Genomic DNA, 138,787 nt, shown 5'->3' on the forward strand with positions numbered 1-138,787 from the left:
CTATTTTATTGCACCTTGGTAAAATTTGGCAGAGTTGATGTGTTACATTTGCCAGGATTGTTAATGTTTTGGATGACTTGCAGACTGTTGACAATGAAGAATGCTGTAGATAGAGTAAAATATCATGTACCCAGTAGATTCTGAAACTCAAATTAAGTCCATTGTCAAATGTCTGAAATTGTACAAGAGACATCAACTGCTCAAAGCTTGTATTTATTTATTCAAAGTTCTTCACAAACTCTGTCTGGAACTATATTATCCAGAGAACGAATAGTCATATGACACAATCCTTATAAAGGGGTGACAGTCTTAAGGAAATCCCTACGCGACTCCCTTGTCCATTCGTCCCCCCCATCCCTCCCCACTGATCTCCCTCCTGGCACTTATCCTTGTAAGCGGAACAAGTGCTACACATGCCCTTACACTTACTCCCTTACCACCATTCAGGGCCCCAGACAGTCCTTCAGGTGAGGTGACACTTCACCTGTGAGTCGGCTGGGGTGATATACTGCGTCCAGTGCTCCTGATGCGGCCTTCAAGATATTGGCGAGACTCGATGCGGACTGGGAGATCGTTTCACTGAACACCTACGCTCTGTCCGCCAGAGAAAGCAGGATCTCCCAGTGGCCACACATTTTAATTCCACATCCCATTCTCATTCTGATATGTCTATCCACGGCCTCCTCTACTGTAAAGATGAAGCCACACTCAGGTTGGAGGAACAACACTTTATATTCCGTCTGGGTAGCCTCCAACCTGATGGCATGAACATTGACTTCTCAAACTTCTGCTAATGCCCCACCTCCCCCTCGTACCCATATATTATTTATATACACATTCTTTTTCTCTCCCTCCTTTTTCTCCCTCTGTCCCTCTCACTATACTCCTTGCCCATCCTCTGGGCTCCCCCCCCCCTTTTCTTTCTCCCTAGGCCTCCTGTCCCATGATCCTCTCATATCCCTTTTGCCAATCACCTGTCCAGCTCTTGGCTCCATCCCTCCCCCTCCTGTCTTCTCCTATCATTTTGGATCTCCCCCTTCCCCTCCCACTTTCAAATGTCTTACTAGCTCTTCTTTCAGTTAATCCTGACGAAGGGTCTCGGCCCGAAACGTCGACTGTACCTCTTCCTATAGATGCTGCCTGGCCTGCTGCGTTCACCAGCAACTTTGATGTGTGTTGCTTGAAATTCCAGCATCTGCAGATTTCCTCGTGTTGATTATACCTCTAACAACAGGAATTCTGCAGATGCTGGAAATTCAAGCAACACACATCAAAGTTGCTGGTGAACACAGCAGGCCAGGCAGCATCTCTAGGAAGAGGTACAGTCGACGTTTCAGGCCGAGACCCTTCGTCAGGACTAACTGAAAGAAGAGTTAGTAAGAGATTTGAAAGTTGAACTTCAGATTGCGGCCTCTGCCACTGATCTCGCCGGCTCCAACACCTCAGGGCATATTCAAAACCCGGACTCCAGCAACGACCATGGACACCTTCACAGCGATTGCGCAACCACCAACTGCGACTCCAGCCTTGAACTCCAGGCCGGGTCTTTATGTGCTGCTGTTGTGACTCCCGTCTCCCCTTCCCCCACCACCACTCCGCAGCCCCGTCTTCCTCAGATCCCACCGTCAACTCCTGGGCCCTCAGAGGCTCCATCTTCCTCTCACCCCAACCCTCCCCTCTCCATTGACACCCCCAGCCTCCCCCCTCCCCCCTCTGATCCCAGCTCTCATCTGTGCCGGGTCTTTACCATCCCCTCCGACCTTCAACTGTCGGAGGCAGAACGCTCTGTCCTCAGTAAGGGCCTCACCTTTGTCCCCCTTCGCCCACACCTCAGCGAGTTTGGTGTTTGCCATGATGCGGAACTTTTCTTCCGCCAACTCCATCTCCGAGCCTACTTCTTCGGCAAGGACTCTTCCACCCCCACCGATGACCCCTTCTCCCGTCTTCAACCCTCCTCTTCTTCATGGACACCCCGCTCTGGTCTTCTGCCTGCTCTGGATCTCTTTATCGCTAACTGCCGACGGGACATCAACCGTCTCGACTTCACCGCACCTTGTTCCCATTCCAACCTCACTCCTTCTAAACGCTCTGCTCTCCACTCCCTCCGCACTAATCCTAACCTTATTATTAAACCCGCCGATAAGGGGGGTGCTGTTGTAGTCTGGCGTACTGACCTCTACCTTGCCGAGGCACAGCGACAACTCGCGGATACCTCCTCTTATTTACCCCTCGATCGTGACCCCACTAAGGAGCACCAGGCCATTGTCTCCCACACCATCACCGACTTTATCCGCTCAGGGGATCTCTCATCCACTGCTACTAACCTTATAGTTCCCACACCCCACACTTCCCGTTTCTACCTCCAACCCAAGATCCACAAACCTGCCTGTCCTGGCAGACCTATTGTCTCAGCTTGCTCCTGCCCCACCGAACTCGTTTCTGCATACCTCGGCACGGTTTTATCCCCCCTTGTTCAATCCCTTCCTACCTATGTTCGTGACACTTCTCACACTCTTAAACTTTTCAATGATTTTAAGTTCCCTGGCCCCCACCGCTTTTCTTTCACCATGGATGTCCAGTCCCTATATACTTCCATCCCCCATCAGGAAGGTCTCAAAGCTCTACGCTTCTTTTTGGATTCCAGACCTAATCAGTTCCCCTCTACCACCACTCTGCTCCATCTAGCGGAATTAGTCCTTACTCTTAATAATTTCTCCTTTGGCTCTTCCCACTTCCTCCAAACTAAAGGTGTAGCTATGGGCACTGGTATGGGTCCTAGCTATGCCTGCCTTTTTGTTGGCTTTGTGGAACAATCTATGTTCCGTGCCTATTCTGGTATCTGTCCCCCACTTTTCCTTCGCTACATCGACGACTGCATTGGCGCTGCTTCCTGCACGCAAGCAGAACTCGTTGACTTTATTAACTTTGCCTCCAACTTTCACCCTGCCCTCAAGTTTACCTGGTCCATTTCCGACACCTCCCTCCCCTTTCTAGATCTTTCTGTCTCTGTCTCTGGAGACAGCTTATCCACTGATGTCTACTATAAGCCTACTGACTCTCACAGCTATCTGGACTATTCCTCTTCTCACCCTGTCTCTTGCAAAAACGCCATCGCCTTCTCGCAATTCCTCCGTCTCCGCCGCATCTGCTCTCAGGATGAGGCTTTTCATTCTAGGATGAGGGAGATGTTTTCCTTTTTTAAAGAAAGGGGCTTCCCTTCCTCCACTATCAACTCTGCTCTTAAACGCATCTCCCCCATTTCACGTACATCTGCTCTCACTCCATCCTCCCGCCGCCCCACTAGGAATAGGGTTCCCCTGGTCCTCACCTACCACCCCACCAGCCTCCGGGTCCAACATATTATTCTCCGTAACTTCCGCCACCTCCAATGGGATCCCACCACTAAGCACATCTTTCCCTCCCCCCCTCTCTCTGCATTCCGCAGGGATCGCTCCCTACGCAACTCCCTTGTCCATTCGTCCCCCCCATCCCTCCCCACTGATCTCCCTCCTGGCACTTATCCGTGTAAGCGGAACAAGTGCTACACATGCCCTTACACTTCCTCCCTTACCACCATTCAGGGCCCCAAACAGTCCTTCCAGGTGAGGCAACACTTCACCTGTGAGTCGACTGGGGTGATATACTACGTCCGGTGCTCCCGATGTGGCCTTTTATATATTGGCGAGACCCAACGCAGACTGGGAGACCGCTTTGCTGAACACCTATGCTCTGTCCACCAGAGAAAGCAGGATCTCCCAGTGGCCACACATTTTAATTCCACATCCCATTCCCATTCTGACATGTCTATCCACGGCCTCCTCTACTGTAAAGATGAAGCCACACTCAGGTTGGAGGAGCAACACCTTATATTCCGTCTGGGTTGCCTCCAACCTGATGGCATGAACATCGACTTCTCTAACTTCCACTAAGGCCCCACCTCCCCCTCGTACCCCATCTGTTACTTATTTTTATGCACACATTCTTTCTCTCACTCTCCTTTTTCTCCCTCTGTCCCTCTGAATATACCTCTTGCCCATCCTCTGGGTCCCCCCCCCCCCACTCCTTGTCTTTCTTCCTGGACCTCCTGTCCCATGATCCTCTCGTATCCCCTTTTGCCTAGCACCTGTCCAGCTCTTGGCTCTATCCCTCCCCCTCCTGTCTTCTCCTATCATTTTGGATCTCCCCCTCCCCCTCCAACTTTCAAATCCCTTACTCACTCTTCCTTCAGTTAGTCCTGACGAAGGGTCTCGGCCTGAAACGTCGACTGCACCTCTTCCTACAGATGCTGCCTGGCCTGCTGCGTTCACCAGCAACTTTGATGTGTGTTGATTATACCTCTTCCCACTCTGCCTCCTGTAAAAATATTATTGCTTTTTCTCAGTTCCTTCATCTCCACTGCATCTACTCAGGATTAGGCTTTCTTTTCCAGAACATCAGAAATGACCTCCTCCTTCGAAGAATGGTGTTTCCCTTCCTCCACCATTGATGCTGTCCTCACCTGCATCTCCTCCGTTTCCCAAATATCTGCACAGTCCATTTTGCAGCAGCCTTAACAGGGAAAGAGTTCCTCTTGTCCTCTCCTACCGCCTCATGAACCTCTGCATCCAACACAACTTCCAGCATCTTCTACCACCAATACATCTTTACCTCCTCCCCATTTTCTGTAGGGATTGCTCCCTTCATGATTCCTTATCCACTGATCTCTCCCCTGCAAGCAACAGAAGTGCTACACCTGCCCATTCAGAGCCCCAAATAGTCCTTCCAGGTGAGGCAACACTTCACCTGCAAACCTGTTGGGGCCATCTACTGTATCCAGTGATCCTGACGCAGCCTCCTGTACACTGGTGAGACCCGACGTAGATTATCAAGCATCTTCGGTTCATCTGCAAAAATCAGGATTTCCCAGTGGTCAACCATTTTAATTCCTATCCCCATTCCCATTCAGACATGCCTGCCCATGGCCTTCTGTTCTGTCATGATGAGGCCACTCTCAGGTTGGGGGAACAACCCCTCATATTCTATCTGGGTAGCCTCCAGCCTGATTGCATGAACATTGATTTCTCCTTACTTCTGGTAATTTCTCCCCCTCCCTCTTCTTCCATCCCCCACCATGTCTCCCTTCTTTTCTTTTCCTCACCAGCCCATCACCTCCCCCAGTGCCCCTCCTCCTTCCCTTTGCTCTGTGGTCCATTCCCCTCTGCTGTCAGATTCCCTCCTTCTCTGGCCCTTTGCCTTTTCCATCTATCAAGTTCCAGCTTCTTACTTCACGCCCCTTCCCCACCCACTTGGCTTCATCAATTGCCGTTTAGCTTGTACTCATGTTTTTTGCTGTCCATGTTCTTCTACCTGGTAGATGTGGTGGGTTTGAACTGTGCTGTCTAAGGAGTCTTGTTGAATTGCTGCTGTGCATCCTGCAGATGGTACAACTGCTGCTATCGTGCCTCTTTTGGAGTATGAGTGGTTGTGGATGGCTGCCTTTTGAGTGGGCTGCTGTCTTTTTATATTGAACAAATGGAATAGGTTGGAGATCTTGGATATAATTTTCTGTCCTTCCCAATTAATGTCCTCAAACACATCAAAGGTAAAATAGTGTTAAGTGGAAATGCCACACCCAAGTTTAGCAAAGCCCATCCGGTTCCTTATACTGATCCATGATAAAGTAGCCAGTGAGCTAGACCGGCAAATCGAGCAGATTGCCATGCCATCCTGCCATCAGGAAGGAAGTACAGGAGCCTCAGGACTCACACTACTAGGTTCAGGTACAGCTATTACCCCTCAACCATCAGGCTCTTGAATTAAAGGGGATAACTTCACTTGCCCCATCTTTGATATATTCCCTGAACCAACAATATTTATTATTATTTATTTTTTGTATTTCACAGTGCTATCCTGCATTGTTCAGAATGCCAACATGTCCAGAAGGTGCCAAGAGCAGCGCCTCTCCTTTCTTGGGAATGGCCTGCATTACCCTGGCAGAGGATTCATGTGGATTTTGCCAGACCATTCATGGGCACAAGTTTCTTGGTAGTAGAGGATGCAGCTACAAAGTAGCCAGAAGTGTTCCCAATAGCCTCCACTACAGCCTCACATACCATTAATGTGTTAAGAAGGCTCTTCGCAAGGACTGGTGTTTCAGAACACTTAGCCAGTGAGAATGGACCACAGTCTGTCGCAGAAAAGATTCAGTCATTCCTGAAAATGTATAGAATAAGATCTGCACCAGTTACAGCTGCACCATACCACCCAGCTACAAATGGCTTGGTGGAAAGGTTTGTCCAGAGTCTAAAAAACACACTGCGAGCATTGTCAACAGAACACACTACACTGACATTGAACCAGAAGCTCACCAATTTCCTCCTTGTATACCACAAAGCAGCACACTCCACAAGCAAAAACTCACCAATTCACCAGCAATATAGAAAATAGAAAATAGGTGCAGGAGTAGGCCATTCGGCCCTTTGAGCCTGCACTGCCATTCAGTATGATCATGGCTGATCATCCAACTCAGAACCCTGCACCGACCTTCCCTCCATACCCCCTGATCCCTTTAGCCACAAGGGCCATATCTAACTCCCTCTTAAATATAGCCAATGAACTGGCCTCAACTGTTTCCTGTGGCAGAGAATTCCACAGATTCACCACTCTCTGTGTGAAGAAGTTTTTCCTAATCTCGGTCCTAAAAGACTTCCCCTTTATCCTCAAACTGTGACCCCTCGTTCTGGTGTTGTTTCTAGTGCTCACGCTTGGATCTCCTCAAACCCAAACTCAGAAGGAGTATGCAGGACAAACAGGTGAGGCAAATTGAAGGCTCCTCAAACAAGGAAGTTCAATGTTTCACTCCTGGACAAGTAGTCCTGGCAAGGGGCTACAGAGGTGATCAAAAATGGGAACCCAGAAAGATTAAGGACAGAACTGGACCTCTCTCCTACACAGCGGAGATTGCATCTGATAATCATCTGGAGGCAACTCATTGATCAGTTGAGGAGAGCAGAGTCAGTTGTTGGAGAAGAAAGGTGTCCAGAGCTGTCAGAACCACTTTATGGAGGAGGGCCCAGAACCTGAGATTATTTCACAGCCACAAGTCTCACCTGTCAAGCAGAGTGACCCCGCCCCCAGTCAGGAAAGATGTTATCGCACAAGAGTAAGAAATCCTCCACAAAGATTAAATCTTTAGGCCTGAATAGAACAATTCAAAATTTACTATCCTGTGGATGTCTATATAGTAGCTGTATTATGTAGTATATTGTGTGGGTGTATATGTATGTTAAGATGCCTTCTATTCTTCTATATTGAGCTGGAGTTTATAGCTAAACAGGGAGAAATGTTGTGTATATAATACTTCAGTAATACTTGATTAATTCCCGGTCCCTTGTCTTTCTTTTAATTAGTTTAATGTTTTGGAGTTACAAGGCATAACATACACCTTAAGGATTGCAGTGGTTCAAGAAGGCAGCTAACCACCACCTTCACAAGGACAACTAGAGATGGACAATTAAAGTTAGTTCTGACGAAGGGTGTCAGCCTGAAACGTCGACTGCACCTCTTCCTAGAGATGCTGCCTGGCCTGCTGCGTTCACCAGCAACTTTGATGTGTGTTGCTTGAATTTCCAGCATCTTGTGTTGGCATGGACAATTAAATGCTGGCTCAGCCCACAAAGCCGAACTCTTGAATGAGTAATTTAAACTACTGTCAACAATTTGCCTGATCTTTGTAACTATTAGTGATAAAATACCCAGAAGTAACTTTTTATCACCCTAATTATATCAAATCTATTCCTGGGCCTAATCAGAGGTGCTAACATTCAACTGGAAGTTATAGATTCTTATTTACACAGGACTTCATATCTCGGCTTGTATCAGGTCCGTAGCGTTTCTCTCAAATTCAAGGCCAAACTGGAGTAATACGGGGTTCGGGGTTGGGGGTTGGGGGTTGGGGGGGGGGGAGGCGGGGAGAGAGCAACAGCAGGCCAGGCAGCATCTCTAGGAAGAGGTACAGTCGACGTTTCAGGCTGACACCCTTCGTCAGAACTAACTGAAGGAAGAGATAGTAAGAGATTTGAAAGTGGGAACTATAGATGCTGCCTACCCTGCAGCGTTCCACCAGCATTTTGTGTGTGTTGCTTGAATTTCCAGAACCTGCAGATTTTCTCGCGTTTGAGAGTGTGCGCGCGCGCGCGCGCGTTGCCGTCTGCAGTCCTCCAGTATCCCGTGAGACCCCGCTCCGAGAGCCCCTCCTCCCTCCATTCACTCTCCGCTGTCTGCAGCCCCGCCAGGCTGACACGTACCTCTTTGTGCTCTCAATCCAACTTGATAGTAGAAGCGGGAAAGGCAGACTGACGATGGAATTGGCCAATCAGAGGGCGGAAGAGCAGGCACTCCGGATGTCGATTGGACGGGAGACGGACGCTTCCGGCATCGGGGTAGGTTGAGGTAGCGGTGCAGCTTCTGCGGGGGTTGCATGGAGTGAGCGCGGCGTCGGTCAGGTAAAGTGGGGGATCGGGGCTGTGGATGGGTGTGGGATTGACTCTGGGCGGGTGCAGGTTTACTATCGGGTCCCACTACTGTCGGCTGAGGGCCTAAGATAGACTCCGGCGTGAACCGATTTGTGCCGTAGTCTTTTGGTCGGCCTTTTCTATCCTGTTCATCCGCCGGACGTACCTTGAATCCACTACTCTCTCCTCACAACATTTATCCCGATCACAACATTCTCTAGTTGCCTTGTTCCCCAACCTTGAAAGCACTCGCCCCCTCCCCCCGCTCCTGATTCTGACCGTTGCTCATTTTGAACTTTCTGTTGGTTCCCTCTGAGTTTTACTTCGCAGACATTCCCCTTTCCGTTAAAGGAAAGATGACTCGCGCCACAATCATTCTGTCTTGTCTTTGTCGAAAGCTGTGGAACTCCTCTGTCGAAGTTTTTCCTTATTAACCATGTACTTGGTCGTCCTTACCAGTTCGGGTATCTGATTTTAGAAATGCTCCTATCAAAATTTGATTGTCCTCCAACAGGAATTCCTCAAAAGAAAAGTCAAATTCGGGCTAGAAATGCTTTCATACTTGATCATTTATATTTTTAAAATTTGTTTTCCCAATATTAACTTGAATATTTCACTTTCACATCGCTGCATCTGTGGATGTATGCTGCTTATAGCTTGTAAATGACCTCGCATTAGTAGCTAAGCCCTGACTGCCTTAGCTGTTGCCTTCAAATTAAGTGGTGCCCTGGCAGAGCGGTGTAAGGATTGAGTGGACAGTTTCTGTTCCTAAATTATAATGAAAGAATTGAATTTTACCACATTGTTGTCCATTATTTATTCCTCAACCAACATAACCCATTCAAAAAAAACACAAGTATTTGCTATTTAGCCTTGTTGAATACAAATTGGCTGTCCATTTTCTACATAATAATGAATAGCCAAGGTACTTCATTGGCTGTTAAACACTTTGGGATATGACATTGTGAAAAGTGTTGCCATATTTGAGTCTTCTAAACAATCTGACATTGCATTCTAAATGAATGTTGAGCTCGCCTACAGAAGGTGTAGAGGATTTGATGAAAGGATACTTGGTTTCTCAGTTTTTCAATCTTTTGTGTAGCCCTATCCAGTTTGCAAACACTGGAATTATTTGGGAATGAAGCCTTTATTTAATAAAGAGTGAAAGCAGAATTGAACTGTTGGACTTCAATGTTATTTCAGCTTTCAAAAGTGGTTCCATGGTTCCTTGTTTTGTGACTGGGGAAGACAAATTTCAGGGTTGTATACTGCATACATAATTTGATAATAAATGTACTTTGAACTTTAAAAGTGTATTACAAGATATTTAATTAAACAATATGACGCAAGTTGTAGGTGGTTAAATGCTTTTTGTAATGTGATATGTTTTAAACGGCCATATTTCTTGTATTTCTCTTTGTTCCTTTGTAATGTCTTGAAAGCTAATGATTAAAGATTAGATTAGTTTTATTTGCCACATGTACATCAAAAGGTACAGAGAAATGGATCAACGAAGTACAAAGGTATGCTGGGGCCAGCCCACAAGTATCATCAGGCTTCTGGGGCCAACATAGCATAACCACAATTTGCTAACTCTAACCCGTATATCTTTGGAATGTGGGCAGAAACCAGGGAGCCCAGAGGAAACCCACGTGGTTACCGGGAGAATGTCCTAACTCCTTATGGACAGCAGTGGGAATTGAACCCTGATCATACAGCAAGCATCATAAAGCATTCTGTTAACCGCTGCGTTACTATTAAGCTCAGTTATCTGCCAAAGCAAAAACGGTATATTTTTCAATATACCTGCCACCTATCAGACTATTTAAAAAGAAAACAAAAATGGGATGCTGGCTGCCAGCACTTTGGTTTATGTTTTTGTACAAACCCTTCATTCTGTTTTTAAGAGCTCCATTTTAAAAGTTTTCAGAAAAATAAGAAGATTTCATGCACCAAAATACTTCGGATGTATATTGTCTATTGTGAGGGGAATGTGGCAGCCAGTTTGCACGAATAACATGAAGCAAATCACTGCTTCTGAGTCTATTGATTTTTATTATTGTTGGGGGGGTGGGGTTCTAGTTACCATTCTCAAATAAAATGCCTGTCAACCATTTCTAATTGTCCTTGATAGAATGGTGGTTAGCTAAACCTTTTGAGCAGCAGGAGACTTCCACTGAGTCTGTTCCCATAATCCTCTCAATGAAGTGATTCCCGAATTTAAATCCAGTAATGATGGACTGAGATGTTCCCCACTTTGATTGATGTGTGACTTTAAGGAGTATGTGTGGTGGAGTTTGGGTGGCTGTAGCTCTTGTTCTTGGTAATTAACGTTGTACGTTTAGGAGGTGCTGTTGGAATCGTTGAGATCAGTACCTACATTTTATTTCATCAATGGTACATGCTTAACCACTGTGTGCCAGTGATGTAGGAAATGTTAGTAGGTGTGTTAATCTTGGGTCACATCAAGTAGCTTGTTCAAAGTAAATTTATTATCAAGGTACATATGTGTCAACATATACAACCTTGAGATTCATTTTCTTATGGGCATACTCAATAAATCCATAGAATAACAACCGTAACAGAATCAACCTGAGCATTCAACCAGTGTGCAAAAGACGAGAGAGAAACTGCAAGTACAAAAAAAAGGAATGGTGCGGGGGTGGGGGTGGGCAGTTACCAGAAGTTCGAGGAAATAGATGTTCATGCCATCAGGTTGGAGACTAACCAGACAGAATATAAGGTGTTATTCTTCCAACCTGAGTGTGGCCTCATTGCGGCAGTAGAGGAGGCCATGGACTGGCATGTGGGAAGTAGAATTGAAATGGGTGGCCACTAGGAGAACCCGCTTTGTGCAGGTGCTTGGCGAAGTGGTCTCTCAATCTACGTTGGGCCTCACCAATATACTGGAGGCCGCACCGGATACAGTAGATGACACCAACCAACTCGCAGGTGAAGTGTCGCCTCACTGGAAGGGCTATTTGGGGCCCTGGTCTCTCTCTACCATTCAGGGTCCCAAACAGCCCTATCGGGTGAGGTGACACTTCACCTGTGAGTCGGTTGGGGTCATCTACTGTATCCGGTGCTCCTGGTGTGTCCTCCTGTATATTGGTGAGACCCACTGTAGATTGGGAGACCACTTCGCCAAGCACCTATGCTCTGTCTGCCAGAAAAAGCGTGATCTTCCAGTGGCCAGCCATTTTAATTCCACTTCTCATTCCCATTCCCCTTCCCATTCCAACACGTCATTCTACAGCCTCCTCTACTGCCGTGTTGAGACCACACTCAGGTTAGAGGAGCAACAACTTGTATTCTGTTTGGGTAGCCTCCAACCTGATGGGATGAAATCAATTTCTTGAATTTCCAGTGATTGCCCCACCCCCATTCCCCATTCCTGATTCCCTCTCACCTTGTCACCTTAGCTGCCTATCATCTCCCTCTGGGTGCTTCTCCCTATTCTCTGGCCCAAAATGCCAACTGTTTACTCTTTTCTATAGATGCTGCCTGGCCTGCTCAGTCCCCCCACCATTTTGTGTGTGTTGCTTTGGATTTCCAGCATCTGCAGATTTTCTCGTGTTTGGGAACATTTTAATGATGGGGGCAAGTGAACTTGAGTGAAGTTGTCCCCTTTGGTTCAAGAACCTGATGGTTGAGGGATAACAACTTTTCCTGAACCTGGTGGTGGGATGGCAGCAGCGAGAAGAGAGCATATCCTAGGTGGTGGTGATCCCTGATGAATGCTGCTTTTCTGCAGTAGTGTTTTGTGTAGATGTGTTCAGTGGTGGGGAGAGCTTTATTTGCGATGTATGGGACCACTCCACTACTTTTTGTAGGAATTTTTCCGTTCAAGGGCATTGGTGTTTCCATACCCAGGTTGTGGTCCAGCCAGTCGGTATACTCTCCACTACACATCTAAAGAAGTTTGTCAAAGTTTTAGGTGTCATGTGAATTTTCACAAACGCCTGAGGAAGGAGAGATGCTGCCTTGATGTCTTCATAATTGCACTTAATGTGTTGTGCCCAGGACAGATCCTCCAAAATAATAACACTGAGGAATTTTAAGTTGCTGACCCTCTCCACCTTTGATTCCCAGATGAGAACTGGCTCACGGATCTCTGGTTTCCTCCTCCTGAGGTCAATAATTAGTATTTTGGTCTTGCTGACATTGAGTAAAAGGCTATTGTTATGGTGCCATTCACCCAAATTTTCTATCTTCCCTTCTATATGGTAGTTTGTCACCACCTTTGATCCATCTAATGACAGTGTGCTGTCAGCAAACTTGAATATGGCATTGGAGCTGTGGTTAGCCACCCAGTTATACAGTGGAATTCAAAAGTTTGGGCACCCCGGTCAAAATTTCTGTTACTGTGAATATTTAAGTGAGTAGAAGATGAACTGATCTCCAAAAGTAATAAAGTTAAAGATGAAACATTCTTTTCAACATTTTAAGCAAGATTAGTATATTATGTTTTGAACAATTTTAGAGCGAAAAGGAAAGGAGCACCATGCAAAAGTTTGGGCACCCCAAGAGATTTGAGCTCTCAGACAACTTTTACCAAGGTCTCAGACCTTAATTAGCTTGTTAGGGCTATGGCTTGTTCACAATCATTGTTGGGAAAGGCCAGTTTACGCAAATTTCAAAGCTTTATAAATACCCTCACTCCTCAAACCTTGTCCCAACGATCAGCAGCCATGGACTCCTCTAAGCAGCTGCCTAGCACTCTGAAAATTAAAATAAATGATTCCCACAAAGCAGGAGAAGGTTATAAGAAGTTAGTAAAGCGTTTTCAGGTAGCTGTTTCCTCAGTCTGTAATGTAATTAAGAGCTGTTTAGAATATACATTAATGATTTAGATGAAGAGATTAAAAGTAACATTAGCAAATTTGCAGATGACACAAAGCTGGGTGGCAGTGTGAAATGTGAGGAGGATGTTATGAGAATGCAGGGTGACTTGGACAGGCTGGGTGAGTGGGCGGATGCATGGCGGATGCAATTTAATGTGGATAAATGTGAGGTTATCCACTTTGATGGTAAGAACAGGAAGGCAGATTATTATCTAAATGGAGTCAAGTTAGGAAAAGGGGAAGTACAACGAGATCTAGGTGTCCTTGTACATCAGTCACTGAAAGCAAGCATGCAAGTACAGCAGGCAGTGAAGAAAGCTAATGGCATGCTGGCCTTCATAACAAGGGGAATTGAGTATAAGAGCAAAGAGGTCCTTCTGCAGTTGTACAAGGCCCTGGTGAGACCCCAGCTGGAGTATTGTGTGCAGTTTTGGTCTCCAAATTTGAGGAAGGACATTCTTGCTATTGAGGGAGTGCAGCGTAGGTTCACAAGGTTAATTCCCGGGATGGCGGGACTGTCATATGTCGAAAGATTGGAGCGACTGGGCTTGTATACACTGGAATTTAGAAGGATGAGAGGGGGTCTTATTGAAACATATAAGATTATTAAGGGATTGGACACGCTGGAGGCAGGAAGCATGTTCCCACTGATGGGTGAATCCAGAACCAGAGGCCACAGTTTAAGAATTAGGGGTAGGCCATTTAGAACGGAGTTGAGGAAACACTTTTTCACCCAGAAAGCGGTGGATATATGGAATGCTCTGCCCCAGAAGGCTGTGGAGGCCAAGTCTCTGGATGTTTTCAAGAAAGAGATGGATAGAGCTCTTAAAGATAGCGGAATCAAAAGTTATGGGGATAAGGTGGGAACTGGATACTGATTGTGGATGATCAGCCATGATCACAGTGAATGGCGGTGCTAGCTCAAAGGGCCAAATGGCCTACTCCTGCACCTATTGTCTATTGTCTATTGTATAAATGGCAGTTAACAGGAACGGTGGAGGTCAAGTTGAGGTCTGGAAGACCAAGAAAACTTTCCGAGAGAACTGCTCGTAGGATTGCTGAAAAGGCAAATCAAAACCCCTGTTCGACTGCAAAAGACCTTCAGGAAGATTTAGCAGACTCTGCACAAATATGACCTTCATAGAAGAGTCATCAGAAGAAAACCTTTCCTGCGTCCTCACCACAAAATTCAGCATCAGAAGTTTGCAAAGGAACATCTAAACAAGCCTGATGCATTTTGGAAGCAAGTCCTGTGGACTGATGAAGTTAAAATAGAACTTTTTGGCCGCAATGAGCAAAGGTATGTTTGGAGAAAAAAGGGTGCAGAGTTGCATGAAAAGAACACCTCTCCAACTGTTAAGCACGGGGGTGGATCAATCATGCTTTGGGCTTGTGTTGCAGCCAGTGGAACAGGGAACATTTCCCTGGCAGAGGGAAGAATGAATTCAATTAAATACTAGCAAATTCTGGAAGCAAACATCACACCGTCTGTAAAAAAAGCTGAAGATGAAAAGAGGATGGCTTCTACAACAGGATAATGATCCTAAACACACCTCAAAATCCACAATGGACTACCCCAAGAGGCGCAAGCTGAAGGTTTTGCCATGGCCCTCACAGTCCCCCGACCTAAACATCATCGAAAATCTGTGGATAGACCTCAAAAGAGCAGTGCGTGCAAGATGGCCCAAGAATCTCACAGAACTAGAAGCCTTTTGCAAGGAAGAATGGGTGAAAATCCCCCAAACAAGAATTGAAAGACTCTTAGCTGGCTACAGAAAGCATTTACAAGCTGTGATACTTGCCAAAAGGGATATTACTAAGTACTGACCATGCAGGGTGCCCAAACTTTTGCTTTGGGCCCTTTTCCTTTTTTGTTATTTTGAAACTGTAAAAGATGGAAATAAAAAAAGTAATCTTGCTTAAAATATTAAAAAAATGTGTCATCTTTAACTTTATGCCTTTTGGAACTCAGGTCATCTTTTACTCGCTTAACTATTCACTGTAACTGAAATTTTGACCAAGGGTGCCCAAACTTTTGCATGCCACTGTAAGTGTAAAGCAAGTAGAGTAGGGGGTTAAGGCTGCTCTACTCGTGTTGTTGGTGCTGCATTTTAGACAAGCAAAGAGCATTACAGTTTGAATCCCACTTATTCCAAAATGCTTGGAGCCATGAGTATTTTGGATTTTAGATTTTGGAATATATCAGATAGCTTGGGATCATGATCATTTCTGACTGAGTTTATGTGGAACTGGTAATCAGTCTTTGTCACACATGTTCATCATACATGTTATTGATGCAGCTGTTCAGTGTGTTAGATTTTCATCAGCAACGATCTTGGCAAAGTCATCAATAAATTTCTCTGCTGCTTCATGATCAACAGAACACACTATCACCATAAATCTTAAAATTTAATGCTGTAACTTTTTTTTGAATTTCTGCGATCAGCCTGCTGAATATTCACAATTACCTTCAATTTCTAGTTTGTTGTGATAGATCTTCTTTCATGACCAGCATACCGTTAAGCGCCGTATTTCCCTCCAACACTGACAAATCCACTCTATCAGTACATGATCTAGATTTTTTTTTGCTTTATACAGTGTTTTTTTGTTTTTCATTATATTCTGTTCATTACTTGTGTAAGGTCACTTCTCAGAACTGTCTGTCGTGCACAGGGACCTGCACATCACCTGGGAATCTTCCCAGCGCCTTCTCAAATTTTCCAGTTGTGACATCATGTCAGCACTTTTTTAAAAAACTTGGATTTCGGGGGTTATGGTTTGGTAAAGGGGTACTCGACCTCTAATATACGCTTGATTTGTCTCTTGTTAGTAGATGAGTCACTTGGTACAGATACTTCCTCTTGGTTACCCTGGTATTTATTTTACTCATCATCATCATAATGAGTTCGCAGAAGGACATGAAGATACAGAAGGTGCTGGCGTGGAGGGCTATGAACGACATGAAGGAAATCTGGAAGTCGAACCTGACCAGAGGGCTTAAAAAGAGGATCTTCATAGCAGGCATAGAGTCCATTCTCACGTACGGATGCGAGACGTGCGCACTCACCAAGACGATGCGAAAGTCTCTAGATGGTTGCTATACACGAATGCTCTTGATGTGAGTTGGCAACAGCACATGACGAACGTTGAGCTCTATAACAACCTACTGATGCTCACCACTAAAGTCGAGGCAAGAAGACTGCAACTAGCGGGGCACTGTCTACGCCACCCCGAGCTACCTGCCAGCCTAGTCATCATATGGGAACCCAAGCACGGGAGGATGAACCCTGGGCGCCCTCCCAAGACTATGGTCAACACGCTCCTAGAAGACAGCAGCACGGCTAATGTAGATGAACTGAACACACTGATGAAGGAGAAGTGGAGAGTCCGTCATCGTGCCCAACGCTGGCCCTCTAGGCCTGAGTCGACATAGGAGCAGTTATTTTACTGGTTCGCAAATATTGGTCTATGTTTCTGTTTAATATTGACCTCCAAGATATTGAACATGTCGAGTGAGTGATGGTAAAACCATTCTATGTCAAAGGTAAATGAAGATAATAAAATGCAGATACTGGAGATCTGAAATAATATAAACAGAAACACTCAGCAAGCCAGGCAGTCTTTGGGGAGAAGGAATGGGTCATTTCTCAGGCCCTAGACACAGTCTGAACTGGAAAATGGGCTGAAAGGTGGCAGATGGAATTTAATGCAGACAAGTGGGAAGTGTTGCACCTTGGGGGCTCAAATCAGGTTTGAGAGATCTGGGAATACAGATCCATAATTCCTTGAAAGTGGCATCACTGGTAGGTAGTCGTGAAGAGAGCTTTTGGCACATTGGCCTTCATAAATCAAGTTATTGAGTCCGGGAGTTGGGATCTTAAGTTGTATAAGATGCTGATTATGCACCATCTTAGTTTGGAGTATTGTGGGCAGTCTGCTTATCTACCTATAGGAAGGATATTAATAAGATTAAAAGAGTTCAAAGAAAATTTACAAGGATGTTGTCAGGACTTGAGTCATAGGGAAAGGTTGGATAGGTTAGGACTTTGTTCCCTGGAGCATAGGAAAGTAAGTGGAGATTTGATAGAGATATATACAATTATGAGGAGCATAGATAGGATCAATGCAGGCAGGTTTTTTTCCACTGAGGCTGGGTGTTTTAAGGGAAGCATGAGGTGGAGGTTATTGACTTAGAGGGTCATGAAAGTGAGGAACGAGCTGCCAGCAGAAGTAGAGGATGCATTTTTGATTTTGACATTTAAGAGAAATTTGAATAGGTGCATGGATGGGAGGAGAACGGAGGGCTATGGTCCAGGTGCAGGTTGATGGGACTAGGCAGAGTAATAGTTCAGCATGGGCTAGATGGGCTGAAAGGCCTGCTTTTCTGCTGTAGTGCTCTATGACTCTACCTGAGAAAGAAAGAAAACAATTAGTTTTCAGTAACAGAGGGTTCTTCCCATCCCTCCCCATTTCTCTGTAAATGAAAACTAACTGCTTCTAACGGAGACTCTTAACATCTGAAATATTGTTTGTTTCGCTTTTCCATAGGCTCTGCCTGATTTGCTGAATATTTCCATCATTTACTTTTTGGTTGTTAATGGCAGTTGGTTAGACCCTTGTTTGAGATGGTCATAAAAGGACACTTTTCTTGTATGTTACTCACTGCTTCTCACCTTCGGCGTCAATTTTGTCCAGGTCTTCTATTTATTTTATTTCGAGATACAACGCAGAAGAGGCCCTTCAAGCCCTTTGAGCTGCAACTCCCAATTTAATACTAGCCTAATCACGGGACAATTTACAAAGACCAGTAACCTACTAATTGGCAACTCTTTATACTGTGGGAGGAAACCAGAGGAACTGGAGACAAGCCATGCATTCCATGGGCAGGACATGCAGACTCCTTACACGTGACGTTGGAAGTGAACTCTGAGCTCTGATGCCCCGAGCTGTAATAGTGTCAAGCTAGCTGCAATTGTCTGCTTCATTTCCTGAGGAGTTGTGGATGGAATCAAACATTGTGCAATCATCAGAAGCTGTCCTTGAGCCTGATGGTACATGTTTTCAGGCTTTTGTATCTTCTGCCTGATGGGAGGGGGTGAAAAGAGACTATCTGGGGTGGGAGGAGACTGTGATTATGTTGGTTACTTTACTGAGGCAACAGAAAGTGTAGAGGGGATTCTGGTTTCTGTGATGTGCTGAACAGTGTCCATAACTCTGCAATTTCTTGTGGTTTTGGCCAGAGCAGTCGCCGTGGTGCATCTAGATACAATGTTTTGTGCAATGCTGAGTTAAAAATTATTGAGGGTCATGCTGAACGTCCTTGGCCTTCTGTGGAAGTAGAGGCACATTCTTAGCATTGACCCCTGCATGGTTGGATCAGGATAAGTTTTCAGTGATGTTTATACCTTGGAACTTGAAGCTCTCAACCATTGAAATGACTCCATTGATGTAAGTAGGGCCATATATGACATGATTTGACAGGCCTACAGTGTTGTGGTCTCATCCATTTATTTCTATTGCATGCTTGAAGTTCTGTGTCATGTCTTCAACGGCTTGACATGTCACTTTTGAGTATGCCTCATGCTGCTACTGGCATGCCCTTCTGCAGTGCTCTGAAGTGAGATTGAAATTCTTAAGTATATAAGGGGTAAAAGAGAGTCAAGGGCAGATATAGGACCAATACAGAATGATGCTGGAGATATTGTAATGAGAGATGCCGGGATGGCAGAGGAACTGAATGCGTATTTTGCATCAGTCTTCACGGTGGAAGACGTCTGCAGTATTCTGGCCATTCAAGAGTGTCAGGGAAGTGAAGTTTGTGCAGTGAAAATTACAACTGAGAAGGTGCTCAGGAAGCTTAATGGTCTGAGGGTGGATAAATCTCCTGGACCTGATGGACTGCACCCTCCGGTTCTGAAGGAAGTAGCTGACAAGATTGCAGAGGCATTAATGATCTTTCAAGAATTGATAGATTCTGGCATTGTACCAGATGACTAGAAATTTGCAAATGTTACTCCGCTATTTAAGGAGGGTGGGAGGCAGCAGAAAGGAAACTATAGACCTGTTAGCCTAACATCAGTGGTTGGGAAGTTGTTGGAATCGATTGTTAGGGATGAGATTACGGAGTACCTGGAGGCACATGACAAGATAGGCCAAAGCCAGCATGGTTTCCTCAAAGGAAAATCCTGCCTGACAAACCTACTGCAATTCTTTGAGGAAATGACAAGTAGGGATTCAGTAGATGTGGTGTACCTGGATTTTCAGAAGGCCTTTGACAAGGTGCCGCCCATGAGGCTGCTTAGCAAGATAAGAGCCCATGGAATTACAGGGAAGTTACTAGCATGGGTGGAGCATTGGCTGATTGGCAGAAAACAGAGAGTGGGAATAAAGGGATCCTATTCTGGCTGGCTGCCGGTTACCAGTGGAGTTCCACAGGGGTCGTGTTGAGACCGCTGCTTTTCACGATATACGTCGATGATTTGGACTGTGGTATTGATGGATTTGCGGCTGAATTTGCCGATGATACAAAGATGGGTGGAGGAGCGGCTAGTGTTGAGGAAACAGAGAGCCTGCAGAGAGACTTGGATAGTTTAGGTGAATGGGCAAAGAAGTGGCAAATGAAGTACAATGTTGGAAAGTGTATATTCATGCACTTTGGTGGAAGAAATAAACAGGCAGACTATTATTTAGATGGAGGGAGAATTCAAAATGCAGTGATGCAAAGGGACTTAAACAACTTGGGAGTTCTTTTGCAGAATACTCAACTGCAGGTTGAGTCAGTGGTGAAGAAGGCAAATGCAACGTTGGCATTCATTTCTAGAGGTATGGAATACAAGAGCAGGAACGCAATGTTGAGATTCTATGAGGCACTCTTGATCCCACACAGAGTATTGTGTGCAGTTTTGGGCTCCTTATTTTAGAAAGGATATACTGACATTGGAGAGGGTTCAGGGAAGATTCACGAGAATGATTCCAGGAATGAAAGGGTTACCGTATGAGGAACGCCTGGCAGCTCTGGGGTGTATTCCCTGGAGTTCAGGAGAATGAGGGGGGATCTCATAGAAACATTCTGAATGTTAAAAGGCCTGAACAGATTAGATATAGCAAAGTTATTTCCCATGGCAGGGGAGTCCAGGACAAGAGGGCACAGCTTTAGGATTGATGGATGTTCTTTTAGAACAGAGATGCAGAGAGATTACTTTAGTCAGAGGGTGGTAAATCTGTGGAATTTGTTGCCATGAGTGGCTATGGAGGCCAAGTCATTGGGTGTATTTAAGGCAGAGATAGATAGGTTCTTGATTAGCCAGGATATCAAAGGGTATGGGGTGAAAGCAGGGGAGTGAGGATGACTGGAAGAATTGGATTAGCCCATGACTGAATGGCGGAGCAGACTCGATGGACCGAATGGCCTACTTCTGTTCCTATATCTTATGTTCTAATAATACAGCCTAAAATTGGGTAAGGCAAAGCCTCCGTTCTGTTTTTTTTTGAAGGTGAGCTTTATTTATACGAGGTTTTTTATTCTTCCATATATAGGAAGAAAGAATGGAATCCAGAGAGTCAAAAAAAAGATTTAAGAGTAAGAACAGGCACAGCTTGAAAAAGGTATATTAATTTAGATAAGATACTCATTTTAATAGAATTAATGAGAAGTGACCAATTAGAAAGTTTTTTTAACATTAATTCATTAAACTTAAAACATTTCCCTTAAGTAAATCTTTACAATTCTTAGTAATCGTTACTCCTAAATATATAAATTGTTTTCTTAAAATTTTAAAAGGAAGGTTAATATCGGTTGGTATTAAATTGTTTAAAGGAAACAGTTCACTCTTATGTAAATTTAATTTATATTCTGAGAACTGTCTAAACTTAGTCAGTAAACGGAACACAAATGGTAAAGAGGTAACATTAGATATAAAAAGCAATAAGGCATCAGCATAGAGTGACACTTTATGAATAGTACCTCTCCTTGAAATACCAGTAATCTCTTTAGACTCTTGAAAAGCAATTGCTAAGGGTTCTAATAGCAAATCAAAAAGCAGAGGGCAACCTTGTCTAGTTCCACGTTGGAGATTAAAGGGTTTAGAATTCTAAAGATTAGTAAGAACCCGAGCGGAGGGAGATAAATAAAGTAATTTAATCCAATGAATAAAATTAGGTCCAAAATTAAATTTTTCTAAGGATGTAAATAGATAATTCCATTCAACTCTGTCAAAAGCCTTCTCCGCATCCAAAGATATCACACATTCCGATATTTCCTTAGATGGAGAGTGCACAACATTTAACAAATGCCATATATTGAAATGGAATATCAATCCTTAATAAATCCTGTCTGATCATCCGAAACTATAGAAGATATAATATTTTCAGGTCTGCGAGCCAACACGTTAGATAAAATTTTAGGATCAAAATTGAGTAAAGAGATAGGTCTGTACGAAGAACATTCAGTAGGATTCTTATTCTTTTTGAAGAAAAGTGAAATGGAAGCTTCGTGAAAAGACTGTGGTAATCTTCCTACCTTAAAGGAATCTGTAAGGGTAGAACATAAGTGTGGTATAAGTAAGGAGGAAAAGCCTTATAAAACTCTCCAGAGAATCCATCAGGTCCTGGGGATTTCCCAGAATGCATTCTCGAATAGCCTGAGCAATTTCCTCCTGGGAAATGGGTTGATCCAATTGCCTACGATCATCTATCGAAAGATTAGGAATATTTAATTGATCTAAAAATTATTCATTGCGATATTATCATTAACAGAGTCAGAACTATACAATTTAGAATAAAATTTTCTAAAAGTATCATTAATTTCAAAGTGGTCGGTTGTCATGTTCCCATTAATTTTACGTATTTCTTTAATTTGCCGCTTGGCTATAAATGGCTTCAATTGATTAGCCAGTAGCTTACCAGTTTTATCTCCATGAATATAAAATTGACTTCTATCTTTTAAAAATTGGCTTTCAATTGGATACGTTAAAAGAAGATCATATTTAGTTTTAGTTTCAATGCGTCTCTTATATGTTTCAGGATCGGGTACCGAGGCATACTTATGGTCCATTTGTTTTAACTGATTAGCTAGTTCGTTTCTCTCTTTGTTAATTTTTTTTTAATGATGTTTACAGTATAAGAAATAATTTGAACCTGGATGTATGCTTTAAAAGTATCCCATATAATAAGACTAGATGTCTCTTCCAACATATTTTCTTCAAAAAAGAGGGTAATTTATTCTCCATAAATTTTAAAAAGTCCTTATCGGATAACAGAGTTAAACTAAATCACCAAAATCTACTCATAGGGATAGGACCAGGAAGATTTAAAGATAGAAGTACAGGAGAGTGGTCAGAAATAGCAATCTCTTTATATTCGATTGATCGAACCAATGGAATCATTTGACTGTCAATTTAAAAAAAAAATCAATCCTGGTATAAGAATGATGAACATGAGAGAAAAAAGAATACTCCCTGTCCATCGGACGAAGAAAACGCCAAGCATCAACTATACCACATTTAGTTAGAAAGGATTGGATAAACAAAGCTGACTTATTAAGTCTGGCTGGTTTGACAGATGAGCGATCAAATACTAGATCTAACCAGCAGTTAAAATCTCCTCCCATCTCAAGAGAGTCAGTACACAAATCTGACAAAAATGAAAATAGATGTTCAAAAAAATCCTGGATGGTCTGCGTTGGGGGCATATACATTAGCAAAAACAATCAATTTACTGTCTAAACTCCCTGATACAGTAACAAATTGACCATTAGGGTCCGAAACAACTTTATGCTGAACAAAGGAAACGATTATCTACAAAAATCGAAACTCCACGTGATTTTGCATTAAACGAAGAATGGAATTGCATATCCTTCCACCGAGTAAAAAAACGTAAGCTATCACATCTGCGTATGTGCGTTTCTTGTAAGAAAATAATGGGTGCTTTTAAATTTTTAATATAAGCAAACACTTTGTTCCATTTAATGGGGTGATTCAGCTCTTTCACATTCAAACTGAATAAGTTAATATTTCGAACCATTTTAAATATCAGTTAACGTAATTAAATGATCTGGCCATAGGTTCTTAAAACTACAAAGCAAACCGTAAGGTAAGGTAGTCAAACAGGCAATCATATAATCAACCCAACAGAGCTCCCAGAGAGAAATAGGCCCTATCCCCTTCCCCACCCAAAGCCAGAAAGCTGACCATAGGCAGTCAGCGAGTTAAGAACTAAGTTCCCTCCCCAAAAAATCCTGTTGACAATAACTCTGGTCGTACAAGGTCAATTATGTCCCTACCAAGACACAACATTAAAAGAAAAATAACTCAGTATTCGAAAATATAAAAGAATCAGTTTAAACAAATTCAAAGAAAGCTATATTAAAATAAAGCCTCAAAAAGGGATATAATAAAAAAGTATCAAAAAAAACAGAAGACAATATATGAACAGCTAAAACGTAAGCTTATTGAAACCTTATTCCAAATTCATATTAACAGAAGAAAAAATTGGTCAAATAAGAAATATAACAGTTTCAGACTTCATCCTTTAGAAACTCTTTTGCGTCTTCAACCGACTTTATTCTTTTTAGCAATCCGTTCTTCAAAACAATACCCAGATGGGCGGGAAACCAAAGGGATGGTTTAAATCCTTTATTGTAAAATTCCGACATAACCTCTTTATATTTCATGCATTCAGCCATAACTTCAGGCAAATAGTCTTCCACAAATCTGACCTTGTAACTTCGGAAATCGATCATTCCTTGTTGATGGGTATGGCGAATTAAAAGGTCCTTAATGCGAAATTCATGAAAACTTAGAATGACCAACCTGGGTCTCGCTGCCGATGACAATGGCTTCGAAGTCGGCGAGTGATATGTTCAATCGAGCTTCGGCTCGGAAGTGAATATTGCAGGGGATAACTGTTTCAGAAAGTTTGTGAAGAACTTCGTAGGGTCAGCGCCTTCAATCGATTCTTCAGGACCCAGAATTCGCAAGTTATTTCTCTTGTTTCTATTTTCTGGACTGATAATCTTTTTCATCATTTTATCATTGGATAAAGATAACTCTTTGCAGAGTTTAATTGTATCGTCAGTGGCCTCTTCAAGTGTCACCAGCTTTGTAGTATTTTCCTGAATTCTGTTCTCATGCTCAGATAAAGTTTGTTGAATTGTATCCAATTTGCCATTAAGTCGTTGAAACTGCTCAGAAAATTCCGATTTTTGCCGTTTAAGGAAGTCATTGATTGAATCCAAAGTGACTGGGGATCCATCTTCTGTTTCTCTTTCTTTTGCAGACGCTTTGGTTCTTTTCCCAGCCATAGTAGAGCAGTATTAAAGTATTATAATAAGGTTTCAAAAAAAAGACTTGTGTTGGTTTTTGAAAGCTTCACAATCCTCTTCCTTTGCTATATGCCCTTTCTTTTGCTTTTATGCAGTCCTTGTCTTCCCTTGTCAGCCATGGTTGCCTTATGCTTCCTTGAAAATACTTCATTTTTGGGATGTATCTTTCCTGTGCCTTCCAAATTTCCCCAGAAACTCCAGCCACTGCTGTTCCTGTCATCCCTGCTAATGTCTCCTTTGAATTAACTCTCTCATGCCTCTGTACTTTCCGTTACTCCACTGTAATGCTGATACATCTGAATTTTAGCTTTTTTTGAAACTGTGGGATGAATTCTATCATATTATGATGACTGTCTCCTAAGAGTTCAGTTACCTTAAGCTCCCTAATCAAATCTGGTTCATAGCGTAACACCCAATCCAGAATTGCCTTTTCCCCTAGTGAGCTCAACCACAAGTTGTTCTAAAAAGCATCTAGTAGGCATTCTACAAAATCCATCTTTTGTGATCCAGCACCAACCTGATTTTCCCAATCTACTGTATCTGCATATTGTAATCCCCCATGATTTTCACAGTATTGCCAATTTTACATGCCTTTTTTTATTTCTCCTGTTGTAATTTGTACCCCAGCTCCTTGCTACTGTTTGGAGGCCTGTATATAAATCCTGTCAGGGTCTTTTTACCTGATTTCATTTTCACCAACAGAGCCACCCCACCCCCTCTGCCTACCTGCCTGTCCTTTCAGTACCATGTATATCCTTGGATGTTAAGCTCTCAACTATGATCTTCTTTCAGCCACAACTCAGTGTTGCCGACATCATACCTGCTAATCTAACTACACTGCAAGACCATCTACCTTATTCTGTAAACAACAGGAATTCTGCAGATGCTGGAAATTCAAGCAACACACATCAAAGTTGCTGGTGAACGCAGCAGGCCAGGCAGCATCTGTAGGAAGAGGTGCAGTCGACGTTTCAGGCCGAGACCCTTCGTCAGGACTAGCTTATTCTGTACACTGGGCACATTCAAATACAACACCTTCAGTCCTGTATTCATCACTGTTTTTGATTTTGGCCCCCTATTACATTACTTGGAGCCTCCACCTTTGCTTGCCCAAGCATGTTGAGCCATAGCCAGCCCACTCCAAACAATAGCAACTCCGCTTACACCTCCTCTCTTTTTATTGCCCCTGTGCTGATTGCAGCCCACCAAAAGAGCCACAAAGCACCCAAACTCTTCTTAAACCCTGAGACCTCATCCTTAATAATCGACTTTAACATCACTGAGATCAGACTAACTGGCCTGTAGTTTCCTTTCTTTTACCTCTCTTCCTTCTTGGAGTGGCATTTGCTCTTTTCCAGTCTTCTGGAACCATTCCAGAATCTAGTGATTATTGAAAGATCATTACTAATGCCTCAATGGTCTCTTCAGCCACCTCTTTCAGAACTCTGGGGTGTACACCATCTGGTCCAGGTGATTTTTTTGACATTCAGACCTTTCAGTTTCCTAAGAACCTTCTCTCAAGATATGGTAACAACACACTTGGTGCCCCCTGACACCTGGTACTTCCACAAATCTACTATTGTCTTCCACAGTGAAGACTGATGCAAAATACTTACTCAATTCGTCTGCCATTTCCTTGTCCCCCATTTCCACCTTCCATCTTTTTCCAGTGGTCCGATATCCACTCTCGCCTCTCTTTTACACTATGTATCTGAAGAAAATTTTGGTATCTTCTTTAATATTATCGGCTAGCTTACTTTTGTATTCCATCTTTACCTTAATGACTTTTTTAGTTGCCTTCTTTTGGTTTTTAAAAGCTTCCCAGTCCTCTAACTTCCAGAGATTTTTTTTCTCTCTCTATTTCTGCCCTCCCTTTGGCTTTTATGTTAGTTCTTGTTAGCCATGGTTATGTGATCTGTCCTTTAGAATACTACTTTCTCTTTTGGATGTACATATCCTTTGCCTTTTGAATTGCTTCCAGAAATTCCAGCCATTGGTGCTCTGCCGTCATCCCTGCCAGTGTTCCTTTCCAGTCGGTTCTGGCCAATTCCTCTCTCATGCTCTGTAATTCCCTTTACTTCACTGTAATACTGATACATCTGACTACAGCTTCTCCTTCTCAAATTTCAGGGCGAATTTGATCATATTGATCACTTGCCCTTAAGGGCTCTCTTACCTTAAGCTGTCTAATCAATTCTGGTTCATTACACAACACCCAATCCAGAATAGCTGATCCCCCAGTGGGCTCAACCATGAGCTGCTCTTAAAAGCCATCTCGTAGGCACTCTAGAAATTCCCCCTCCTGGAATCCAGCGCCAACCTGATTTTCCTAATCTACCTGCAGATTGAAATCTTCCACGATTCTGCCTTTTAACTTAGCACCTAATTCCCTGAGCTCCCTATGCAGAACTTCAGCGCTCATCCTATTCACGTCATTGGTACCTACATGGACCACAACTTCTAGCTGTTCACCCTCCCACTTAAGAATGCTGAGGACTCGATCTGAGATATCCCGGACCCTGGCACCCAGGAGGCAACATACCATCCGGGAATCTTGTTCTTGTCCACAGAGCCTCCTGCCCTAACTAATGGATCCCCTATCACCACAGCATGCCTCTTCTCTCCCCCCCCCCCCCCACCTCCACCTTCCAAGTCATGGAAGCAGACTCAGTGCCAAAGACCTGACCCCGTGACTTTCCTCTGTTAGGTCAACCCCCCACCTCCCATCGACAGTATCCAAAGTGATACACCTGTTGTTGGAGGGGGATGGCCACAGATGTACTCTGCACTGGCTCCCGAACTCCTTTCCCCTTCCTGACTGTTGCCCAGTTTCCCGTGGCCTGCTCCTTGGATGTACACTGGAGTGTCCCTGCCTTCCCACATCCCGCAAGAGGAGCATTTCAGTATCCTGCCTGTCATCTCTACTGTCCTAGTTGAGCTAAAGAAGAGAAGGAAAAAAAAACCCTGAGCTTTTCTTCCCTTTACTTTCTCTGACTGAAGCTCCTCTTGGCTGAAGCCTCGAAAGAGCTGAAGCCTCAAGATCAGCACTCTATGACTACATCCACTTAGGCATTGGCCACTGCTGTTGCCCTTGTCTTCCTTTACTTTGCTCTTACAAAATCCGATAGGTTGCTCGTCAAAGGTCTTTTTTGCTTCTGAGACCCGCTGCTGCCTTTTATTTTCGGGCTGTAGACCTGATTGAAGTCCCCTCTTCTCCAAACTTCTGATGTCCGGATTGGCTGCTGGTCAAAGCTCTGTTGGTAATGTCGTCAATGCTGGGGAGGCTGCTGTCCGTGGTGGAGCTGGCTGAGTTTACAATCCTCTGCAGCTTTTTCTGATCCCATGCGTTAGCCCCTCTGTACTGGCCAATGATGCAGCCAGTTCAAGTGCACATCTGTAGAAATTTGCAAATGCAAAAAGTAAATAAGCGAATGCAGCAGCATTCATTCCAGGCCCATTAAAGATACAGTGGTCGATGAATTCATATAGAGTTACGATAATTTTAAAAAATCAATAAAATAAAATGCTGTTCTTTATACCAACTATAAAAACTGTTTGAAATATTCTCGGCATACACAACCGGAAATTATTGGAGAAAATACAGCATAAAGTAACCAGAATGTTGTATTCATTCCAAGGGTTATATTAGGGTATTGCCAAAATCAGGTTTGTATTCCTTGTGGAATTTCGTTGTTGTCGTTAGGTCGCAACTGGAATTTCCAGTTGGCGGACGGTTTTCCTCCACGCTGCTCTGTCCCAACATTATTGAGACTGACATATTGGGAAATCATGTACTTGGCATGTTACAGCAGTGGTTTGCCTTTGCCTTCTGCCGGGTGAGATCACCACCTCTCTTCTTGGTAGATCCTCTGCTTGCAAAGCAACCATTGTCTTCCAAGGTCGTAGCTCTCCTGCCTTCCCCACCAGTCTCCTGCTGGGTCCGCCGGTGGCCATCGCTCGTAACCCCGAGCAAGCGACCCTTACTAGGTGCTTACCAGCTGGGTCAGCTGGACCTGGGGCGATTTGCCACGTCGTGCTCCGGGCTGGGTGTCCCGGCGGCTGCGGCGCGGACACCAGGGATGGAGCAGCAGGGCCTGGGCCTGGGCTCGGGCTCAAAGTGGCAGTGCCGGTGGCTGCTGAGCCTGGGATTTAGAATGTTAAAATAAGATATTGTTTTCAAGATATGAAGGAAAAACTGAATAGAAAAAAAAAAGAAACTATTTCTTTTGAGTCAGGATTTGGGTGTCTTAAAATGAAATGCCAACTATCAGCAGTGATTAGGGTGCATAAAGGGGAAGTAATTTGGGACCTACTTGTAAGTGGCAATTCAAACCCAGTCAGTTTTTAATTTTAGATTATTAAGAAAAGTTTTGTTGACTGAGAAATTGGGCAAGGGCAAGTGTATGGATTTGAGTTGCAAATAACCATGGTGTTAAATCGATATTCATCAGTCTAGCTGTAGATCACATTTTACTTTCATGAACTATAATAAAAATTGGTAAATGTCAAGGGCAAAAGAGTGTTTTAAGTACTCATCAACGTCAGAAGAGGAAAAAGCACTAGAATGGGAGAAAGCACCAATAGGTCTTTGGCCCTGATCAGCTGCATCATAGTCCCAAAGGTACTAGTTGCATTAGTTATGATTGCCAAAATAAATCCTATTTTCTGGAAATATTCCATTGAATTGAAAAGAAACAAACCTCAAGTTCTGAAAGGGTATGAACCTAAAACTAATTTTCTTTCTCTCACTGCAGTAATTAAAATAGAAAATGCTTAAAGCATTCAGCAGTGGGAAGAGCAGCAGAATTAATGTTTCAGTTCTCTTATCCCAACAACATCTAATGTTGGATGTTGTTGAAATCAATGTCTAAGTAAATGACAGCAGATTACTTGGAAAATCATGTCAAGACACAGCTTTATAAAAGGAGAATTGGGTTTGAGTTTACTGAACAAATATGATGGTGCACGGAACCTGGCAGTATAGTGATAAACTTCAGCAGGACTGAAGTGCAAGGCTCCCACAGCACTGCAAGGGACAGTGAACTGACGCAAAGATGGATAGATGAGTTGAGTTGGCAAGCATTTAATGAGTGGATGTCTTGGGGATACACCCGCATTCTCAGCAGTTAGAATTTATTATAATGGCTTGCTGAAGGGACTGAGCATAATGTTATATTTTATAATGCAATAACTTGTGTATTGCATCGTATATTGTGTAATATATCAGATTATACTAAAGTTGATGGGAAGATGACATGAGGGCATAACAGGTAAATATGTGGGTGAAAAGATAAATGTGGGGGAGAGTGAAATTATCCACTTTGTTCAAAGTTCAGGTCTATTTGTCATTCAATTGTACATGAATACTCATGAACACAGTGTTACTCCAGGTCCAAGGTGCAAAACACAGTACCAACAGTCATACACAGCCCAGACACATTTTTGCACGTATAACAGTAACATACAGTCACACAAAAAAGTAGCCCAAGCCCTGAGTCCATGATTGTTGCAGTAGTCTGCAGTCAACAAACACAATACAGCTTGTCTTCTGCCAAGTGAACACTGGCGGGGGCAGCACTGACTCCATTATGGACGCTGTGTGTCTGACATTCCAGTAGAAAGCCCGTTTCCGAAGCCTTCCCTGGGCAGCTGCAAACAGGTGACATACGGCTTGAAGTCTAGTCCTCGCTACAACGGAGGTCATGCAACTCCCCTGCCGTTCCTTCATGATGTTACTGGGCTTTTCCTGGCACCTTTCTGTATATATGACCTGGAAGGCAGGTAGGCTGGTGTCATTAATGCATTGGGCAGTTTTGACTACCGATGGTAGAGCTTTCCTGTTTATTGAGGTGTGGTTTCCGTACCATGCCCTGATACAATGTGTGGAAAGATGCTGAGTGATACCTAAATGGGGTATATGATCAATAGTTAATGTTCAGAGAGACCTGAGTGGACTTGTACAATAAACATTTTCATTCATACAAAGGAAGTGAAACTCGCACTTTCTGAAAAGAAGATCTTTGTGAACAATGCAGCTTTTGTTGTGGTCGCAGCTGAAATAATGTTAGTTTTGTGCTGAATTAAGCATTTAAATGAAGCAGGCCATATCATAAGTATTCTCCTTTCTCTCTGAACTAATCCACGCTCCTCATAAGATAAAACCAGTATAGTATCTAGCTTCCTTGATGAATTTCAAGCTTAGAGAGAAGTAAAGCAATTCCGTTGTTTAAAAAAAACCATGTTCTAAAATCCCATTGGGTTCTTGCAGAAACTCTTTCCATTAGGATTCATGTGAGTATTTTGCTCAGTTTGTAGGCTGTTTACTCATTTATATGCTGTACATTCAAAAGGTAAATTAACAACATAGAGTACTGGAGTAGTGGTTTAACTACCTTTCCAACTCTGGGAACTAAGATAATTCTAGGAACATGTAGGAGAGAGATTGAAAGTCTTTTTCTTTCTTTCTTAATCTTTTTATTGATTTGAAAGGAGCATAATTACAAACGAGAATTATCTCAAATATATATATCAATAACAATACAAACAGTGAAATAGATATTATCAAAATCATACATAGTGTTAAGCTAGTATGTAGTATATAATAAAAAAGAAGACAGCTAATTCTCCTCTTATCAATTCATGGAGAGGGAAAAAAAACTTTGAATTTTAAAAGAAAAAGAAAACAAAAAAAAAAACCCACGACACTACACACAAAAAAGGACTGGGCAGTCCATTCTGAGGATACAACCAAAAAAAATTGGAAGAGTAATAAATCAAATCAAATGAAAATATTGAATAAAAGGTTGCCAGATTTGCTCAAATTTAAAGGATGTATCAAATGTCTGACTTATTTTCTCTAAACTTAAACAGGACATAATGGAGGAAAGCCAATAAAAGACAGTAGGTGGATGAGAATCCTTCCACTTCAGTAAAATGGCTCTCCTAGACAATAAAGTTGAAAAGGCTATCATATGTTGAGCAGAAACAGGAATATTCTTCATTTGGTTAACAACTCATCTACTTGTGCCCGCCGTTCCTTGATACAGTTCAAGGTAGTGCATCGGGCCCATATGTCAAAGGATAAACTAACATGTATTTTTTTCCAACTTCAATCCTATTTGTGACAGATGTAATATTGAGGTGGCCACTTTAACTCATATGTTTCTCTTTCAGTATTTTTATTGATATTATATAAATTGCATGAATACAATTACAAAATTCATAATGATACAAATAAATAATACAATCAATAAATCACAGTAATATGATCACAGTATCCCACATTACAAATCAATCATGTAGAAAAAAGATTGAATTATGAAATAAAATAGAATAATTGTATTTTATTTTTTAAAAATCTACTGCCACTACCAAAATGAGCTGATTGGTTTAAAAAAAAGAGAAGAAAAAAGAAAAATACCTTACCATGTGATATAATAATAATGGCTCAGATCCATACTTTAATAACAGTTCAAAGATCATGAAAATAATTCAGAAAGGGTCCCCATAACATTAGAAAATCATGTTTTGAATCAGAAATCAAACAACGAATCTTGTCTAGATTAAGGCACAACATAACGTCAGCTAGCCATTGAACATGAGTGGGCGGGGCAGCCTCTTTCCACTTGAGCAAGATCGCCCTCCTGGCCATAAGAGACATAAAAGCCAATACCCGCAAATTAGATGGCTTCAGTTTTGTTGCATTGTCCTCAACAATACCAGACATGGCAGTCAAAGGATTGAGCTTAAAACTGACATTGAACGGTACAGAAAAAGTTTGAAATACATCTTCCCAAAATTTTTCAAGGCTCGGACATATCCAAAACACATGAATTAGTGTGGCCACTCCATTAGTACATCTATCAGAGTAAGGAGAAATATCTGCTTAGAAATGAGAGAGCTTGTCTTTAGACATATGAACTTTATGTACCACTTTGAATTGTAATAAAGAATAATGAGCACATAATGATGAAGAATTAATCAATTTTAAAATAATCTTCCAGCTCTCTTCAGATATGAAAATCTGTAAATCCTTTCCCCAGTCTCCTTTAATTTTATCTAAAGAGGCCTTTTTTAGTCCCAACAGTAGATCATAAATGTAAGATATTGAACTGTTATCAAAGGGTTTCAGATTAAAAATTGTATCTATTCTTATCTGGACGTAGGAAATGTATGTAATTGAGATCTTAAAAAATCTCTAATCTGTAAGTATTGAGAAAAGTGAGTATTGGAAAGGTTAAATTTCGTTGAAAGTTGCACAAAAGAAGAGAGATTCCCTCCATCAATCAAATCCTGTAATCGTTTAATACCCAATCTATCTCATTCTTTCAAAGATAAGTTAATTAAAGATGGTTTAAAAAAACAATTAGAAAAGATGGGACTTGAGAGGGAGAATCTCAATAAACCAAAATGTTTTCTAAACTGTAACCAAATCCTCAAAGTATATTTGACCACCACATTGTCAGTCAGTTTATTTAAAGATAAAGGAAGCGAGGATCCAAGTAAAGAATTAATGGAAAATTTCATAACAGAGTTGACTTCCAAACAAATCCATATAGGGCAATTCTCATGGTTAATGTAATATGTCCAGAACGTAATATTTTGTGTATTAACTGCTCTCCACTAAAGTCGAGGCAAGAAGACTGCAACTAGCGGGGCACTGTCTACGCCACCCCGAGCTACCTGCCAGCCTAGTCATCATATGGGAACCCAAGCACGGGAGGATGAACCCTGGGCACCCTCCCAAGACTATGGTCAACACGCTCCTAGAAGACAGCAGCACGGCTAATGTAGATGAACTGAACACACTGATGAAGGAGAAGTGGAGAGTCCGTCATCGTGCCCAACGCTGGCCCTCTAGGCCTGAGTCGACATAGGAGCAGTTATTTTACTGGTTCGCAAATATTGGTCTATGTTTCTGTTTAATATTGACCTCCAAGATATTGAACATGTCGAGTGAGTGATGGTAAAACCATTCTATGTCAAAGGTAAATGAAGATAATAAAATGCAGATACTGGAGATCTGAAATAATATAAACAGAAACACTCAGCAAGCCAGGCAGTCTTTGGGGAGAAGGAATGGGTCATTTCTCAGGCCCTAGACACAGTCTGAACTGGAAAATGGGCTGAAAGGTGGCAGATGGAATTTAATGCAGACAAGTGGGAAGTGTTGCACCTTGGGGGCTCAAATCAGGTTTGAGAGATCTGGGAATACAGATCCATAATTCCTTGAAAGTGGCATCACTGGTAGGTAGTCGTGAAGAGAGCTTTTGGCACATTGGCCTTCATAAATCAAGTTATTGAGTCCGGGAGTTGGGATCTTAAGTTGTATAAGATGCTGATTATGCACCATCTTAGTTTGGAGTATTGTGGGCAGTCTGCTTATCTACCTATAGGAAGGATATTAATAAGATTAAAAGAGTTCAAAGAAAATTTACAAGGATGTTGTCAGGACTTGAGTCATAGGGAAAGGTTGGATAGGTTAGGACTTTGTTCCCTGGAGCATAGGAAAGTAAGTGGAGATTTGATAGAGATATATACAATTATGAGGAGCATAGATAGGATCAATGCAGGCAGGTTTTTTTCCACTGAGGCTGGGTGTTTTAAGGGAAGCATGAGGTGGAGGTTATTGACTTAGAGGGTCATGAAAGTGAGGAACGAGCTGCCAGCAGAAGTAGAGGATGCATTTTTGATTTTGACATTTAAGAGAAATTTGAATAGGTGCATGGATGGGAGGAGAACGGAGGGCTATGGTCCAGGTGCAGGTTGATGGGACTAGGCAGAGTAATAGTTCAGCATGGGCTAGATGGGCTGAAAGGCCTGCTTTTCTGCTGTAGTGCTCTATGACTCTACCTGAGAAAGAAAGAAAACAATTAGTTTTCAGTAACAGAGGGTTCTTCCCATCCCTCCCCATTTCTCTGTAAATGAAAACTAACTGCTTCTAACGGAGACTCTTAACATCTGAAATATTGTTTGTTTCGCTTTTCCATAGGCTCTGCCTGATTTGCTGAATATTTCCATCATTTACTTTTTGGTTGTTAATGGCAGTTGGTTAGACCCTTGTTTGAGATGGTCATAAAAGGACACTTTTCTTGTATGTTACTCACTGCTTCTCACCTTCGGCGTCAATTTTGTCCAGGTCTTCTATTTATTTTATTTCGAGATACAACGCAGAAGAGGCCCTTCAAGCCCTTTGAGCTGCAACTCCCAATTTAATACTAGCCTAATCACGGGACAATTTACAAAGACCAGTAACCTACTAATTGGCAACTCTTTATACTGTGGGAGGAAACCAGAGGAACTGGAGACAAGCCATGCATTCCATGGGCAGGACATGCAGACTCCTTACACGTGACGTTGGAAGTGAACTCTGAGCTCTGATGCCCCGAGCTGTAATAGTGTCAAGCTAGCTGCAATTGTCTGCTTCATTTCCTGAGGAGTTGTGGATGGAATCAAACATTGTGCAATCATCAGAAGCTGTCCTTGAGCCTGATGGTACATGTTTTCAGGCTTTTGTATCTTCTGCCTGATGGGAGGGGGTGAAAAGAGACTATCTGGGGTGGGAGGAGACTGTGATTATGTTGGTTACTTTACTGAGGCAACAGAAAGTGTAGAGGGGATTCTGGTTTCTGTGATGTGCTGAACAGTGTCCATAACTCTGCAATTTCTTGTGGTTTTGGCCAGAGCAGTCGCCGTGGTGCATCTAGATACAATGTTTTGTGCAATGCTGAGTTAAAAATTATTGAGGGTCATGCTGAACGTCCTTGGCCTTCTGTGGAAGTAGAGGCACATTCTTAGCATTGACCCCTGCATGGTTGGATCAGGATAAGTTTTCAGTGATGTTTATACCTTGGAACTTGAAGCTCTCAACCATTGAAATGACTCCATTGATGTAAGTAGGGCCATATATGACATGATTTGACAGGCCTACAGTGTTGTGGTCTCATCCATTTATTTCTATTGCATGCTTGAAGTTCTGTGTCATGTCTTCAACGGCTTGACATGTCACTTTTGAGTATGCCTCATGCTGCTACTGGCATGCCCTTCTGCAGTGCTCTGAAGTGAGATTGAAATTCTTAAGTATATAAGGGGTAAAAGAGAGTCAAGGGCAGATATAGGACCAATACAGAATGATGCTGGAGATATTGTAATGAGAGATGCCGGGATGGCAGAGGAACTGAATGCGTATTTTGCATCAGTCTTCACGGTGGAAGACGTCTGCAGTATTCTGGCCATTCAAGAGTGTCAGGGAAGTGAAGTTTGTGCAGTGAAAATTACAACTGAGAAGGTGCTCAGGAAGCTTAATGGTCTGAGGGTGGATAAATCTCCTGGACCTGATGGACTGCACCCTCCGGTTCTGAAGGAAGTAGCTGACAAGATTGCAGAGGCATTAATGATCTTTCAAGAATTGATAGATTCTGGCATTGTACCAGATGACTAGAAATTTGCAAATGTTACTCCGCTATTTAAGGAGGGTGGGAGGCAGCAGAAAGGAAACTATAGACCTGTTAGCCTAACATCAGTGGTTGGGAAGTTGTTGGAATCGATTGTTAGGGATGAGATTACGGAGTACCTGGAGGCACATGACAAGATAGGCCAAAGCCAGCATGGTTTCCTCAAAGGAAAATCCTGCCTGACAAACCTACTGCAATTCTTTGAGGAAATGACAAGTAGGGATTCAGTAGATGTGGTGTACCTGGATTTTCAGAAGGCCTTTGACAAGGTGCCGCCCATGAGGCTGCTTAGCAAGATAAGAGCCCATGGAATTACAGGGAAGTTACTAGCATGGGTGGAGCATTGGCTGATTGGCAGAAAACAGAGAGTGGGAATAAAGGGATCCTATTCTGGCTGGCTGCCGGTTACCAGTGGAGTTCCACAGGGGTCGTGTTGAGACCGCTGCTTTTCACGATATACGTCGATGATTTGGACTGTGGTATTGATGGATTTGCGGCTGAATTTGCCGATGATACAAAGATGGGTGGAGGAGCGGCTAGTGTTGAGGAAACAGAGAGCCTGCAGAGAGACTTGGATAGTTTAGGTGAATGGGCAAAGAAGTGGCAAATGAAGTACAATGTTGGAAAGTGTATATTCATGCACTTTGGTGGAAGAAATAAACAGGCAGACTATTATTTAGATGGAGGGAGAATTCAAAATGCAGTGATGCAAAGGGACTTAAACAACTTGGGAGTTCTTTTGCAGAATACTCAACTGCAGGTTGAGTCAGTGGTGAAGAAGGCAAATGCAACGTTGGCATTCATTTCTAGAGGTATGGAATACAAGAGCAGGAACGCAATGTTGAGATTCTATGAGGCACTCTTGATCCCACACAGAGTATTGTGTGCAGTTTTGGGCTTCTTATTTTAGAAAGGATATACTGACATTGGAGAGGGTTCAGGGAAGATTCACGAGAATGATTCCAGGAATGAAAGGGTTACCGTATGAGGAACGCCTGGCAGCTCTGGGGTGTATTCCCTGGAGTTCAGGAGAATGAGGGGGGATCTCATAGAAACATTCTGAATGTTAAAAGGCCTGAACAGATTAGAAATAGCAAAGTTATTTCCCATGGCAAGGGAGTCCAGGACAAGAGGGCACAGCTTTAGGATTGATGGACGTGCTTTTAGAACAGAGATGCAGAGAGATTACTTTAGTCAGAGGGTGGTAAATCTGTGGAATTTGTTGCCATGAGTGGCTATGGAGGCCAAGTCATTGGGTGTATTTAAGGCAGAGATAGATAGGTTCTTGATTAGCCAGGGTATCAAAGGGTATGGGGTGAAAGCAGGGGAGTGGGGATGACTGGAAGAATTGGATCAGCCCCTGACTGAATGGCGGAGCAGACTCGATGGGCCGAATGGCCTACTTCTGTTCCTATATCTTATGTTCTAATAATACAGCCTAAAATTAGGTAAGGCAAAGCCTCCATTCTGTTTTTTTTTTGAAGGTGAGCTTTATTTATATGAGGTTTTTTATTCTTCCATATATAGGAAGAAAGAGTGGAATCCAGAGAGTCAAAAAAAAGATTTAAGAGTAAGAACAGGCACAGCTTGAAAAAGGTATATAAATTTAGATAAGATATTCAGTTTAATAGAATTAATAAAGAGAGAGGCGACCAATTAGAAAGTGTTTTTTAACATAATTCATTAAACTTAAAACATTTCCCTTAAATAAATCTTTACAATTCTTAGTAATCGTTACTCCTAAATATGTAAATTGTTCTCTTAAAATTTTAAAAGGAAGGTTAATATCGGTTGGTATTAAATTGTTTAAAGGAAACGGTTCACTCTTCTGTAAATTTAATTTATATCCTGAGAACTGACTAAAATTAGTCAGTAAACGGAACACAAATGGTAAAGAGGTTGTAACATTAGATATAAAAAGCATAGCATAGTCATCAGCATAGAGTGAAACTTTATGAATAGTACCTCTCCTTAAAGTACCAGTAATCTCTTTGGACTCTTGAAAAGCAATTGCTAAGGGTTCTAATACCAAATCAAAAAGCAGAGGGCTCAAAGGACAACCTTGTCTAGTTCTACGTTGGAGTTTAAAGGGTTTAGAATTCTAAAGATTAGTAAGAACCCGAGCGGAGGGAGATAAATATAAGTAATTTAATCCAATGAATAAAATTAGGTCCAAAATTAAATTTTTCTAAGGATGTAAATAGATAACTCCATTCAACTCTATAAAAAGCCTTCTCCGCATCCAAAGATATCACACATTCCGATATTTCCTTAGATGGAGAGTGCGTAACATTTAACAAATGCTGTATATTAAAATGGGAATATCGATTTTTAATAAATCCTGTCTGATCATCCGAAACTATAGAAGATATAATATTTACAAGTCTGTGAGCCAACACTTCAGGTAAAATTTTAGGATCAAAATTGAGTAAAGAGATAGGTCTATACGAAGGACATTCAGTAGGATTCTTATTCCGTTTTGAGAATAAGCGAAATGGAAGCTTCATAGAATGACTGCGGTAATCTTCCTACCTTAAAGGAATCTGTAAGGGTAGAACATAAGTGTGGTATAAGCAAGGAGGAAAAAGCCTTATAAAACTCTCCAGAGAATCCATTAGGTCCTGGGGATTTCCCAGAATGCAATTCTCGAATAGCCTGAGCAATTTCCTCCTGGGAAATGGTTTGATCCAATTGGCTACGATCATCTATCGAAACATTAGGAAAATTTAATTGATCTAAAAAATTATTCATTGCAATATTATCATTAACAGACTCAGAACTATACAATTTAGAATAAAACTTCCTAAAAGTGTCATTAATTTCAAAGTGGTCAGTTGTCATGTTCCCATTAATTTTACGTATTTCTTTAATTTGCCGCTTGACTATAAATGGCTTCAATTGATTAGCCAGTAGCTTACCAGTTTTATCTCCATGAATATAAAATTGACTTCTATCTTTTATAAATTGGCTTTCAATTGGATACGTTAAAAGAAGATCATATCTAGTCTTAGTTTCAATACGTCTCTTATATGTTTCAGGATCGGGTACCGAAGCATACTTATGGTCCATTTGTTTTAACTGATTAGCTAGTTCGTTTCTCTCTTTGTTAATTTTTTTTTAATGATGTTCACAGTATAAGAAATAATTTGACCCCGGATGTATGCTTTAAAAGTATCCCATATAATAAGACTAGATGCCTCTTCCAACGTATTTTCTTCAAAAAAGAGAGTAATTTATTCTCCATAAATTTTAAAAAGTCCTTATCGGATAACAGAGTTAAATTAGATCACCAAAATCTACTCATAGGGATAGGACTAGGAAGATTTAAAGATAGAAGTACAGGAGAGTGGTCAGAAATAGCAATCTCTTTATATTCCATTGATCGAACCAATGGAATCATTTGACTGTCAATAAAAAAATAATCAATCCTGGTATAAGAATGATGAACATGAGCGAAAAAGGAATACTCCCTGTCCGTCGGATGAAGAAAATGCCAAGCATCAACTATACCACATTTAGTTAGAAAGGATTGGATAAACAAAGCTGATTTATTAAGTGTGGCTGGTTTGACAGATGAGTGATCAAATACTAGATCTAACCAGCAGTTAAAATCTCCTCCCATCACAAGAGAGTAAGTACACAAATCTGGCAAAAATGAAAATAGATGTTCAAAAATATCCTGGATCGTCTGTGTTGGGGGCATATGCATTCGCAAAAACAATCAATTTACTGTCTAAACTCCCTATACAATAACAAATTGACCGTTAGGGTCCGAAACAACTTTATGCTGAACAAAGGAAACTATTATCTACAAAAATCGAAACTCCACGTGATTTTGCATTAAACGAAGAATGGAATTGCATATCCTTCCACTGAGTTAAAAAAACGTAAGCTATCACAGCTGCGTAAGTGCGTTTCTTGTAAGAAAATAATGGGTGCTTTTAATTTTTTAATATAAGCAAACACTTTGTTCCATTTAATGGGGTGATTCAGCCCTTTCACATTCAAACTAAAGTTAATATTTCGAACCATTTTAAATATCAATTAACATGTAATTAAAAGATCTGGCCATAAGTTCTTAAAACTACAAAGCAAACCGTAAGGTAAGGTAGTCAAACAGGCAATCATATAATCAACCCAACAGAGCTCCCAGAGAGAAATAGGCCCTATCCCCTTCCCCACCCAAAGCCAGAAAGCTGACCATGGGCAGTCAGCGAGTTAAGAACTAAGTTCCCTCCCCAAAAAATCCTGTTGACAATAACTCTGGTCATACAAGGTCAATTATGTCCCTACCAAGACACAACATTAAAAGAAAAATAACTCAGTATTCGAAAATATAAAAGAATCAGTTTAAACAAATTCAAAGAAAGCTATATTAAAATAAAGCCTCAAAAAGGGATATAATAAAAAAGTATCAAAAAAAACAGAAGACAATATATGAACAGCTAAAACGTAAGCTTATTGAAACCTATTCCAAATTCATATTAACAGAAGAAAAAATTGATCAAATAAGAAATATAACAGTTTTAGACTTCATCCTTCAGAAACTCTTCTGCGTCTTCTACCGACTTTATTCTTTTTAGCAATCCGTTCTTCAAAACAATACTCAGATGGGCGGGAAACCAAAGGGATGGTTTAAATCCTTTATTGTAAAATTCCGACATAACTTCAGGCGAATAGTCTTCCACAAATCTGACCTTGTAACTTCGGAAATCAATCATTCCTTGTTGACGGGTATGGCGAATTAAAAGGTCCTTAATGCAAAATTCATGAAAACTTAGAATGACCAACCTGGGTCTCGCTGCTGATGACAATGGCTTCGAAGTCAGTGAGTGTTATGTTCAATCGAGCTTCGGCTCGGAAGTGAATATTGCAGGGAATAACTGTTTCAGAAAGTTTGTGAAGAACTGCGTAGGGTCAGCGCCTTCAATCGATTCTTCAAGACCCAGAATTCGCAAGTTATTTCTCGTTTCTATTTTCTGGACTGATAATCCTTTTCATCATTTTATCATTGGATAAAGATAACTCTTTGCAGAATTTAATTGTATCGTCAGTGTCCTCTTCAAGTGTCACCAGCTTTGTAGTATTTTCCTGAATTCTGTTCTCATGCTCAGATAAATTTTGTTGAATTGTATCCAATTTGCCATTAAGTCGTTGAAACTCCTCAGAAAATTCTGATTTTTGCCGTTTAAGGAAGTCATTGATTGAATCCAAAGTGACTGGGGATCCATCTTCTGTTTCTCTTTCTTTTGCAGACGCTTTGGTTCTTTTCCCAGCCATAGTAGAGCAGTATTAAAGTATTATAATAAGGTTTCAAAAAAAAAGACTGGTAGGAGACAATAAGGTAAACAGGGTAGGAGCAATCTGAAATGATGTTACTCCATCAGCTGCCAACGGGGCTCTCCTAACTCATATGTTTTGGTCTTGTATAAAGCTAGATAAATTTTGGAGAGATGTTTTTAAAATGTTATCAAAAGTCTTGGATCTGGACCTACAACCTAATTTACTTACGGTAGTGGATAGAGCGCAGTCCATCACAGGAAAAGCCCTTTCCACCATTGAGCACATCTACAAGGAGTGCTGGCACAAGAAAGCAGCATCCATCATCAAGGAACCCCCACTGCCCAGGCCATGCTCTCTTCTCACTGCTGCCATTGGGCAGAAGGTACAGGAGCCTTGGGTCCCACTCCAGCAGGTTTAGGAACAGTTATTACCCTTCAGCCATTACGCTTCTGAACCAGCGTGGTTAACTTCACTGATGACTGAATACAACTTATGGGCCCGCTTTCAAGGACTGTACATCTCATGTGCTCAGAATTTATTTACTTATTATTGGTTTAATACACGTTACTTTCTTTTGCTCGTCGGTTGTCCGTCTGTGAGTAGCCTTTCATTGATTCTATTGTATTTCTTTGTATCCACTGTGAGTGCTAGCAAGATGATTAATTTTGGTAGTACATGGTGATTATATATGTACTTTGATTATAAATTTACATTAAACTTTGAAGGTTAGGTCTTGTTGACATGTTGAAATGGAAGTCTCCTCTCTGTAGTAGTCCCACATGAAATGTGTTTGACAAGTCGTAGATGTGACCTTGGAGTCCCAAATTCTGCACAATATCTTTTTCAGTCCAGAGGTCATCAGCTAGTCAGAATAATAATAATGCAACAATGGAGCAGGCTGCTCTTGAGTCTGAGGTGCAGAAAAGTTGTTCTGCAGGGAAATTTACTGAAGCTAGGTGCTTCTTGGAAGTCCTGAATATTACACAGTTGTCTAAAGTAGAAAAAATTTCCATATTCCAGTTTGAAATTAACTTTTGAAACTTTAAACAACCTTTCTAAGGAAAGTATTCATCTATTTTGAAGCTTGATGCTTTTTTGTTTTTATGGTTTCCTGATGGACGAGTTTGCATTACAGTTCTTGTGTTTCCTTTCCAGTTTCATGATTTGTCAGCTGCCTACACCAGACCAAAGATGACAAAGCTGGGATTCCTGCGATTGTCCTATGAGAAGCAGGATACTCTGCTGAAGCTGCTCATTCTGTCCATGGCAGCTGTGCTCTGTAAGTGGGACTGAAAAAAGAAGTTCTTGAGTGGGTACTGTTCTTAAAGTTCGGTATGCATTCTCAGCAGACCATCTCTTACTACAGAAACCTGAAACTCTCTTGCTCTCTTCTCTCTTAAAACTGAAGTTTGTTCCCACCTAACTGCTATTGGTAATTTTTCTTCTTCCTTTAATAACTGTGCTGGCTTTTCCAAGTGCTTGTGAATTTTCACTTTAGAATATCTTCTTGTTAAATTTAGTTTGTGTCCGACTTTACCTTGTATAACTAATCTGTAAGATTATTGGGCTGTAGTTATAAAATTAATCTAGCTTCTGTGTAAATTATAAGCTTTGCATTATCCAAATTTACTTCACCTGGATTTGGGTGATTAAGGCATTAACAAACTCTCAAATGGAAGTTAGTAAAATTTCCCCTCAGTGGACAATTGCTCTGATTCACTTTTGGGTCACTTTGAAATCTGACTCTAGATTTAGCTGCACGATCATCATAACTTCGCCATCAGCATGAGTTGCTGTGTTGGTGCACACTGAGTCATGTAAATGCAGTAGAAAAATGCAGCATCATTTTCCTTCCCCTCTCCTCCTGCCTCCTGAGGTTTTAAGAGTGTCTTTCAGCACTCCGGTGAGTAAAAGAGCTGAAGACAGAGTTGCAAGTACTGCCTGCCATCCAGCTGCAGTAAATAAGATCCAGCTGCTCAACAAATAAAAAAAATCTGAGCGCTTTGAGATGACCTTGCTGAAAGATGCCAGTACAAGCTGAATCATAGTGTTGAACTGGGGTAAAGTGATTGAGAATGAATAGTGAAATGTATAGGGAGCAAGTTAATGCCAAACAGACCTTATTTTTATTGAGCTATTTTGTATAACAAAAAGGAATTTTAAAATTTGTTGTTTTTTTTTAAAAGATATTTTCTATTAACTGTTAATTTTTAAAGTTTCATTTAATTTGGTAAGATGGAAAAATTTGTCTTCAAGACAAGTTATTCCTACATACTGAAAATAAACTTGTATAAAATCAATCCACAAGCATCAGCTAAGCATCTTGTGACCATTGCCACTGTGCAAAGATCTGAGATAGGCATCATTACAAAGTATATTTGTTGTATCCACTAACTTCTGACATAATTTCAGAAATGATCAGTGGAGAGAGTATGCAAATTCTCTCTCGAAACATTTATTAAATTTCAGTAAAGAGTCATTGTCTTTCAGTTGCATATCAAGTTCATTTAATTGTCATTCAGCCATACAAATGAATACAGCTAAATGAAACCGTGTTCCTCTGGGGCCAAAGTGCAAAGCACAGAACCAACAGTCACACACTGCACACTGTATATACAGCACATATTAAGATAGCAGAAAAACATAGTGACAAAAAAAATTAAAAGAAAATAATAATATAACCCAAGTCATGGCCTGTAGATTGATGGTGCATGGATATTATCCTGGAGCCACATTTCTGAACAGCTCATAGCAGTCCCTCGTAATGCAGTGCAGCAGCAGACGGAAGCAATCCAGCTTGTCTTTTACCAAGTGAACACTGGAGGGCAACACTGATGGGAGGGCCCTCAAACCAGCGCGGAATCCGGTGGCACACAGCCAGCTTCAGCGTCTCCTTTCTCATCACTATGTTTGTATCCAGTTGATGTACTTGACCTTATGTTGTTCATTCTTCAGACATCAGAGTCTTTGGCTTTCATTATAACCTCCTGACAGATAAGACATGAGAGATACCAGAGATCACCGGTAACCCCACTTTCCATATATGCACAGAATGTCACGTTTACTGAAACACCATGTTTAGAATAAGATGGCGTAAGTAGTGTCACAAATCAATACTATTTTAGTCTTTGGCTGAGGCTAAAGTAGTTTTATTTATTTTAGAGGTACAAAACCGTAACAGGCACATGCCACCCAATTACACTTGTGACAATTACCTACTAACCTGTACGTTTTTGGAATGTGGGAGGAAATCCACATGATCATGGGGAGGATGTACAAGGTCCTTACAGACAGTGGTGGAATTGGACCCCAGTTGCTGGCACTGTAATAGTGTTAAGCTAGCCTCTACGCTACCATTTCCTCAGCCTTGGTTAATTGAACCTTGAAAACCATTTTTGTAATTGTCAAGCTATGCAGCAAATATGGCAATTAAAGTTTAATTAAAGGGAGTTTAATGATTAGTGTCCTAGTTATTAATGATTTTATGTATTCATTAAACCAATAGGCATATTGGGTTGGCTATGGCCAAAGCTCCATTCCAAGTTTTCTTGTCTGACTGCTTCCCAACAACTTAAGATATTCAAAAGATCTTAAAAGAACTGGTGCAGAAGTTCACTGCAATCCTGACTCAAAAAAAATGTGTAGTTGACATATGAACATCAGAGGTTTTGTGGAAACTTAAACTGATTCTTTGAAACAAAGTGAAATTGGTTGACAATTTCAATCAGTGCTTCTTAGAGCTATACATATGTGTTGAGATTTGTAAGAGTATTGGAAAAAAAGAGTCAAGTGGTTTCAGTTATTAAATAATTTTGTACACTTTTTTCCAGCATTCTCCACCAGGTTATTTTCCGTACTGAGGTTTGAGAGTGTGATCCACGAATTTGATCCGTAAGTACAGCTGGCCCTTGTAGATTTTTAAACTTCAAATATCACCAGACTTAGGTTTTTCTTAGTAACTGTATCTTGAAACGCTTCACCTTTTTAAGCCAAACTTGTTAATGAGCAATAGTAGCTTTAGTACAGTAATCACCATTACCCCTCATATCAAGGATGGAAGAGGCAACTTCTCAGCCTTTGAGTAAGTCCCTTACTTCCTTGTTGGGAAGAATTTGGATTATTGAGCTGAGTAGGAGGAAATGTGGTTGGGAGGCAATCAAACTCATGTATTTCTGTTGCGTATTTATTATTGATAAAAATCATTTGAAATTGGGACTTCACCCTCAAGTATCACAGTACTTCATTTATTTATTCACTGTAACATGGGTGTTGCTGGTAAGACCATCATTTTTTGCCTGTCCCTATTGTTTCCATTAGATGATAGTAGTGAGCTGCTACCATGACTGCAGAGGGCTTCTGGTGAAGATATGCTTGCAGTAGTGTGGCATAGAAAGTTCCGGGATTATTTAATGAAGTGTTTCAGTTGGTAATATGACATGCCAATGAACTGTTTTTTAAAAAAAATTGCTTTAGAAATTTATTGGCTCCAGTTCATAAGACTTTGTACATCACCAAAAAAAAATGTTCTGCTGATTGGTTTGCACTATCCAACCTGTCCAAACAATCCTATTCACATATTTCCACAATGTCATTTGTATATTTTTCTCTTCAACTGTATGTCCGATTCCCTGTGGGATTTGTTACACCTCTTCAGCCAGTGCAATTCAAATTATAACAACTGTCTGGTCATTTTGCAAATTTTCCCAAGCCCGGATCATCTGGTGACGTATCAACTTGCTGGTGGAAACAGTGTCTGTCCACTTTAATCCATCAAAAACCTATAGCATATTGAATGCCATTGTTAAATCAACCCACGATCTTTCCTGAAAACAGTTCCAGTGTTTCTGTTCTCTCCAGATAAAGTGACCTTCACTTCTTTAGTTCTTTATTGATATAGTTATTTCTAAACTGCATCCAGCTTATGCAGGTGTAAAGCTATTGATGGACAGTAGTCTATCAAAATAATTTATCTTACTAATTGAGGATCAGGCAACTTACTGAAAACATTATAAATCTGCTCAAACTTCACTTAAAACCCCATCTTTTAGTTCTAAGTAAATTTATTATCAAAGTACATGTATGTCACCATATACAACCCTGAGATTCATTTTCTTGTGGACATTCACAGTAACTACAAGAAACACAATAGATTCAATTGAGGACATCACCCAATCAGACGGACAAACAATCAGTGTGCAAAAGACAGCAAGCTGCGCAAATAGCAATAAGAAACAATAATAATAAAAAAATAAGCAATAAATATCAAGAAAATGAGATGAAGAGTCTTTAAAAGTGAGTCCATGGGTTGTGGGAACAGTTCAGTGATTGGGCAAGTGAAGTTATCTCCTCTGACTCAGGAGCCTGATGGTTGAGGGGTAATAACTGTTGTTGTGCCTCCTTCCTGATGGCAGCAGTGAAAAGAGAGCATGGCCTGGTTAGTGGAGGTCCTTGATGGATGCTGCTTTCCTGTGACTGCAACCCCGTGTAGATATACTCAGTGGTGTCGAGTGCTTTACCTGTGATGGACTGCATTGCATCCACTACGTTTTGGAGGCTTTTCCATTCAAGGGTGTTGGTGTTTTCATAGCAGGCCTTGATGCAACCAGTCTCCACTGCACATCTATAGAAGTTCCTCAAAGTTTTAGATGACTGCCAAGTCTTTGCAAACTTCTAAGGAAGTAGAGGCGCTGCTATGGTTTCTTCCTAATGGCACTTCGTGCTGAACCCAGGACAGATCCTCTGAAATAATAACACCGAGGAATTTCAAGTTGCTGACTTTTTCCACCTCTGATCCCCCGATGAGGACTGGCTCATGGACCTCTGGTTTCCTCCTCCTGAAATCAATAATCAGCTCCTTGATCTTGCTGACATTGAGTGACAGGTGATTGTTGTGACACCATTCAGCCAGATTTTCAATCTCTCCCATACGCTGATGCACCACCACCTTTAATTTGGTCGTGAACATTGATGTAGTCGGTAAACTTAAATATGTCATTGGAGTTGTGCTTAGCTACACAGTCATAAGTGTAAAGTGATTTGAGCGGGGGGCCTAAGCATACAGTCTTGTGGTGCACCTGTGCTGATGGACATTGTGGAAGAAATCTTACCAATTTGAACTGACTGGGATCTGCAAGTGAGGAAATCGAAATCCAATTGCACAAGGAGGTATTGAGGCCAAGGTCTTGAAGCTTATTGATTAGTTTTGAGGGCATAATAAGTATTGAATGCCAAGCTGTAGTCAATGAAGAGCATCCTGATGTATGTATCTTCACTGTCTAGATATTTCAGGGTTGAGTGAAGAGCCAGTGAAATGGCACCTGCCATGGATCTGTTCCTCCGGTAGGCAAACTGGAGAGGATCCAAGTCGTTTCTCAGGCAGGAGCTGATGTGTTTCATCACCAGCCTCTCAAAACACTTCATCACTGTGGATGTAAGTGCTACTGGACGATGGTCATTGAGGCAGGCCACCACGTTCTTCATGGGCTGACAGCAATTTTTTTCAAAAGTGTTGCCCCAGAATTTATTTTGTGGTTATGATATGCTGCTTGAAGCTGAACACAAATATAATTATTGACTAGTTGTATCATGTAGAAATTTGGAGAAACAAGAAATTAACTTGTATTGAATGTAATGCATTTAATTGCATAATAGTGCTGACATTTTGCAGTAGCTCAACTAAGCTAAAAATGTTGTGTTGATGATTTTCATTTGAGTCCCAACATTAATCAGCCAGCATTGATAGATTCCAATTGCCCTGATACAGTTTTTCCATGACTGCCATGTCCTGGTGAAACCTTTCACCATGCTTGCTTGGTACTGACAGCTGCAATTTTTACAGGGAAGAAGTCCAAATGGGAATGCAGAAAATGAATCTTTTGTGATATGTTACACTTCATGGTTTTGTATGCTTGAAGCATGTCATCAACCCGTTGCACGTAGTTAGGTGCTCTGCCAAGAAAATTTTCAGCAACATCCTTGAATGCCATCCATCTGATTTTCTCCGGTCCCACTAAAAGTTGTTCAAATTGCCTGTCATTGATGATCTGTTTGATTCATGGACCAACAAAAATGCCTTCCTTCATCTTGGCATCAGTTATTCTGGGAAATGTCTGTCTCAAATGTCGCAATCCTTTGCGGAAATTTTTGTGCCTGGTGACAGCAGATTCCATCCTTGCAGTTTTGAACCCAGTAGTTCTGCTTTTGCCTTTGACAAACCCAAGTCTCTGACCAGGTCATTTAACTCAGATTGAGTTATCAGATGAGGCTCACTCAATATAAGGGGTTCAAAATCTGTATCAGTATCAGTGTCATTTTCCATTCGTGACTCGTGCATCATGGCATCTTCATCTGCCTCCTCTGGACTCCATGTCTCTGGTGGCTTCAGTACTGGAAGACTGTTGTTATGTGACACAGGTCTCATGGCTGAAGGGAGATTGGGGTATTCAATGGATTTCCTGTTTAGCAGAGAAACCAGACACACTGGTCAGACAGAAGTTGCAATCTGTCACATGATCCTTCTGCTCCCACCATATCATCGGGACAGTGAACAACATTGACTTTAGAGTACCTCTGAGCAAAGCGCTAAGATCGACTGCGCATGTTGTGCATCAGATGTGAGGAGCTCAGGCTTTTTCTTGGTTGCCAATTTCACACCCAAGTTAGGGCTCATTGGTTATCTTAATAAGAGGAGTTGTGTTCTGTTTTTTGAGATTTAAGCCACAAATATAACAGAAAGTATCACAGCTGTTGCAACATTAGTGAGACATTTTGCTATCGTAAGTTCTGAAAATACAATTACTTTATTATGATGAGTACGCACAATATGCTATGCGCGCAGAACAATCTCAACGTGATCGCAAACCGATGTACATGTAAACGCAATGCATAGAATGGTGTGTGCACCTGATGCTTTTATAGCCTGTCCTGCCATGCAGCATCCGCCCTGCCTAAACGAGCCCAGGCGTGCCTGGACAAGATAGGAAACTTTTCAGCTTACATTGTGGGCAACATTTTAATTGACTTGAATTATGAATTGAAATAGCATACATAGTCGATTTCATAAAAAAAGGTATGTGATAGGAAATTCCAGGGTGATTTTCATGACCAGCAGCCCAAAATCCACAAGATATACCCAACAGTATTCAGGAAGCAAAACCTTTGTTGTCCAGTGTAATTGAAGCCCACTTGATGCAGGTGGGTACCTCAGACTGCCGAACCGGGTGGTTAAAGATACCAGTGAATACTCCAATCAGTTGATTAGCACAGGTCTTCAGTTTTCGGCCAGGTAGCCCTTCTGGGCCGCATGCTTTCTGTGGGTTCGCCTTCCTGAAGGACGCTCTCACGTCAGTCTCCGAGACTGAAATCACTGTGTCACCAGGGGCTGTGGGAAGTCGTGAAGTTGCCACCATGTTTTGATGGTCAAAGTGTGCATAAAAGGCATCGAGCTTATCTGAGAGCAAAACCTTGTTGTCACCTATGTCATTTAGTTGCACTTTGTAGGAGGAGATAGCATTTAAACCCTGCCACAGCTGTCGAACATCCTTCTGTGATTTGTTTAGTCTGGAATTGCCACTTTGCACATGATATGGTTTTCTGGAGATTGTACCTGGACCTCTTGTGTTTGACTTGTTCATCAGACCTGGACATCATAAATCTGCCCACAGGAGATTGTGGATCTCGTGGTTCATTCAGGGCTTCTGTTTGGGGAAGACTCTGAATGATTTTGTGGGGAGACCCTCGTCTACGACTGTTTATAAAGACATTTGTGATTTGTTTGGGTCCTCTGAGTCCTTGAATACACTCATAATCCACTGACTCAAAGCAATACAATGGCCACTCCTCTGCTTCCTGTGACCACCTCTTCATTGTCAGTTCTTGCTCTTTAGCTTCTGCCTGTATGCAGGTAGGATGACAGTCAAATGATCAAATTTCCCAAAATGCAGTCTAGGGACCAAATTGTGAGCACTCCTTATGATAGTATAGCAGTGGTAGAGTGTATTGGAACCCCTAGTGCTGCAGGTGATATGTTGATGATAATTGGGCAGAGATTTCTTCAAACAAGTCTGATTGAAGTTCCTGACGGTGATTTGAAAGGCATCAGGATAGGCTGTTTCTTGTTTGTTGGTGGCAGCACTCAGTACCTCGAGTGCCTGCTTAACATCTGCCTTTGGAGGTATGTTAATGTTATAGGCCAAGCATTTGGTCAGCCTGCCTTGTACTTCATTGTTATGCTGTGTTTCTGTTTAGTTCATTATTTTTGACATGTGGTATCCCATGATAGTTATTGTTTGGCTTTGTTAGCTTTGAGAAGATTTTGGTGTGCTGCTGCCTTGAGTCACTGCAATCTTGGCTTGTTTCTCTGTTTTGTCAGATTGCTGTAATGATGATGTAAGACTCTGCAGTGGTTGTATGTATTGGGAAAGTTATTGTGTTCTTACCCCCTGCCACCCTTCCCTTAAATTTTGAAACATCCTTTAGGTACTTCAATTATCGCACCACTCGCTTCCTCACTGAAGAGGGTTTCTACAAGTTCCATAATTGGTTTGATGATCGAGCATGGTATCCACTGGGCAGGATTATCGGAGGAACAATATATCCAGGTCAGTATGATTCTGGTACTTCAAACAGCTGCTACTTTATCCCTGAATGTGTGTGTTATAGTGTTTTCATTATTATTTGTTTATTTAGCATCAAAGATGCTGTAGCTTAATTGCCCTGGAAGCATTGGAGCCTGACCCAATAGTGGATATTGAATTAGAATTAGAATTTACTTAAATCTTGCATCCATTCCACAACATGAGGGAGTAAAAATCTTTGCATTATGACTCAGTTTCAGACATGTGAATTTAAAAGTCTATTGACTTGTAGAAAGAAGCTATCCTGTAGCCTGTTGGTCCTGGCTTTAATGCTCCGGTAGTGTTTGCCAGACGGAAGCAATTGAAACAGTTTATGGTTGGGGTGACTGATGTCCCTGATGATCTTCCAGGCCTTCTTTCTGCTATAAATGTCCTCAGTGGAGGGAAGTTCACATCCACAGATATGCTGGGCTGTCCGTATCAGGTGGTGAGACGGCCAGTCAGTATGCTCTCAGTGGTGCCCCTGTAGAAGGACTTGAGGATTTGGGGGCCCATGCTGAACTTCTTTAGTCGCCTGAGGTGGAAGAGATGCTGTTCTGCTTTTTTTCTTGCCACAAATCCGGTGTGTACAGTACAGGTGAGATCATTGGTGATGTGTATACGGAGGAACTTGAAACTACTCCATTGATGTTGATCAGGCTGAGCCTGTCTCCGTTCTTCCTGTAATCCACAGTCAGCTCTTTTGTCTTTTGGACATTGAGAGGAGGTTGTTATCCTGGCACCACTGTGTCAGGGTGTCAACCTCTCATCAAGAGAGTACAGAGAAAGGAACTTCCATCAGTCTGTTTAACTAGGGAAAAAATGAACTAGGCAGGCTGATTGGGCTAAAATCCCCTGGTCTAATTCCTAGCTTCCAAATATCATAACAGAAGTGGTTGTACAGATATTGGTGACCTTTGATGCAACCTGCAAAAATTCTTGAAGTCTGTCAGCTACATTTACTTTGTGTGAGACTGACAGTGTTTATTTATTTCCAGGTCTTATGATCACATCTGCTGCTCTCTACCATGTGCTGCACTTCTTTCATATCACGGTTGACATCAGGAATGTCTGCGTTTTTCTGGCTCCTCTCTTCTCGTCCTTCACCACTATTGTCACTTACCATTTAACAAAGGAACTGAAGGTAGGAAATGAACTGGTAAATGTGCACTGCTGGAGACTAGAGGTCCACCAAAACTAGCTACGGGCTGTATTTAAAATTAGAATGCTAGCAATGGCAATGGTGCTATCAAGTAAATATTAATTCTATTAAAGGAGAGCTATTTGACTACAGGATCTCTATCTTTATTTCCTATTGACTTGTAAGCATTGTAGAATTCTTTTTTGGGTGGATATCACTGGACAGCAAATTTTTTCAAAAAGTGTTGCTTCAGAAATTTTTTTGTGGTTAAGATGACCGCTTGAAGCTGAACACAAATGTAATTTCAGACTATTTGTATCACACAAGAATTTGGAGAAACAAATTAACTTTTATTGAATATAATGCGTTTAATTGCATCACGGTGCTGACGTTTTGCAGTAGCTCAACTGAGCTATTTTGTTGATGACTTTCACTTGTACTTAGTGTCTGAGGCCTCTCGTTTAAGTGTTTAACAATAATCAGCCAGCATTGATGGATTTCAGTTGCCCTGATACCGTTTCTCCGTGACCGCAATGTGCAGGTGAAACCTTTCACCGTGCTTGTTACTGACAGCGCCAAGATTTGCAGGGAAGAAGTCGAAATGAGAATGCAGACAACGAACCTTTAGTGACATGTTGCATTTCATGGTTTTGTATGCTTAAAGCATGTTGTCAACCAGCTGCACGTAGCTTGGTGCTCTGTGGTTGCCAAGAAATTTTTCAACAACATCCTTGAATGCCTTCCATGCGATTTTTCTCCAGTCCCACTATAAGTTCTTAATAACCTGTTTGATTTGTGGACCAACAAAAATGCCTTGCTTAATCTTGGCATCAGTTATTCTGGGAAACATCTGTCTCCAATCTGAATTTTTTGTGCCTCATTACGGCGGTCTTGAACCCAGTAATTCTGCTTTGTGCCTCTGACCAAACCCAAGTCTCTGACCAGGTCAGTTAACTAAAGATTGAATTATCAGGTGAGGCTCACTTGGCATAAAGGGTTCAAAATCAGTATCGATGTCATTTTCCATTCCTGGCTCTTGGATCATGGCATCTTCATCTATCTCCTCTACACTCCACGTACTGGTGGCTTCGGTACTGGAAGACTGTCATACGGCGACACAGGTTTCAATGGATTTCTTGTTTTTAGCAGAGAAATCAGATACACTGATCAGACAGAAGTAGCAGTCTGTCTCATGATTCTTCTGCTCTCGTCATATGATCAGGGCAGCGAACAGCACTGACTTCCGAGTACCTCTGAGCCAAGCTCTAAGATCAGCAGTGCATGTTGCGCAACAAATGTGAGGAGCCCAGGCTTTGTCTTGGTCGCCCAAGGTAGAGCTCATAGGCTTTCTTAATAAGGGGAGCCATGTTCCGTCTTTGAGATTGAAGCATATGCTTGCCACAATCATAACAAAGTATTTGCAGCTGTTGCAACATTGGTGAGACACTTTGCTGTCACAAATACTTCTGAAAATACAATTACTTTATTATAATGAGTACGCTATGCACTTAAAGCATGCGCATCAACATGATCGCAAACTAATATACATGTAAATGCAATGCATAGAACAGTGTGTGTGTGATATTTTTTTTTATAGCCTTTCTAAAACCTGACCTGCCATGCAGCATCTGCCCTGCCTAAGCACGCCCAGGTATACCTGGGCAAGGTCGCAAACTTTTCAGCTTACGTTGTGGGCAATGTTTTAATTGACTTGAATTATGAACTGAAGTGGCGTGCAATAGGGAAATTTAATGGTGATTTTCATGAACAGCAGCCCAAAGTCCATAAGATACACCCAAAAGTATTCAGGAAGCAAAATCTTTGTTGTCCAGTGTAACTTGCATTCAATATTTGTGGTGGTATATTTGCAGAAGATTTAAAGACCATCCTAAAAGTGGCTCTTAACTGCTAATACTGGCACTACTTAGTTTACATGAGAGATATGCCTGAAATTTGATGGAGGTGCTTAAAATCAACAAGGTCACAATGTTAGCTAGTCCATCTATACGATGTGCTCTAGGACAGAACTCGTTACTTAGGGAGTTAGAACTTCAGATGTTTTAGCATTGTTTTCAAATGATTTCTTGTTCCTGGAGTTCCATGGTTTAAAAGTTACATCTAACCTGTGAGTAAGTTGAAAAGCCACACCAGCTATAAAGTGCGAGGTCTATAATACGCACACTTAACACTGCCACAGGGTGTGGGTTATGCTAGATACAGGTGTTTTAAATCCAAGGTTCTTTTAGAAGCAGAACGAGTCCTAAAACTTGTTGTTTCACCATCCTTTTTATTAAGAGTTGATAGAACAAAGACAGGAACAGAATAGTGACAGGGGTCACTGCTACTTGAAGAGAGAAACTAAAATATAACACCTAGCATAAAACAGCTACTTTTATACCCAAAAATGAGAAAATTTCCATTCAAATCTGTAGATAAGGATAAACCAATTAGAAATAACTTAGTCAATACTGCAGTAAAAATTAACCAATGAGAAAATACTCATTCACTTAATGAAAGAACAAAGAAGTTTTCAGAATTATGCTTTATATAGCCATGTGAGACATAATAAACTGTTCTGAATATAAAGGCAACTTAAAATACAAGCAGATAATCAATTTTTAAACTGCAAAGGAAATGACAGTTAAAATTAAACATTCAAATCCAACAATTGCTATGAGTAAAAAATATCAGAAGTGGATCAAGTAATATTCACAACTGTGATGAGTAACCTGTTTTAACAGCCAATATTAAGATGAGTACTTTGATGAGATTGAGTAAGTACTATATTAAGAGCAAATAACTATTTCTGTCTAAAGCAACTATTTGCAATTAAAACACTGCTTGAGACACAGGAAACATTACCATATGGACAGATTTGTGTATTAGGTGGAGATAAATCCTTGAAATTTGTCAACGAATCTCTCACCTAAAGTTTTAACATATTTTCTAATTTTGATTCAAGGTTAAAGTGTTTGACATAATTTTTTAAAGAAAAATAATCTGTGCTGCATTAATATGATTGTGTTTCAGGATGCTGGTGCTGGCTTGTTAGCTGCAGCTATGATTGCTGTAGTTCCTGGTTACATCTCTCGGTCAGTAGCTGGCTCCTATGATAATGAAGGTAAAGAGCAAATTCCAAGTGTTCATTGTGTTGGATAAATTGGTTTAATTAATCTTATATCTGCAGCAATTGCTACAGTGCAAAGAAGCAATCTAAACCTTAATGCTAATGAACTACAAATACTTCTAGTGTTAAAGCATACCTCCAAATTCACAAAACAAGTTGTTTCAATGGTGTATTATCCCTATTTCCACCCCACCCTGGTGTCTCTCTCTTTGCCCTTGTCTCTGCTCATCTGCTGCTGAAGCCCTCATTTATATCTGTGTTACTTTGTTTAGAGGAGCTTGGACAAATGAGATTAGGTCAGATGGGAATCTTGGTCGACAAGACTAAATGGGCTGATGGACCAGTTTCTGTACTATCTGGTTCCCCTCAAAATATAACTATTGTAAATATTCCCTCACCGGTTTCCCTTGATCTATTGCTTGCATTTTGTGTTATTCACCCATTATCACTAGGTTGCTTCAGTTTTAAAATTATTGTCCTCATTCTCAAATTTTAATTACCTTGATTGGAAGGACAGATGAACAGGTACTTGGATCAGCATCTTATCCAAAGGCCAACAGTTACCATCTATGCCAGATCAAGTAGAATTTTGCCCAGGTATAGAATATTTTAAGAGCAGCAAGTTTCAATGTTCCTATCCTGGTTATACCACGTCCATCTCACACCAGGAAGGCCTCAGAGCTCTCCGTTTCTCCCAGGACACTAGACCCAACCAGTTCCCCTCCACCTAGCGGAACGTCCTCACTTTTAATAATTTCTCCTTTGGCTCCTCCCGCTTCCTTCAAACCAAAGATGTAACCATGGGCATTCACATGGGTCCCAGCTATGCCTGCCTGTTTGTCGGCTACGTGGAACAGTCTGTTCCAAGCCTACACTGGTGTCACTCCCCCACTTCTCCTACGCTACATCGATGACTGTTGGTGCTGCTTCCTGTGTTGGAGCTTGTCGACTTTATCAACTTTGCCTCCAACTTCCACCCTGCCCTCAAATTTACCTAGTCCATTTCCGACACCTCCCTCCCCTTTTTCAATCTCTTCGTCTCTATTTCTGGAGACGGCTTATTTACTGATGTCTATTATAAACCCACGGACTCTCACATCTACCTGGACTATACCTCTTCCCACCATGTTACTTGTAAAAACGCTTCTCTCAATTCCTCCATCTCTGCCGCACCTGCTCTCAGATGAGGCTTTTCATTCCATAATGAAGGAGATGTTCTCTTTCAAAGAAAGGGGCTTCCCTTCTCCATCATCAACACTGCCCTGAACTACATCTCTTCCATTTGCTTTTATCCCATCTTCTCGCCACCCTACTGGGGATAAGTTCCCTCTTGTCCTCACCTACCACCCCACCAACCTCCATGTCCAGCATATGATTCTCCGGAACTTACGCCATCTCCAACTGGGTCCCACCACCAAGCACGTCTTTCCCTCCTGCTTTCTGCAGGAATTGTTCCCTATACGACTCTGTTGTCCATTCAGCCCTCCCCACTGATCTCCTTCCTGACACTTATCCTTGCAAGTGGAACAACTGCTACAGCTGTCCTTACACCACCTCCCTCACTACCATTTGGGGGCCCCAAATAGTCCAGGTGAGACGACACTTCACCTGTGTGTCTGTTGAGGTTATATACTCTGTCCAGTGCTCCTGGTGTGGCCTCGGGTGAGACCCGACATAGATTGGAAGACTGCTTTGTGGAGCAACTACCAGGTCTGCCAGAACAAGCGAGGTTTCCCAGTGGCCATCTGTTTTAATTCCATTTCCCATTCCCATTTTGACATGTCAATCCATGTCCTCCCCTACTGTTGCGATGGGGCCACACTTGGGTTGGAGGAACGACACCTTATATTCCTTCTGGGTAGCCTCCAACCTGATGGCATGAACATCGATTTCTCAAACTTCTGGTAATGCCCCTTCCCCCCCCCCCCCACCATTCCCCATTCCTTTTTCCCCCCCTCTCACCTATCTCCTTGCCAGCCCATTGCCTCTCTCTGGTGTTCCTCCCAGTTTTTCTTTCTGCTGTGGTTCTCTATCCTTTCCTATTAGATTCCCCCTTCTCCAGCCCTGTATCTCTTTCACCAGTCAACTTCCCAACTCTTTACTTCATCACCCCCCCCCCCCCAGTTTCACCTATCATCTTAGGTTTCTAGCTCTCTTCCCCCCCACCTTATAAATCTACTCCATTTTTTTTTTCTCCAGTCCTGCCGAAGGGTCTTGACCCAAAATGTCAACTGTTTACACTTTTTCAGAGATGCTGCCTTGCCTGCTGAGTTCCTCCAGCATTTTGTGTGTGTTGCTTTGGAATTCCAGCATCTGCAGATTTTCTCTTGTTTTTTGAAAATCAAGTTTTGTTTCCTGGATCTTGGGTGTGGTCTGGAGTTATTATGTTCAATGAAGAATGCCAATGAAAATGGATGTGATTTGTTTAAGTTGCCCGTTAAATTAGTTTACTGCCTTTTAGTAATGTGATACTTTTCTGTACAGGGATTGCTATCTTCTGCATGTTGCTCACATACTACACTTGGATTAAGGCTGTGAAAACTGGCTCCATCTACTGGTCTGCTATTTGTGCAATCGCCTACTTCTACATGGTAAGCATTTGGTTGAACTCCAAGGCAGACAGAATGAGCTAATTCTGTCCCAAAACTTGTGCAGATACTGTCTTTAATAGATGTCATTGAATGTTGCAGCAGGACCTGTGTAATCACTATTTCAAATATCAGTCTTTTTGTTGATACTTTTGAATCTCATAATATACTATCTCATTCATTCATACCTTTGGTCACAACTTTGTTCAAACACTACCAGGAAATGGCTGAAGCGGCTTTGTTATTTTGTTTACTGTTCAGAGAGGGAAGGATGGATTCCATCCCAATGTATTGCTTTCCCAGATGAATAAATAAGTCAGAGTCACAAAGCACTACAGCACAGAAACAGGTCAATCTAATCCATGTCAACCTGATCTTCAGCCTGCAGCTGGACCATATTCCTCCAAACCCCTCGCATTCATGTACCTTATCCAAACATAAAAACTATAATTGAACTCACATCTACCACTTCAACTGGTAGCTTGTTCCACACTCGCACCATCCTCTGAGCTTTCCCCTAAAGTTCCCCTTAAATATTTCACCATTTAACCTAAACCTATGACCTCTAGCTCTTGTCTCAACTAATCTGAGGGGAAGATGCTTATGTGTATTTACCCAGTGTATAACCCCCCAAAATGTTGACTACCTTTACAAGATTTCCCTCATTTTCCTGTGCTCTAGTCCTAACCAATTCAACCTTTCTCTGCAACTCAATTCCTTAAGTCCTGACAACATCCTTGTCAATTTTCTCTGCACTTTTTCAATCTTACTGATATCTTTCCTTTAATTAGGTGATCTAAATTCCACACAGTATTCTAAATGTGGCCTCGCCAACATCTTTTACCACTTCAACACAACATCACAACTCCTGTACTCAGTGCCGTGATTTATGAAGGCCAATGTGCTGAAAGCTCTCTTTACGACCCTATCTACCTGTGATGCTACTTTTACGGAATTATAGACCTCCATTAAGACCATAAGACAGTAAGACTTTCTATACAAAATGCACACCAGCCACAGCCCTGCAGACCTTCGCGCCGTGGCTGCCTTCATTTTATGAGAGACGGCGCACCACACAATCAAGTTTATCTGTGCCTGCTCATGCTGTTTCTATGCCTGATGCGAGAACCTACACACTGGATAGAAGCTTCCTTCACTGTGCTATCAGAATTTGGAACAGCCTTCTAGGTGCTGTGGTTGGAAATATCTGCGACGATGGGGTCCAAGCCTTCAAGAGTTGAGTGCACAAACACCTATCATCTCTGGGAGGGAAGTCACATGCTTCCTCATAAGCTATCATGAAGGGCACCAGGATGGCAATGCTTGGTTGTTGGTAGGTAGGGTTAGTACCTGACTTTCAAGAGCACTTGTGAGTTATGCTCTGGCTGGACTTAGTCGTTAAACTGCTGGAGAACAGTGCGGAAAGAACAGGTGCTGTTCTCTCCCGGTAGGGATTAGTTTTTAGTTCCAAGTGCTCCTGCCACGTTTTGTCACCCTGCAACCTTATCCCTCAATCTCTTTGAATTATGGAGGACAGCGTGTGTATAAATGTCTCTCTCCAGCAGACTTCATCATGACTCCAGTATTTCTACTATTTTTTAATTGTACATATGATTTTTTTTGTGTTCTCTCGCTGAGTAGCAGTGAACCATCTGATTGGCCTATCAGAGTTCTCTTTGGGAACTAGCTGACTTGATCAGCATTTCTGATCTGGCTATTGTTCACAATTGCATTTAATAAAAAAAAAAGAGACAAAGGAGCAGAATTGGGCCATTTGGCCCATCAAGTCTGCTCTGCCATTCCATCATGCCTGATTTATTTTCCCTATCAACCCCATTCTCCTGCCTTCTCCCCAAAACCTTTGCCACCCTTTGTAATCCAAAGCCTATCAACCTCTGCTTTTAATATACCCTATCATTTATCCTCCACAGCCGTCTGTGGCAATGAATTCAACAGATTCACCACTGTCTAACTAAAGAAATTCTTCCTTATCACTGTTCTAGATGGCCATCCTTGTAGTCTGAGGTTGTGCCTTCTGGTCCTAGACTCCCCCACTATAGGAAACAACATCCTCTGTACGTACACACTATGCCTTTCAATATTTGGTAGGTTTCAATGAGATCTCCCTTCATTCTTCTAAAATCCAGTGAATAGCTGATTACCCTAGCACACCTAGAGGTGTGTTACCCTAAGCACGGCTAACACACACTGAACAGGCACTTCAACATATTCAGTGGACAAGCACAATTAGTAAACTGTCCATGAACCAACACAAGCAGTCAGGCACTGTTTAATTGTGTGATATTCCCAGTTAAAATATATTTGTTTTAAATTCTGGTAACCTGGTTAAGTGTAATGAGCAGAGTTACAATCATATTTATCACAAAGATTAACAGGCATCCAAATGAACTTGCATCCATTTTTGTTGCACTAATCCCAAATCAGTTTCCTACAGGCACATGCGCACACACGCATGTAAAATTCAAGATGACATAACGCAAACATGTTTCCCAGATCTCTTCATTTTACGGGACACCTCCGATTGTGTAAGTCTTGTTTGTGCTCCCAAAGTGCAACACCTCACACTTGTGTGCACTAAATTTCATCTCCCATTTTTCAGCCCATATTCCCAGCTGATCCAGTTGATATCGTTCCACACTGTCCACTACACCCCCAATCATGGTGTCATATCACTTTGATCGACATGATAAATCATACTACTTCATGGGTTTCTCAAGGGTATAGAAATCTGCTTTAGTTTTTAGAAGTAAAAGACAGCATAATGCATTTATTTTTAGTTTAATTACTAATAATGTAAGTACAAGCTGCTATTGAAAGAATGACAGGTGACTTCTCTGGCAGTTACATGTTTACAATTTACAGAAATCGTGCAAAGGTGTGATTTCTTCCTGCACAACTTTAGCTATGACAATCACTGATGCCTTTTCAAGATCAGCATTTTCACCAGTTCAAACGTTAATTTCACAAAGGCCAAAATTTTTGATTCTAAGTCATTTTAATGTATACACATAAATAGGTGGCAAAATTCTGAATACAGCTACTGAAAAAAAAAATTGAAGCAATTTTATTTGCTGTTCATTGTTTGCATTTTCTTTATCAATCATATATTGGAAAGCAAATTGTGGATGCCTGTCTAATTTCAAAGTTTTCTGAAATAATTTCTTTATTAATATTGATTGATACTTTGTGCCTGAAGATCCAGTGAATTCCAGCAACCATTTTAAACAAAGAAGCCAGCAAGACGTTCTGTGGATACTATCAGATATAGCACTGGAATTCTACATTGGAAATCTCCAGAGTGTATGGTGTCAATCACATAGAAATTGTATGCCTACAAGATGGCAATTTATTTTAGTATCTGATGCTCACAGCCTTGGATCAGAATGTCCTTGATGGGCCAAATGGCCTAATTGTGCTGCTATGTCTTAAAACACAAGGTAACCCCTCTTTAACCTTCAATTAAATTTAGCTTGACAGCAACTATCTCACATGGAGAGACTTTCAGTTGTCAGATTTTCTTCATTTTGGTGTATTTACTATATGTATTGTTTGGCGAGCTGTTGGTCACTCTCAGTTTATTTTCTTCCCAAAATAACACAGTGCTTAAAACGATTTCAAAAGGGAGTTGATTGAATATTTATGAATTTTATTGGTTCCACAGAAAGAGTGAGGAAGTCACTGGTCTGATGGCTCATATTGTTGCCACCTGTGTTATGAGGTTCTATGATTGGAGCCTGAGATGGTTGTTGTCTGGCAGGTGGAGAGCTTTCTTGCGTGTATAGAAAAGGTTATGAAAATCAGCTGTGTCACTTTGTGGTTGATGTAAAAGAACACTTCATTCACAATCTTGGTGCAGAAGCATCCAGTTATTGAAGGTTCCCCGCTGCCCTACCCTTTACGACCTTCTGTACTCCATCTCATGAAAAAAATTGAGCCTGTAATCTTACTTATCATATTACCAGCATCTAAATCTGACTACTGCTCACTGTGTGTCAGATAATCTAGCTGCTTTGAAGGGTACTTCATGGAAAATTTTAGGTGTAAAATTAATTATTCAGAGCTTAACAATATGTAATGAGATTGGAAATGGTAATAACACAGGCCCTGATACAATATCCAATATCAAATATCATATTTAACAAAGGCATTTAAGAGCCGTACAGTGACCTAACTACTAGAGTTTCTGCTTTGCAGTTCCAGTGAGTCAGTTTCTAAACTGATTTATCTGTGTGGTGTCTGTATAATTCCTTATGACCAAGTGGGTGTGTCCTGGGTGTTCTAGACTCTTTCTGTATCCCAAAGACATGCTAGTTAGTTGGTTAATTGATAGTTACCCTTAGTGCAAGTGGGTTGTAGGAGAACGAGGTGAAGTTGGTGGCTGTGTGAAAGGGAAATAAGTGGGAGAATGGGATTGCACCAGTGCAAATGTGTACATGTGCAAATCTGTCTATGCCATTAAAATTAGTATTAGAAATGTGGAGATTCTTAGAATATATTGGGCTGCTTTGGAGCTATGATGTATTGCAAAAAGCATTTATGTTTTGATATTTTATTGAGTCTTGAATTAGTCATTAATGGATCTACTAATGATCAAGGTAATGAGATAACCATATTATGCAAGTGCCATTTGGTTCAACTATTTTGATCTGTAACTTGAAACATGCATGGTTTTTGGTAGACAAACAGAAGACTAATGTTCTAAAAGTGTTCATGCCGATTTGTTTTTGGTTATGCTGAAATTTTAACCTTGGCATGTTTTTTTTTATCTCTCAGGTTTCCTCTTGGGGAGGTTATGTTTTCCTGATTAATCTGATCCCACTTCATGTACTTATCCTCATGTTGACTGGTCGATTTTCTCACCGGATCTATGTTGCGTACTGTACAGTATACAGCCTGGGGACTATCCTCTCCATGCAGATTTCTTTTGTGGGATTCCAGGTTTGTAAAGCTACTTCCTCTATTTAAAGAAATAAAAAGTTCCCCAAAACTTGAACAAGCTATAACTTAGCATTCAGGGTAGTGTGACCCAAAGGATGTACAGAGAGGCTCCCTGTTGGTGGGGTTTGCATTCCTAGAAAACAGCCTGTATCAATTTTCTGTAATGCAAAGTTGCATCATTTGCTCATGCCTTAAGAAATGCAAGTGACAACAGAATTTTGTACTGGCTTTTTATTTCAGTATCAGTTCTGTGAGAACAAATTTTACTTAGTATCTCAAAATTTGGAGTAGTTATTTCTGAATTTTGTAAGGGCAAATTTCCATAACTAGAACAACTATAACATAAGGTTTGCCTGTACTGCTAATTTGGACCAATAAGCCGAATCATTTTGGCAGAGAAACAACGAATGAATTTCATATCAGTGTCTACTGCTCTCTATAGTTAATGTTGTAAAAGTGGTCGTACCTACCTAGTTTTGGCTATGCTGTAATTTTAACCTTGGCATGTTTGATATCTCTCAGGTTTCTTCTTGTTCAAGTTTATCAAGGTGTAGGAACAGAAGTAGACCCCTCAGCTTGCTTCATTCTTTGATTAAATACTTACTGATCTTGCATTTACTTGGCTTTGATCCAAATATATTGATGTTCCTCCAAACAAAAATGTATTGATCTCCAAACTTGTCTTTTTTTCTTAATTTTCAGAATCTATAACCTCATGCAGAAGCAAATTCAGGATATCCACTAAGCTCTGTGCGTGGGGCAAAATATCTCCTGATTTCATTTCTAGATTACCTAGATCTAATTTTAAGACTAGGGTCTCTTGCTCTAAATTATTTCTTTGCAAATACCCATTTCAAGGTATATGCACTTAATTGCAGGCTAAATTTTCAATTCAAATAAGCATCTTGTGCAGTGACTACTCACTCTTTTAATCATTTTCACAGCAGTTATAAGATGTTCTCGTTCTCTCTCTCTCTCTCTCTCTCTCTCTCTCTCTCTCTCTCTCTCTCTCTCTCTCTCTCTCTCTCTCTCTCTCTCCTCCCTCCTCTTCCCCCCCCCCCTCTCTCTCTCCTAATAATTAACAGGCTCTGGGTACATTTACTCTAAATATGTTACAGTTTCAGCTTTTACTTCTGTTGTCCCTAAAATTGCACTCACCAGAAAACAGATCACTGCCGTTCACCAATAAACTCCATGGTACGATATTGTGTAGTTTGTGCGTGGGATGCAACAAGCCCATGTACTGTATTGCTGTGAGGATCTGATAAAGGAAAGCTTTATTAGTCTGTTTTCTTGTCCCTCCACGCAGCCCGTCCAATCTTCGGAACATATGGCAGCCTTGGGTGTCTTTGGCCTGTGCCAAATCCATGCCTTTGTTGACTATCTACGCAGCAAGTTGAATCCACAACAATTTGAGATCCTTTTCAAGAGTGTCATCTCTCTGGTGGGATTGGTTGTTTTGTCTGCAGGAACCGTACTGATGCTTACAGGTGCAGTATTACTGTGTATATTGCTTCTAATCTCCTTCCTTTACTCTCTCTTTACATCCACCAACTCGCTGGCAGAAATCTCAGGCAGAAGGCTATATTCAGTGGCCACTTTATTAGGTACAGGAGTGGAACAAGGTGGAGTCTTCTACTGCTGTAGCCTGTCTACTTCAGGGTTCGACATGCGTGTTCAGAGAGGCTCTTCTGCACACCACTGTTGTAACGAGTGATTATTTGAATTACAGTCACCTTCCTGTCAGCTTGAACCAGTTTGGCCATTCTCCTCTGACCTCTCTCATTAACAAGGCGTTTTCACCCTCAGATCTGCTGATCACTGGGTATTTTTTGTTGTTTGTTTTTTGCACCATTCTCTGTAAACTCTAGAGACTGATGTGCAAGAAAATCCCAGTTACTGAGATACTCAAACCACCCCATCCAACACCAACAATCGTTCCGTGGTCAAAGTCACTTAGATCACACAAGCTTGCCTAATAAAGTGACCATTGAGTGTATATGGTGGTTCAGAGCATAAAACAGTACAGTATACCTTTGGTCCACAACGTTGTGCCGAACTAATTTAAAATAGTAATCAAATGCCAAGCTAACCTCTCCTGCCTGCAAAGTGTCCATATCTTTCAAACTCCTGCACATTAATGTACCCATCTAAGAACGTCTTGAATGCCTCTATCATATTTGCCATCACCACCATCCCAGGCAGCGCATTTCAGGCACCCACTGTTGTCTGTTTTTTTTAAAATAAAACATGCCCCACATATTTCCTTTGAACCCCTCTCACCTCAAATGCATGCCCTCTGGTATTGGACATTGCAATCTTGGGGAAAAAGATACTGGGTGTCTACTCTATATCTCTCATAATTTTATGAACCTCTATCAGATCTTCCCCCCTGCCTCTGCCACTCCGAGAAAGCAATTCAAATGTGTCCAACCTCTCCACGTTGCACATTGCCTCCAATTCTGGTAAAACCTCTTCTGCATCTTCGATATCCTTCCTGTAATAGGGTGACCAGAATTGAATACTGTGCTCCAGGTGCAGCCTAACTAGAGTTCCTCGACTACTAAAGGCAAGCATTCTATAAGCTTTCTTCACCAGCCTATCAAACTGCTCCAGTTCCCTAATATGGTTTGTAATGAGCAGCAGTTTGATGCACCTCATGCAGATGTAGTTCTCAGGGAGATTGGCGCTCTCCCAGAGTTCCCACACCTCACACAAAAATATACCACTGACCCTGGATTCATTCTCACTGCACTTGCTAAGCACTAAAAGCTAAGATAGAAACTTGCCTAGAGCCCCCTCACCTTAAATGCATGCCCCCTGACATTAGGCATTTCAACTCTGGGAGAAAAAGATACCAGCTGTCTACTCTATCTGTGCCTCTCATATTAAACTTCATCAGGTCTTGATGATGATCACTGGGTAATCTTTGTCTTTGCTACAGATAGCCATTTGGCTGAAGCAGACTGTCTTGTTTCATGCTGTTCATTTATGGAAATTCATTGCGTGCTGATAGAAGGTTCAGAAAATTTGTAACACTTTGGACTGAGTGTTGGGTCTGGCCCACCTATTGTGTGCCCATTCTCACCTGCCTGAATACAGAGAGCTGAGCCGTTCCCCGAATGGGGTTTAGTGTGGAGGCCAGACTTTAATAGTCTCTGTCAAAAGCCTTTCCGAAGCCCCTGGACGTCCCATCCAATTTGGAGAGGATGCTCTGGAATGTCTCATGTAAAACCAATGAATAATAGAATTGAAGGATCTTAAAAATCTTCACCTTTTAGGTCAGCTTAAGCCTGGCCCTTAAGATGTTTGTACCCCATTCCTCAAGTTTATGCAGCCAATCCTGGCTGGAACACCATATCCAGGGGTCTGGCTACCCTGGGCTTGGTAGAACACTTGAGCTTCTCATCCTGTCTGATGTCAAGGATTTTAATAGAACTGATGTCAAGTAATTTCATTTTTCAGGACCTGTATTGAATTTAAGTGACTGACAAGTGCAGTTCATGTTCCACAGTGCGTGTGATGGGGTTATACAGCATGGAAGCAGGCTCTTTAGCCCTCACCTTTTAGCTCACAGCCTTCTACACAGAGGTGATTCAACTGCTCATCAAGACACTTTTTAAATGCTGTCAGTGACCCTGCTTCCACACCACTCTCAGGCATTGTGTTTCAGTTGCTCACTGCTTTCTATGTGAAAAGGGTCTCCTTCAGATCCCTTCTAAATCTATGTCCTCTCGTTTTATCAAACTCTGATAGAATAGACTGCTGGAAACTTTTCCCAATATCCTTCAAGTTTATGTAGCTCAATCATGCTCCCTCTTGACCTTCTCTGCTTCTGGGGAAACCATGCCTATTGCTTTACCTCATGGTAGACAGGCTCCATCCTAGGTAACTCTTATCACCTGCATGTACACATCTGATTAGTACTTGAGATTCAATCGCTCATAGTTGGCATATCCAGTCAACTCCAACCAGTTGTATTTGCTCCTTCGTTTCTTACTTTACCTTTGCTATGCCTACATGAAAACAGATTGCTTTGTGATTATCAATTAGCATTTATAAATCTTGCAGTCAGTGATCATGTCTGACACTTCCTGTTGGTTATTTATTTGTTCCACAATTTCCTCTTTCTTTACTTGTGGTTTTGGAAGACACGGGAGCAGAATTAGGCCATTTGGCTCGTCGAGTCTTCTCCACCTTTCCATCATAGCTGATTTATTATCCCTCAAATCCATTGCCCTGCCTTCTTCATGTACACCGACTCTATTAAATCACTATTGACACACAAGCATGTTTCCCAATAAGTAAACATGTTTCAGTGAGTGTCAGCAATATCAATAAATTCAATAGAAACACAATTATGACCTTGAAATTCCAAACCACAATAATGTACAAGCATAAAAACAATTCAATAAAACAATATTCAAGTTGTAACCTTTGTCGCCTTTACTAATCAAGAACCAATCAACCTCCACTTTAAATATACACAATGCCTTGTCCTTCATAACCACCTGTAGCAATGAATTCCATAGATTCGCCACCCTCTGGCTGAAGAAATTCCTCATCTCTCTTCTGAAGGGACATCCTTCTATTCGACTTATCATTCAGAGAATAAATGTTTTGAGATTGCTTAAAACCCACACCACATCTTGTAACAATAAACTACTTGTTTTCTCACTATAACTAGGAAAATTGGTTTCATTGCAGGCAAGATCTCCCCGTGGACTGGCCGTTTCTACTCTTTACTAGATCCTTCCTATGCAAAGAACAACATTCCCATTATTGCCTCTGTCTCTGAGCATCAGCCCACCACCTGGTCTTCATATTATTTTGACCTGCAACTCCTTGTCTTCATGTTCCCAGGTATGCGTATTTACAAAGCTATGTCAAAAAATCTGCATATTTATTTTGGGTGATTATGTAAAGTTCCATCCTGAAAGCTCCCTTGGGCTAGTAGAGGATCTGTGTAGCTTCCTATTTGAGTGAAGAAGTTAATATTTAAATGAGTGTTTTCTCTTTCTGATGATAGCTATTGGTTACTTATCCTCTTCTCACTTTGCCTTTTTTAAATATCAACTTGCTGTTGTAATTCTGAGATGGTAGATGCAAGTAAACTGAAGTTTGGAGGGCAGTATAAACACACTGGCCTATTCACTTTTTTTTTAATATATAATGAAATTGGCTATTTATCAGCAAAACTGGTGCAAACAAATTGTACACTTTGTAGTGTACAGAGTGATTTGCAAAAAAAGCACTAGATCCTTTCTCACTTGCAATTTGACCTGAATGTATTAAAACCCATTTTCAGCTGTAATGATCAGACTGACTGTCCTTAAAATGCTTGTGCTCTGTGAGGGGCATTTTTTTTTCCCTTTCTCCATTATCCCAAAATGCTGCCCATTTACGCTTTTTTTGGTGTGTGTGTGTACACTGTTCAGTTACATCTTGCAAACAAACTTCAGCAATTTCTGCCCTTTGCAATGGCACCAAACAGGCAGCAACTGCATCAGTGTCCTCACTAAAGCAGCAGGAACTACAACTTAAATTTGCAACCAAACTAGTCAGTGGAACCATAATCAGTGTTTAATGCTGAAATATTACAGTGATCTTTCTAAATGGAGAATTTGATATATTAAATTAATTTGAATTGGAATCCAGTACTGTGCAAAAGTCTTAGGTACATTTATATAGCTAGGGTGCCTAAGACTTCTGCACAGTACTGAAGTAATTTTATGTATTACACTGTACTGCTGCCACAAAAAAACACAAATTTCATGACATCTATGAGTTGATAAACCTAACTTTGATATGGGTCTCTGTTGTCAACTGAGAGTGGGAAGGGGGCATGGAGAGGAGAATCATGGTTGGGAAAAGGGGAAGAGAGAGGGGAGGAAGCGGGAAGCACCAGAGGGACAATCTGTAATGATCAATAAACCAATTGTTGGGATCAAATGACCTTGCCTGGTGTCTCAGGGCTGGGTGTGTCTGCACCCTCGCCATCCCCCACCCCTGCACTCCTTCTCTGCCACCTGTCCCACAACCCTTCCCACGGCACTCCACCCTCACCATTCCCAACATCTTTTGCTCCCACCAGATTTATAAACTCATTGTCTGCTTCACGTTGACATATACAGTATTGTGCAAAAGTCTTAGGCACCCCAACTCAACTAACTAACTAACTAACTATCTCTCTCTCTCTCTCTCTCTCTCTCTCTCTCTCTCTCTCTCTCTCTCTCTCTCTCTCTCACTCTCTCACTCTCTCACTCTCTCACTCTCTCACTCTCTCACTCTCTCACTCACTCACTCACTCACTCACTCACTCACTCACTCACTCACTCACTCACTCACTCACTCACTCACTCACTCACTCACTCACTCACTCACTCACTCTCTCACTCTCTCACTCTCTCACTCTCTCACTCTCTCACTCTCTCACTCACTCACTCACACGCCTAAGAGTTTTTCGTGGTACTGTATGTTTTATTCATTTGAGAAATGAATGAGTCGAAGAATAGACTGCATGAGTTACTCTTCATTACTCTTTAGGGGCCATCTTCCTGAATCACTGTATTCGGTGTAGTGAACACACTCCCAGAGTGCTGTTAGATTTTGTTTATTGGCAGATCTGTGATGAGGTAACATTGCTATCGTGGGGACAATGGTGTTCCTTTCAGCCTTCTATCCTTGGCTTATGGGTGCTAAAGATGCTTTAAAGTTATTTTTATACTTTGTATGGAACTTTAAAAACTTGCCAGACTACTTTTATGCTCTTTCAAGTCAGAAATGCCTGTAGGCAAGACATAGAAGTTAAAGTGGTTTTTGCTGAGTTTTGTTTTGTTGTAATTTTGCATCGTTCAGTTTTTTTGGTTGCCGATTTCTCATTACTTTTTGTGAAATCTTGCTATGTGTAAATTTGGCTGCCATTTTTCCATACATAACCACTTCACCAGAACTTCCTGTAAAATTGTCTATTGTTTTTGCACTCTTGTTAACTGGACTCTTTATACATTCATTATTATTTTGGTCTTGATTTTAGCTACTGACTTTGCTGTCACAAAGGCTGCCTACTTCATCCTCTGTGACATGGCGTTCTCTGTGACTCTGCTCATCTCCACCTTGAATCTCATTTCTGCACTTTCCTATACTCTTGCCAGTAAAGAAATCCTCGATCCATGGCAATAAATGCCCAATCCCATTTGCTGTAGTATTAACCTTCCCACTTTCCAAAATATCATATAGGCCATACACATATTTCCTTGATAAAAGCTTGTCCTGTTTTGTTTCTGTGTAAGTTATGAAATGGGGTCTTCAGCAAATTTGGTTGACTTGTGTTTGACTTGAAGCATTTTTGTGCTTTCCACCTACAGTTGGTTTGTACTATTGTTTCAACCACCTGTCAGATGCTAGGATTTTCATCATCATGTATGGAGTCACTAGTATGTACTTCTCAGCTGTGATGGTAAGAATCACTCCAACCTTTTGAATATTGGTATCATTGCCACATGAACCACTGCCATTGGGTTTTAATAACACCTAATAGGGAGCATGTAGAATGCTTGAAGTGAGCTATGGTAACTGAATATGAGGAAATCTGCAAATGCTGGAAATTCAAGCAACACACGCAAAAAATGCTGGTGAACGCAGCAGGCCAGGCAGCATCTATAGGAAGAGGTACAGTTGATGTTTCGAATGGAGACCCTTCGTCAGGACTAAGGGTCTCGGCCCGAAACGCCGACTGTACCTCTTCCTATAGATGCTGCCTGGCCTGCTGCGTTCCACCAACATTTTTTGTGTGTGTTGTATGGTAACTGAATCCAGCTTAAATGTGCCTGTTGTGGAGTTAGTCTCCCTCCACATTACTGCATCAATCAGTTGAAATTTCTTCCTTTGTTCACTGATTTATTTTTATGCATGCAAAACAGCACCCACATGCAGTTCCAGTACGACTTAAAATCACAACTTAGGCTTGAGATATAATAATGACTGCATAACTGAATGTGACGGGTATCACAGATTGTGATATTACACCTTGTAGATTAATGTTCTCTTGAACAATATATTTTTAACCCAGCAGGGGTAAGATCCCTGGCCTCGGTTTAGTGTATAGTCAAAGCACAACATCAGTGCAAGTCCTTCCAAAAGTCGCTTGTACTCAGCACGGCCTCCTTATTTAAAAAAAACAAGTCTGAGTTGTTTAGTAGGAGAGGGATATTTTGTTACTTTTTTTTTACCATATTCTCCCTATCAAGACATGCATAAAAAGCATTGAACTCATCAGGGAGTTAAGCATCACTGCCATTTAGGCTTTGCTTAACAAGATTTGTTCTATAAAGATCAATAGATTAATGCTTCAGTATAGTCCACAACTTTCAAAGATATTTATTTTGTAATGTAAAGGATTTCCTGTCCCTTTATTCATGTGAGAAATAAACAAGCCATCTGTTTGCAACTGTATTCATTCTCTGATGTCTGTATCATTACACTTGAGTTTACTTAACTAATAAGATGACATATCTTAGACCTGTTGACTATATGCTAAATACTTTGCCTGTGTTTTCTAAAAATAGTCCTTGCACCAGCAGCAGGTGAGAAAATCTGTCATATTTGATCTGGCCAATTTAATTTCAACCTCCCTAATGTGGTTGACCCAATGTCTCCTCAGTTCAGAGGCAGCTAGGGTTGAACAGTAAATGCCACAGCCCATGAACAGGTCTATGTGAAATTCAATTACTTGTGTACATCCTGCATGGAAAACTTTGAGAACGATATTAATCCTGCGCCCCCTGCAGATAGTGCAGCATCCTGGGGTCCATCAGAGGCACCGCTTTGTGTTTGTAGCATGAATGGATAGGGCAATGCCTCTGATATTGGCAATGATCTCCATGTGGCCAAATTCAAACCACTCTGGATAGGAAACATATTGAACAAAAGCTGCTCTCCATTTCTGTCAGTTGTTCCCTCTTGTTTCTTAGATTTGTGCCTCTGCATCAGTTATAGAAGTAAACGGGCATTGTGCAGTCTACATGATGTTACGTATCCATGGAACTTTTTTTTGCAGCAGTCCAAATTAATAACCGACAATGTTTGTGCATCTAAGTGAATGGCTCTCAAATCTTGTATGTCCCAACCACTGATTCGCCACCTTTGCCTACAAAGGTACCTTTTCTTTTTGTTGTTAATTTGCTCATTTATATTATGTAGGTTCGGCTTATGTTGGTTCTGGCCCCGGTGATGTGTATTCTATCGGGAATTGGTGTCTCTCAAGTCCTGTCGACTTACATTAAGAATTTGGATATCAGCCGTCCAGATAAGAAATTGAAGAAGCAGCAGGATTCTACTTATCCAATCAAGAATGAGGTATGATTTCCCCTGGGTCACTCGGCTTCATGTTCCAGTTGCTCATTTCATTAAATGTTAAAGTGCTAAATTGTTCAAATAGTCCAGTAGATGAAGTACCAACTTCAAAAGAGCTTTGGAGGTGGGGGAGGTGTTGGGGCGATGCACATGCTCCTATTTATATCAGTGGTGCTAATGCTGAGAGCTTCAAGTTGCTCGGAGTGAACATCACCACGTCTGGGTCCAAACACAGTGCCATGGCCAAGAAAACTGGCAGGAAGAGTGAAGATATTTGGCATGTTCCCTTTGACTCTCACCAATTTTATCAATGCACCATAGAAAGCATCCCATCTGGGTGCATCAGAGCTTGGTATGACAACTGCTCTACCCATGACTGCGAGAAACTAGAGTTATGGACACATCTCAGCACATTACTGAATCCAGCCTCCCCTCCATGGACTTTGTCTACATATCTCACAGCTTCGGGAAAGCAGCCAGCATAATCAAAGAACCCACTCACAGTGGACAATCTCTCTTCTCTCCTCCTCTTCCCCCCCCACCCTCCACCGTTGTTCAGAAGATAAAAGCCTACGAGGCTCATGGACAGCTTCTGTCCTGCTATTATAAGACTGGTGAACAATTCCCTCATATGATGAGTTGGCTCTTGACCATACAATCTACTTTGTTATGACCTTGTACCTTATTGTTCACTTGCAATGCACTTATCCGTAACTGTAACACTGTATTCTGCACAGCTATTGTTTTACCTTGTACCACTTCAATGCCCTGTTGTAATGAATTAATCTGTATGAACAGTTTACTAGACAAGTTTTTCACTGTACCTTGGTATATGTGACAATAGTAAACCAATTTGCAACTAACAACCCTGTATTGAAATGGTGCGATTATCACAATCAAAGCAGCAGATAGGGCTGAGTTTTGGCAGAGTCCATGCAGTGCTGACGAAGGGATGCATTGTTAGAGCTGCCATATTTTGGAAGAGATGTTAAATTGGCAGTGCCTCACCTGAGGACATAAAGCATACCATTATTGTGTTTTGAATTGGGGAAGGCAGGAGAGGGAGGTAGATAAACAATAATAATGGTTCTAGTACATGAAGCAAACAATCTGAGAAGCAAGGGCATAAGTCTGGGTATATTATTGTTAGATTAATCCAATTTCACACTCCTTTCCTTGCATTTACAACACTCAGCAACAACTTGGGAGTCCACTTTGCTTTTCAGTACCACACCTTCTTTGCTACTACAGCATACATTTTTTTACAGGAAGCATTGTGACCCTGGACACTGTACTGTGTTTGATAATATGAGTGCATTAAATACATAACCAAAACCAATCACTCTGTGAAATGCTCTCAGCCACAACCGATGCCTTGATAAACACACCATAACTCCAAAGTATACTTGCAGTTTTTTCTAGTCATCTGCAGATAAGTGACCAAATAATTTCTCTTGATATTGCCTCCTGTTCTTTGTTGAAAAATAAACTTCTCGATTTAAGGGGAACCAATGCAAGAAGGCTGTGGAGGTTCTTTTACAGACTATATTATTTTTAATTCATATATTAAGGGAATGAGAGATTAGGTGAGAGTTCAGAACAGCAGGCATGAATGATCATTAGGTACATTAAGTCAGGGCTTCTAGCATTTTGGGCGTTATCTCAACATGAATTGCAGCCTTCAACAAAGGAAGAGAGCACATTGAATTATGAGGGTGAGGGTCTGCAATGATTGTAAGCAATTGATGTGATTGTTTTCCAGAGTACAAGGATGTTCACCATCTCTGCCTGTAATCTGCCCTGATTTAGGTTGCAAGTGGAATGGTGCTTGTGATGACCTTCTTCCTAATTACCTACACCTTTCATTCGACCTGGGTGACCAGTGAGGCGTACTCATCCCCCTCCATCGTTCTGTCTGCTCGTGGAGGTGACGGAAGCAGGATAATCTTTGATGACTTCAGGGAGGCTTACTACTGGCTCAGGCACAATACTCCGGAGGTATGGTCACTGAGTCTGTGTCACTGATACTTCCAGAACAAACGAGGTGCCATGCAGCCCCTTCAGACTAAGGGCTGCTGTGTTATGAAATCCATAGTCTCCTCTTTAAACTTGTTGTCTCCAATTTAGCTGTTGTAGAATGTGTTTTGTGTAGAATATAACCTAATGATAATGGTGTTGTAACTAAACCCTTGATTGTTAGTTCAAATCCCACCTTTGGCAAATTTTGAAACTGAATTCAATAAATATGGGGAATTTGGTGATTGACCCTCGAAAACAGATGTATAATAAAAATTGTTTCCCTTCAGTGAGGGGAAACTGTCATCCCTTCCTGGTTTCTGCTCTGCAAGTGACTTCATTGCTTAATGTTGTCAGGCCAAATGGAAATGAATTGTTAATAGAACAAATGTGTTTTTTTTAAAGATGGGCTTGCTTTTTGATTCTGATCATAATTCTCCAAAATTTACCTAATTATTACGTGTTATTCCATCTCCCTGGTGCTGACATGGCTGCAGTTAGTGGTGAGAGGCTGTTTCATAAGGAGAAGGCTTGAATTACCAGTAGGAATAGTTCCTCTGTGTAAATGTTTGTTCTTCCCGTAGTATTGTGGAGGGTACGTTGTATCACATCGGTTAGACTGGTATTGAGCTAATGGAATGGTTGGCTTCCTGTCAGAGCTGGCTTGCTTAAATCTTCCCCTTTTTCTCAGGATGCCAAGGTGATGTCGTGGTGGGATTATGGTTATCAAATCACAGCAATGGCCAATCGAACCATCCTGGTAGACAACAATACCTGGAATAACACTCACATCTCCAGAGTTGGGCAGGTGGGTCTCTTTGTAAAATGTAAATTCAACTTAGTTCGAAGGGGATTTATGTTTTTTTAAGTGCTATCTGGGCTGACCTTCGAGCTAAATGACATTTTACTGGCTTCCAATGTAGTCTCTTTGGTTTTTTTTGTATTTTCTCTTTAAGCAATGCAACTCTGGACCTCCCTCTAGTGTTGAAAATAAGCATTGCATCTCCTAGAAATCAAAGTTGCAAATTCATTAATTTTCTCTCCCCTTTGCTAGAATCATTAACTAGTTCTCTGATAATAGAAAGCACAGCTCAACATTTCAGTTTTCTCCATGGGTCCAAAAGGCATTTGTGTTCTGATCAGCCAGTTCTGATGAAGGGTCTCAGCCCAAAACGTCAACTCTTTTTCCTTTCCATATTTGCTGACTGGCCCACTGAGTTCCTCCAGCATTTTGTGTGTGTTAGTCTGGGTTTCCAGCATCTGCAGAAGCTCTTGAGTTTATCTGTTATGTGGTTAGCTCAGTATCCTGGGGCAGAAAGCATCAGATGTGATTCGCTTGTAGGTTCTTGATCATTTAGTTTCATTCGGCAATGAAATACCATAGTAGTGCTACATAGAAACCATTTTTCAGAATAGACTTCTCACCCTCGGATCCCTAGATCCCATGACACTATTCAGAAAAGATATTATTGGAGTCACATTTATTTAATCTGACTAATTGCTGCTTGTGATAGATCTCTGGAAATATAGTCCATGGTCCTGCCTTACAAGTCACTGTTTTTTAAGTTCTGAGATTGAAAGATATAATAAAGATACAAATGTTTCTCCTTTAATCTGAATTTTCTGCACCTTCAAATCTCTCGTATCTAGAGGTTCTTCATGTACAGAATTCATTGCTCAGAGGCAAGATTATATATCTGCTTTCTATAATGAATTTGTGCTGTTCGATTAAAACCTCTAATTTTTCAGCCAGCAATTTCTGAATAGACTGAAGATTTAAAATGATTTTGTTGCCCTCATTCTGGTGTATTTTTATAATCAATTTTGGTTTGAAAAATTAATCATTGCTTGTAATGAACCAGAAATTCATGCCTCAATTTTTTCTTAGTTTGCGGTGATATCAGCTTCCAATTAAATGATTAGGTATAAGCCTCTGGGTTGCCATTTTCTATCTTACCACCTCCTCCCTTGTCATCTCCAAAATGGACATAGGATTCACCAGTGGCCTCTGAACTCAACTTTTCCTGAAGTAAGCTAAGCTATCCATTTCTAAGTTGCTTGCCTACCCGTTTTAGTATGTAAAGCCTAGCCCTTCTCTCACCTGCCAGTGTCCATTATTATTAAAGTGCTATGTACTTTCAAATTGAGTGAAATTCTGGACCAGTAATGAGTTTTAAAATTATGCAAATTTGAGCAATGAAAACTTTAAAAGGGGAGAGACAGTGGCCTAAAATTTTCATGGACCCAAAAGGGACATTACATATTTCTGGGAATGAAGTTGGGTTTGAAGCTAAACTTGAGAATAGGGTGCTGGGGTGAAAAGTGGGACTGAGCCTCATGGCAGGACAGGGGTGGAGAAGAATTGGGCACTTCATCAACCGAGGACCTTTGAACCCATTGTGTTTACAGAAGAGGAGTGACAATGAAGGAAGAGAGTGTTGGATATCACGGAGCACCTTCAGAGCCTGGAAAGTGGAAGGGTGCTATTTGCAAATCAGAGTAAGAGTTGCTGCTTGGGCTGCAGGTTGAAGTGGCCTGGCTGGAGTTATTGAAAATCTGGCATAGCATTAGGAAAACATAACTGTTCCTGAAGGATGTGGTCCAACTTCGGCATGCTGCAAAAGGAATGTTGCATCGTGAATGTTGTACCGTGAATCTGTGATTCTCGGATCATAGCACAGTGCAAAATACCAAAATACTCCAGAGAATTCAATAGGAAATGATAGCAGAAGGGGCCATTCAGCCAGCTTTCTACATTCCCATCGATATTGCTGCATTTATTTCTCTGTGACCTATTCTTTCTCTCATGCCTATCAACACTTTTAAAGTAATAAAGTGACGGAGCACATCAGCAAAGAAACAGGGCCTTTGGCCCATCTAGTCCATACAGGCTTGGTCTTCTGCCTAGTCCCATCCACCTGCACCGTACTAAACTCCTCTCATCCATGTACCTATACAAACCTCTCTTTAAATGTTAAAATTGAGCCTGCATCAACCACCTCTGCTTGCAGCTTGTTCCACACTCACACCACCCTCTAAATGAAGAGCCTCTCCCTCAGATTTCCCTAAATCAATTCCCTCTACTCACCTCATCCAACCTGAGGGCTGAGAATTAAACCACACTTGCCCCCAAAAAATCCACCATTCACCCCCCCCCCAAAAAAAATTTCCTGCCACCCTACTACAATAAAGGGGAAATTTAGCAAAGCCAGTTAACATACTAGTACACCTTTGATACAGAAGTCATTTGGAGCGCCCTGCAGGAAGCCATGAGGTTACAGGGAGCACATACCACCATGCAGGAGAGCACCGGAGATCAGATCAAACTCAGGTCCCTGAATCTGAGAGGTAGCACTGATGACCTTGCTCAGACATAACTGTCTCAGACTGCTGCATGGATGAGGAGAAGCAAACTTGGGGTCGATACGTACCATTAACGTTGAGCATATTCATCCCTTCTAGGCGATGGCTTCTCCAGAGGAGAAGGCCTATGAGATCATGAGGGAGCTGGACGTAAGCTATGTTCTGGTCATTTTTGGAGGCCTCACGGGATATTCATCTGATGGTAAGGCATTTTTGCTTTTCAGTATTCCATGTTATGCTGCTAACAAATATATGGATGCTCATTTCACACTTTGCTGATTGAGGTCATTTCCTACAATTGGAACAAACAGGCATTAGGACAGCACTTCAGTTTGCACGTGCACATTGCCCAAGAATCTAAATGTGGAAGTTTGCTAATGGAGGTTTCTTTTAAAATTTAATTATGGTTAACAGTCTCCACTGCAGGTTATGATGACCATTCTTTGCACAGTTGTCCCATTATCTTTTTCTAATGGTCATTCTCTATTAGATCCACGATAGGCATACAAAAGAACATAAGAAATAGAAGCAGGAGTCAGCCATCTAGCCCGTTGAGCCTGCTCCGCCATTCATTAAGGTCTGACCATGGACTTGGCTCCACCTACCTGTCTCTTCCCCACAGGGCTTCCTTGTAATGGAGGGCATCATATCACTTAAATTTACTTGATGTCTATTATGATCCACTGTACAGATATCATGAAAAGGAGCCTAAGTTTATATAGCCCTTCTTCGGGTGCCAGATATCTCATTATGGTGCCTAACTCTTGACCTGTGTAGATTGCAGGGTGGGATGCACCAGCTATAAAGAGGGAAGTAGCTGGGATTTACTCTCAATGGCCACTTTTAGTAGCTACCTTCTCTACCTAATAAAGTAGCCACTGAGTGTATTGTCTGGTCTTCTGCTGCTGTAGCCCATCAGGTTCAATGTGTGTCTGTTCAGAGATGCTCTTCCGCACACCAGCGTGGTTATTTGAGTTACTGTCGCCTTCCTGTCAGCTTGAACCAGTCTGGCCATTCTCCTCTGACCTCCCTCAGTAACAAGGTGTTTCTGCCCACAGAACCGCCACTCACTGGGTGCTTTTTTTTTGTTTTTGCACCATTCTCTGTAAACTCAAGAGACTGTTGTGCATGAAAATCCCAGGAGATCAGCAGTTTCTGAGATACTCAAATCACCCATCTGGCACTGACAATCATTCCACGGTTAAAGTCACTGAGATCACAATTTCCCCCAATCTGATGTTTGGTCTAAACAACAACCGAACCTCTTGACCGTGTCTGCATAGTTTTATGCATTGAGTTGCTGCCACATGACTGGCTGATTAGATATTTGCATTCATGAGCAGCTGTAACTAATAAAGTGGCCACTGAGTATATTGTATTTGCATGATTTCAGGAGATCCATAAAAGGTGTAAGTGTCGTTGAATTACTTCAAATTGTCATCCACAATAAAAACAGAAACTGCTGTATATTAATTGGGTGACCTGCAGCTGTGGGGCAGGTTTCATGAGAACTGATGTCAGGCATTACTCTTGCTTTTATATTAGATTCTGATCTGAAACTGGTTCAAAGGTTAATTTATTATCAAAGTATGTATGTAGTATACAACTCTGAGATTCATCTCCAGATAGCCATGAAACAAAGAAAACCATGGAGTTGCTCAAAAGAAACATCAAACCCCAACTCCCACCTGCACAAAAAAAACTAACAACTCGTCCCAAACGGCAACAAGAAAGAATGGGCAAAAACACTGAATATGAAAAACAAAGGTGAAAGAGTCCACAGTCTAATCCATAAATCGCAGAACTTCGGTAATATCCTCCCACGGTGTTGAGGGAGGGAGAGAGAGAGAGAGAGAGAGAGAACATTCAAACACAAAAAATGCTTGCTCGCCCTCTGCATTCGCAGAGGCCTTGGTCCAATATATCTGTTCGAGTCTCCCCATAATCTGGAGCAACATCTACGCTAGAAACAATCTGACTTAAATATAAAAGCTAATAATTTAGAGAAATGTCTGGCAAAAAGGGTATAGCCTTTGCCTAGCTTTGCACAATCCCAGGATGGCATTATTGCTGGCAAGCATCGCATGCTGTAAGCTTTAAAGACTGTTAGACGATAAGACCATAAAACAAAGGAGCAGAATTAGGCCATCTGGCTGTGCCATTCCATCATGGCTGATTAATTATCCCGCAACCTTTGTTCAAAGTAAATTTTATTATCAAAGTACGTGTATGTCACCATATACAACTCTGAGATTCATCTTGTTGTAGGCATACTCAGCAAATCTATAGAACAGTAACTATAACAGGATCAATGAAAGATCAACTGGAGTGCAGAAGACAATAAACTATGCAAATGAAAATATAAATAAATAGCAATAAATAAACGAAAACATGAGATAAAGAGTCCTTGAAAGAGAGATCATTGGTTGTGGGAACATTTCAGTAATGGGGCAAGTGAAGTTGAGCTTAATTATGCCCTTTTGGTGTGAGTCCTGAGGCTCTTGTACCTTCTACCTGATGGCAGCAGTGAAAAGAGAGCATGACCTGGGTGGTGGAGATCTCTGATGATGGATGCTGCTTTCCTATGACAGTGTTTCATGCTCAATGGCTGGGAGGGCTTTACTACCACACCCTGACTAACAAAGAACCTATCAACCTCTGATGTAAAGACACCCGATGACTTGGCCTCCGCAGCTATCTGCGGCAATGAATTCCACAGATTCACCACCCTCTGGCTATTGTTCCCCTTCAACAGGTTTGTTTGGTGGGATTGACAGGTTGAAGACTTTGGGTTACCTGGCAATATCCTCTGCTATTAAAGCAATAAAGCGGGATATTTGTAAATATTTTTGCTAAGGATTTCCAAAAATATGTTCCAAGTTATCTTAAAATGGTTGTTGAATTTATACTGGAGATTCTGAAGAAACATAACTAATGTTTTTAAACTCCATTTAATATCTTTGAATTCTCCCACAGATATAAACAAGTTCCTGTGGATGGTGAGAATTGGAGGCAGCACAGACACGGGCAGGCACATTAAGGAACACGATTACTACACCCCGACAGGAGAGTTCCGTGTGGATAGGGAGGGCTCTCCTATCCTGCTCAACTGCCTGATGTACAAAATGTGTTACTATCGTTTTGGTCAAGTCTACACAGAAGCAAGTGAGTACAAGTAGCATTTGCGTTTTAGTGTATATTATCAGTGTGGTGTCACTGCACAGAATTAATAGATCTGAGCTGTAGTTGCACAGCATCGGAAACAGGCCCTTCAGCCTACTGAGACTGCAACCACCATTAAGCAACCGTTTACATTAATCCCATTTTATCCTACCCAAAATCCCATCAACACTCTCCAGATTCCACTTCTACCACAAAATCACATGTGCACAAGGGGTGATTTGCCATGCACCAACTCCAACACCTGTGACAGAGGGGGAACCAGGAGCACCCATGGGAAAGTTGCACAGTGATGGAGACTATGAGTTCACGTAGACAGCAGTCGAGTTCAGGATTGAACCCAGGTCACTGTGCTGCCCAGCATCTGCTCAGTTGTAAAAATTAAGCCTGACTTGTCTGAGCAAGACAAGTTAGTTTAGAAACCAAACCTGGCACACATGCAAAGTTGGGTCCCATGGACTTGCCAGCGTGTCAGGTCCTTAATCTGACACTGCAGTTATCTTGGCAGTCAAATATAAAAGGAAAAACTGATGCTAGAAATCTAAAACAAAAACAGGAAATGGCGGAGGTAATCAGCAGGTCATTCTGCAACTCTGTTCAGAGAAATGATTTTGAAGTTTCCTATGGGAAACCCCTTGCCTGCCCTGCTGAGTGTTTCCGGCAGTTTCTGTTTTGTTCCATGAGCAATTGAATTTGAAACACAGTCATCAATGCAAATTGTGCTAAGATTCTGTAAAATTAAAGAAAATTACCAATAACTAGTTAAGTGATGTTATTTTAAGCTGTAAATGTTGGTTGGATTATCCCATGATGTTGTTTACGATGTTGTGTAGGATCTTTTCTATCCACTGCATGAAATCAGACAGGCTCTGTCTTCAGTGTTTTATAAGAGAGATAGCACCTCTAGCTATGTGCTAGTACCTCACTGCTGTACTGCAGTGAAGGGGACACAAGAGGATGATAATGCTGGGATCTGGAGCAAAAAACTAACTGCTCGAGGAACTCAGCAGATAAGGCAGTATCGGTAGAGGGAATGAAAGTCGACATGGGTGTGGTCCTCCCTTTGTCTTTTCCCTCCTCCACCCACTCCATCTGCCCATCACCTACATTCTCCTCTCACTGTGCCTCTGTTCTGACGTGTCCTCTCTGCCTCCCTTAGTTGATTCCCTGCTCCACCTTCCTCTATCAGATTCCATCATCTGCAGCCCTTTCTTCCCTTGAGCTATCACGCCTCTTCAATTAGATCCACCTATCACTTGCCAGATTTTGCTTCACATCCTCTTCATCTCTTTACTGGCTATCTCTCCCCCCCCCCCCCCCACCCTACCCAACAATTTTTCAGTCCAGATGAAGGGTGTCCTTTCATTTTCTTCCATAGATGCTGAGTTCCTTTGCTTTCTGCTTTTATCCTGGAGTAATTATATACAGCAGGAATGGGGAATTGTAACAGTGGGAGTGGAGATCACTAAGCCAAGGTTACCACAAGTGGAGGAGCAAGGCAGGCCTTTGCAGTCTGATGCTGATCGTAGAGTTAATACCACATGGAATCAAGCCTTTGGCCTAACTGGTCCATGCAGACCACAGCATCATCTCTGATGGTTCCAGTTGCCTGTGTTTATAACAGCTTAGTTTATTTTACCCATCATCACCAGATGATCACAATATTACAACTCCAACAAGACTCCAAAGTAGAGAACAAAAGCTGTACAGTGTCAAAGCATTCAGCAAGTCAGGCAGTATGAATGGAGAAAGAAAGTGTTCCAGATCAGAGGCCCTTCATCAGAAGTGGAAATATGAGCTGTGGAGAGGACAGAGGAAATGCCTTTCATACGGTAGAGACTAAAGTTGGCAAGATAATGACTGTTAAAAAGAAGTGAGGGAAATTGAAGCAATCATACTGTCTTCACTGTAGAGAGAGGAAAAAATTGTTGCCTGAAGTATTTGATTTTAAGATGAGGTGTCATTCCTCCTGTTTGCATTGCACATTGTTGGAACGTAGGCAGAAGACAGGCAACAATGTGGGAATTACTGAGGGAATGATCTCTTCAGAGGAAGATTCTCCAATGGAAATTCTGAATGCAGGTAGTGGAAGTTATGCTGGATGAACTGAATATAGAGGCTTAGAACATAACACACGGGGGCAGAAATAGGCCATTCCATCATGATTGATTTATTATACTGCTCAGCCCCATTCTCCTGTCTTCTCCCATTATCCTTTGACACCATTACTAATCAATAACCTATCAACTTCCACTTTAAACATGCCCAATGAGGTGGCCTCCACAGCCATCTGTAGCAATGAATTCCACAGATTCACCACCATCTAGCTAAAGAAATTCCTCCTCATATCTGTTCTAAAGGGAAGTCCCTCTATTCTGAGGCTGTGCCCTTTTGGTCCTAGACTCCTCCACTATATCTCGGCCTTCCAATATTCACTAAATCAACTTGCAAGTTAACCTTTAGGGAATCCTGTGCAAGCTCTCCCAAGTCCCTTTGCCCCTCTGATTTTTGAATTTTCTCCCCATTTAGAAAATAGTCTACGCCTTTATTCCTTCTGCCAAAGTGCATGACCTCTACGCTATGCAGGTGGCCACAATTTTCCAAACGTTTGCTTTATGACACCTCACTGTTCTGAAAGACCTACATTAGTTACCCGTTTTCGCTAACAGAAGGTGTTTTCACTGTTACGAGAAAAAGCAGTGCGCGCCCAAACAGCCAAGCTCCTCCCCCGGAACTGCATTCTAGCCGCCATTGCTTAAACTCGATTTATTTTGTTCATCCGTTAGCAAGATGAGTTCGAAGGTATCGGAAAAGCCTAAAAGAGCTCATAAGGGTGTTACACTTAGCATAAAACTAGACATAATTAAGCATTTCGATCGTGGTGAACGAAGTAAGGACATTGTCCGCGCGTTGAACTTGCCTGCATCCACCATTCGCTCTGTTTATACGCAGAGAGAAAGAATTTTGAAAGCTGCCGATGTTACTGTTGGTTCTGCTCGTAGCAAAGTGGTCTCTCTTAGTCGGCATCCAGTGATGGATAAAATGGAAAGTCTATTGCTTGAGTGGATTGATGGGTGTACAAAGCATGGTGTTCCGTTAAGTTTTCTTATACAAACGTTTGTACTTAAGGAGGAATCAGTCACTCTTTTTAATAAGCTTATAGTCATAGTCATACTTTATTGATCCCGGGGGAAATTGGTTTAACAGCTGAAACAGAAAACATTGGACGATGGTGATGAAAGTGTTGCATTCACTTTACGACATTCCGGCTTACGAACCATTTCATAGGAACGCTCTACCTTCGGATAGCGGGGGAAACCTGTATTCCATTTGCCACCTTTTTGCACATTTTCTGAATCTGCCCTTCTGCAGACTCCCTGCATCCTGAACACTACCTGCCTCTTCACCTATCTTTATATCATCTGAAACTTGACCACAAAGCCGTCAATTCCATCATCCAAATCACTGACATATAACATGAAAAAAATGGTCCCATCACTGACCCCAGTAGAACACTACTCGTCACTGGCAGCCAAACAGTAACAGCACCCCTTATTCTCACTCTGTCTCCTGCTAGTCAGCCAACCTTCTATCCACGATAGTCATAGAAAAAGTACAGCACAGAAACAGGCCCTTTGGCCCATCTAGTCCATGCCAAACCATTTAAACTGCCTACTCCCACTGACCTGCACTGGGGCCATAGCCCTCCAATACCTCTATCATCCATGTATTATCCAAACTTCTCTTAAATGTTGAAATTGAGGAAATATCCACTCTCACCTCGTTTTTACTTTTATATACTTTAAGTATCCTCTTATATTATTGGCTACCTTACCTTCATATTTCATCTTTTCTCTCCTTATTGCTTTTGTAGTTGCCTTCTGGTGATCTTTAAGTGCATCCCTGTCCTTCTAGCTTCCCACTAATTTTTGCTGTATTATATAGCAAGATATAGAATATCATATGCTATATTGGTGGAATGCAATATACAGACAAGGAGAATCCGTCTGCCTTGTGGCTAAGAGGAGAGGACATGAGAGAAAAACAGTGTGATGTAGAGATGTGGTTGAGAGCCCTGACAACTGTGGTAAAGAGAAACCTGTGATTATGAAAAAAGAAAAACATCTGAAATGCACCTGTGTGAAAAGTCACATCAGAGCAGATAATAAAATAAATCTAGTGTACCTCCTGGCATAATTAAAGCCCTGAAACATGATGCTGATAGAGGAGTAGGGTGAAATCTGAAAATGAATCAGAGGTATCCACATTGGTAATGTTGTCATGGAAAAGGTTCTAGACCGATCTGGCTTTTGTTCAGTAATACCTTTGTTCTAATGGTGTGCCTGATATACAGTTTCACAGCGTTTTCTGAAGGTCGGGATAAAAGTACCTTTGTGGTCCCCCATGCTAGGATCTGTGTTGAAACCAGCAATGGACAGTCTACATTGAGATGTTAACTAGCAAGACATTGTCTTTCCCACAGAACGCCCACCTGGATATGACAGAGTGAGGAATGCTGAGATTGGCAACAAAGACTTTGAGCTTGATGTTCTGGAAGAGGCATACACTACGGAGCACTGGCTGGTCCGTATATACAAGGTGAGTGCTGAAAGTAGAAATGAGGTATTCCTGTGGTTTCAATTTATTGTGGGATTTTGAATCTTCAGAACACTAGTCCTACTAGTCCTTCTGCTCTATATTAGCTGCCACCTTTACATCACCCTAAAATACTGTTCTTCTCTTGCTTAACCTGTTTCCTCTTAAATACAACTGTACTGTTCATGTGAACTACTTGTAAGAATTCTACATTTATACCTGTTTCTAGGTAAAGAATTCTAAATCCCCTTATTCACAGTCCCCGATTTCTTTTTAATAAGCTAGCCTTTTGCAAATGGTGGAAGATTGCCTCTAATGCTCAGCACACTTACTCTGCCAATTGTCTTACCACCCCTTCGCAGGTGAAAGATTTGGATAATCGCGGTCTCTCAAGAACATAAAAGAAACAAAGCAGCCAGCCATGAGTGAAAGCAGCACTGAGGCCTTGTCCTGTGAAGAAGAGCTGTATTTTTTTTATATACACTAGTTTGGGAATAAAGGAAGAAAACAGTTTGTTTATATGTTGCTTCCTGTCTGCAACAATCTGTCTGAAATGAATGATTGGTGGTGAGTGACCAAAACATTACAGTGACTTAAGTTCTACAGTGGTCAAATAAAGGGTTCAACTGGACTCAGCTATACTTTGTTTTGTGTGTTTTATTTCAAGGTTGGTAGAATTTGCTGCAGAGAGTTTGGTTCTAGGGAGCAGGAATTCTAATATCTCAACAGCCCACTATAAAGTTTATATTCACTGGTACAGCTTAGTGAGCATCATCCTCACTGCCGGCCTTTCTATACAAACTGAATGATCACACTTCATTAGGTAAAGGATGCTGAGGGCAGTTGTTGCATAATTATTAGTCATAGAAAAATACAGTACAGAACCATTTAAGCTGCCTACTTGAGCTTGCATGCACAAATTGTGCTGGCAGTTCGTTCCACACAAGTTTCCCCTCATGTTCCCCTTAAACTTTTCACCTTTCACCCTTAACCCATGACCTCTAGTCCCACCCAATCTCAGTGGGAAAAGCCTGCTTGCATTTACACTATCTATACCAGGGGTCCCCAACCTTTTTTGCACCGCAGACTAGTTCAATATTGACAATATTCTGGCGGACCGGCTGACCGGGGGAAGGGTGGGGGGTGTGTTCAAGTAGGGTTAAACTTACCCTCAGCATGTCTTTTACAGTTAAGGTTGCCAACTTTCTCACTCCCAAATAAGAGACAAAAGTAGCAGTCAAATACGGGACACTTGTGTTTACCCCGAGAAGGACTTGCGCATGCGTGATGTGCCGATTTTTTTTCCACAAATCGGTTTTGGCTTAATCTTCCTGACTATACTGTATGTACGTTATTTCTACTTTATATAGGCTGTGTATTTATATCATTCTTGCTTTTACTATATGTTAGTGTTATTTTAGGTTTTATGTGTTATTTGGTAGGTAATTTTTTGGGTCTGCGAACGCTGAAAATTTTTTCCCATATAAATTAATGGTAATTGCTTCTTCGCTTTACGCCATTTCGGCATGAAAGGTTTCATAGGTACGCTCTACCTTAGCAGGGGAAATATGGGACAAGGCCAGTCCCGTCAGGGACAAACCAATTTAGCCCAATATACGGGATGTCCCAGCTAATACGGGACAGTTGGAAACCCTGTGTTCAAGTTCAACAGTGCGTAACAGGGAATGAGCAAAGGTGCAGCTGACTTGTATTGTTTCCTCACGGCCCGGTAGCACATGCTTTGCGGCCCGGTGGTTGGGGACCGCTGATCTATACCCCTCAATTTTGTATACTTCTATCAAATCTCCCCTCAATCTTCTATGTTCCAAGGAATAAAGTCCTAACCTATTCCATCTTCCCTTACAATTCAGGTCCTCCAGTCCCAGCAACATCCTTGTAAATTTTCTCTGTACTCTTTCAACCTCCTTTGCGTCTTTCCTGTTGGTAGGTGACCAAAATTGCACATGATACTCCAAATTAGGCCTCACCAACAGCTTGTACAACTTAAACATAACATCCTGTCTCCTGTACTCAATACTTTGATTTAGGACACAGGCCTCCAGTCTTCTACTAACACTCTCTGACTTCTTCCACAAAGCCAATGTCTAATCCAATTTACTACCTCATCTTGAACGCTCAGCAACCGGACCTTCTTGACCAACCTCCCATGTGGGACCTTGTCAACTACCTTGCTAAAGTCCATGTAGACAACATCCACTGCCTTGCCTTCAACTTTTCTGGTAACTTCCTCAAAAAAAACTCAAGATTGGTTAGACAAGACCTACCACATACAAAGCCATGCTGACTATTCTTAATCAGTCCATGTCTATCCAAATACTTATATCTGGTCCCTTAGAATACTTCCTAATAAGTCACTACTGATGTCAGGCTCACTGGCCTATAATTTCCCAGTTTATTTTTAGAGCCTTTCTCAAGCAGCAAAACAACATTGGCTACCCTCCAATCCTCTGGTAACTTATCTGTCGCTAAGGATGATTTAAATACCTCTGCTCCTGGATTTTCTGCGATTGCCTCCCACAGGATCCGAGGGAACACCTTGTCAGGCCCTGGGGATTTATCCATGCTAATTTGCCTCGAGAGCAAACACCTTCTCTGTAATCTGTATCGGGTCCATCTCCCAAGTAAAAACAGATGCAAAAAAAATCTTACATCTTCCCCCAACTCTTTTGGTTCCATGCATAGATTACTATTCTAATCTCCCAGAGGATCAATTTTGTCCCTTGAAATTCTTTTGCTCTTAATGTATCTGTAGAATTTTCCTTTACCTTGTCTGCTAGTGCAACCTTATGCTGCCTTTTGGTCCTCCTGATTTCTTATACTCCACAAGTACTTCATTTGTTCCTACCTGCTATGCACATTTTTCTCCTCTTGACCAGGGCCTCTTGACAACCCAGGTTCCTTAAACCTATTATTAAGCTTTGTACTCTCAAAATTTCACTTCTGGAGGCCTTCTACTTGCCAACTATGTACACCTTTGCCAGATCCTTCCTGATACCATCAAAATTGGCCTTTCTCCGATTCAGAATCTCAAGCTGTGGACCAGACTCATCTTTTTCCATATTTACTTTGAAACTAATGGCATTATGATCACTGGATCCCCTACATAAACTTCTGTCCCCTGCTCAGTCTCATTCCCTAATACTGTAGAAGTATCATGCACTCTCTCTTTGGGACTTGTATGTACTGATTAAGGAAATTTTCCTGAACCCATTTGACAAATTCTATCCCATCTAATCCTTTTACAGTATGGGAGTCCCAGTTAATATGTGGAAAGTTGACATCACCTACTATAACAATTTTGTGTTTCTTGCAACAGTTTGCGATACCTTAAAAATCTGTTCCTTTAAATCCCATGGACTGTTGGGTGGTCTATAATATAACCCCATTAATGGGGTCATACCTTTCTTGTTCCTCAGTTCCACCCATAAAGCCTCATTAGATGAGTTCTCTAGTCTGTCCTGATTGGTAATAGCACCCCTCCTCCTTTAATCCCATCCACTCTTGCATCTGAAACAGCAGAACCTCAGAATATTGAGCTGCCAGCCCCGCCCTTCCTGCAACAAAGACTCACTAATAGCTACAACATCATAATTCCAGGTGTTGATCCACGCCCTGACCTCATCTGCCTTTCCTACAATATTTCTTACATTGAAATATACACAGCAGGACACTAGTCGCACCATGCTCAACCTTCTGATTCCTGACTTTGAGGTCTTAACATGTTTCCACTTTCTGTTCTGGCACTCTGGTTTAACCCCACCCCTGGTGCAGCACTAGCAAACCTTCCCACTAGGATATTCGTCCCCCTCCAGTTCAGGTGCAAACCATCTCTTCTGTACAGATCCCACATTCCCTGCAAGAGAGCCCAATGATCCAAAAATATGATGCCCTCCCTCCAATGCCAAACTGTATGATCTTCCTAGTTCTGGCCTCACTAGCGCGTGGCATGGGTAGCAATCCTGAGATCACAACCCTGGAGGTCCTGCCCTTTAACTTAGCACCCAACTCCCTATGCCGAACCTAGTCACTCGTCCTACCCATGTCATTGGTACCTACACGGACCATGACCTCTGGATGCTCACTCTGCCACTTAAGACAGCTGAGGACTTGATCTGAGATATCCAGGACCCTGGCACCTGAGAGGCAACATACCATCTGGGAATCTCGTTCTCATCCATTGAACCTTTTTTCTGTTTCCCTATCTAACGAATTCCCCATCACCACAGCTCACCTCTTCTCTTCCCCCACCATTCTTTCTGAGTGTCGGTGCCAGAGACCCGACCACTGTAACTTAACTCTGGTCATCACCACCACCACCCCCCCCAACAGTATCCAAAGTGGTATAGCTGTTGTTGAGGAGGTTGGGCACAGGGGTACTCTGCATGGGCTCCTTCACTCCTTTCCCCTTCTTGTCACCCAGTCTCCTGTGTCCTGCACCTTGGGTGTAACTACCTCTCAATATTTCCTATCTATCAGCCTCCTGAATGATCCAGAGATCATCCAGTTCCAGCTCCAACTCCATATTGTGGATCATTAGAAGCTGCAGCTGGATGCGCTTCTCACGGTTGTAGTCAAGGACATGGGAGGTCTCCCAGCCTTCCCACATCCCGAGGCAGCAGCATTCAACTAATCTGCCTGGCATCTCTACTGTCCTAACTGAGTAAATGTAAAGAAGGCGGGGAGAATAAGAACTCTACCTTTAGCTTTTCTTTTTTTCCCTTCTCTGGCTGAAGCTTCAAAGAGCTAAAGCCTCAAAATCACCAGTCTAACTCTGCCCACTCCAAATACAGCCACTGTGCTTGCCCCTGCCTTCCTTTAATTTGTTCCCGCTAATCAATCCCAAACACCAATTGGTCACTGGTCAGATCTCCAAAAAAATGCCACAAGTTGCTGCCTTTTTCTACTCCGTCAATGAGCATGAGTGAAATTCCCTCCTCTCAAGCTTCTGATCTCCCGATTGGTCACTGATCAAAGCTCCAGTGTCCGGGAAGCCTAGGACCAAAGGGCACGGCCACAGAATAGAGAGACATCCATTTAGAATAGAGATGAGGAGGAATTTCTTTAGCCAGAGGATGGTGAATCTGTGGAATTCATTGCCACAGACGACTGTGGAGGTCAGGTCACAGGGTGTATTTAAGGCAGCGGTTGATAGGTTCTCGATTAGTCAGAGCATGAAAGGTTATGGGGAGAAGGCAGGAGAATGGGGTTGAGAGGGAATGGATCAGCCATGATGAAATAGCAAATCATACGCAGTGGGCTGAATGACTTAATTCTGCTCCAATGTCATATGGTCTAATACAAGCCATATGCTCTGTTAGCTATGTGTTAGATGTGCTTGCTAACTTTTTGTGATCTTTCTGAACTTCATTCCTTGATCTCTCTAAACTTCACTCACTTGCAGTCTCTTTCTGTTTAGGTGATCCTTTTTGATTCTTCTCACTGAAGGGCATGCATGACCTGACACTTCCCCACATTAAACTGCATTTGCCATACTTTTGCTCAATCACTCATTCTCTATCCCACTGTAGAATCACAATGTGCCTTTCCACCCATCTTCACATTACTTATCTTGAAGCTGAAAGATCTCACATATCTGAAATTGCAAACACACAAACCTCCTTACAATTAAAGGAGGAAAACAATAGACTCCCCCTCCCCCCAGTTTATTTATCTATGGCTTTTTCACCCCTCGCTAAAGCCTCAAAATCCCCACTATAGCATGTCCACTCACCCAATAGCCACTCTGCTTGCCCCACCTTATTTTATTTTAATTTGTTCCTGCCAATCGATCCCAATCGCCAATTTGTCCCTGCTCAAAACACCTAAATGCCACAAATCGATGCCTTATGTATTTGATTGGCGAACATGAATGAGCTATGTCTTCTCACGCTTTGGATTGTTAATTGGCTGCTGCTCAAAAGCATTGAGGGGGGGGAATTCTCAGTAATACTGAAAGCCACAATGGTGCAAAATGCTTCTCGGCTTTACCAGTTGAAGCATGAGGTGCAGCCATTCACACCTTTGTTTATCTGTGTGATTACAATTGTTCAGTGGCTGTAGTTCCCTTGGCTTGTCTTTGTTTAAAGTTACAATACCCAGGGTTTCTGCCTACACAGGTATCATATATTTCACTCATTCCTCATTGGTTCTCTGATTTTTATAGTTAACAAGGGAACATCCTCTGTCCCTCAACCCACTGCTGGGCTGAGTCTCATTATACTGAGGGTACAGATATAGGAGGAAAGCACAGGGACTGTGGCTGGAGAGGTGCTAAGGTGCTCCCCCTCCAGAGCCTCCACATCCTTACAGTAGTGTATCAACCAGAACTAAACACAATCCCTGCAATGTGACCTAACTAAAGGTTTACATAGCTGCAACATGACTCCTGAACTTTTATACTCAATGCTGGACACAGTCCTTACCACTGTAACAACTTGTATTGCCACTTCCAATGAGCCACAGACTTGCCATTCCCACCCCCCCACCTTCAATTCCCCTTCACATCAGTGGGATGAGAGGACCTACCATTGACTCCATGTTTTTGCTCACAGTTGACCTCCCAAATTGCAGCACTTCAAACTTGCATGGATTAACTCCATCTGCCACTTCTCTGCCCATATCTGTAACTGAGCTATATTCCGCTGTATCCTTTGAAGGCATCTTTACTCTCCACAACTCTGCCTATTAATGTCATTCACAAATGAATCAGCCCATCTATATGCTTACCTCAATTATATCACCCAAAGTGTTGCACTTCCAGAAGTCAAATGTAACAAAACAAAACACTTAATGCAGAGGGATCTTGGGGCTCAAGTCCCTAGTTCCCTGAAAGTGGCTACACAAGTTGATAGGGCGGTAAAGGAATACCTGCCTTCATTAGTGGAAGAACACGATTCGAGATTCGGGAGATTATGGTGCAACTTTTGAAAACTAGTTAGGCTGCATCCAAAATATTGCATGTGTTCTGGTCACCCCCATATAGGAAGGATATGGAGGATTTCAAGAAAGTACAGGAGAGGTTTACTAGGATACTCCCTGGATTAGAGGGCATGTGCTATTAAGGAGAGATTGGACAAACCTGGGCTGTTTTCTCCAGAGCAGCAGAGGCTGACGGGAGAGGTTTACAAGATTATGAGAGGCGTAGATAGAATAGAAAGCCTATCTTTATCCCAGGATTGAAATGTCTAATACCAGAGGGCATGCATTGAAAGCGAGAGGAGGTAAATTCAAAGGAGAAGGGCAGGGTAAATTGTTGTTTTCATATACACAGTCTGACAGGTGTCTGGATTGTGCTGCTGCCAGAGGTAATGGTGGAGGCATGGTAGAGAATATAACAGCTCTTAAATATTTATCACATGTACATCGACACATATGTTTTCATTAGCAACCAGCACAGCCTAGGATGTGCTGGGAGAAGATCACAAGTCTCACCACACGTTCTGGCACCAACCTAGCATGCCCAGTGTTAGGCAGAACAACACAAGCAGCAACAATGACAACAGCCGAACAGGCCCTTTCCCATCCTCCCGCCCTCCCACATGCACACATGCTTCCAACCCCAGGGCAGGCCAGCCCTGAGCCTCCAGTCCTTAGTCCTGGACTCTCACACTCAATGTTTGCACCTTCACTTCCAGACTCACCAACTTTGGTCTTTGAAATTTTGGGCTTTTTATGTCCGGATCTCCTGACTTCAGTATCAACCTTTCGGACTTCTTACCTACATATTGCCGAGCTTTGGACCTTGACAGCCTCTGGGTATGAACCCCAGACCTCACCAATCACAAATTTGGCCTTCTATCCTCGGCTGACCAAACCACCAGGATCGCTGACCTTTGACTGCACAGCACTTTGGACCTCGACTTCCAGACTCACATGGACTTCTGATCCCAGTGGCCTGGGAATCACCAGCCCTCCTGACTCCCATCTATATGGACGTCCAACTCAGGATTCACCGACCTGGAGTATCACTGGACCCTTCACCACCTTTCAACCTGACCTTCGATCGCAGAACACACTGACATGGACTCTGAAAACAGGCTCCTGCCCCTAACTCTTCATTCTCCCTCTTCTCTGTCCCTAAACTCTACCTGACCCCTAACTCCCTGCGCTGCCTCCAAAAGCCATTGTTACGAACCTTAACAGCCAAGTCTGAGCCACGATATCAGACATCACAACTCGGTCAAGCACATGAATATGAAGGATATGGACATTCTGTAGGCCGAAAAGATTAATTTAGTTGGGTATTTGATTGCTAATTTAGTTAGTGCAGTGCAGCATAGCTTCACTCTTCAAGGGAGAGAGGCAGAAGAAAGGAAATTATAGGCCAGCTGGCCTGACTTCAGTGGTTGGGAAGTTTCCTGAAGAGGAAACCTTGCCTGACAAATCTGTTGGAATTCTTTGACATGTAACAGGCAGGATAGACAAAGGAGAGTCAGTGGATGTTGTTTATTTGGATTCTCCGCAGGCCTTTGACTAGATGCTGCACATGAAGCTGCTAAACAAGATAAGAGCACATGGTATTTCAGGAAAGATACTAGCATGGGTAGAGCATTGGATAACTGGCAGCAGGCAAAACATAGGAATAAAGGGGACCACTTCTGGTTGGCTGCCACTGACTGGTGGTGTTCTGCATGGGTCGGTGTTGGGACCACCTCTTTCCATGTTATATGTGAATGATTTCAATGATGGAAATTTTGCAAACTCTATGAAGATAGGAGGAAGGGCAGGAAGTGCTGAAGAAGCAGGGAATCTGAGCCAGATGAGAACAACGGGTAAAAAAATGGCAGAAGGAATACAGTATACGGAAGTGTATGGTCATACACTTTGGTAGAAGGAATAAAGGTGTAAATTATTTTCTAAACAGAGAAAAATCAGAATTGGAGGTGCAAAGGGACTTGGAAGTCCTCATGCAGGATTCCCTGAAAGTTAACTTGCAAGATGAGTCAGTGGTAAGGAAGGTAAATGAAATGATAACATTCATTTTGAGAGGACTAGAATATAAACACAAGGATGTAATGCTGAGGCCAGGATTTGGTCTGGCCACACTTGGGTATTGTGAGCAGCTCGAAGCCCTTCATCAAAGAAAGGACGTGCTGGTATTGGAGAGGGTCCAGAGGAGGCTCACAAGAATGATCCCGGGAGTGAAAGGGTTAAAATGTGAGGAATGTTTGATGGATCTGGGCCTGTAGTCACTGGAGTTTAGAATAATGAGGGGAGATTTTATTGAGACATTGAATATTGAAAGGCCTAGATAGAGTGGATGTGGGGAGGATGTTTCCTATAGTGGGAGAGTCCAGGACCAGAGGGCACAGCCTCAGAATAGAAGGATGTCCCTTTGGAATGGAGATGAGGAGGATTTTTTTTGCCAGAAAGTTGTGAATCTGTGGAATTCATTGCCACAGAGGGCTGTGGAGGCCAAGTCATTGAGTATATTTAGAGCAGAGGCTGATAGGTTCTGGATTAGTAAGGGCATCAAAGGTTACAGGGAAAATAGGGTTGAGAGGTATAATAAATCAGCCATGGTGGATTAGTAGAGCAGACTTGATGGGCCAGATAGCCTAATTCTGCTCCTAGATCTTATGGTTTTAACATTCTGAGTCTAAGACCCTGTTCCTGTACTATACTGTTCTATGTCCTAGGGTTGAGTGAAGAGTAAATGAAATGGCATCTGCTGTTGACCTGTTGTGATGGTAGGAAAAACTGGAGTGGAAACTGATGAGGTACAGGGAAGGATGTCTATGGGTTTTGACCCAGTTTTCGCTCCAGCCGCTCTAGACTTGAACAACAGCTCCCAGCTAGCCTGACACAACCCTGCCTGTTCTGGGGATTTCCATGGGTCAGTGTGGTGAATTGTAGTGGGCAGGGACTGTTTTCCCATTACGTTACTGTAGTGTTAGCAGAAGTAGCACTTGTATTGAGTCAGAGTCACCACATCGAAACAGACCCTTCTGCTCAACTCATCCGTACCAACCAAAGTGCCTTCTTGAGTTCACTCCATTTGTTTTCTTTCGTCCCATATCTCCAAATCACAGTGCATTCAGCTCCAGTTCCTTAACTCAGTCTGTCAGCAGTACCACCAGGTTCACTTCCGACAGATGTAGTCTTCAGGGAGACCATGAGCTTCCTGGACTTCCCACATCTTACTGTCGATGGGACTAAGCAAGTTAATAGTCCAGCACAGACTAGACGGGACCAAGGGCTTGTTTCTGTGCTGTAGTATTCTTTCACTTTATCTTACTGGAGGTGCACGCCACTGTCTTAAGAACCTCCCGGCCTGCACTGGTTCAAGGACTAAAGATAAACAACAAAATAAAACCTTACCTGTACATCTGCCGTGAGGCCTTTTATTTAAAAACAAACTCCTTCTATTCCCCACACTTGAGCCACTTACTCCACTTCTTCTTGTAAAGTTTAATGGCGCTTTGCAGATCAACATAAGGTGTATTACGGCCACTGACTGAGTTGGAGTGTGGAGCAAAGAAATAGGAAGTATAGCCACTAGATTCCTTCCTCCCAAAAGACACCTCAAATAATATCAAGAAGTCTAACGCTTTTCAGAAAGTCAAATACGCATTTATATACATCATGATGGCAGTGATAGCCTAGCAATCTTTCTATGTTATACTGGTCTGTAACAAAAAATCTCAGTTTGGCAATTAGATGTTTCCTTTGTACCTCATAGGAATTACATTCAAACAATATATGCTGCATCATTCCATGACAAGTGCACTCCCTACAAATGTCATAGAACATAGAACAGTACAGCACAGTACAGGCCCTTTGGCCCACAATGTTGTGCTGACCCTCAAACCCTGCCTCCCATATAAGCCCCCACCTTAAGTTCCTCCATATACCTGTCTAGTAATCTCTTAAACTTCACTAGTGTATCTGCCTCCACCACTGACTCAGGCAGGGCATTCCACGCACCAACCACTCTGAGTAAAAAAAACCTTCCTCTAATATCCCCCTTGAACTTCCTACCCCTTACCTTAAAACCATGTCCTCTTGTATTGAGCAGTGGTGCCCTGGGGAAGAGGCGCTGGCTATCCACTCTATCTATTCCTCTTATTATCTTGTACACCTCTATCATGCCTCCTCTCATCCTCCTTCTCTCCAAAGAGTAAAGCCCTAGCTCCCTTAATCTCTGATCATAATGCATACTCTTTAAACCAGGCAGCATACTGGTAAGTCTCCTCTGTACACTTTCCAATACTTCCACATCCTTCCTATAGTGAGGTGATCAGAACTGGACACAATACTCCAAGTGTGGCCTAACCAGAGTTTTATAGAGCTGCATCATTGCATCATGACTCTTAAACTCTATCCCTCGACTTATGAAAGCTAACACCCCATAAGCTTTCTTAACTACCCTATTTACCCGTGAGGCTACTTCCAGGGATCTGTGGACATGTACCCCGAGATCCCTCTGCTCCTCCACACTACCAAGTATCCTGCCATTTACTTTGTACTCTGCCTTGGAGTTTGTCCTTCCAAAGTGTACCACCTCACACTTCTCCGTGTTGAACTCCATCTGCCACTTCTCAGCCCACTTCTGCATCCTATCAATGTCTTTCTGCAATCTTTGACAATCCTCTACACTATCTACAACACCAGCAACCTTTGTGTCGTCTGCAAACTTGCCAACCCACCCTTCTACCTCCACATCCAGGTCATTAATAAAAATCACGAAAAGTAGAGGTCCCAGAACAGATCCTTGTGGGACACCACTAGTCACAATCCTCCAATATGAATGTACTCCCTCCACCACCACCCTCTGCCTTCTGCAAGCAAGCCAATTCTGAATCCACCTGGCCAAACTTCCCTGGACCTTCTGACTTTCTGAATAAGCCTACCGTGTGGAACCTTGTCAAATGCCTTACTAAAATCCATATAGATCACACCCACTGCACTACCCTCATCTATATGCCTGGTCACCTCCTCCATATCATACATATTAATTCTGAATAAGGGATTATTCAACCTACTATATCCAATACGTAAATGTGTAAGTATAACTTCTTCCCTCCTTTTATGCCCATCTCCCAGCTGAGTTTCCATCATCCTCTGAATTATAAAATATATATATATATATATATATACACATACACATACACACACACACCATCCTTTCTTTTCCTTTTCCCAACTTTGTTGTAACAATGATTGAACAGACTTCTTAATGATGGCTTTCATCTTCCCCTTATGCAAAGGCACCACTGCATTTATATCCCCGATTTTAAGTGATCACTTGGCAAGAATGTCTGCCACCTGATTTCCTTCAACCCCAACATGGGCAGGAACCCATATGAAATGCAGACACACGGCTAGACCCTGCAGCCTCAACAGATGTTGCCCAATCTCAAGAAGAACATGTGGTCTACAATTTGAAATACCTGTTTTAATAGATGTCAAACCTGAGAACAAATCAGAGCACCAAAGTACATAATCAGGGCGTACTTCTTCGACACATGCCAAGGCTAAAATGATAGCAACCATCTCAGATTTGAATACTGATATGTTGATCATCTTTTCTTAATAGTCACCTGAAACTTTGGAATATAAAAACACCTGAATGACCTGTCACTCGATCTGTGAACCATCTGTGTAGATATGTAAGAAGCCATTATATCTGCCTTGCATATATTGCTGACCTTCCTGTGTCACTGACAAATAATGGTTCCTCATCTTGATCTTTTCCTGAAGACTCAAATCATCCACAGGCAAAGGGTAAAACCATGGAGGAGTGGCAGAAAGGGGTACACTGGGTCAATCCACATTAAACCATCCAAGATTTTGTGCCTATTCAGTTCCCATCCACCCAAAACTGAAGACCTTATGAATATATATGCTCCCAACTCTTCTAACGTTGCCAATAGTGGATGATCAACCTTATGCCCTCTAATTGTAACTCAATAAACCATTGCTAACTGTAACTGCACAGATATAAAAGTTGTTGTTCGTCCATCGTTGACGTCGATGAGGACCTCGACACCATTATGATGGTGTCAAGACTAGCGCGTGATTTGGATTTAAGTGAGGGAGAGTTGCGCAGCGTCAGCCTCACTCTCTCTTCCCAATTCCCATCTGGATCCAGTGGCAAGACAGAGTCTAGACGGCTGGAGATGGGACTAGGCACAGTGGATGACCAGGACGTCTTCTGTGTCTTATCCTGCTCTGCACGTTCCACAACGCTTGCAGAGACTGCCTTCTTGACCGTTGGTCCTTCCATTGGTCTTGTCCGCTCAATCTGTCGGGGTCTGTCTTCACATGCTGGGATAGACAACTCCCTATCTCACCGAGGGTTTGAGACCTGTCGGCTACCCTCACCTGGTTTAGCCGGCTTGTCGAAGCCGTTGTCCGGGGTGTGGCCGCTGTCGCATGCAAACAGCTACGGGGAGCCACAGGTGAGAGCTGAGTGCCAGGTGGGGACCAAAGGTGGACTAACCGCCCTAAAAAGGACGCGACATGTTCCCCCACCAGAGGTGCTACCCCTCCCTGACACCCCATACACCCCCAGATATAAAAGTACTTCACCCATTTCTACCAGTAATGCTGCAATTGAGACTGGTTGAACAGCACCACAATTTAATCTCAATGCTTGAGTTTGAACTTTATCTACAGGCTTTAAGACCGCTGCTGAGACTGATCCATAAGCAACACCCCCATAATCAAAGACAGATCTGATTAAAGCAAGATACATGTTTAAGTGACCTCCTACTTTCACCACAAACAACTCAGCACCTGAGCACATTAAGGGCATTTTTACATTTCTCTATCATTTTATTCACATGCACCTTCCATGTTAGCCTTGTGTCCATCCACATACCTGGAAATCTTACCACTGACTCTTGTTTAAGAACGTTACCATATAATTTCCCACTCTTCCATTGACCCACTCTCAGAGTGTCCACTCAACTTGACCCTATCTTCTTTTTATTGGCTGCTGTTAGTCAGCTTATGAGCTAATCAACTATTAATTAACAAGAAGGAAATCAGGAAGACTAGAAGAGGACATGAGGTTGCTTTGGTTGACATGGTGAAAGTGAATCCCAAGGACTTTTATTAAGAGTAAAACAATAACAAAGAATAGAATTGGTTCTCTTGAAAATCAGTGTGGTCATTGATGCTTGGAGTCAGAAGAGATGGGCGAGATTTTAAATGTTTTTTTTTGCATCTGTATTAACTCAGGAGACAGAAAGAGGATCTACAGAACAGAGGCAAAACAGTAGTAAGGTCATTGTCCATATCCAGATGACAGAAGAGAGGTGATTGCTGTCTTGAGGCAGATTAGGGTGGATAAATGCCCAGGGCCTGTCATGCTGTCCCCTGACATGGACCTTGTGGGAGGCTAATGCAGAAACTGCAGGGGCTCTGGCAGAGATATTTGTTGTGACTGTGACAAAGTCCCCGGAGAGACACTGAAGCTGGTGGATATAGAAGTCTTTATTCAGCAAAACAAGCAGGAATCATTTGGAGACACTCTTGGAAGAAGAGGCCTCCTGACCCAATATTACATCACATTTTGATATGTTAACGATCAAAGATAACAGCAGGACAATTCTATAGTTACAATGTATTAACGATGCTTCCTTTGAATTACATATAGTTTTTAAACACCTCCTTCTTCACACCCACACTCCAGACACCCACAATGAATGTTAATCCCCACAGACTCTGGGCTGCAATCATGCATATACAGTCATCTCAGGGCTATGGAGTATTTCTTTGTTTTCTATCGATCCCTGTCTGCAGCTGCAAAAACACATTTTAAACGCAATCTACAATCCACGTTCAGGTATGAAGACTGGCTGCTGCTGAAGTTAGTATTTGCTGTCTACCATAATTCCAGGATGCACCCTAACAATATTTAAAACATTCTTAGCCATGGGTGAGGTGTTGGAGGACTGGAGGATCGCAAATGTTGTTCTGTTGTTCAAGAAAGGCTCAATGAATAAGTCGGGAAATTATAGACCAGTGAGCCTGACATCAGTCATGGAAAATATTCTAAGGGACAGGATATATTAAATTGAATTGAATTGACTTTATTTCTTATATCCTTCACATACATGAGGAATAAAAATCTTTACGCTACGTCTCCATCTGAATGTGCAATGTGCAATTTATAGTAATATGTAATAAATAATATGTACAACAATATAGCATAGAAATACAATTGTATCAGCGTGAATTAATCAGTCTGATGGCCTGGTGGAAGAAGCTGTCCCGGAGCCTGTTGGTCCTGGTGTTTACGCTGTGGCACCATTTCCCGGATAGTAACAACTGGAACAGTTTGTGGTTGGAGTGATGGGTCCCCAATGATCCTTCAGGCCCTTTTTACACACCTATCTTTGTAAATGTCCTGAATCGTGGGAAGTTCACAACTACAGATGCGCTGGGCTGTCCGCACCACTCTCTGCAGAGTCCTGCGATTGAGGGACGTACAGTTCCCATACCAGGCAGTGATGCAGCCAGTCAGGATGCTCTCAATTGTGCCCCTGTAGAGAGTCCTTAGGATTTGGGGACCCATATCAAACTTCTTCAGCCGTCTGAGGTGAAAGAGGCGATGTTGTGCTTTTTTCATCATACAGCCGGTATGTACAGACCACGTGAGATCCTCGCTGATGTGTATACCAGGGAACTTGAAGCTGTTCACCCTCTCAATCCCAGATCCATCGATGTCAATAGAGGTTAGCATATCTCTATTCCTCCTGTAGTCCACAACCAGCTCCTTTGTTTTTGTGACATTGAGGGAAAGGTTGTTTTCTTGACACCACTGTGTCAGGGTGATGACTTCGTATCTGCAGGCTGCCTCATTATTGTTTGAGATAAAGCCAATCAATGTAATGTCATCAGCAAATTTAATTAGCAGATTGGAGCTGTGGGTGGCGACACAGTCATGGGTATACAGGGAGTAAAGGAGGAGACTTAGTACACAGCCCTGAGGGGCTCCTGTATTGAGAGTCAGAGGGGTGGAGGTGAGGGAGCCCACTCTTACCACCTGCTGGTAATCTGACAGGAAGTCCAGGATCCAGCTGCACAAGGCAGGGTGAAGGCCGAGGTCTCTGAGCTTCTTGTCAAGCCTGCATGGAATTATGGTGTTGAATGCTGAACTGTAGTCCAAGAATAGCATTCTCAGATAAGCATCCTTCTTCTCCAGATGTGTAAGGACGGTATGTAGAGCAACGGCAATCGGTTGTGTCGGTAGGTGAATTGTAGGGGGTCCAGTGTGGGTGGTAGCATGCTGCAGATGTAGTCCTTGGCCAGCCTCTCAAAGCATTTGCTTATTCTTGAGGCGAGTGCGACAGGACACCAGTCGTTCAGACATGTTACCTTGGTCTTTTTAGGTACAGGGACAATGGTGGATAATTTGAAGCAAGAGGGCACTGTACACTTGGAGAGAGAGAGATTAAAAATGTCAGCAAACACACCTGCCTGTTGTGCCGCGCACATCTTGAGTACTTGCCCTGGGATGCCGCCCGGTCCCGCAGGCTTGCAACTGTCCACTCGTTGGAAACACCTGTGTACTTCAGCCTCCGAGATGACCAAAGTACAGGTCACTTCAGTGGCTCTCCCCTGGGGCTCAGTGTTGGCGACATCGAACCGAGCATAAAAAACATTTAGCTCATCTGGGAGAGAGGCAGCGATGTTGGCAGCACCATTGCGCTTAGTTTTGTAGTCTACAATGATGTGCAGACCTTGCCATAAGCTGCGTGTGTTGTTGGTGCAGAGTTGTGTCTGGATCTTGTCCCTGTATTGTCGTTTCACTGCCTTGATGACTTCGCGTAGATCATAGCTGCAGTTCTTGAGTTCCTGGTGGTCACCAGCAACGAAAGCTCTGAGTTGTGTGGTAAGTGCTGCTCGCACAGAACTGTTGATCCAGGGTTTCTGGTTTGGATAGACCCTGACGGATTTTTGGGGGACAACATTCTCTATGCATTTGAAAAAGGATTTGAGGGCATACACATTCCGGGGGGTTGCACCAAGCATTATTGACCATGAGGCATACTCCTCCTCCTTTACTCTTCCCAGTGAGGTTTTTACACCTGTCCGCCTGGGAAAGGGAGAACCCAGAGAGTTCGATAGCGTGGTCCGGTATCTCCTCTGTCAGCCAGGTCTCCACGAAGCACAAAACGTTACATTAATGTGTTTCCCGCTGATAGGAGATTCTGGCTCTCAGTTCACACAGCTTGTTGTCCGGGGACTGAACGTCAGCCAGGAGTATGCTAGGGAGCGCTGGCCAATTAGCATGCCTTCTCAGCCTCACCAGGACACCGGTTCTTCTCCCTCTCCTCTGCCGCCTCTTCCAAGGTAGCGGCGGTGAAATAAATGAGCCTCCCATGGATCGAGTAAGCAAGGGTCCCCAGTGTAGAAAAGGTGGCACATTGTGGGTAAATGCTGTCTAAAAGATGTTTAGAAGAGTCAGTCGATCATGTGATAATCAGTTTTTTGAACAAGAAATGTGAAGGAAATTACAAATAATTAGCAGTACACTGTAGAGTCGGTATGGAGCTCACAACACAGCTGCATGTGGCGTCATCTTGACTCATAAGTATTTGGATAGAAGGGGTCTGATTAGGGATCATCAGCATGGCTTTGTGCATGGCAAAGCATGTCTAACCAATCTTATGGGGTATTTTCAGGAGGTTACAAGGAAGGTTAATGAAGGAAAGGTGGTGGACCTTGTCTACATGAATCATAACAAGGCCATTTACAAAGTCCTACATGGGAGGCTGGTGAAGAAGGTTCAGTCGCTTGGATTTGAGGATGAGGTAGTAAACTCAATTAGACATTGGCTTAGCGGAATAAGCCAGAGAGTGGTTGTAGATGGTTGTCTCTCACTGGAGGCCTGTGACTAGAGGTGTGCTGCAGGGATCAGTGCTGTTTATAATCTATTTTAATTATTTTGATGATAATGTGGCAAACTGGATCAGCAAATTTGCTGATGACACCAAGATTGGGAGTGTAGTGGACAGCAAGGAAGGCTATCAAAGCTTGCAGTGTGACCTGGACCAGCTGGAAATATGGCAGATGGAATTTATTGCTGACAAGGGTGAGGTGTTGCACCTTGGCAGGATAAACCAGAGTAGGACATGGTGAATGGTCGGGCACTGAGGTGTGCGGTAGAGCAAAGGGATCCGGGAAAACAGATCCATAATTATTTGTAAGTGATACCACAGGTAGATAGGGTCATGAAGAGTGCATTGCCTTCATAAATCAGAGTATTGAGTACAGGAGTTGGGATGTTATGTTGAAGTTGTATGAAACATTGCTGAGACCAAAACAGGAGTATTGGGTGCAGTTCTGGCAGAAATAAGATTGAAAGAGTGCAGAGAAAATTTACAAGGATGATGCCAGGACTTGAGGACCTGTGTTAAAGGGAAAGGTTGAATAGGTTAGTGTTATGTTTTGTAACTCCAAAACATAAAACTAATTGAATGAAAAACATGGAGATTTGTGTATGTTTTGTTTTTACTTTAGTGAGGTGTGCACTTATGACATGGTGGCATAATGATGTATGCCATTCACGTACTTTTACATGTAACCCATAATGAATTATTTCAACAAAGAATGCTTAATCAAATGATACATTTACAATATTACTCAAATATTACTGACATATTAAATATACAACAGTTAGGACTTCATTCCCTGCATCACACAGCAAGAAGGGGAGATCATTTAGAGGTATAGATAAGAATGAGGAGTACAGATATGGTAAGTGCATGGAGGCTCTTCTCCTTCAGGTTGTGTGAGACTAGAACTAGAAAAAATTATAGTTTTAAGGTGAAATGTGTAATATTTTGCAGGTCTCATCTGCAGGTGGATTACAAACTTCCTCTATGACAGGAGGCAGTATGTGAGACTACGCAAGCACACTTGCACACTCTATGGCAACACGCACAAAATGCCGGAGGAACTCAGCAGGCCAGGCAGCATCTATGGGAAAGAGTAAACAGTCGATGTTTCAGGCTGAGACCCTTCATCAGGACTGGAAAGACAGATGAGAAATCAGAGTACAAGGTGTTAGATGATAGATTCTAAGAGCACTATAGGGCTATTAAAACAAAAACTTCATGCCATCTTAAAAGATTTTTTTTCTCTCAGGCAGTTGATCTGATCATCCATTCTAATTAGCCCCACCCCTTCTAACTATTACCTCCATCACTGCACTACATTGTAAACACGTTAAAACGCTTTTTATAATGGTGTAAATACATGATGGTATTGATGTATTTATGCACATTTTATTTCATATCTGTACTTTAATCTCTTTATTTTTGATATAATTTTTTTATTCTTTATAATTGTTACATGTTACTTTCCGTTGTGTGTCGCGCCCTGCCAACACATCACAGCAAACTCCTGTAAATGCATACAGTGAATAAAGATGATTGTTGATCTTTAATCTTTGATTTATGGAGAATCTGATGGGAGATTCTTCATTCAGAGTGTGGAACAAGCTAACAGCGGAAGTGGTAGGCGTGGGTTCAACGGTAAAATGAAAGAGAATTTTGCATAGGTACATGAATGAGAAACATATTGAGGTCTATGATCTGGTTGCACGCAGAAAGGACTAGGCTGAAGATTGGGCTGGCATAGACTAGATGGGCCAAAGGGCCTGCTTCTGTGCTGTAGTGCTCCATGACTATAAAAGATTCCCTGTTAGATCGGAGATGTGGGGAAGGCACTGCACTGTCGATTGTGTATTGGGAGAAGTTTGTGTGCTAAGGGGTGGAGAGATCATTGTCTGTGAAGATTGGCACTCCCAGTGTCTAATTGTATCGCTGAGGTGGGCGGACGGGGGTGTGAGGTGGTTCGGGAAGGGGCAAGGATGGATGGTACAAGAGGTGGTCACAGGGCAGTCTTTGCATTTTTCACAAGCTGAGTTTTTGGCTGTTGAGGAGGGAGAGCAGCTGACTGATGGAGCGGAGAGACAAGGCCAGATGAGCAAAATCTGTGACTGTTGTTCTTTAACAGTGTGGTTAGTGCTCAGTTTTTCAACGACACCCCTCTTGCCTTCTCAGAGGTACACCCCTCAGAAACATTATTTTTCAGATTGGAAACTGAGCCGAAGGTAAACAGACGGGGAGATTCCTGTGGTCTGTTGATTTTCCTGATCCATGCAGAGCTGTCTGTGGTTCTGTTCCAAAGATTAACTTGCACTTATTTCATTGAAAGCCCCAACTACAAAACTGCCAAAATTGTAAAATCATTGGAAAGATCAAAAAAATGCAGTCTCAGTAATACAGAAAGTGACAATGGTGCAAAATGCTTCTCAGCTTTACCAGCTGAAGGATGAGGTGCAACCATTCACACCTCTGTTCATCTGTGTGATTACAATTGTTCACAGTGGTTCCCTTGGAGGGAGGGGCTGGCTTGTGTGTGTCTAAATATACGATTCCCAGGCTTTCTGTCAGCCAAGGCATCAGATATTTCACTCATTATTAAAAAGACAGGAGAACTGAGTCTTTTATATGTGGGGAGGTGGAGTATGCTTCATGATTAACTCATTGTGGTGCACAGCCTCCGGGAGAAGGTTCAGGAGCTTGAAGACTCATACGGCCAGATTGGGGAACAGCTTCTTTCCAACTGTGATAAGACTGCTGAATGGATCCTGACCCGGATCTGGGCCGTACCCTCCAAATATCCGGACCTGCCTCTAGGTTTTTTTGCACTACCTTACTTTCCATTTTTCTATCTTCTATTTATGATTTATAATTTAAATGTTTAATATTTGCTAATTTTTGCTACTTTTAATATTTAATATTTGTAATCCAGGGAGTGGGAAGCGCAGAATCAAATATCGCTGTGACGATTGTACGTTCTAGTACCAAATATTTGGCGACAATAAAGTATAAAGTATAAAGACAATGGTGGTTCTGTCTCAGTCCTGCTCATCCGACCTGGAACATCCATTGGTCAAGTGTTGTCCATTTTATCCGATGAGGGAGCTTTCCACCCCAGGCCAACGTCAGGAAGGCTCTGGAGGAGCTGAACAATGTAATCAGCAGGCACAAAACAGAGCACCCTAATGCCTTCCCAATCATTGTGGGTGATGTCAACCAGACCAGCTTGAAGAAGTCTCTGAGCAACTACCACCAATATATCATCTGTGGAACCAGAGGAGCCAACACACGTGACCACAGTTACACCACCACCAAGAATGCTTACCATGCTATTCCACACCCACACTTCGGAAAGTCTGATCACCTGGTGGTACTTCTACTCCCAGCGTACAGGCAGAGACTAAAGACAGCAGCACCAGTGGTGAGAATCAAGGAGAGAGGCAGAGGAATGTCTATAGGACTGCTTTGAATCAGTGGACTGGATAATATTCAGGGATTCATCTTCAAATCTGAATGAAATTCAAATCTGAATGAATGCGCCACAGTTGTCACTGATTTCATTAAGGTCTGTGTGGATGTGTCTGCCTTTGAGAACATACCGGACATACCCAAACCAAAAGCCATGGATGAACCAGGAGATTCATAGTCTGCTGAGGGCTAGATCAGTGGCATTTAAGACCAGGGACCCAGAACTATACGAGAAGTCCAGGTATGACCTACGCAAGGCTGCTTTAAGAGCAAAAAAAAAATTCTGATTGAAGTTAGAGACAGAATCAGACGCACATCACTTCTGGCAGGGTTTGCAGGCCATTACTTCCTGCGAGGTAAAACCTAACATCATGAATGGCTGCGATGCTTCACTCCCAGATGAGCTCAACACCTTTTATGCCCACATTGAAAGGGAGAATAAAACTACATCTGTATAAATCCCTGAAGAATCTGGTGACCCTTTGACCTCTGTCTTGGAGGCCTTTCCAGAGGGTGAACCCTCGCAAAGCGTCAGGCCCTGATGGAGTACCTGGTAAGGCTCTGAAAACCTGGGCTAACAACTGGCAGGGACATTCAAGGACATCTTCAATTTCTCACTGCTGCAGTCAGAGGTTCCCACCTGCTTCAAAAGGGCGACAATCATACCAGTGCTCAAGAACAGCAGGGCAAGCTGCCTCAATGACTATCGCCCAGTGGCACTCACATCTACTGTGATGAAGTGCTTTGAGAGGTTGGTCAAAGTCAGAATCAATTCCTGCCTAAGCAAGCACCTGGACATGCTGCAATTTGCCTATCGCCACAATAGGTCTATGGCAGATGCAATCTCACTGGCTCTCCACTTGGCCTTATGTCATCGGGAGCAGCGGGTTAGCTGCCGGGGGCTGTGTGTCCAGAGGGCTGTGCCTTTCTGGGGCTGACTCTGGGCGCAGAGCTTGGAAGAAGTGATGCAACAAACTTTTAACATCGTAAACCAGTGGGTTGTTTGTTATGTTCCCCCTCTCGCTGTGAAATGGGGACACCTCTTTTTTCCCTTAACAGGGGAAGAGAGAGACCCTGTGGTATGTCGAATTACCAGGTGAACGAGTAGTCATTGTGGTACTGCAAGTCTGTCTTTATTGATGCTTTGCTGCACGTTTGAGTGCTCAGTGGGGGGGGGGCGCCAATGCTTTTTTGCTGGTGGGGGGAGGGTGGTCGTTGCCTTGCTGGGCTTTGGGGTTCTAATGTTTAACTACCATTCATTCTTTGGGGCACTTCTCTGTTTTTGTGGATGTTTGCGAAGAAAAAGAATTTCAGGATGTATATTGTATACATTTCTCTGACATTAAATGTACCTATTGACCCTATTGAAAAGGCAATGCCTCAAAAAGGACCCATCATTAAGGACCCACATCACCCAGGACTGGGTTTGGAGTGGAAATGCATCCCTACCAAAGGAGGTGTAAGCCGCTCCTTCCCTCTGCTAGCTGGCAGGTCACTCTCTGACAAGGCGTAGCACCTGCTTAACCCCCGATCAGGGTCATATGAAGCCGTGAGAGCAGGTAATGGATGGTCATATGAGCAGCTGGTGCATATCACAAATCCTGGTTATGGGGTCACTGACGCCAGGCAGACAATCTCTGAGGAGTATTGATATTGATAATGGCTGGGGTCACCTGTCTTAGAAACATAGAAACATAGAAAATAGGTGCAGGAGTAGGCCATTCGGCCCTTCGAGCCTGCACTGCCATTTATTATGATCATGGCTGATCATCCAACTCAGAACCCCGCCCCAGCCTTCCCTCCATACCCCCTAACCCCCATAGCCACAAGGGCCATATCTAACTCCCTCTTAAATATAGCCAATGAACTGGCCTCAACTGTTTCCTGTGGCAGAGAATTCCACAGATTCACCACTCTCTGTGTGAAGGAGTTTTTCCTAATCTCGGTCCTAAAAGGCTTCCCCTCTATCTTCAAACTGTGACCCCTCGTTCTGGACTTCCCCAACATTGGGAACAATCTTCCTGCATCTAGCCTGTCCAATCCCTTTAGGATCTTATACGTTTCAATCAGATCCCCCCTCAATCTTCTAAATTCCAACGAGTACAAGCCCAGTTCATCCAGTCTTTCTTCATATGAAAGTCCTGCCATCCCAGGAATCAATCTGGTGAACCTTCTCTGTACTCCCTCTATGGCAAGGATGTCTTTCCTCAGATTAGGGGACCAAAACTGCACACAATACTCCAGGTGTGGTCTCACCAAGGCCTTGTACAACTGCAGTAGTACCTCCCTGCTCCTGTACTCGAATCCTCTTGCTATAAATGCCAGCATACCATTCGCCTTTTTCACCGCCTGCTGTACCTGCATGCCCACTTTCAATGACTGGTGTATAATGACACCCAGGTCTCGTTGCGCCTCCCCTTTTCCTAATCAGCCACCATTCAGATAATAATCTGTTTTCCTATTTTTGCCACCAAAGTGGATAACTTCACATTTATCCACATTAAATTGCATCTGCCATGAATTTGCCCACTCACCCAACCTATCCAAGTCACCCTGCATCCTCTTAGCATCCTCCTCACAGTTAACACTGCCACCCAGCTTCGTGTCATCCGCAAACTTGGAGATGCTGCATTTAATTCCCTCATCCAAGTCATTAATATATATTGTAAACAACTGGGGTCCCAGCACTGAGCCTTGCGGTACCCCACTAGTCACGGCCTGCCATTCTGAAAAGGTCCCGTTTATTCCCACTCTTTGCTTCCTGTCTGCTAACCAACTCTCCACCCACACCAATACCTTACCCCCAATACCGTGTGCTTTAAGTTTGCACACTAATCTCCTGTGTGGGACCTTGTCAAAAGCCTTCTGAAAATCCAAATATACCACATCCACTGGTTCTCCCCTATCCACTCTACTAGTTACATCCTCAAAAAATTCTATGAGATTCGTCAGACATGATTTTCCTTTCACAAATCCATGCTGACTTTGTCCGATCATTTCACCGCTTCCCAAATGTGCTGTTATCACATCCTTGATAACTGACTCCAGCAGTTTCCCCACCACCGACGTTAGGCTAACCGGTCTATAATTCCCCGGTTTCTCTCTTCCTCCTTTTTTAAAAAGTGGAGTTACATTAGCCACCCTCCAATCCTCAGGAACTAGTCCAGAATCTAACGAGTTTTGAAAAATTATCACTAATGCATCCACTATTTCTTGGGCTACTTCCTTAAGCACCCTGGGATGCAGACCATCTGGCCCTGGGGATTTATCTGCCTTCAATCCCTTCAATTTACCTAACACCACTTCCCTACTAACATGTATTTCGCTCAGTTCCTCCATCTCACTGGACCCTCTGTCCCCTACTATTTCTGGAAGATTACTTATGTCCTCCTTAGTGAAGACAGAACCAAAGTAATTATTCAATTGGTCTGCCATGTCCTTGCTCCCCATAATCAATTCACCTGTTTCTGTCTGCAGGGGACCTACATTTGCTTTTACCAGTCTTTTCCTATTTACATATCTATAAAAGCTTTTACAGTCCGTTTTTATGTTGCCTGCCAGTTTTCTCTCATAATCTTTTTTCCCCTTCCTAATTAAGCCCTTTGTCCTCCTCTGCTGAACTCTGAATTTCTCCCAGTCCTCAGGTGAGCCACTATTTCTGGCTAATTTGTATGCTTCTTCTTTGGAATTGATACTATCCCTAATTTCTCTTGTCAGCCACGGGTGCACTACCTTCCTTGATTTATTCTTTTGCCAAACTGGGATGAACATTTGTTGCAGTTCATCCATGCAACCTTTAAATGCTTGCCATTGCATATCCACCGTCAATCCTTTAAGTGTCATTTGCCAGTCTATCTTAGCTAATTCACGTCTCATACCTTCAAAGTTACCCCTCTTTAAGTTTAGAACCTTTGTTTCTGAATTAACTATGTCAATCTCCATCTTAATGAAGAATTCCACCATATTATGGTCACTCTTACCCAAGGGGCCTCTCACGACAAGATTGCTAATTAACCCTTCCTCATTGTAAAGACACTGCTCAGAAAAAGACAACGGCAAACCACTTCTCTAGATAAATTTACCAAGAACAATCATGGTCATGGAAAGACAATGATTGCTCACATCATACGACACTGCACATAATGATGATAGTAATGATGATGATCACACAGTACATGTCATCTTCTCATTGCTACCATCAAGGGTGAGGTACAGGAGCCTGAAGACACACCCTCATCGTTTCAGGAACAGCTTCTTCCCCTGAATGGACAATGAATCCATCAACACTACCTCAGTATTTTTTTTTGCTCTCTTGTTACACTTCTTATTTAACTTAATTTTTAATATATACTGTATTTCATATTGTAATTTATAATATGTTTATTATAATGTATTGCAATGTACTGCTCCCACAAAACAACACATTTCACGACATGTGCTAGTGATATTAGACCTGATTCTCATTCTGATTCAGTGAGTGAGAGCAGGAGGCACGTGACGCAGGGGCAGGACATGGAATGAGGAATGATGGGCATGCTAAAGTGCACTTATTTTAAGATGGAATCTCAGATGGACTCAGGGCTTAGATGAGCACACAAGATTTTGATATTGTAACTATTACTCAAGCATGGTTTCGGGATCGGCAGGACTGGCAGCTGAATTTCTCAACAAGATTAGATTAGATTAGATTATGAGGACATGTAGTCCTCTTCTATTGTCATTTAGTAATGCATGCATTAAGAAATGATACAATGTTTTTCCAGAATGATATCACAGAGACACATGACAAACTGACTTAAAAACTGACAAAGACCAGTGGGAGGAGAGAGAGCAGCACGCCACGCATGCGCAGCCCTCCGGTGAAAAATGATATTGTATCCGTTAAATAGGGGCCGTGGACAATTCTGATTTGATGGAGACAGACGTGAAAGCACAGAGGAACATCTGGAAAAAATTTCTGAAACGCTCGTTCGCTGCTGTCGTTACTGCGTGGTCGGGGATCTTTCAGAGGGAAGGCCTCAAAATCCCAGGCTTTGCCTGCTGTTGGCGACCGAGATGGAGGTCGAATCGCTCGGATAGAGATGGCGCTCAGTACTCGGTGTCGGAGAGCTGATCAGAGCTCGAAGTTTTCAGATGACTCAGAGTCGGATTGTGGTTGACATGGCAGGGAGAGTTTTCCTTCCTTCTCCCGTCTGCGTGAGATGTGGGACATTTGAGAGACTTTGAGCTTTTACTGTGCTCATGGACTTCTTCATCAAGTTATGGTATTGTTACACTGTTGTAACTATATGTTATAATTATGTGGTTTTGTTAGCTTTTTTCAGTCTTGGTCTGTCCTGTGTTTTGTGATATCACACCAGAGGAAATAATGTATCATTTCTTAACGCATGCATTACTAAATGACAATAAAAGAGGACTGCATGTCTTCATAATCTAATAATTATAACATATAGTTACAACAGTGCAAAGCAATACCGTAATTTGATAAGAATAGACCATGGGCATGGCAAAAGTCTCAAAGTCTCTCGAAAGTCCCATCATCTCACGCAGACGGTGAACCTCCAGCGCCGCCAACTTGCCAATGCAGCATCCTGGAAGCATCCGACCACAGTCCGACTCCGAGTCCATCTGAAAACTCCGAGCCTCCGACCAGTCTCCGACACTGAGCACCGAGCACCATCTCTGCCGAGCGCTTCGATCCCGGCCCCGGCAACAGGCAATAGGCAAAGCCGAGGATTTGGGGCCTTCCCCTCCAGAGATTCTTGATCGTACAGTAGCAGCGGCAGCGATAGATGCGGGGGTGAGCCAGGAGGGGTGCTGTGATGTGGAGTAGGGAGGACATCATGAAAAAAACTTAGAGATGTCAGTGGGAACATCCAATAGGCTATCTGTGTAGAATTAAACAGAGGGCAACTATTTTGTTGTCATTGTACCATAGGCCATCCAACATCCAGCAGGAAGTAATGGAGCAAAAATGAAGGGCAATTAAATATACATAAAATGAGGTTGTAAAAGTAGGTGATTTCAATTTCCCTGATGTTGACTGGGACATGCATAGCGCCAAGGGATTAGGTGGGACAGAATCAGGAAAACTCAGTGAAGCAATATATATAGATGGGCCCACTAGAGAAGGTGCTACTTGACTTTCTCTTAGGAGATGATTCTGGGCAAATCTATTAGGCTTAAACTAGCTATGGAAAAAGATAAAACTTTAATTTGTAGACCTGTCCTAAACTGGATCATGCCTAGTATTGATAGGATTGGACGGGAGTGCCAACATGTTCCTGTTAGAGGTCAAGGCAAAGCTGGCTGAATTGAGGAACCCTGGTAGACAAGGGATATAGATGCTGTGGTCAGGAAAAGGGTTGTGGCATTGGTAGTGAGTCTCCTGTGGTGTATAAAGGATGTATCTGTTCACAAAAGTGGGAAATCTGGAGGAGGCAGAGTCAGATCCTAAAGGATTCTATAAATATATTAAGAGACAAAGCAACATTGAATATTGTCAGATGCACAAGTATGTGTATGCACGGGTACAATGAAATGCTTACTTGCAGCAGTATCATAAGCATGTAGCACCATTATATGGCCACTGGGGTAACTAGGTAGAGAACAGGTCCCAATAATTGGATCAGTGCCTTCATTCGTGTGTGGGGCCACGTGAAATGAGCGAGGTCTGAAATGCGTACTTCTCGGCTGTATTTATGATGGAGAAGTTGACGGAAGCTAGGGAATTCTGGGAACGGACAGTGGTGTCCTGAAGCAAATTGATATTACAAAAATGGAGGCGCTGGCAGTCTTAAAATGGATAAAGTAGGATAACTCTTTTTTTTGTGTGCCATACTCTGCCAGAGCCTTGGCGACCGCTTTTTCAAGTGGCTGTCTTGGAGGAAAGATTCTGTGAGTGGTCCCCCACGTCCTTCTCACAGCACAGTTTTTTTTTTTACGAGACCGAGTTGCGAGCTCAACACTCAACCTGGCATGGATGGAAAGCGCGCCCGGGAGCGGCCCGACTGGATTCGAACTCGGGAACCTTCGCTCCGGAGTCCGGCGCTGATGTCACTGCGCCACCAGCCAGCCAACTCTCTTTGGTCTGACTAAATATATCCTAGGACATTTTAGAGAGGTAGGGAAGAAATGGTTGGTGCTCCGGCTGAGATATTGTGATTATATTTGTATCTTTGTTAGCTACAGGTGAAGTACTCTACTGGACTCTTTCTGTAGCTGTTACACTTTACTCTGCACTCCGTTATTGTTTTATCTTGTACTACCTCGATGCACTGTGTCCTGAATTGAACTGTATGTTTAATATGCACAACAAGCTTTTCACTCTGTCTCGGTACATGTGACCTTAATAATGGAATTCCAGTTTCAATTACCTGAAGACTGGAGGAAGGCTAAAGTTGTGCCTATGGTTAAGAAGGGCAGCAAGGATAAGCCAGGGACCTGCAGGCCAATGGTAGGAAAGTTACTGGAGGGAATTCTGAGAAACAGGATCCATCAGCATTAGAAAAGACAATGACTGGTCGGGGACAGTTGGCATGTTTTTATGCATGGGAAATGAGTCTTACAAATTCAACCTTTGCAATTTGTGCTCTGTTGTGGTGGATAGGTCTGCCCCATTGCCTGCATGTAGCCACACTACCTGTACTCTATGGAAAAGTTCTTTCAACATGGAAAGTCCTGCAGTCACCACAGAACAGGGACTCTGAGGGACCAGGGAAAAACAGGGAAAGAGAACATGACTTTCTGCATTGTGGGTCAATCTTACAGAGTTTTCCAAGCAGGTTACCAAGATGAAGGAAATGCAATGGATGTTTTCTACATAGACTTCAGCAAGGCCCTTGACAAGGTCCCACATGGGAGGCTAGTCCTGAAGGTTAGGTTGCTTGGCGTTCAGGATGAGGTAAGAAATTGGATTCAACATCGCCTTAGTGGTTGCCTCTGGCTCGAGGCCTGTGACTAGTGGTGTGCTGCAGGGTTTGGTACTGGGTCTGTTGCTGTTTGTCATATATTTTGATGATTTAGATTAAAATGAGGTAAACTGATTCAGCAAATTAGTGGATGACACCAAGATTGGGGGTGTAGTGTACAGTGATCCAGTTTCGGACGGAGGTACAGAGGCTCAAGTTTTGAAGTTTGTTGATGAGTACTGAGGGGGTGATGGTGTTGAACACTGAGCTGTAATGAATCAACAGCAGCCTGGCGTAGGTACTGCTGTTGTCCAAGTTTTTCAAAGCCAAGTGGAGAGGCAGTGAGATTGCATCCACTGTAGACTCATTGTGGCGATAGTCCAATTGTAGTTGGTCCAGATATTCAATCAGGCAGAAGTTAATTTCTAGTTCTGTCCACCCTCTCAAAGCACTTCTAAGGAGCAGATGTTTAGGCAGCTTATCCTGTTCTATTTGGGAACGATCCAAAAAATGATTACAGTCAAAGGTTCCCAATTAGCAGTGAGAGGTTGAAGATGTCCTTGAATATTCCAGCCAGTTGGTCAGCACGTTTTCAGTGCCCTGCCAGGTAAACCATCAAGGCCTGACATCTTATGAGGCTTCACCCTCGAGAAAGAAGCTCTGATGTCAGCCCCTAAGACAAAGATCACTGGATCACCAGATCTTGTGGGCGTTTGCACAAGTGTATTGTTATTTTCACTTCCAAAACATGCATAGAAAGTGATGAGCTCACTGAGATTGAAGCATCATCACCACTTGTGCTGTTATGTTTTACATGCAAATGACCTGCAAACCCTGCCCAAGCTGTTATGCGTGAGATTGCATCTCTAACTTCACACCAGTTATTTAAGGGTTCGGTTTGTGCTCTTTGGCTTAGAGTTAACAAGGAAAACAACGGCCTCTAATCGTCTGCTCACTGCTGGGCTGATTCTCAGTGTGCTCTGGGTACAGGAATAGGAGGAATGCAGCAGAAACTTTGTGTCTGGAGAAGTGATGCAGGAGGGAGGTGGGTACCTGAGATCCCTGGGACACTGGGAGCGAGTTGGGGATGCGGAACTGCTGGATAGAATCAGGGTCTGAGTTATTGTCACGAACACTTTTTGTGAAATTTGCTGTTTTGTGGCAGACTGCAGTGCAAGATTTAAAATTACTGGAAGTTACAATAGATAAACAGTGCAAGAGAGGAATAGCGAGGTAGTGTTAATGGGTTCATGAATCACTCAGAAATCTGATGGTGTATGGGATGAAGTTGTTCCTAGAATGTTGAGTGCAGTTCTTCAGGCTCCTGTACTTCCCCCTCGAGGGTAGTAATGAGAAGAGGGCATGGTGACAGTCCTTGTGATGGATGCCTTCTTTTTTGAGGCACCACCTTTTGGAGATGTCCTCGATGGCAAGAGACTACAACCCTCTGCAGACTCTTTTATTCCCCTACACATTAGAAATTCAATACCAGGTAGTGATGCAACAGTCAATCTGCTCTTCACTGTACATGTGTCAGAAATTTGTGTTGGATCTGGAAATTATATTGTCCAGAATGCTCTGGAAGTAAAGAATGAGGTGCAAATCACATGGTTACAGCCATTTTATTAGATGTTCCTATCAAATGAACTAGCAGCAGGTAACTAACTCTTAATTATAACCAACTCACTCTACTGTAAGTTCGGAAGAAAGAAAAGATCAAAAGAACTTGACTCATGGTCAGGTTTTATACCGAAGACTAGTCCAAGATGAATAGAGAAAGTGGAATTCTATTGTTGGAAGAATTTCAGAATGTGACAAGAGAGCATACAAGAGCGAGGTATATCAGCTAGTGGAGTGACGTTGCAGTAACAACCTTGTCCTCAATGGCAGTAAGACCAAAGGACTGATTGAGGACTTCAGAAAGGGTAAGTGGAGGGAATGCAAACCAGACCTCATAGAGGGATCAGAAGTGGACAGAGTGAGCAATTTCAAGTTCCTGGGTGTCAAGATCTCTGAAGATCTAACCTGGTCCCAACCTATCGATGCAGTTATAAAGAAGGCAAGACAGCGGCTATATTTCAGTGGGAGTTTGAGGAGATTTGGTTTGTTACCAAGAACACGCGAAAACTTCTACAGATATACCATGGAGAGCATTCTGACAGGCTGTATTATCGTCTGGTGGGCAGGGTTGGGGGTGGCTACTGCACAGAATCAAATCAAAATAAGCCGCAGAGAGTTGTAAACTTAGTCAGCTCCATCATGGGCACTAGCCTCCGTAACTTCCAGGACATCTTCAAGGAGCGGTGCTTCAGGAAAGTGGCATCCATCATGAAGGACTCCTATCAACCAGGATATGCACTCTTCACATTGTTACCAACAGGAAGGAGGTACTGAAGCCTGAAGGCACACACTCAACAATTCAGGGACAGCTTCTCCCCCCTCCCCCACCAGCATCCGATTTCTGAATGGACATTGAAATCATGAACACTACCTCACTACTTTTTTAATTCTATTTTTTGCACTACTTATTTAATTTAGCTATTTATTATATACTTACTGTAATTCATGATTCATGATTTTTTTCTCTATTATTATGTATTGCATTGTACAGCTGCTACAAAATCAACAAATTTAATGACATATGCCAGTGATATTAAACCTGATTCTGACGATGTCCTTGATTCTGGGGAGGCTAGTGCCTATGATGGCTGAGTGGCTGAGTAGCTGAGTTTACAACCCTCTGCAGCTTTGCCTGATCCTGTGCGGTGGTTCCTCCATACCAGACAGTGATGTAACCAGTTAGAATGCTCTCCACAGTACATCTGTAGAAATTTACTGGAGTTTTTGGCGGTATAACAAAGTATGGATTGGCAACAACATCTCTGCAATCACCATCAGCACAGGTGCACCACAAGACTGTGTGCTTAGCCCCCGCTCTACTCGCTTTACACCTATGACTGTGTGGCTAAGCACAGCTCCAATGACATATCCAAGTTTGCTGACAACACCACTACTGCTGGCCAAATCAAAGGTGGTGATGAATTGACAATTTTGAGGAAGATTGAAAACCAGGATGAATGGTGCCACAACAACGATCTCTCACGTAATGTCAGCAAAACAGAAGAGCTGACCATTGACTACAGGAAGAAGAAACAGGAGGTCCATGAGCCGGTCATCATCAGGGGATCCAAGCTGGAGAGGGTCAGTAACTTTAAATCCTTGGGCATTATAATATCAAGGATCTGTCCTGGGACCAGCATGTAAAGTGCCATCACAAAGAAGACATGGCATCACCTCTACTTCTTCAAAGTTTGCATAGATTTAGTTTGTCATCTAAAACTTTACAAACTTCTCTCAATGCACAGTGGAGAATATCCTGACTGGTTGCATCACGCCCTGGTGTGGAAAAACAAATGCCCAGAACTGGAAAAGTCTACAGAAAGTGATGGATACAGCCCCATCCATCACAAGCAAAGCCCTCCTTATCATTGAGCACATTTACAAGGTGCAATGCCACAAGAAAGCAGCATCCATCATTAAGGACCCGCACCATCCAGGCCATGCTCTCTTCTCACTGCTACCGTTGGGCAGGAGGTATAGGAGCCCTGGTCCCAAACCAACAGGTTCAGGAACAGTTATTAACCTACAGCCACCAAGCTCCTGAACAGGCACGGATAACTGTAAGGAAAGAGTTAAATGTGTTTCCTCCTTGCGCAGTGAGGAAGAGAGTTCTGTCTTAAGCTGGCTCATGGCTGGTGCTGAGATAGGGAGCCAGGGTGAGTGACTACTATGTCGAGTGAGTGAGAGTGAGTGAGTGAGAGAGAGAGAGAGAGAGAGAGAGAGAGAGAGAGAGAGAGAGAGGAGAGGAGGGAGGGAGGGGGGAGAGAGAGAGTGGCGGGAGAGAGAGAGAGAGAGAGAGAGGGGAGAGGAGGGAGGGAGGGAGGGAGAGAGGGGGGAGAGAGAAAAAGAGAGAGAGGGGGAGGAGGGAGGGAGGGGGGAGAGAGAGAGAGAAAGAGAGAGGGGGAGGAGGGAGGGAGGGAGGGAGAGAGAGGGGGGGAGAGAGAGAAAGAGAGAGAGGGGGGAGAGAGAGAGAGAAAGATTGTCAGATCTGTGGCTCATTCTGACATTGCAGAGATCAACTTGTTTAGAGAAATCTTTTTCAATAGGAGCACTGCACAGATGCAATAGAAGTGTTCCCACGCAGGTCCGATGAAGAGCTTTAAAAACCCAGTGTCCATAAAAAAAGGGGTACTGCCTAGCGGAGCAATCATTGTGGGAGCGGTCGTCGTCAGAATAGTAAGGCCTTGGTTCAACAGGGCTTTGGCGAGAACAGGTGGAGGCAAGGTAAGTAGGTAACTTTATTCCTTATTTCTCTTTTCTTATTTAACACTTGAGAGAACAGGAGGTATGTCTACAGGGCCAGTGTTCTGTTCTGGGTGTCAGAAATGGGATTTCCAAGAGACTACCAGCCTGCCCGATGGCCACATCTGTGCCAGGTGCATCGAGATGCAGCTCCTTAGAGACCGTACTTGGGAACTGGAGCTGCAGCTCGATGACCTTCAGCTTGTTAGGGAAAGTGAAAAAGTGATAGACAGGAGTTACAGGGAGGTAGTCACCCCAAAGCTACAGTAGATTAGATAAGTGTGTGACTGTCAGGAGGAGGAACGGAGAACGTCAGATAGTGGAGAGCATCCCTGTGGCTGTCCCCCTCAACAATAAATACTCCATTTTCAGTACTGTTGGGGAGGGACGACCTACCTGGGGGAAGCAACATTGGCCGTGCCTCTGGCACTGAGTCTGACCCTGTGCCTCAGAAGGATAGGGAACTGAAGTGGATGGCAACAGTATAGTCAGGGGGACAGATAGGTGATGCAGACATGAAAGGGAAACACAGATGTTAGTTTGTCTCCCAGGTGCCAGGGTCTGTGATGTTTCTGAATGCGTCCACAATATCCTGAAAAGGGAGGGTGACTAGCCAGAGGTCATGGTTCAACATAGGTAGGAAAAGGGTAGAGGTCCTGATAAAAGAATACAGGGAGTTAGGAAGGAAACTGAGAAGCAAGACCTCAAAGGTAGCAATCTCTGTGAGGATAGGAATAGAATGAGGTGGCAGATAAATCTGTGGCTGAAGAATTGGAGTAGGGGGCAGGGATTTCTGGATAGTTGGGACCTGTTCTGGGGCAGGTGTGATCTGTACAAAAGGGATGGGTTTCACTTGAATCCAAGGGGACAAATATTCTTGCAGGCAGGTTTACTAGAGCTATTGGGAGTGGTTTAAACTAATATGGCAGGGGGATGGGAACGAGAATGATAGAGCTGAGGATGAGGTAGCAGGTTTACAAGTAGATGATGGGTGTAACATGAATGTAAGGAAGGACAAGCCAATGATTGGGTACAAATGCAGACAGAGTGAAGAGTTAAGTTGTACCACAGAGGCAAATTTCAAAAGGGCAAAGAATGCAGGACTGAAGGTGCTGTGTTTAAATGTGCGTAGCATTCAGAATAAGGTGGACAAACTTGTGGCGCAATTACAGATTGACGTTGTGGGCATCACTGAGTTACTAGATTTTCAGAAGGCATTTGATAAGGTGCCACACATGAGGCTGCTTAACAAGATAAAGTCCTGTGGTGTTACAGGAAATATACTGGTATGAATAGAGGAATGGCTGACAGACTGAAGGTAGCGAGTGGGAATAAAAGGGGCCTTTTCTGGTTGGCTGCCAGTAACTAGTAGTGTTCCTCAGGGGTCAGTATTGGGACCGCTACTTTTCACATTGTTTGTCAATGATTTGGATAACGGAATTGATGGCTTTGTGACAAAGTTTGTGAATGATACAAAGATAGGTGGAGGGGCAGGTAATACTGAGAAAGCAATGTGATTGCAGCAGGACTTAGACAAACTGGAAGAATGGACAAATAAGTGGCAAATGGAATACAGTGTTGGGAAATGTATAATAATGCATTTTGGTAAAAGGAACAAAAATGCAGACTATTATCTAAATGGGGAGAAGGTTCAAACATCAGAGGTGCAGAGGGACTTAGGAGTCCTTGTGCAAGACTCCCAGGAGGTTAATTTACAGGTTGAGTCTGTAGTAAAGAAGGCGAATGAAACGTTGGCATTTACTTCAAGGGGAATTGAATATAGAAGCAAGGAGATAATGCCGACCCTTTATAAAACACTAGTCAGGCCGCACTTGGAGTGTTGTCAACAATTCTGGACCCCATATCTCAGAAAGGATGCGTTGTCATTGGAGAGAGTCCAGAGGAGGTTCACGAGGATGATTCCGGGAATGAAGGGGTTAACATATGAGGAGTGTTTGGCAGCTTTGGGCCTGTACTCACTGGAATTTAGAAGAATGCAGGGGGGACCTCATTGAAACCTACCGAAAGTTGTAAGGACTAGATAGGGTGGATGTGGAGAGGATGTTTCCTATGGTGGGAGGATCCAGATCTCGGGGGCACAGCCTCAAAATTGAGCAGTGATCTTTTAGAACAGAGGTAAGGAGGAATTTTTTTAGCCAGAGAGTGGTGAATCTGTGGAATGTTCTGCCACAGACTGCAGAGGAGGCCAAGTCCGTGGGTATTTTAAGGTGGACATTGATTGTTTCCTGATCGGTCAGGGCATCAAAGGATATGGTGAGAAGGCAGGTGTATGGGGTTGAGTGGAATCCAGCATCGGTCATGATGGAATGGGGGAGCAGACTCGATGGGCTGAATGGCCTAACTCTGCTCCTATGTCTTATGGTCTAATGATACTACATTGATTTCTGTACTACTACTTTTGTTTTCCTCTGTATTGAAATCTGAGGAGACTGAGGTTCTTTGGAGTATGCAGTCCTCTCCTTGACATGTTCTACCAGTCTGTTGTCACCAGCACAATGTTCTATGTGGTGGTGTGCTGGGGCAATGGCATCAACATGGGTGATGCCAACAGGCTCAATAAACTGGTTAGAAAGGCTGACTCTGTTATAAGACTGGGCACATTGGAGGCTGTGGTGGGACAAAGGGCCCTATGGAAAATCCTGGCAATCCTGCACAATGTTTCTCACCCTCTGCATGCCACCTTGGCTGAACCGACGAGCACTTTTTAGTAGTAGACTAAGACAACTGTGCTGCTCCAAAGAGCACTATATCAGGTCATTCTTACCCTCGACCATTAAGCTCTAGAATGAATCAAACTACGGTGTGGAGGTGATGACTCCCTCCTGTTAGACTGTTTGAGATAACTTATTTTTTATTCTTCCTTACTTCTCTTCTAATATTTATATCTGTGCACTTATAACGCTACTGTGACACTAATTTCCTTTGGGAACAATAAAGTATCTATCTATTCTACGAAACAACATACACAAAATGCTGGAGGAACTCAGCAGGCCGGGTAGCATCTATGGAAAAAAGTACAGTCAATATTTTGGGCTGAAACCCTTTGGCAGGACTGGGAAAAAAAAGCTGAGGAGTAGAATTAAAATGTGGCGGGAGGGGAGAGAGAAACACCAGGTGATAGGTGAGATCTGAAGGGAGAGGGTTGAAGTAAAGAGCTGGGAAGTTGATTGTTGAAAGAGACAAAAGACCATGGAAGAAAGAAAAGGGGGGGGAGGAGCATCAGAGGGAGGTGATGGGCAGGCAAGGTGATATGGTGAGGGGGGGAAAAGGGGATGGGAAATCGAGTGGGTGGGGCAGAGGTTGGGGGGCATTACCGGAAGTTTGAGAAATTGATGTTCATGCCATCAGGTTGTATGCTATCCAAACGGAATACAAGTTGCTGTTCCTCCAACCTGAGCGTGGCCTCATCACGACAGTGGAGGAGGCCATGATGGACATATCGGAATGGAAATGGGAAGTGGAATTAAAATGGGTGGCCACTGGGAGATCCTGCCTTTTCTGGTGGATGGAGCGTAAATGCTCGGCGAAGCAGTCTCCCAAACTACGTTGGGTCTCACTGATGTACAGGAGGCCACACCGGGAGCACCAGATACAGTAGATGACCCCAGCAGATTCACAGGTGAAGTGTTGCCTCACCTGGAAGGACTGTTTGGGGCCCTGAATGGTACTGAGGGAGGAGGTGTAGGGGCAGGTATAGCACTTGTTCCACTTGCAAGGATAGGTGACAGGAATGAGATCAGTGGGGAGGGACGAATGGACAAGGGTGTCACGTAGGGAGCGATTCCTGCAGAGAGCAGAAATTAGGGAGGGGAGGGAAAGATGTGCTTGGAGGTGGGATCCTGTTGGAGGTGGTGGACGTTTCAGAGAATTATGTGCTGGATGGGGTAGTAGGTGAAGACACGAGGAACCCTATCCCTCGCAGGGCGGCAGGAGGATGGGGTAAGAGCAGACGTGCGTGAAATGAAAGAGATGTGGTTGAGGGCAGCATTGATGGTGGAGGAAGGGAAGTTCCTTTCTTTGAAAAAGGAGGACATCTCCTGTGTTCTAGAATGAAAAACCTCATCTTGAGAGCAGATGCGGCGGAGACAAAGGAATTGAGAAAAGGGGATGGTATTTTTACAAGTAACAGGGTGGGCATTTTTACTAGTAGTAGGTTGGGACGAGGTGTAGTCCAGGCAGCTGTGAGAATCTGTGGGTTTGTACTAAATTGCTTTCTTGTGGTTAAATACATGTGAAGTGTCTCATTTGTTTGTGGATGCATATGCAAATATCCTGAGCTGAATAAGGAAAGAACACATAACAAAATTTTAAATAATTTTTCACTACAATAATTTCACTCACAACTCTGTACTGATTCCACAACCTGACACTCACGTTCAAGGACTCTACGGCTTGTGATCTCAGTATTATTTATTTATTTATTCACACATTTTGTCTTCTTTTGCACATCAGTTATTTGTCAATTCTTGTTTATGTATAGTTTTTCATAAATTCTAATGTACTTCTTTATTTTCCTGGAAATGCCTGCAAGAAATAAATCTTAAGATGGTACATGGTAACCGTTAAGTATTTTGATAATAAGTGAAAGTTGACTTTGATTTGATTTTGAACAGTGTATCTGGTTTTACTGGATTCGCTCACTGGCCCAGGGAGGCAGTAGAGGCTACCTCATCAACTATTGTTAAGACACATTGTTAAATATTGTTAAGATAGATTTTTGCATCTCAGAGAATTCAAGGGCTATGGAGAAACGGCAGGTAGGTGTTGCCGAGTCCACGGCTGGATCAGCCATGATCTTATTGAATGGCAGAGCAGGCTTGATGGACCAGATGGCCTACTCCTGCTCCTATTTCTTATGTTCTTATACTCAACAGGTTGTTGAGTGGTTGTGTGATTTCAGTATATGAATCGATCAACACTGAAGTGTAGTTACACAAACCCAGAAATGACTGGAGTAGCTGGACTATTTTAGGTGGTTTTGTGGATTTAGTAGCCTTTGTATGATCCTTGGGAAACTCTTTGTCCCAAGCAAATTACTTCCTGTTGCAATTGCTCTTTGCCCAAACTTTGGAAGGTTCTTCAGAAATTGAGAATGAGGCACAAATCTCATGGTTACAGTTGTATTATTAGATGTTCATAACAAACAGGTTTACTGACTCTAACTGTAACCAACTCACACTACTGTAAGTAAGGAGGAACGAAGAGAACAAAGGAACTTGCCTCAAGCTTGTTTTTTATGCTGAAACTGATGCATACTGGATTGATACAGACACTTCTCAGCCTATGAGACAACAAGGACCACTCTGCTTTATGCTGTCTTGATTGATGCTGGGAACATGGTTTTCAAGGGGTAGTGAGACCCTTGGATATTGGATATTGGGCCAGATTAAAAAGGACAGGGTGCTGGGGCCAGAGGCGAGGCATGCGCTGGTTCAAATCGATGCTACGTGAGGTTTACTCGGCATCGCACTGAATTTCAGCTCGTTACCCCATGAGGATTGCTCATCTCTACACTGAATTGCGGCTGTGGACTGATAGTATCATAGCGTGAACTCACTTCTGCAAACTTAAATTCTGAAAGCTATTTGCTTACTTTTATTGTTTGCCTGTTCCCCCCCACCCCCATTTTTCTCTGCATGTTGGATGTTTGACGGTCTTCTTTTGGTTTAGAGTTCTATTGGGTTTCTTTGCTTTGTGGCTGCCTGTAAGGAGACGAATCTCAAGGTTGTATAAAGTATACATACTTTGATAATAAATGACCCTGGTCAAGTATGGGCATTTAGGATCAAATGAGGTGCTTGAGGAGTATAAGAAAGGCAAAGGAATACTTGAGATAAACGAAGAGGTCTCAAAGAGATCTTGAGGTTGTTCTGGCAGACAAGTTGAAAGAGAATCCCAAGGGTTTTGTTCTTTGCTATCCTTTTGCTCTTAATACTGTATATTAAGAGCAAAAGGAAGCAAAGGATAGAATTAGTCCTCTAAATTCACTGTGTTTTTCTATGCATGGAACCGGAAGATCTGAAACGAATCTTTTTGTACCCGTATTGACTCAAAAGACAGACACAGTACTAAGTCAAGAGTAGTGAGGTCATGGACCGTATCTGGATTATAGAAGAGTAGATGCTTTCTGTTCGAGGCAAATTACCTGGATGAATCCCCAGACCCTGATAAGGTGTCCCCTCGGACCTTATGGGAGGCTAGTGTAGCAATTGCAAGGTCCCTGGCAGAGGCATTTAAAATGTTCCTAGCCACAGATGAGGTGCCAGAGGCCTGGAGGATAGCTAATGTCATTCCATTGTATAAGAAAGGTTCTAAGAATAAGTTGGGATATTACAGGATCGTGAGGCTGATGTCAGTATTGACTAAATTATTGGACACTGTTCTAAAGCATAGGATATATACAGTAAGTACCCCTTGTATTTGGATAGACAGGGCCTAACATGGCTTTGTGCATGGTAGAACCCATCTAACCAATCTTATAGAGTTTTTCAAGAAAGTTATCAAGAAAGTTGATGAAGGAAAAGTAATAGACATTGTTGAAGGTCTTGCTCAAGTTCATGTAGACAACGTCCCTGCATGGGAGGCTGGTCCAAAAGTTTAAGTTGCTTGATATGCAGGATGAGTTAGTAAGGTTGGATTCAACTTTGGCCTAGGGGAGAAGGTAAAGAGCAGTATAGATGGCTGTCTCTCTGGCTGGAAGTCTTTGTGGTATGCCACAAGGATCAGTGCTGTGTCTGTTGTGTTTTTCATCTTTATGAATGATCTGGAAGATAATGTGGCAAACTGGATCAGCAAATTTACAGCTGGCACCAAGATTGGGGGCATAGTGGACAACAAGGAAGACCGTGAAAGCTTGTTGCGTGAGCTGAACCAGCTGGAAAATGGCAGGTGGAATGTAATGCAGACAAGCCTGAGGTTTTGAACTTCGGGAGGACCAACCAGGGTATGTCTCACACAGTGAACGGTAGGGATTGAGGAGTGCAGTAAAACAAAGGATCTGGGAATACAGATCCATAATTCCTTGGAAGTGGCTTTACAGGTAGGTAGGATTGCAAAGTTAGCTTTTGTCACATTGCCTTCATAAATCAAAGTATTGAATACAGGGGTTGGGATATTATATTGAAGTTGTACAAGATATCGGTGAGGCTGAATTTGGAGTATTGTGTGTCATTCTGATCAACTAACTACAGACAAGATATCAATAAGCTCGAAAGAGTGCAGAGAAATTTTACAGGCAGCAATGTTGCTGGGACTTGGACCTGAGTTATAGGAAAAGGTTGAATAGGATAGGACTTTATTCCTTGGTGCACAGGAGAATGAGGGGAGATCTTATAGATAATTATGAGAGGATAGATAGGGTGAATGCTTGCATACTTTTTCCCCTGGGTTAGGGTGAGACTAGAACTAGAAGCCAGAGATTTAGGGTGCAAGGTGAAATATTCCAAAAAGAATCTGAAGGGGAACCTTTTCACTCTGAGGGTGGTGTGAGTGGAAGCGGTAGATGTAGGTTCGGTTGTTACATTTCAGAAAAGTTTGGATCAGTACATGGACGAGAGAGTTATGGAGGGCTATGGTCCCATTGCATGTGGATAGGACTAGGCTGAAGATCAGAGTGACACAGACCAAATAGGACAATGTTGGATCAGAGATGTGGGGAAGGCATTGCACTTTTGATTGTGCATTCGGAGAAGTGTGTATGATGGAGTGTGGGAAGATCATTGTCTGTGGAGATTGGGTGGGGTTCCACCACTGCCAATGCCTGAATGTATTCAAAGAGCAGGGCTTTAGTGGGGCTGGGTGGTACAAGCTAGCCTTTGGATTGATCACAAGGGTGAGGTTTTGGCTGTTCAGGAGGGAGAGCATCTGACTGATGGAGCGGAGAGACAAGGATTCTGCCCTCATCCAAGAGTTTTCCCCGTTTTAAGCTAGGCAGGTGAGTAAACTCTAGTCCCGGTGTATTGTGGTTTGAAGGTAGTTTTATTGCTCACCATCGTATACGCAAAGAGCTGAGTAAAAAGACAGTGCTTCTAGGGTTCTCACGAGAGATGAATCAAATATTGATTAAAATTCCTTTGACTCATAACAAAGTGCTGACTAATGAATGAATGAAATATACAAGCGATTATAAAATGGCCGACCTGATGTCGAAGGTCAATTGCTCAGCAATTCAGCAATAGTAATGAACAGCCGTAAACTTACAGGTTAGCAGTGACATCTAGTGGCTAGAAATAAAATAGCAAACCAAATCAGGAGGGACATAACACAAGGGCAGGTGAGCAGTCTGTGACCATCGTTATTCAACAGTGTATGGAGCTAGTGCTCAGTTTTTTTGGGTCTCCCCTCAGAAAAGGTTTTTCCAGGTACTGACTGGAATTTGGAAAGTGAACTGAAGGAAAGTAGTGAGGGAGATTTATGTGATCTCCTGGGCTGGGCAGAGCTGTGGTTCTGTTCGAAAGCTTAGCTTGAAATTGAAAGCTCCAACTATAAAACTCTAAAATCATTGGTAAGAGGGAAAAAATGCAGTCTCAGTAAAGGCTGATTTATACTTGTGCATCAAATGTACGCCATAGGTACTGCGTATCCTATGCCGTAGGGTAACGTGCACCTCCCCAAAAATGTAACTCACTCATCGCGGCGACGCAGACCGCAACAACTGTGATTGGTCTCCCTGGTAGCATCGCATTTCCTCATACGCATTTCCGGTTGCTTTTCTCTGCAGTATACTTTTCTCAGTCTGTATACTGATGTGAAATAAATCGTTGGAGACGATGAACCAAGTCGTCAAATCTACCTGCTGACAACCGAAAATATTTGAAATGCGTTTCCTCGTCCATGTCTCTCACGAAGAAACTGAACACAGTGGCATAGAAACCCCACTGCCAACTAGCGTTTTAGCAGTGGATTGCAGAGCAACACAGACACAACAACGCATGCTTGCTATGGCGTAGGGCTACGCAAAAGTATAAATCAGAGCTACAGCGTAGCCCGTACACACAAGTATAGATCAGCCTTTATGCTGAAAGCAACAATGGCGAAAAAAGGTGCTTCTTCAGCTGAAGGATGAGGTGCAACCATTCACATCTCTGTTCATTTCCTGTGTGATTACAGTTGTTCGCAGTGGTTCCCTTGGAGGCTAATCTGTGTTTAACGATGCAATTCACAGGCTTCCTGTGTGCACAGGCATCAGGTATTTCACTCATTCAGATCAGAAGCAGGTTTACTATCATTGTCGAATGTGATTAAATTTGATGTTTTGTGGCAGCAATACAAGGCAAGACATTAAAGAATTAGTCTGTGTCACAATAAAAAAATAGAATAAATAATACAAAAGAGGAAGAGTGAGGTAGGGTTCATGGACCATTCTGAAATCTAGTTGTGGAGGGTAGAAGCTGTTCCTAAAATGTTGAGCATGCATCTTCAGTCTCCTGTACCTCCTTCCTGAGGGAAGTAATGAGAACGGTTATGTCGTGGATGAGGGTCCTTAATGATGGATGCTGCCTTTTGAAGATGTCCTCGATGGTGGAAGGATTGTGCCCATGATGGAGCCAGCCAAGGCAACAACTCTCTGCAGCCTCTTTCGATCCTGTGCATTGGAGCCTACATACCAGGCATACTCAATAAGTCTAATAACCAGTAAGGAGGAAACATTATCACCAATCTGCAGTTACTTTGGTCTCCCAATGAGCGAAGTCAAAGATCCAGTTTCAGAGGGAGGTCCAGATCCCAAATGGTTGATCAGTACTGAGGGGATGATGGTGTTGAATGCTGAGCTGTAATCAATAAACAGCAGTCTGATGAGGATATTGCTGATGTGCTTGTGGTTCAAGGCTGTCTGGAGAACCAGTAAGATGGCACCTACTGTAGGCCTATTGTCGCAAATTGCAGCAAGTTCACGTACCTTGCTTGGGGAAGAGGCATGACTAGAATTAACTCCCCTTTGAAGCAATTGGGGGCATCCAACTGCAGCAGTGAGAGGTTGAAGATGTCCTTGAACACTCCCTTCAGGTGGTCAGCGCAAGTTTTCAGTGCCTTACGAGGTTCACTATCGGGGCCTGATGCCTTGCGCGGTTTACCCTCTCGCAAAATATTCTGACGTTGTCTCCCAAGGCAGGTCGCAGGATCACCAGGTGCTGTGGGGATTCTCACAGGTGTAGTTTTATTCTCCTTTTCAAAGCCTGCAAACCCTGCCACAACCACATGTTAATTTCTAGTTCTGTCCACCCTCTCAAAGCACTTCTAAGGAGCAGATGTTTGGGCAGCTTATCCTGGTCTATTTGGGAATGATCCAAAAAACGATTATAGTCAAAGGTTCCCAATTAGCAGTGAGAGGTTGAAGATGTCCTTGAATATTCCAGCCAGTTGGTCAGCACGTTTTCAGTGCCCTGCCAGGTAAACCATCAAGGCCTGACATCTTATGAGGCTTCACCCTCGAGAAAGAAGCTCTGATGTCAGCCCCTAAGACAAAGATCACTGGATCACCAGAGCTTGTGGGCGTTTGCACAAGTGTATTGTTATTTTCACTTCCAAAACATGCATAGAAAGTGATGAGCTCACTGAGATTGAAGCATCATCACCACTTGTGCTGTTATGTTTTACATGCAAATGACCTGCAAACCCTGCCCAAGCTGTTATGCGTGAGATTGCATCTCTAACTTCACACCAGTTATTTAAGGGTTCGGTTTGTGCTCTTTGGTTTAGAGTTAACAAGGAAAACAACGGCCTCTAATCGTCTGCTCACTGCTGGGCTGATTCTCAGTGTGCTCTGGGTACAGGAATAGGAGGAATGCAGCAGAAACTTTGTGTCTGGAGAAGTGATGCAGGAGGGAGGTGGGTACCTGAGATCCCTGGGACACTGGGAGCGAGTTGGGGATGCGGAACTGCTGGATAGAATCAGGGTCTGAGTTATTGTCACGAACACTTTTTGTGAAATTTGCTGTTTTGTGGCAGACTGCAGTGCAAGATTTAAAATTACTGGAAGTTACAATAGATAAACAGTGCAAGAGAGGAATAGCGAGGTAGTGTTAATGGGTTCATGAATCACTCAGAAATCTGACGAAGGGTCTTGGCCTGAAATGTTGACTGTTTACTCTTTTCATAGATGCTGCCTGGCCTGCTGAGTTCCTCCAGCATTGTGTGTGTTGCATAAATAGCACATATGGTTGCGATTTCAGAGAAACATGCAGTAACAAAGAAAAAAATACATAGCTCATGTCCCCGAGTGTTCAGTTTGTTCTTCTGCTGAGCAAGCACCAGAGGGCAGTACCGAACGAACACCGTGTATCAGGCAGAGCTCTTGGCTCCATCCCTCCCCCTCCTGTCTTCTCCTATCATTTTTGATCTCCCCCTCCCCCTCCCACTTTCAAATCTCTTACTAACTCTTCCTTCAGTTAGTCCTGACGAAGGGTTTCGGCCTGAAACGTCAACTGTACCTCTTCCTAGAGATGCTGCCTGGCCTGCTGTGTTCACCAGCAACTTTTATGTGTGTTGCTTGAAATTCCAGCATCTGCAGATTTCCTTGTGTTTGCATTCTATTCCAACGATTCGTTTGCATCGGACTGCAAAATTCCCAAGATTCTAATATTGGAAGGAGAAAAAAAATGCAATCTCAGTAATGTTGGAAGTAACAATGCTGCAAAATGCTTCTCAGCTTTACCAGCTGAAGCCATTCACACCTCTGTCCTTATCTGTGTGATCTGGCTTGGACTCAACTCCAGCTACCTGTTTTTTTCCCATGTAACACGCTGTAAGGTTTCACTGCTAATGTAATGGCCTCTCTGTAAGGTTTCACTGCTGAGGTAATGATTTCTCTGTAGCAGCAATGTTTGGGTTACGACGAGAGATAACGGGGCATGTTAGCCAATGAGTGGGATGTTGCTCTTTTTTGTGTATCTGGGAGAGGAATTTTGCGGTCTTTTGCCGGGGAGAGGTGAGGAGAGAGGATGCGAATGGAGAGAGCTGGTAGACCGCCAGACAGAGTGGACTGAGGAGTGAGGGTCCGAAGGTCAGTGACGATCAGAGGAGATCGATGGTGGGCGAGCGGCCTTATCAGTGAGCTCCGTTACATATTAGACTGTTTCATGAGAATGGGCCCTTTTCTTTTTTTTTGTTTCTTTACTAACCAGATAGTTAAATTAAGAATTATAAAGCTCAATCGTTTAATCGCATATTGTGTACTGTTTGTTATTTCATGGTACTTATTTGTAACAGGAGACACATCACGCAGCATCCACCCAAACGAGATTTCTTAAATTTGGCCGGGCCGGGGGCTGTCATCCCCTACATTAAGCCGCTAGCCGAACTGAGGGTTACACCCTTTTAACCCTTAATTGCCTGGCGATGCAAATATCTATCTAACTGTGGCTTAGAGGTAGCCTTTACTGCTTCCCAGGGCAGAGAATTCCTCAGACATGGAATTCGGTAAGTGCTCAGACGACCCTGTGACTCTTACTGAAGAACAATTGGAAAAGTAAAGGCAGCATTCTACACCGAACCTGCATTCGGAATCCTTGCCATGGGTAAACTGGTCAATGGAAACATGACGGCAGTCTTGACTCAAGAACACGGAGCCCAACAGCACCCCATTGGCGTGAGGAGTGAGTTGGCTGAGTGAGGGTAGAGAATGGAAACTCAGGCTGCAGATTTGTTGTATGGGCAGAAGCAGAGAGTGCTTTCAGAGGAACCTCGGAGAACAAGTGCATAGTTTCCTGAATGTGGTGCCACCGAGAAGATGAAGAATGCTTTTGGCACATTGGCCTTCATTGGTCAAGGTCTTGAGTATAGAATTCGTGTGGCAGTTTTACAAGACACTGGTGAGGCAGCACTGGGAGTACTTTGTTCAGATTTAGTCGCCCTGCTGTCGGAAAGATGCCACTAAGCTGGAGAGTGTGCAGAGAAGATTTATGAGGTTGCTGCCGACACTTGAAGGACTGAGTTATGGAGAGAGGTTGAGAGGCTGGGACTTTAATCATCAAAGCGTAGGAGGATGAGGGGTGATCTTATAGAATGTGTATAACATCACAGAGGCTTAGATAGGGTGAATGTGCACAGTCCTTTTCCCAGGGTTGCAGAATCAAGAACTAGAGGCTTTAAGGTGAGAGGGGAGAGATTCAATAAGAACCTAAAGTGCAAATTTTCCCACCCCGAGGGTGCTCAGTATATGAAATGATCTGTCAGAGGAAGAGGTTGAAACAAGTACATTAACAACATATAAAAGGCATTTGAGCAGGTACATGGATAGGAAATGTTTCAAAGGAGATGCACAAAATGTGGGCAAATTGAGTTTAGATGGGAATCTGAGGCCCGATTCTGTGCTGTATGACTTTATGACTGACAGTCAGGGCAGCGTTTGACACGCACACGTTGAGGTGAAATCACTTTTATCCAACACTTTGACGAACGAGCCAGTGACAGCTGGGAATGCTGCCTCCAGCGGGGTGGAAAAGCAAATGCCTGCAGGCCGTGGACCTTGGTTCTGCCAGTGGTGATCAGGAAATCAGCGCCAACGATACCACCGAGTCACACAGATACATCTGGTGCTGCCTGTTGACCACCAGCAAGCAGGTGTGACAGGATATCCAGAGACCTTCAGCACCAGTGTGAGGGAGCCCACGGTTTCACTACCAGCAAGAAGCAGTACTGGTCCAATAACAAGGATCAGGAGGCTGAGGAACTTTGTAAAGTGCGTCAAAGTTCAAGAGTAAAAGTATGCATATGTTCCTATTTAAACCTTGAGGTTCATTTTCTGGTTGGCAGTTACAGGGAGAATAGGTGATGTAGGGGGAGGTGGGGGAATGCAAGACAAGATTTAAGTTTATTTGTCGTGTGTACTTTGAAACAGGTAGTGAAATGTGTCATTTGTGTTAATAACCAACACAGGCGAGAGTGTGTGGTGTGCTGGTGGAAGCTTGCAAGTATCACCACACACAGCAAGTGCACAATGCTCAGCAGAACAACACAAAACAATAGTGAAATAAGCCCCATCCTCCCTCACGCCCATGCACACACACAGTCTCAAACCCTACAACTTCCTCTTCTTTAGCCTCCTGCCTCCAGCGAACTGGGATTCGGACTTGGACACACAGACATTGGGCCTTCGATTACCTCAGTGGACTCGCAGAGATTCACAGACATGCACTGGATCCTGGCCAACAGGCCTCAAGTTCCAGATTTCCGATTCACCCTTGGGCCTCGATCGACAGGATGTGGTGATCACTGATCACCTGCCCTTGAACTCCGAACTCTCCAACAACGGAACCCTGCACTCTAGGCCTCGAACTTCATTCCTGCCGGTTCGATTCGTGAACCCGGGGGGACTGGGCCTCGTTCCTTCTGCCTGCTTGGAACTCTGTGGTCTGTCAGCCTGTGGTTGTCGCATGTCCTTGTTGCTATCCTTCGAATATGGAGTGGAGACTTAAGACTCCGGTCTGTCCTCTAACACTAGAAAAGGCCGTGAATATCTGTACGTAGGGCAGCAGAGACTACATGATCTCAAGCACAGAGCAGAAACTAAAGTACATGCTGTGAAAACACAAGGCACTTCCCAAAGCAACAGTGAGGCTCAAACAGCAAATGTGGAGGTAGGCATATCCCAAAAAAGTGTCCTGCTTATGGAAAGCCCTGCAACAATTGTGGGAAGAGGAATCATTTTGCAAAGTGCTGCAAAGTTGGGGCTACCAAGAGAAATGTAATTTTGGTGTTAAGACACTTACTTCCGTAGGAGATGTCAGATCAGAAGAGGGAGGGAAGCCTGACCCAAGAAAGCCGTCAGTCATTGAGAACATGGAGAGGCCTCAGAGAGGAGGTAAGGAAGGTGTTTCCTGGGGATAGTGACTTACCTAGCTAAGTTCATCCCTCGACCGTCCACTGTGTCAGCACCACTTAGGTCACTCCTTGAGCAGTGAAATGAGTTCATTTGGTCTCAAGAGCAAGAAGAGTGTTTCCAGATGCTGAAAATAATCCTAACTGACATTTTGTGATCCAGAAAGGTATACTAGGATCTCGGCTGATGCATCCTGATATGGCCTTGGAGCAGCAGTACGACTGCAGCAGCATATGATGACACATGGCAACCTGTGGCCTATGTGTCAAGGGCTTTAACAAGTGTGAAAAGGAAGCCACTGGTCTCAAATCACTGAATGACTCTCCCATGAGGATACAGCACATGTTGATAGGCTGCAGAAATATGTGAAGATGACTTACCTACACACCCACCAGGAAAATATGTTTTCCTGATGTGTTGTCTTGGGCAAGAAAGGAAAAGAGTGACCACAAGAGATTAAGGTTGATATACAGGCCTATGTTGACACAATTGTCATCTGCAACCCACTCCAGTATCTACTAATGGAACAGAGAAGATGAAGACAGCTGGAGGGTCAGATGAAACAATGGGAGTACTCAAAGGGACAATACAGACGACTGCTTGGCAGCGAGCAGAAACGCTAACACCACACACGCTCTTCCTCATCGAGCTGAAGCTATTCTGTAAATAAACAATGTTTTACCCACGCAAGCCTATGTTTTCATTAAGAACAAACATAGGGTTAAGAGGCCTGTAAAAGTACGTGGAAGGAATAGGGAAAAAAAGCCTAAGAGGCTTAATGCATACAGAGAACTGAATTCTACTCTTTATTTGTCGTTTAATCTCCCCAAAGGGAAGTGCACCGTTCCCAGAGGCACTGCAATACCGGGTCGATGCACAGAGTGGACAGAGCAAGCCCCTATTCCATCTCCCTTTTCTAAAAATCAATTTAATATATAGTCCCCAGATAAGGGGCGTATCAGCTATTAAACTGATAAGAACAGATTGCTTTTTAACAAAATATACTTTATTCAAAAATAAAATTATGTACAATAAACCATTCAATGACTCTCAATCCTTTACAGACGTTTCCACTATATTCTCTACATTTTCACACTTTTAGCCACTCACGTGGCACCCTGTTGTTTCACCTTTCCACACCATTGTTGAGGTAGATCATCAAGTTTCAGGCCGACCAAAGAGCATCCTTCACCAAGTTGATGATCTGCCAGCAGCACCAGGTGTTGGTCTCCGTGTGCGCCCCCGCGAACAGCCCGTAGATCAGAGAGTCCTCTGTTACGCAGCTGCTGGGGATGAAACGTGACACTAGCCCATCCATCCTCCTCCACACCTTCTCCGTGAACTGACAGTGTGCAAAGAGGTAGGTCACAGACTCCTCCTCACTGTAGTCCTCCCGTGGGTAACGGGGCGTGGAGACGACGTCCTGGGCGTACAGGAGGGATCTGACTGGGAGGGCCCCTCTCACCGCCAGCCAGGCGAGGTCTTGGTGCCTGTTGGTGAGATCTGGCGATCAGGCATTTTGCCAGATGAACTGGACGGTCTGCTCAGTGAACCACCCCACTGTGTCCATCACGTCCTTCTCCTGCAGCATCTGCAGGACATTATGTGCCGACCACTGCCTGATGGCTCTGTGGTCAAAGGTGTTCTCCTGGAAGAACTTTTCTACGAAGGACAGGTATGGCGGCAACGACCAGCTGACTGGGGCGTTGCACGGAAATGGGGCCAGACCCATCCTTCGTAGCCAGGGTGATAGGTAGAACCTGGGCACATAGTGGTACTTGGTGCCCACATATCTGGGTTCTACGCACAACCTGATGCAGCCACACGAAGCTGGCCATCAGGGTGAGGGCGACATTGGGGACGTTCTTGCCCCCGTTGTACAGGGACCTGTGCATCATGGTCCGTCTCACCCGCTCCATCTTGGATCCCCAGACGAATCTGAAGGCAGCTCGGGTGATTTCCGAGCTGTAGGAGCAGGGGACGGGCTACACCTGCGTCAAGTACAGCAGCCCTGAGAGCACCTCACACCTGATGACCAGGTTCTTGCCCATTATCGATAGGGAGCGCCCTCCCCACAGTCCCAGTGTCTGTTTCACCTTGGCAGTCCGCTCCTGCCAGTTATCATTGCACACCTCGGCCCCTCCGAACCAGATCCCCAACACCTTCACGTGGTCAGATCTGATGGTGAAGGGGACGCTGGATCGGTCGGGCCAGTTGCCGAAGAGCATGGCTTCGCTCTTCGTGCGGTTGACCCTGGTCCCCGACGCCAGCTCGAACTGTTCGCAGGTGCCAATCAACCTGCGAACTGACCTCGGATCAGAGCAGAAGACGGTGACGTCGTCCATGTACAGGGAGGTTTTCACTTGGGTCCCTCCACTGCCTGGCAGCGTCACCCCTCTTATGCCCTCATCCCTCCTGATGGCTTCCGCAAAGGGCTCTATACAGCAGACAAACAAGACAGGGGAGAGGGGACAGCCCTGCCCGACTCCAGACCTGATGGGGAAGCTGTCTGTTTCCCACCTGTTGACCTGGACTGCACTACGGATGTCTGTGTAGAGCAGTCTGATCCAATTCCGGATTCCCTCCCCAAATCCCATTTTGGAGAGCATGTCCGCCATGTACGTGTGCAATATCCTGTCGAAGGCTTTCTCCTGGTCCAAGCTGGCCAGGCAGGCGTCCACCCCCCTGTCCTGTACGTAGGCGATGGTGTCCCTCAGCAGCGCGAGGCTGTCCGAGATCTTCCTGCCCGGTACAGCACAAGTTTGTTCCGGGTGGATCACCTGTCCCAGAGCAAACTTGACCCTGTTGGCGATAGCCTTGGACAGGATCTTGTAATCCACATTCAGGAGAGAGATGGGTCTCCAATTTCTAATGTCCTCCCTTTCCCCCTTCTGCTTGTAGATGAGGGTGATGATGCCCTTCCTCATGGACTCAGACATACTGCCGGCCAGAAGCATAGCGTTGTACACTTCCAGCAGGTCTGGGCCCATCCAGTTCCACAGAGCCGAGTACAACTCAGCCGGTAAGCCGTCGCTTCCGGGAGTCTTACTCGACTCAAAGGAACGGATGGAGCCTGTCAGCTCGTCCAGGGTCAGTGGCTGATCCAGACTCTCCCACTTGCCGTCGTCTAAGACCTGCGTGATAGACGATAGGAAGTTGCGGGAGGCTGTAGATTCTGTGGCCTTTTTGTCCTACAGACCGGCATAGAAGGACTTGCAGATCCTCAGTATGTCGGTCTGCGAGGACGCGACTGAGCCGTCCTCTTCCTTAAGGTTGTGGGTCACAGAGCTCCCCCTGTGCACCTTTTGGAAGAAGAAGCGTGAGCACGTCTCGTCCTGCTTCACGGTTTGGACCCTTGAACGGAAGATGATCTTGGAGGATTCGGCGGCGAGGTGCTGGGCTTGCCGGCCCTTCACCTCTGGCAATTCCTCCCTGACATCCACCCCCTTTGACTGCAGAAGGATTCTTAGAGATAAGATCTATAGGCATTTAGAGAATCATGGTCTGATCAGGGACAGTCAGCATGGCTTTGTGAAGGGCAGATCATGTCTAACAAGCCTGATAGAGTTCTTTGAGGAGGTGACCAGGCATATAGATGAGGGTAATGCAGTAGATGTGATCTATATGGATTTTAGTAAGGCATTTGACAAGGTTCCACATGGTAGGCTTATTCAGAAAGTTAGAAGGCATGGGATCCAGGGAAGTTTGGCCAGGTGGATTCAGAATTGGCTTGCCTGCAGAAGGCAGAGGGTGGTGGTGGAGGGCGTACATTCAGATTGGAGGATTGTGACTAGTGGTGTCCCACAAGGATCTGTTCTGGGACCTCTACTTTTCGTGGTTTTTATTAATGACCTGGATGTGGGGGTAGAAGGGTGGGTTGGCAAGTTTGCAGACGACACAAGGGTTGGTGGTGTTGTAGATAGTGTAGAGGATTGTCAGAGATTGCAGAGAGACATTGATAGGATGCAGAAGTGGGCTGAGAAGTGGCAGATGGAGTTCAACGCGGAGAAGTGTGAGGTGGTACACTTTGGAAGGACAAACTCCAAGGCAGAGTACAAAGTAAATGGCAGGATACTTGGTAGTGTGGAGGAGCAGAGGGATCTTGGGGTACATGTCCACAGATCCCTGAAAGTTGCCTCACAGGTGGATAGGGTAGTTAAGAAAGCTTATGGGGTATTAGCTTTCATAAGTCGAGGGATAGAGTTTAAGAGTCGTGATGTAATGATGCAGCTCTATAAAACTCTGATTAGGCCACACTTGGAGTACTGTGTCCAGTTCTGATCACCTCACTATAGGAAGGATGTGGAAGCATTGGAAAGGGTACGGAGGCGATTTACCAGGATGCTGTCTGGTTTAGAAGTATTCATTATGATCAGAGATTAAGGGAGCTAGGGCTTTACTCTTTGAAGAGAAGGAGGATGAGAGGAGACATGATAGAGGTCTACAAGATAATAAGAGGAATAGATAGAGTGGATAGCCAGCGCCTTTTCCCTAGGGCACCACTGCTCAATACAAGAGGACATGGCTTTAAGGTAAGGGGTGGGAAGTTCAAGCGGGATATTAGAGGAAGGTTTTTCACTCAGAGAGTGGTTGGTGCGTGGAATGCACTGCCTGAGTCAGTGGTGGAGGCAGATACACTAGTGAAGTTTAGGAGACTACTAGACAGGTATATGGAGGAATCTAAGGTGGGGGCTTATATGGGAGGCAGGGTTTGAGGGTTGGCACAACATTGTGGGCCGAAGGGCCTGTACTGAGCTGTACTGTTCTATGTAAGGAGAAGTTGCTGCAACTCTGTCTGGAGTTTACGCAGTTCCCTCTGCTCCTGCCTTGCTTTCTGGATACCCTTGCGAATGAAGAACCTCTTGATGTTCTCCTTGGTGGCTTCCCACCAGTGAACCGGGGAATCAAAGAAGGCTTTCAAGGTTCTCCAACCTGTGTACTCCCTCTCTAGTTCCCCGATGTTCTCTGGGGTCAGCAGTTTTGCATTCAGTTTCCAAGTCCCCCTGCCGGC

General features: G+C 43.0%; 1 protein-coding gene and 1 pseudogene across 2 annotated transcripts; one reads left to right on the top strand and one right to left on the bottom strand.

The window, feature by feature from the left end:
• The first annotated feature begins 8,394 nt into the window (after window positions 1–8,394).
• stt3a (STT3 oligosaccharyltransferase complex catalytic subunit A) lies at window positions 8,395–85,966 on the top strand. Of its 2 annotated transcripts, none has more exons than XM_072238392.1 (18): window positions 8,395–8,483; window positions 42,548–42,671; window positions 45,223–45,283; window positions 50,870–50,991; window positions 52,005–52,150; window positions 55,178–55,268; window positions 57,759–57,865; window positions 62,657–62,821; window positions 64,131–64,311; window positions 67,529–67,684; window positions 70,189–70,280; window positions 72,023–72,178; window positions 73,985–74,173; window positions 74,883–74,999; window positions 77,654–77,756; window positions 80,531–80,719; window positions 85,218–85,333; window positions 85,693–85,966. In XM_072238392.1, the coding sequence occupies exons 2-18, from the start codon at window positions 42,584–42,586 to the stop codon at window positions 85,729–85,731; spliced, it is 2,118 nt and encodes a 705-aa protein (XP_072094493.1). In that variant the 5' UTR covers window positions 8,395–8,483; window positions 42,548–42,583; the 3' UTR covers window positions 85,732–85,966. The 2 variants fall into 2 exon arrangements, with proteins under 2 accessions (XP_072094493.1, XP_072094492.1); XM_072238391.1 differs by having other exon boundaries at window positions 8,400–8,420.
• Window positions 85,967–134,607: 48,641 nt separating this feature from the next.
• LOC140185549 (U2 spliceosomal RNA) lies at window positions 134,608–134,779 on the bottom strand (annotated as a pseudogene).
• Between the last annotated feature and the right edge of the window lie 4,008 nt (window positions 134,780–138,787).

Source organism: Mobula birostris, chromosome 20, assembly GCF_030028105.1.
Source record: "Mobula birostris isolate sMobBir1 chromosome 20, sMobBir1.hap1, whole genome shotgun sequence".
Classification (NCBI taxonomy): Eukaryota; Metazoa; Chordata; class Chondrichthyes; order Myliobatiformes; family Myliobatidae; genus Mobula; species Mobula birostris.

What these genes read in the sequence shown, in the direction of transcription:
- stt3a (XM_072238392.1), top strand. Translation starts at nt 42,584, where the DNA reads ATGACAAAGCTGGGATTCCTGCGATTGTCCTATGAGAAGCAGGATACT. An exon ending in ATTTAACAAAGGAACTGAAG is followed by an intron (nt 52,151 to 55,177) that starts GTAGGAAATGAA and finishes ATTGTGTTTCAG; the next exon opens with GATGCTGGTGCTGGCTTGTT. An exon ending in CTTATCCAATCAAGAATGAG is followed by an intron (nt 72,179 to 73,984) that starts GTATGATTTCCC and finishes GCCCTGATTTAG; the next exon opens with GTTGCAAGTGGAATGGTGCT.